The 135,263-nt window shown below is 39.3% G+C and overlaps 3 protein-coding genes across 3 annotated transcripts; 1 reads left to right on the top strand and 2 right to left on the bottom strand.

Annotated features, from left to right (window-relative positions):
- Nucleotides 1-25,606: 25,606 nt before the first annotated feature.
- MSH2 (mutS homolog 2) lies at nt 25,607-94,664 on the bottom strand. Its single transcript, XM_063077677.1, has 16 exons — nt 94,378-94,664; nt 86,790-86,944; nt 83,389-83,667; nt 82,230-82,376; nt 79,679-79,828; nt 79,042-79,175; nt 68,003-68,202; nt 56,699-56,808; nt 39,713-39,836; nt 37,450-37,600; nt 35,171-35,268; nt 32,793-33,038; nt 31,482-31,686; nt 29,866-30,113; nt 27,954-28,129; nt 25,607-26,058 (listed from the first exon to the last, which is right to left on the bottom strand). Exons 1-16 carry the CDS (start codon nt 94,586-94,588, stop codon nt 25,888-25,890), a joined length of 2,805 nt encoding a protein of 934 aa, XP_062933747.1. The 5' UTR covers nt 94,589-94,664; the 3' UTR covers nt 25,607-25,887.
- A 10,159-nt stretch (nt 94,665-104,823) lies between these two features.
- On the bottom strand, nt 104,824-116,508 carry EPCAM (epithelial cell adhesion molecule). Its single transcript, XM_063078714.1, has 9 exons — nt 116,101-116,508; nt 113,620-113,727; nt 113,102-113,342; nt 112,062-112,127; nt 110,794-110,857; nt 109,542-109,643; nt 108,613-108,816; nt 106,596-106,640; nt 104,824-105,234 (listed from the first exon to the last, which is right to left on the bottom strand). Exons 1-9 carry the CDS (start codon nt 116,174-116,176, stop codon nt 105,193-105,195), a joined length of 948 nt encoding a protein of 315 aa, XP_062934784.1. The 5' UTR covers nt 116,177-116,508; the 3' UTR covers nt 104,824-105,192.
- An 8,647-nt stretch (nt 116,509-125,155) lies between these two features.
- LOC134362418 (E3 ubiquitin-protein ligase RNF113A-like) lies at nt 125,156-126,184 on the top strand. The gene has a single exon (XM_063077654.1). It carries the CDS (start codon nt 125,156-125,158, stop codon nt 126,182-126,184), a length of 1,029 nt encoding a protein of 342 aa, XP_062933724.1.
- Nucleotides 126,185-135,263: the final 9,079 nt, after the last annotated feature.

Genomic DNA, 135,263 nt, shown 5'->3' with positions numbered 1-135,263 from the left:
TCAGAGCCCATAATGTGTTTGGGGTCAGGAATGACAGAATCCCATTCTAAATATTGTTTATCAAATGAGTCTGTTTTCTCCATGCATAGTATTGGAGGTAGAGGAAGGCAGGAGGGGGACAGACCAATGGATGGAAGTCATACTAGAATGAAATTTTTGCTCTGCTGTACTGGCCAGCCGAAAAAAAAAAAAAAAAAAAAAGGTTTTGTTCTGGATGATCCTCAAGCTGAGGTGAGGGACAGGTTCTCCCAGACACCCACTGCAGCATGGGAGTCCCTTACCTGGAGGAAGTCCAGATACTCAGTCTTCATTGAAAGAATGGGGTCTGGAGCAGTGAAGGAACATTCTTTCTGCCCATTTTTCTCATCTAAAGAGATGATGATTCCAAGGACAAGTGCCAGAGTTTATGCAGGCACGATGTGACCCACCAATACACACAGCTTCTGATAGGAAGTCTTAAAAAAGCACCACCTCACTGCCAGGCCCAGCGATGCTGTGAAATCTCCCTCCCTGGCAAATGGGCCTGGAACACACACACGCACACACGCACACACGCACACACGCACACACACACACACACAAACATGCAGACAGCACTGAGTCATACTTGAATGTCAAACTCCTCTTTCCCCTTCCAGTTCATGGCAGGAAGGAAAAAATTAGCTGGGATCTCTGTGACTCTCCAGCTACTTTTGGGTAATTTCTAATTTGGGTTGCGACTGATTTTTAAACACAAGCCTTAATCTGGGGTGAAGCCAGTGAGGTGGTTGGCCAGGAGGAAGGTCAATTTTGCTAAGCCCTGAAGGGTGAGCTGCTCAGAGAGCTGCAGTTCCAGGATTCACTGTGACTGTCAGTCAAGCCAGCCCCAGGAGCCTCCCATCTGAGCCATGGCTATGCTCACACTGAAGGGAATGCACATATTCTCTAGGGCAGGGCCTCTGATGGGACCTGGAAATAAAAGTGCCAGGTTTATCCCTTTAAAAGAAGGAACCATTAAAAGGCATCCAATTAGAGGTGTCACCTAGGCAACAGGAAGTAAGCTGGGGATCTGAGCCATTGGAGGGGGGAGTAGAGATCCCATGATAGAGGCATCGAGATGATGAGGACTCCATCTACAGGCAAAATAGCAGCCTACCCACAGGAAGTGAGCCCCAGGAATAGCACAGGAGGCCTAAGACCCAACCATCAAGACTCTGTGAGCTAGAGACAGGCCTAGGGAGGCATCTGGGCGATCCACCCAACCAGCACACAGGACTGCACAGAATCCCGTCTCCCTGGGAGGGATCAGGACCTGCCTCCAGAGAAGAAAGTCTCAAAACTCCTTGGCAGTTTTCTCTGTCAGCAGTGCTTTCTGGAGTCATCCTAAATTCTTATGCTGCAGCCGTAGCTGTTTTCACTTCTCTTCTATGCTTTGGCGTTGGAAGGAGGCAATTGGGGGTAGCTTGAGCAATCTCCTAAAGGAACCATAAGCATGCTTTCAGGGGGCAGGGAAGGGAGGCCCTTCTTCCCTCTCACCAACTTCCCAGAGGAATGCTAGTCCTCCAAGGTACAATGGTAGCTCAGGATCCAGCAGCACACATGTATTTTTGCCCATGTCTCCCTGGTCCCCAGCCTCCAGCCTCAATCTCAGCCCTTATATCATCGTCCCGCACCTCAGGCCCAACAGCTCAGTGCACAGATGCCAGGGGCTGCTTTCCTGAAAAGCTGGGGCCCCCAAGGTTAGGGGACTTAATGGAGTATTAGACTCATACCTAAAAGACATGCAGTTTGACGTCCTGCTTGAGGGCAAGCATTGAGAAGCAGGGATTGGGTCCTCTCTCTCTTTCATGCAGATTCTTCTGAACCTCAGACTAAGAAAGCACTCCATTCCCTCAGATGCCTCGTCCTCTCCCACCGTTGTCGTGGGGGTCTCTAATTTGACCCACAGCTGGTAGCTCTCTGCAGTCTACAACTCTCTCAGCTTCCAGGAGCAGCTTCCTAACCTCAGACCCACACTCACTCATCTCATGCTGGGTCTGCAGGGGTCCCATAATGGTGGCATGGGCTCTGAGAAGCCCTTGCCACCCAGCTGTGGCCACACAGACTCCAGGGCCTTGGCATGAAGCCAGACCTTCTGAGAGCTGAGCAGCCAGGTAAAGAAGCCACCTTGGTGTCCTTGCTTGCTAAGACCAGGTGGTCAGGCCCCTTTGTCCTCTGAATAAAGCCAGAGCCTCCAGGCCTGGTGAAGGAGTCAGAGGCTAGGCCAGGCCAGGCAGTCTCAGGCCCCCAGCTTATGGAAAATTCCAGACAGCCCTGGACATTTGCACACCTCATGCATACACACACACACATCTCAGTCTTACAAAGAGCTAGGAGCCCTTTTCCCCAAGGGAAAGTCCCAGTCTGGACCACTTTAAGAAGGCAGATTTCCCATTTTTTACTCCCTAGATATCTACTAGGGCCGGGAAAATTCCTCTCTGCCTTGGGCGAGTTTGATGTACAATTTACATGTATATGTGTTTTACACAGAAGCCAGCATCCAAACCCAAGTCAAACCCTGGAAAATAGCTGCTAAATTGACCAAGGATCCTCCACCCTCAGGCAGCCTTCCAGCAGACCTCTTCTTCCTGCAGGCTCTGGGGTAAGGGGTGGCTGAGCCCTCTTGGCCAAAGGAGAAGCTTCTGGGGAACTGAGGCAGACGGCAGCCCATGTAGGCAGAGACCACAGAAGCTTGGGACCATGTGGTTCTGTCTTACTGTAACTTTTTACATTCTTAAAAAACAAAAAGCACAATTCTACATGCATGCTGTCTGGAAAGCACATCCAGACAGACAGCTTAGGGCACTTCTGGTCCAGAAGAGTCTTTGTTTATTTGTTGCGGTGGTGGTTGTACAACTCGCGGGTGACTCTGAAGGCTGTGGGGTGGGAACGGGCAGAGAAAGGGCTCACTGAAGCCATTTCTGAACCCCAGGGCAGGCTCAGTAGCACAGACTTAGGGCCTGGACTCTTGGCCTTGCAGCCTCTCCCGCACGCCCAAATGCCACTTTGCCCAGGAGCCCAGCCAGTCTCATGCACTGAGGAGAAGCGATGAGATTTCTGCACTAATCTGGCCCAAGACCCTTTCCCCCTTTCTTCCAGCCTCTGCCCCCTCCCCCTGCTCCCTAAGGAAGCCCCGCCTTGCTTTTCAAATCTTATTCTATGCTACATGTCCCCTCAGGAGGCGGTTAGAGCATGCGGGGCAAGCCTGCGGGGCTTCTTAACCAGTACCTTTATTTTTCTGAGCAGCACTCCAGCAGAGGACTTGAAGGGGGTTAAATGAACGATGAATAAATGCAGCCTGCCACCCCTTTGCGCTGTTTGCTTTCTGTCTGTCAGAGCCGCCTGCCTCCCCGCCTTCCTGCTCACACCTCTTCTCAGGGGGGCCCTGGAGACCTCAGCTTCCAGGCTTGGGCTGGGTGGCCGCTCCACTTGGGATTACTCCACAAAACAACAGTGACATTCATCTGAGTCCAGGGCACCAGTGGATCTCGTGGGCAGACTGGGCCAAGGCTGGGGGAGTTGGGAGATGGATCCAATTTGGCTGTGCTCTAGACTCTCCAAAGGCAGTGTTAAAAGACATGATGCCCAGGCCCCACCCTGAAGACTCAGACGCCATTGGTCTGAACTCAGACAGGCACTAGAATTTTTTTGACATTGCTCTGGCGACTCCAGTGAGCAGCCAGGGTCTTGAGCCTACACTATAAACACAGAGCACCACACTACTGTGTTGTGGAAAGAGCGCCCATTTAGAAACTAGGAGGTCTGGATTTTAGTTCTGGATCTGGCCATCACTCAGCGCACACTGATCCTCAGTTTCCCCATCTCTAAAATGGGATAATGATACCATCCCTCCACCTCCCTGAAGTAAAGGAGAGGCTGGGAACTCTGAAAAGGATAAAGTACTCCACAAATGCAAGGTGTCACCATTATAAGAGGCATTTCGTGAGGGTGTGGGAAGCCCCCATCGCTTCAGGAGGAGCCCTTCCAGCAGAGTCAGCTGGGGAAGCTCCTCACAGGCAATTGCTTCTGCCCACAATGCCTTTGCAAGCCTCTCCTTTTCAGTAGCACCTTAGTAGCCATAATAATCATGCGAACCCCCCTGAGGCTTCCTCTGTCCTCCACGTCCCCCTCCCTGCATCATCCTTTTCCTTTGATTTGCCCTGGACTTGAGAAGTAACTGATGGGTCAACATATATACTGGGCCCCATTTACCTCAATCTACAAAATCACCCTCCAGCCCCCTGTGCTCCCCACAACCACTGAAATGCATGAGCCTCCCCACTCTTCTGTCTACAGCAGGGGTCTTCATGACATTACACGGTACAATGGAACGCGAAGTTTCTTACAACTGCACTGTACAGGTGGTGTACTATTTCCATTCTATTGTTTTTGTTTTGTTTTCTTTTAATGCTGGTCAAAGTTATTAAATTATTTTATGATCTGCCTATGAATCACACCAGCAGTCTGAAAAACACAGTTTCTGGAAAGAGGCCATCCTATTTTCCTGCTTCTAGCTAAGACCCATTACCTAGGCTGCATTGGTTGAGGGGCCTGGCTTTCTTCTAGGTTGGGGTCTCCATCTATGCCCCAGCTGTGCCCCAGCTGTGTGATGGGCATAGGTGGGCATTTTATCTTCATGGAGTTGTCCAGATGATCTTCACCTTCCTTTCAAGTTCTAAGGCCTATGATTACTATGACATTATAGACACCCAGCCGGCAATCACTGGATGGACTGCCAACCCTCTGCTTTCTATGGTCAGTTATCTCTCTATGATTATATGTATCTTCCTAAAAAGAAAAGAAATGAGAACTTACATTTACCAAGCCAGGGCCCTGAAAAAGACACTTGCATATTTATCTCATTTAATCTCCCCAGTGGGCTGGCTGGTTAGCTCACTTGGGAGAGTGTGGTGCTGGTAACACCAAGGGCAAGGGTTTGGATCCCCATACTTGCCAGATGCCAAAAACAAACAAAAAAAACCCTCCCCACCAACCCTGGGAATTTGGTATGTTTATCCTGGATGATAGAGGTGAGATGACTTGCCTAGTTTGGGGCCAGGACCTCCCTACCCCCATCGCCCATATTAGGGGCTGGAGAGAATGCTGGGGAGCCAGTAGAAGGGTTCTAAGGATGCTTGTGCTGCAGAAGATTGACTCAGGCTGCAGGACTGAAGGGTAAAGGGGGATGGCAGGGTGGGCTCAGGTGGTGATAGTGAGCATGGAGAGACATGGAGAGATTTGAGGGAAACCTGGGAGAGGAGGTCAACAGAATCCATGATTTGCCTGGATATGGGCAATAATACTGAGAGAGGAATTAGGAGGGACCCAGTTTCAGGCTGAGCAGCTGTATAGATAGTAGAGTCCCCACCAGCCTGGGAACCTGGGAGGTGGAGCAGGACTGAACTAGAGAGATGGTGAGCTCAGCGAGGAGAAGTTGGGGTAGAGGGGCTCATGAGATATCCTGGGGGTGGGGAGTTCCACTGAGCAATTGGCCTCATGTGTCTAGAACTCGGAACAGTGAGCTAGGCGGGACAAATATCTTGGAAGTTCTCAGCATCAAGAAGGTGAATAAAATCACTCAGGCTGAGTGTGTAGAATGAGAGAAAAACAGGCAGAAGAAGAAAAAGGCAAAATAGACTACAGGAGGGTCAGAGATGTAGGAGAAAACCAAGAGTGTAGATGCCACAGAGCTCATGGAAGGAAGGGGTTCAGGAAGGACTGAGTGCCGAGTGCCACTGAGGGGTTAAGGAAAAAGGCATCCGCTGAATCTAGTGGCAAGGAGGATGTCGGTGACCTTGGCAAGGGGAGCTTTGGGGAGGGTGAGCTCCTTTGGAGCTGGGGCTGCCATGTCTAGTTTTCATGGGTTGCATATTAGGAATACTAGGATACAAACTCAGTTGCTCTAACAGAGAGTCAAAGTAATGCTGGCCTCAGTGGGTAAAGTTCATGTCTCTCTCGAGAGGGCAGACATCATCTGTTCAGTGCGTGGGTTTCCTGACGTCGGGCACCAGCTGGTTCTACTTGCACACATCACTTTTGCTCCCTCGCCATTGGCCAGAACTTTGTCACATGGCCTAATATAGCTGCCAGGGAATGTAGATTTTTTTCAAGGTTAGTACTTCATGTGAGGTAAGTACTCCCAAGGAGGGTGTTCATCTCATGTTCCAGCTGCTGAGGGGACATTAGGCAGCTGCAGTGGTACCTCTGAGGAGCCACACTGGTGCCTGCTGCTGCTGGAGTGATTCAGACCCCACTGGAACAGAAAGTCTGTTCCCTTCCTCTCTCCTCCCTCTTCTCCCACTCCCATTGGCAAAGCTATTTGGAAGGAAGCCAGCGAGGAGTTCTGGGAAATGCAGTTTGCCGACACCTAGCCTTAGCAATGCAGAGCAGAGTTCAGAGGCAGTAGGTATATCATCCCACACCACCCATTAGGACACCTGAGTCTTTATGAAGACCTCAGGAGGGGCATTCTTGACTAAGAACTAGAGATTGGGCAAAGAAAATTACATTCCCTGCCCCTTCCTAGTCCATTTTTGAGGGCTTCCTACTCCAGTTTGAGGGAAATGTTCACAGAGGAATGTTTGCAGAATCACTAAAGAAAAGCTTAACCAGAAAGCTCACCTGTGCCCTGGTTCTGCCTCTCTGGCTGACTTCAGGCAGATCTCTTCCCCTCATGAAGATTCCTTTACCACGTCAGCAAAATGAGGGGCTGGCCTTTTGGCTCTGTCACTCTGAGGTTCTGAAGGGGAGGAGATGTCAGAGTTCCACGGGGATTCCCGTTAAGAACCATGCTCAGCAAATGCCTGCCCAGCGCCTGACCAGCTGGGACAGTTTGTTCCTGTTCTTTCTCCATGGACCGGGCGGAGTAGGACCAGCCATCTGGATGCAGGATGGAAGGAAATGTCCCCCGTGAGGACTGGTCAGCTTCCTGCTGAAGGTGCAGCTTCAACACATCTATTCTGCCCTGTGAGAACCTTTGTGAGCTCCAGGTTCTTGCTTTCATTTGTTTCTGCTCTCTAGAGGACAAGCAAAGAACTGCTCTCTAGAGACACACTAGCCACACACAGCTATTTAAATTTAAATGATTTAAATTAAAGCAAATTTAATTTTCAGGGGCTGCTGGTCGCTCAGTTAACTCAGTTAGAGCTCTGTGTTATAACATTAAGGTCGGGGGTTTGGATCTCCGTACTGAGCAGCTGCCAAAATAAATAAATAAATAAATTTTCAGCTCTTTAGTTACACTAACCACATTTCACAAGCTCAATAGCCACATATGGACAGCACAGATGCAAAACATTTCTGTCACTACAGAAAGGTCTATGATATAGGGCTGTTCTACAGAGAGCTCTGGGGTCAGAAAGCCTTAGCTCCAGTGCAGCCTTGGGGCTGGGGGTGGGGAGAGTTGAAGTTAAGGCCCTTCCCCAACCCTCATGCCCAGTGTGGTCTCCTTTACCTCCGAGTGGCCTCTTCTCCCTCACCTGCTATGGGAAGCTCCCCAGCTTCTGTCCCCCATGGAGTCCCCACCCCTCCCCCATCCCCAGGGCAAGAGCATTTGGTTACCCCATGGCTTTACACCAGTGTGGGTAACATACACGTTTTGTGGGCATCCCTCTTATAAAATGGGAGCCCCTTCACCATGGCCACCAAGATGTTGGGGTTAGGGATAGATTTATTTGAGATATACATATTTGCACACATAAGAGCACTGGTCTAAATACATACACACATGCACAAGCATGCAAACATTTACAGCAAAAGCCTACTTCCAAAAATTGCTGTAATTAAGACACCAAGTGAAACTTCATGCGGCTGCTCCCTTCAGCTTGGACAGTCACTGTGCAGTGTTCAGCAAGGAGAAGGTCAGACAGAAATTCCCTAGCCAACCCAAGCAGAAGCCAGACATCCTTCCTGCCAGCCCACAGCTCTGCCCAGTCCATTTGTTTGGTGTTGTGTTCATTCACTCAACAAATAAACATGAGCATCTACTGTGTGCCTGCTCTGTGCTAAGTAGGCCCTATGGAGGTTACACAGTTAATGAGACGTGAATCCAACCTCTACAGTCTAGGAGCGAGGACATGTCGGTAGGTGACCACTGAAGCAGGGAGTTCACAGCTGGGGTGCCAGGAACACCCAGGCCCAGAGAGGTCCTGGAGAGACTGCTTCTGATCTGAGCCTCATGCCAAGCACTGGGTGACTCTGTACTTCACCCCAGCCCTATCGTCTGAACCCTCATTCCTTTTCTGTCTTTAACCTGCCAAAGAATAAACTACATTCTTTGTTTATCAAAATCTCAGCAGCCAGTTAACACCACAGTTAATAGACCTCTTCCTTCTGCGTCCCATCCTCTCCGCTCCTCCACCTAAAATTGCCCTGAAGTAGGTTCTTAAAGTCCTTTTTGTCATACCCAGGTCACTGTGCTGCTGAGTTTCACTGAGCAGGAACAAACTACTAGAGTTGGTCATATTCACAGTTGGAGTCGTAGCTGCCTGCAGTGAGAGGTTAAGCGTGTTGAGACGGCCCCCAAAGTAGATCCCGGGGCCTTTGCATTTGTGCACCCAGGATGCTCTCCCGTCTCCTCCTTCTGGGAACACTATTGCTGTCCTTTTGGAAAACTCCATCCATCTCTGTATGGTCTAGTGGACCTGTCAATCACAGGTCCCTCCTGTATTAGTTAGGAAAGCATTTGCATTCAATTGCAATTAACAAAAAAACCAACTAAGGGTGGCTTAAAGAAAAGGAAATTGGGGTTTACTTGTTCACTGTAAGCAGAAGGCTGGAGCAGGTGGTCTGGGGCTGGTGTAGTGACTCGGGGATGCCATCAGTAAGGCTGGCCCCTCCTTCCCTCTGTGCCCTCCTTTGCACGTTGACTTGTCACTTGAAGTGGTAAGTGGCAGCAACACCTCCAAGGCTCATATCCATGTTGCCAGCAGGAAGAAGTAGGAAGAGAGAATGCCCAAAAATGTTCTCTCCTGACAAGCCTTTTCCTAGCCCTGCTGAGGACCTTCTTCTGGCGTCTCATTGATCAGAAAAGTGTCACATGGTCACCGCCACCTACAAGGGAGGCTGTGGGATGGAGCCTTTTGTTTTCAGACTCTCTATAAGAGGACCACAAGGCTGAGGGGATGGGTGTGTAGTGAGACCACCTACGGTACCTGCCACCTCTCTCCACCTAGGCTGGATCAATCATGGTTCCACATCCACAAAGACACAGTCACTGGTCTAAGGGAAGGCACATGCGTCAGGTCAGGGGAGCAGAGCCCTGGTTTTACATGGATCACAGGTGGTGGAGTAGCCCCTTCTTGTCTTGGATTATAAGTTAGGCCTGGGTGCATCAGTCAGGGTCAAGTTAATGTAATAGAATCCAGTCCAGCTGGTTTAAGCAGAAATAGATTTATCACTGGTGATACTCTGACCTGGCCACGTAGCCTGCTGACACTAATGACTGAGCTGAGTGACATAATCCCAACTGAGGCATGTCATAGTCCCCAAGCAGGGTCATAGGTGCTTAGGAAAGATACCTGGACACCATAATCCTGAGCTGGGCAGCACATGCACACAGCAGGCCACCTCTAGCCAGCCAAAGTTTACACAACCCACAAACCCAGGTGTCGGCAGTTCAGAGATTTGGCTTTACTGCATGGGACAGAGAGAGAATTTGAAGCCTTGGTTTTAAATGACCTACCTCATTTCTACCCACAAACCTCATCCTGAACAGGCTTCATAGACTCTGTCCTGGACAGGATTCCTGCTTGGCAATAAAACTTTTGAACTCAGTGCTCAATGTTTGGTTTCTAATGGGCTTTATTTTTTCTTTTACCTGGACCATCAAATGGCTTGCCCATCACTGGAAAGGCTGAAGAGGCTCTAGGTTGAGTTCTTGGGATTAATTCTCAGGAGAGACACACCCACAGAACCAGGTCACTAAGGGGGTTGCTAGCTCTCCTCTGATCAGGAAGCGGTCCTTTTCAGAAGGCTTCCACGAGAAAGGAGCCACTCCAGAAAAACCAGACACCCCCACTTGCCAGCAGAAAATAGCAGAAGCATGGGCTGCTTTTCCAATCTGCCTTCTAAATCTTACTCAGGTGCATCTAATGTGCAGAACCTAAATCTCATTCAGAATGGGAGCTGCAAAAGAGTCTGGGAAATGTAGTTGTCAGCCATCTAGTCTCTGCAGTACAGGCCATGTCTCTAGGAGGGTGGAAGAGACACTGAGTGCTTGTCTACCACATCCTCCCTGCTGAGGCTGTCAATCAGCACCGTTCCCTGCCACGCGGAGCATCTGTCTACATGAGGGCAGAAGGACACCACTGTGCAGAGGAAAGGGAAGCTTCTGCTCCTCCGAAGCCTGCTCGCTCAGGCAGCACCGACACTTAGCTCTTACACTCTGGAAAAAGCATTGAGGAGGGCGTAGTCTGCGGCCTGTGGGAGGGGCAAGGCTGGGGGACAGAGGTGAGAAAGGCTGTAACAGACAGGGCTGGCTGGCTTTGACCTGGGTCCCACCTGTCCCAGCATGCAGCTTTTTAGGACCGCTTTTCTGAGGGTTCAGCCACATTGTCCTTGTACTTCTGGGGCACAGGCTTCTGAGGTTGACACTTGAGTCACCCAAGCCTTGGGGAGGCCAGCTCTTCGCTTAGTCCCCACTGCAGATGCTCAGTCATAGCCGAGGTGGCCACTTGAATCCAGCATCCGCATGCGGAATCAGTGCTTCTGGTAAACACCACCATAATCATCAATACTTGGTGCTGGATTGACTTTTAGAGTGTGGTAAGTTTTTCCATTCAGACTGTCCTAGATGAGGGTCTCATTACGTCACTTTCTTAACCTCGCCGAGAATCAGTTTCAACATCTTGAAACGGGAAAACAAACCTCCCTATTGCATTGGTGTGAGGATAAATTGAAACAGTTTTAAAGTAGCAGACACAGTGTCTAGCATAGACATTCAGTGAATATCCATTCCCTTCTTTCCTCCCCTCATCAATCCCCAAGTTCAACTTTTCATGTGCCAATTTATCAGGGGCCATCCATGCACCCATCCACCCGTGTATTTATATTACATCATTTATTGAACACCTACTGTGCCCAAACTGCTGCAAGTTGTCCACAGAAGTAGATATGGGAACATACAATCTAGAAGCAAAAATTAAATATCAAGACCAGAAGATAAATAACTTGGCAGAAAGTGAAAAGTGTCATAAGAGAGGTACAGAGAAATTGTTGGGAGATTAAACACTCCCAGACCTCTCTTCAAGCTTCCATTGAAGGCAATTGCCAGGATTAAATTTTATTTGATAAAACACTTCTCTTTCCCTGATGAAAACTACCAGGACATTTTATTCCTTTTACACATGGAAGATGCCTCAAATTCTAATTATCCTAACTTGGGCAATGGCTTTGTCTCACCTTTCATTTTACTGTATTAAACTCTTAGCAGCTCCACGGAGGACAATCTACAGAGCTCGGATTTCTTCCAAGATTTTAATTGGACCCTCCATGAGGGATTTTGAAACCAACAAAATGAGCTAAATGAGGAGATGATGGATACATGAAAGACCACCTCCTTGGGCCAGACACTGCTACACAGCCACGTGCAGGCAAGACAGCAAGCTGAGGACTGTCAGTGCCAGTGGCCCGCCCCGACCCCTCAAAGCCTTCTCCTACCACCTGGGGGCTGCCCACATGCCAAGTCAACCCCAGGAAGAATTAGGATAAAAAGTATCTTCCAATGCAAGTGCCTGATAAACAGCATAGTTCACAGCAGATGAAAGAGAAAAATCTCACACATTTCGTTGCCACAGTGAGAAACAAGGACCCATCAATGTGCCAGATGAAACACTATGACCCTCTGCAGGCTGCCTCACCCCTGCAGGAGGAATTCCACTGCGAGATTCCCACAACGATGTTGTTGAGAAAATGCTGTCAGTTGAGTTGTTTGGTGTGGCGGATTTAGAGGCAGAAGACCGAGCTCTGCCGCTCACCCTCTGTGTGAGTTTGGGTGAGGCCCTTCAGCTCTCCGAATCTCCACTTCTTCGGCTATAAGTGGGGAAATCACCCACCTTGCCTGCACGATCACCGGCTCATTGAGTGCCAGAGCAATGATGATCCTGATGTGCTCTGTCTGTGAGCCATTCCCCCTTCCTTCCATCAGCTCAGTGATCTTGGGCAAATCATTTCCCTTTTCTGAGCCTCCATGTCCTTGTCTGTGAACACTGCAGACTGTGCAGATGAAATGAGATTATTATGCAGAGTGCATAGCACAAACTGAGTGCTCAGTAGATTTTAGTTTTCTTCCCATAGACATCTGCTGTGCACACTCAGCAGAGATCCCCTCGCTGAGGACAGGAGGCAGCAGGTCTGCCCGGACCCCAAGCTAAGGCCAGTAGAATACTGTTGGGTGCCCACGTCCTCTGACGCCTCGGGCTGATCCCCACTTAGAAACCAATCCAGGCTCAGCAGCTTCTGGCTCCTAGAAAATGAGTTTCCAAAACCACTCTGCATTTTGCTACAGCACCAGCCATGAATTCACGCTCCAATTCAGCATTCCGTTATGAGACTTGAAAATCATTTTCCCCACTCTGGCCTTTGGTGAGCTCAGGGGTTTTAGAGCTTTATGCCCAGCCCAAAGAGACCCTCTTCTTCCCAGGGCCACTGCTGGCTCCTACAGTGCCTTTGTGTGGAGTAAAATTAGATGTGCCCCTTGAGCAGACAGAGTCCCCACCAGGGCACACGGTGCAGTGATGGCTGCAACTCAGTCCCACACGGCCACCCCTCCCTGCCCCTTCCCTCCACTTGTCCCCCTCACCACCCTGACCCGCCTCCTCACAGTGGCAGCTGGTGCATACTGAGGTCTCACTGGGACCCGGTGCCACGCTGGGCTCTCTGCACGCCTTCTCCCCTGCTGTCCTCACACGTCTCCTAGAAGGAAGGGGTGGACGTGAGCTGTTTTCCTTCACTTTTTTGGATCGTGGTTCTGTTAAAGAAAAAATTATTCATGACACTTGTTAAAGATGGTAAGGCAGACTCTTCAACTGGGGCCATGATGGTAGGTATAGGGACCACTGCAGTGGGGTCAGCAGTGGGGGACAGATGAGCTCGACTCCAAATACAGCACGAGCCAGCGGGGATTTATAACCAAGGAACGGGGTGGGCCAGCAGACGGAAAATTACTGAAGGGAAACCTCAGGGGAAGGGGATTCCTGTTAGACCAGCTCAACAGAAATTTTGCTAAAAGCAGACCAGGGGGACAAGATGTCGAGGTGGTCAGATAACAAAGGTGGGGGATTTTCCTTAACCTGACTTAGCAGGATTCTGCTCAAACTGGATTCTACAAGGGCAGAGAGGGAAGCCCTAGGTCGGATGTGGTCGGAAAGGACTCAGAGGAGCCCGACTAAAGTTTGGGTCCAAAGAGAAAGTGTCTGTCAGTGCTCCCACTTCCTCTGGGGAACTCTCCTCTCCAGCCAGAAGGTTCTGACAGGGCTGCCTGGTAGCCTTTGCCTCAGGTCAAGGCGATTGGAATCTCTCCTGGGATTTTAGATGTGGACCCTATAGAGAGAGGCCTTCTTTCCCTCTGGGAAAATGCTGTAAGAATTTGATCCTGTTGCTGTCTGTCGGTGGCCATGTCCCCTGCCACATGAAGGAACCCAAGGCTGAAGGCAGCCCTCAAATGGGCCAGGATGAGAGAGGGGCAAGGGAAGACCAGGCCACATGGCCACTACTCCAGTTTCTGGACCCAGCTGAGCCTAAGGTCAGCACCCCCTGCCCCAGACTGTTCTTTTGGTATAAGTTAGTATGGGTTTACTAGTCACTTGAAAGCAAGAGTTCTGATTATTAGTAGATTGGAAAATTAGATAGATTCTATTGTTTTTCTCATTTTAAAAATACAGAAAATGAGGTTAAGTGTCCGAGGTCCAGAGGCAGGGTGGGCTGTGCGTGAACTGATCTGATTTGACTTGCACACCCAGAGTGGCCATATGCTGGGCAGTGGACAAACAGAACAGCAGGGAAGTGGTTATTCTTCTCTGAGACACAACAGTCTATGAAAGAGGTACAGTCACCTGTTTCTGATGTAAGCTCACTTTAATCAAACCCATGTATGCAAAGCTACCTTTATGATCTTCATCGTGGGCTACAAAACAACTCATGTTAGAGTTGCCTTAAATAATGGATATCTTTGATGCATTTGGAATCTGAGTAGTTCACAGAATGTGAATCTTTTGAGGCCCATAAGGAGATGGTTGTCATGGGTTTCATTCTGGCTCAATCAGTGCATGACTCACCCAGGGACCCTTTGCTCACTGGCAACAGACACTGCACTCAGAGTACTTCTGGTATAATATAAAATATATTTAGACTTCGTCTCTGGTTCCTGGCACAGAGCTCCCAAAATCCTTTCTTGAGCTCCATGAGTTGTTCTACCAAATTATCAAACTTGAGGAGGGCTCATGGGAATCCTCCAGTTTGTGGTCCGCTGAACAGAAATGCAGGTAGCCTGGGCACACCATTTGCAGCTGACATCTGAAGTGGGGGCAGTCTTGTGGGACTGAGCCCTTAAACTCTGGGGCCTGGACTAACTCCAGGTAGTGTCAGAATTGGATTGAATTGTTGGACACTCAGTTGGTGTTAGAGAATCAGAGATCAGCTTAAGCCGAAAGAGAATTGGTTGGCTTGGTGACTTAGAAGCCCAAAGGTGCAGCTGCCCTTAGAAACCCCAGGGATTTTAATAACTTGGTCAGCTCCCCCTGGCTGGACCTGACATCTTTCCCCCACCAACATCCAACAGCTCTCTCCTCTCCACATGTCAATCTAATTCTTTCCTGCTGCTGATGGTCTCCCTGGGATGGCTGGGTGGGTGCAGGAAGATGAAGGGAGGTGGGGGCTGCCCACAGAGGGTTCCAGCAACATCCAGGTTTAGCAGCAGTGGAGGAAGGTGAGCTTCTCCTTCCCAATATCTGCATATAAACTCTGATGGCACAGATCGAGTCACCGGCCACATCTGTGGCCAGGACAATGGTCTTGTAACTGGCAATACCTTCAGAACTGCAGGGAAGCTCCCTCAGGGAAGATGGCACCACCTCACTGTCAAAGTCTGTGGAAGGCTTGGCTGCGGTCATCCAGCCCAGCCTCACCCAGACGCCCAGGAATGGGGACACACAGGTGCTCACCACTTCCCTTCCTGGCAGTGCCACTTCATGCCACCTGTGTGGCCCTGGACCGTTGGTTCCCTCATATCTGCATGAAGTGCATGAACTTGATGGAGTTGTCTGAAGCCCCTCCCAGCTCTGGTCATCCAGGGACTGTCCCAGCTCCATGGAGTGAAGCCCTCTTAAGGAAGGGGCTGGAGCCACAGCTGGAGTCTCCACCTGTGCAGGAGCTGGAGTTAGGGGAGGTGACAGGGGCGGGGTGGGTGGCGCTGGCCAAAGGCAGGCAGAGGAAAGGCCAGGACAAGAGGAGCCCAGGCCAACAGAGCAGACGATTAGGAAGCAGCTGGGCAGGGGTGTACTTGGAAGGTCAAATTGCTCATGGATGAGTAGCCCAGGCCAGGAACAACTGATGTTGGAATATTCGAAGTGGTGGTGAAGGTGCTGTCAGTGAACTCAGCCTTCAGGATGCCTGGACCACTGGGGAGAACCTGGGGCCAGGGTGGCGGAGATCTGGAAGCTCCATGAGACGAACCAGAGAGAGTAAAACCACATGTGGAGTGGAAGCGACTCAGCTTCAGACTGAGGAAGTTGGGCCTTTCTTACTTTAGCTATCGGGCTTCCAAGGCCAAGGTGGGATGTACAAGAGAATGCCTTAAAGCCAGTGAGTGGCCAGGTCCCCAAGGCTCCCAGAGGATGGTGTCCTCTCTGAACTGTCACCTGGGACCTCTGGTGACCACAGAATCTGGGTAGGAGTCACCACGGGACTAGCTCCAGGGAGATTGGGATGCCACCGCAGGCTCACCAAGTGTCCCAACCCATGTAGATGGAATTGCTCACTGACCCCTGAGAGACTTGGAGGAAGGACTGCCTTTGAAACCCGTGTGAGGCCAGTTGAGGACAAATAGGGGTCTCCTTCACACAAGGAGGAACCAAGAGACAGATATTGATTGATTCCAAGTGGGTCTGAGACAATGTCATTAAGAAAGCCACCAATGTCTACTCAGAAAAGTCAGAAGAAAGCGGTAATGGCATCAAAAAGCCCCATGAGGTGACCCTGGGGCCTGCGTTGGCAGGATGCTGGGAAGGAAGGGGTTTGGCCAGTGACTCCATGGAGGGCCTGAACTGGCCCTACTTCCCTGAGTCGCTCTCAGAGAGGTGTCCCTGGATCACGATTTCTCCCCTGCAGGCAGTTACAGTGCTGACAGCGCTGCCCTTTAGGAATACAACACAACTCCTAGAAAAAAGGAACCGTTCTTTCTTCAACTCATTTATTTTCTGGCTTGTCGGTTCTCACACCAAGGGAAAAACTGGTGGGACAGTGTGGGAGAGAAAAGGATTCTCCCAGCAAGTGTTACGTCTTCTGAAAGTCTATACATGAAGTACAAGCTCAGTAATTACCGCGTAGATCTGGTGCTCAAAAATCAGTTCGGGTTCATTATTTCCAGCTAAGTTAATCAACCCCAAGAGGAGGGGAGGAAAGAAGCAATTTCTGAATACATAAAAATTTATTATCCATTTCTCTTTTACTTAATGACCCTGTGTGATGAGGCTCTGCCTGGAAATTGATGTTTGATTGAGAAGTTCTGTGGTAAGAGGAGGTGCCTGAGGCTCAGCTCCTGGCCAGCTCTGCCACCAACCAGCCATGTGACCACCCCTGCACCTGACTTGCCAGTCTGTTCTGTGGAGGGTTGTTTTGTTCCAATCATGCCAATGTTCGAGTGTTCTTCTACCCCTCATCACAGCCAGAGGGAAAAGGATACACATTCAGGCACATCAGAGTCCCCATTCAAGGGTGTCAATAAGCCACATGCCCCAAGGTGCTCACACTCTGAGCTTCCTGAGAGCTTTCTCCATGCCTAACACTGTGCTTAGAGCTGTGGACAGGACAGACAAGGATTCATTGGAAACTGTGATTACAGAATAGAGTCCAAAGAAGTTATTATGAGGGAAAGAGAAGGAAGACCAGAGGGCAAATGGTGCTTTGAGAGGAAATAAATATGAAAGACTAGGTGATGCTGTGGAGTTGGTGGGCAGAAGAGGAAACATCATCACCCCAGAGCATTTACTAAGCACCAAAGTTAAAAACCCTTGCCACTCACAAAATGCACTTTTCAAAATGAGTTTTGGAAGCTAAGATTCCATTTCCCAGGCTCCAACAGTGTAGACATGTGACTCAATTCTTCCAAGGAAGACGCAAGTGGAAGCACTGGGTACAACTTCCACATTTCTTCACAGGTGGGTTCAGCGTCCTTGCACTCTCCTCCGTCCTGCTGCCTAAAATGTGGATGCATCGTTTGGAGCTCAGCAGTGGTCCTGGGCTATGAGGTAACCTTGACAGGAGAAGCCGTGCACTGTGGAGAAACAAGCTCAAAGGACCCAGGGTCCCTGATGCTCGTGGAGCCACCCCAACAACCCTAGACTGCCTCCCTCCAGATTTCTTTTACATGGGAAAATAACCCAAAAAACTTCTCATCTGTTCACAGAGGATGATCTTAGGCAAGTCAGCTACTCCATGCCCCAGTTTCCTCATTTGTAAAATGGGATAATAATAGTATCTACCTTATAGAATGCTGAGAGTAAACTGAGTGCCAGACACATAATAGTTTGGCTATTATTACTTCTTATTTAAGCTACTATTTTCGTAACAGCTTTATTGAGCTATAATTTACATACCATATAGTTTGCCCATTAAAAGTGTACAATTCAGTGGTTTCTTGTATATTTACAGTCTTGCAATTATCATCATAATCTAATGTTAGAACATTTTTATCATCCTCCAAAGAAACTTTGTATCCATTAACAACCACTCCTTCCTCCTCCTTTCCCGACCCAGGTATGTTTTGTTTTGTTTTGTTTTTTGTAGTAAGTTCTTGGTAGGCTGGTTAGTTCACTTGGGGGAGTGTGACGCTGATGACACCAAGGTCAAGGGTTCAGATCCCAGTACAGGCCAGCTGCTCAAGGAAAAAAAATAGTAAATTCTCTTTAATCTCAATTTCAACGGTGCTTGAAGATGCCTTGTGATAATAAATACTCCTTGATTTAAGATGGACATATTTTTCCTGCCAGTTTAGAGTCTCCCCAAGAGAAGGACCTTACATTATAATGAAATTTATTTGGGGTGTTTGTTTGGATTTTCCCTAAGGTTTCAATTTGCAAAGTGAATAATATCACATTTAAATATATTTTAAGACAGTTTTCTTTTTCTATATTTATTTTCAATTTAATGTTGATTTTCATCAAAGCAATAAATAGCTTTAAAAAAAAAACAGTATTAACATAAGGCTTATAATGAAAAACGGCAGCCCCTTCGCAATGCTGCCCTGTTCTCTGTCCCAGAGGCAGCATTTCCAGCTCTCTTAGCAGAGTCCTCTAGCAAGTATCTCTGTATTTTTAAATAACATGCTTATACCACTATTTCTTTCTTTCCCGGTTTTAGACTTTTTCTTACAGAGAGTAGCACATTCACTCTTACATCCTTTCCCCATCCCAATATATAGTTGTTTTACTATTTTTCTTAAATCACATGTTGTTGTTTAAATTATTATGACTAAAGGAATAAAATTCACAGTAAAGGTGGCCAATATACTATCATGATATTTAATTTTTTAGAAAAATAAAGTTTGATATTCCTAGACCTAGTAATCCCCTCCTTTCTTCTCAATTGCTCTTTGTATTTGTGGTTGTGTTTTGTAGTTATTATTGATTCATCCCCAAACTCCTCTCAGTACACAACACGCAGGTCCATTCATTCCATTTTTTCCTTGCAAACCTCCCTCCTGGGGTCCCTGTCCTCCAGCCAGTTACTCTCTAGACTTGCTTCAAGTTACTATTATTCAATCTTGAAAGCTACTTGAGTCCTACCCAATTCTGAAGGATACAGCCCACTTTATCTCTTCACTAGCCCTAAGATGGACTCTCCCCCAAACCTAGAATTAAGCTCATTCAGCTGAAAAAGCCTTGCAAGTGTTGCTTTGATCTAACCACCTTTCTTTTTCTTTCTCTGGCAGTAACAGATTGGTTGATGGCTCCTCCCCGATTCTGTCTGCTTGGAATTCACTGAGTCTTTTTTTCTCCATGTCTGATTCTAGTGAAGTGGCCACTGAAAGGTCTTCAAGAGAAAGCATCATTGATGAATATTTCTAAGCCTCAACATACTTGGGCTGCTAAGATCACAGCTAATAATAAAAAATACAGCAGCAAAGTGCTCTATTGCTGACTAGATAATTAGGAGCTAGATTATTAACAAGGCACTTAAAGAGGGAGGGAAGCAGGTAGGGACCAACTCGGAGTAGCTATTTGGATGCTGACACAGACTAATTGCAACAGAGACCTGAGTTCCTTTTTAGTATACGAGTAATATAGAAAAATCATTTCACAGAATCATGAAATATCAAAGAGCACCCAGAGGGTACAAACTTGTAACTGTTGGCCAGATTCAGACCTGAAGACATGTTTGCTTGGCCAGCAGCGTCTTTTTAATTTTTGAATGGTTTTAGGTTGTGGCGTTCATCTTAACCCCACTATTCTCTGTATCCCATACGTGCCTGGCCCTGAAGTTATATCATCTGAAAATTCTAATAATCAACCCCCCTTAAATCATAGAAGGGGGGGGGAAACAAAGAGGGTTAGTGACCAGTCTAAAGACACACAACTAAGTGGCAAAGCAAGGACTGGAACCTAACTCAAAAAGTCTTCCAAATACATCACACTGACACTCAGTAATTCAACTGCATGTCCAGGCCTATGTGGCTTAGTCATCTGAAGCTTATTTGGTAAGCACATATTCAGAGCAGGGCTATTCGCTATAGGTTGGATAAAATATTTTTGGCTCATGACAGAACATACATATCCTCCAAGTGATCAAAAGATGAGGGCACCAGCTTCAGCGTCTGCCTCCAAACGCTGCTGACATTCTATTCTAATGCCCCATTTTCTGTTTCTGGCTGATCATCCCTCTTCTCACTTAAACATGATCATTTGCCCAAACAGGTGCAATGCAAGCACTTGGTCAGCTGTCAGCATTTGGTGACTGGGGAACCTCTGAAAGGGTGCAGCTGCCTTAGCTATTCACTTTACTTTGTGTGGGCAAGTCCCAGGAGAGCAGCCTTGCCCTAGCTGTGAACCAGGTGGGCAACAGGGGCCCAAGTGGATGCCTCTGGCTGTGTCTGTGGCAGCCAATAGAAAAGCCTTCACAAAAGTGCCGGTGCCACGACAGAGTTAAATACTTTATGTCTGTACCACACCTCTGTGCATTTTCCTTAACTCCTGTTGCACTGCCTACACTACTCGCTTGACAATAATATTTAGGAAAATTAAATTGATCACAGATGTGCATCTGATTCCTAACTATATTTTAAGCTTCTGAACCTAGGTTTTCTAGGTACTAAAAGTTTCTACCTTTCAGTATTGTTTATGAGGAGGAGCATTTTGAAGGGGCCAGCACAGTACTTCATACTGTTCAGATACTCACAAAGCATTAATGTTGCTAAATTGTTAATCCACATTGCAATATTAAGGATTCAATTTGGAAAGTCATTTTCATGATTGATTTGGCTGAGCCAGACAATGTTTAGCAATAAACCATCAGATTAGAATTGATAATAAACATTAAGTCCTAATCATTACGTGAATAAAGATTATAAAATACATCTTGCTGGACGGACAACGTATGTTAAAATTGCATGCTAGTGGCTGAACTGAAAATAGTTGAATCATCTTAATTAGATTTAATTTTACTTAATTTGGCTTTAAGGTATATTCATTCAAGATTATTCATAGAATTTATCTGACTGCTAATTGTATCTAAGTGTCAATAAAATTACAGGAAATAAGCACAATAGTGATAGTGTGATAATACAGGTTAATTGCTATGGTTGTGTTTATTGGTTAATCCTGAACACCAAGAGGTTCACTACCATAGTCCTTTTGTTAGAACTAGTTAAGACCAATGTCCTATATTAGGCCAAAAAAAAAAAAAAAGAAAAAGAAAAGAACTAGTAAGAAACTGTCGACTGACAGAGTTTTTTCTTCCTTCTAAATTTAACCACTTGAGAGAGTTCCTAATTTCTCTTTACCTCTTTGAGGTGAACCCAAGGCTGCAGCAGTGTGGTCTTCTATTCACCAAGTCTAGAAATAAGACCAGGACAGTCCAGTCAAGGCTACCCAACATCCCATCATCACCACATGGTTCACGCCACTGCCGAATCTCCCACATGGCTGGATGAGGCACTTTGATTTGGACCAACCACACACCAAAGCAAAAATATGTTGACATACATTGAATTTGACCGTATTCTGAATGTTGTCTGACACTGTGGAACGTTGTTCTTCCAGAGGTAGGAGAAATGCCACGGCAGATGCAAGGCAAGGGCTTAGCATCGCCCTCCTTAGAGAGAGCAGGAGGCGCTAATCGCTACCAGCAATGAGGCGTTGTCTACAAGGGATTCCTTCCTCTGCGACATCCTAGCCCTGCACCAGAATGTTGACACATAAAACCTGGCCATACAGATAAGCTCTGAAGCAGGACAATAAGAGAAAGCAGCAGCTTTATCAAAGAAGTGACTGGGTGTGGAGAGGGAACATCATCAGGCAGAAAACTATTACTTTAAGTTGGGCTGTGCTTCCACTTTTGTCCTAAAAATATGTGTATCATTCCGGGCATTTTCATCATCTTCCCCAGCCACACCTTGTCTCCTTAACCCAAACATACTGAGTCTGGGAAGAAAATAATACAGGTTTCCTTTGTATATGACAATCTTCTTTACCCATTTGCTCTTCCTCATAAGTTAATTAACATTGTTTAATTTATCTCAGACCAGGGACTTGTTTTTCCTGACTATTCTGCATACCATTTTAATCAACAGAATGTAACTAACAAGCTTAAAGAGCCACTCAGTACTGAATCAGCAGCTCGCACCATATGCTGCGGGTAAAAACATACTTCCCAAAAAAGCTAAATGCAGAAAGACCAAGGATAGAAGATGTATTTAATACTCAAGAAGTCTAACAGGATGTGCTTAGTACGTGGAACACTAAGATTTTTAGGGGGAAAAGTTGTTCTTTAAATATATCTACCCTAGTCGTCCTGCTAGCTCAGTTGGTAGAGTATGAGACTTAAATATAACTACCCTAAAACATCTTTCTTCTGCTTTGTTACTTTTAACACCAAAATAGTATTCTGAGGGGAAACAAAATTAATTACAAAAGCAATTACATCTTAGATTCTTAGTGCTTTTTTAAAATGCCAAAAATCATGTATTTTCTCAGAAACATGGTTATGTGGCCAACGGATTTCACGATAATAGTATGGCTGAGTTCTAAATCTTGGACAATATTTACATATTCAGCTTTATTCTGGTATTACCCATGTTCATGTTTGAGCGGGGAAGAAAAATCGAATCACATAACAATTTAAATGTTAAAATGTAACTGTTTTTGACAGGTCAGAAATTAGTTTATATTTTCCTTTACATCCACCATTCCAAAAGAAAGGAGACTCGAATTGAAGGCCTGGTTCTTTCATTACCATATTCATGTAATAAGCACAGCTTAAGTCTGAAACATCTTAAGCAGATCCGTTACACGTTTTTTTCATTTTCAAAAACATCTTAGAACTAAACAGAAAGTCTCTTTTAGAGAAATGAAAGCAGCCTGATTTATCAGAGTGAGGTTGATGCATGTTTCTTGGAATCAACACTGGCTCCCTGCATTTCTTGTAGACCTAACAACTAAAACCACAAACTGATTTCTATTTTAAACATGCTTTTGCGCAGCAATCCAAAAACGCTCTTTTTGCAGCTCAGGGATGAAATATCTCATTGGAATTTAAAAATTGCCTTTTGGATTATATAAAAAAGTCTTCCACTTATAAGTGATTAAGTGATTTTTGGAAACCAATAAACATTTTCACATTTTAAATCTTCCTCTAAGTTTGCCTTCTTCTCAAGCTTTTGGTATCCAGAAAAGAAAAAAATGATGTAACTCACTCTAAACTACCAATAATGAAGGGGGAAAAAAATGGTAGACTGAGTATTTAAAGGACTCATTGGTCTTAAATTACAATTTGTTCTCATACCAAACTTAACTGCATGAAACAAAATTGCATAGTTTTAAAAATAATTATAAAGCGAGCACCTACAAAACCACCACTCAGGTCAAAAAACAGAATGCTGTAGCCCTTCAGAAGCCCTAACTTGCCCCTCCGCATCAGCATCCCCCCCCCAAAGACAACCACTCCCCTGATTTACATAATCATTTTCTTGTTTTTCTTTATAGTTATTACCCCACATGAATGTACCCCTAAACAGTACCACCTATTCTTAAACTACATATGAATAATAAAAAACTGTATTCTTTGTTATTTTCACTGCTTAATGTTTTAAGATTCTATGTTATTCTGTGTAGCTGTAGTTCATTTTTATTGCTAGGTTCTTCCCAGTTTGGGGTATCATGAACATTCTAGTATATGTATTGCAACACAATGTGCACAAGCATCTCTAGAGTATGGACCTAAGAGTAGAATTGCTAGATCATATGTATATTTTCAACTTGACTACATCTTATACCCACAAGCAGTGTTTTTCCACACCAATAGTTGGCATTTCCACACTTGAAATGGCTGTCAGTCTGGTGGGGAGTAGGAGGTGGTTGGGGTATCCTGGCATGGTTTTCATTTTCACTTTTCTGACTGGTGACTGAAGACCTTTTCATGTTTACCGACCACTCAGATTTCCTCTTGGGTAAAATGTCTGAACTTTTTAAAAAAAACAGATGTACTGAGATTTAACACATACCATTATATTCATCCATTTAATGTATACAACTCAATGGTTTTTAGTATATTCACACATATGTGCATCCTTCACCAAATTTAGAACTTTCATCTCACAAATAAACCCCATACCATTTAGCTATCACTCTCCTAGCCCACTCCCTAGTCCCCAGCCTTAAACCACTGCTAATCTGAGGGCTGGCCAGATAGCTCAGTTGATTAGAGCAAGGTGTTGTAACGGTCAAGGGTTCAGATCCCCATACTGGTCAGCTGCAAAAATAAATAAATAAAACTAAAAATAAAAAAACCCTGCTAAGCTCTTTATAGGTTTTCCCTATTCTGGGCTTTCATATGAACAGAATCATAAAATGTGTAGACTCTTGTGACTGGCTTCTTTCACTTAGCACAATATTTTCAAAGTTCATTCAAGTTGTACCATGTATTAGTACTTCCTCCTTTTAATGTAATTTTACAGAATTCCTTTGTATGAATATACCACATTTTGTTTATACATTCACTCACTGATGGACATTTGGGTTGTTTCCACCTTTTGGCTATTATGAGTAATCCTGCTATAAACATTTGTGTACAAGTTTTTGGGTGGACTTATTTCTCTTGGATATACACCTACAAGTGGAATCACTAGGCCTTAACGGCAACTGTTTGAGGAAGTGCCAGATTGTTTTCCAAAGAGGCCGTACCATTTTACATTCCCACCAGCAGTGTATGAGAGTTCCAATTTCTCCCCATGCTTGCCAGTACTTATGTGACTTTTTGATTTTAGCCATCCTAATCAGTATAAAGTGGTAGTTCGCTGTGGTTTTGAATTACATTTCTCTGATCTACATTTTTTCATGTGCTTATTGGCCATTTGCATATCCTCCTTAGATAAAGATCTATTTAGCTCCTTTGCCCATTTTTAAATTGGGTTGTCTTTTTGTTATTGTATGAAAACTCTTGATTTATAGGGTTCTTTATGCTTTGATATTTCATGTGGTACCAATATGTTCTCCCAATATGGATTTTGTCTTTTCACTTTGTGGTTCACTTTAATAAGAAGTTCTTGATTTCAATATAGCTAAATGTGTCAAACTTTATGGAGGGTGTTTTTTGTGACTTTCTTTAGAACTACAAAAACTTAACACCAAAAGCTTGATAGTTTTGCCTTATACATTTAGGTCTAAAGTTCACTGGAGTTAGTTTTTGGGGTCCAATTTCATTTGCTTCTGCCTGGATGCTTCACCATCCCATTCCCATTTATTCAAGACTGTCCTTTTTTCCTCACATTCTGCAGGACCAGCCACAAACTCTTAACCCCCCAATCTCTTTCCTGTAAAATAAGAGAAGTACACTATATCAGAGTTCCCAATCTGAAATGTTTTGTTAAAATCCAGATTTCTAAATCTCACCAGACTTGGGGAGGGAGAACGGCATACGGGATGCAGGCTCACACTAGGACTCTGGATTTATAATAAGTTCCTTGTCTAATGCATATACAGCCACCCTGGCTTCTACCAACAGATGGGCACTTGTGGGAATCACTGGAAGTGATCTCCACGGTGCCCTCCAGCTTTGAGATCCTTTACTTTTACAAGGTCTCTGGGCTACTTGTTTCTTCCATACCATTCAGCAATAACTATGTACATAAGTCATACTGCAAAGAAATACAATGCACCTCAAATTCCACAAGAGACATGATTTTATTTATAAAATTCAGCATTATTACTTACTATTGCCCATGTCCATTTAAATAGTCCTCAGTTACAGCTCTCATTTTTCAAAATAAAGATTTTTGAAAATATACTCACACAGAGCAAAGTACTCCTAAATATTTTATTAAGCTGATAATTCATGGGCATCAACAGTCAACACTATGGAAAAAGAGTTAATATAAAACAGTACAAAAGTATTACAGACAATAATAGCTAATCAGTATCATCTTTATCCACTGGTGGAATTTTCTCATGTAGTAACCTTTATTCGTGAAATGATTTCATTCACAAAACTATTATTCTTGGCCATCACCTCAGCTTTCAGCTGTTTTAACTTTATTGTGATGCTTTCTTCCGACATTTCAGTAAAGGGCACTTGCTTCACCTTGGATAGAAACTCCTGAATAATTTTTTCACCTTGCTGAAAAACATGTGAATGTCCCATTAAGTCATTAAAATGTCTTTTCTAAAAATCACATTAGACAGCAATAATTGTCTCATTAAATTTTAATCTAAACACGCCACCCAGTATTTAAAGACCATTTTTATTACTATAAATATATACTGTCTAGAATACATAGCAAAGCCCTTTGTTGACCATATTTTTTCATAGCAAGTCAGTTAAGGAACATTTATAAGTTTTTTTCAGTTGCTAATGACAAAGAAATTGAAGTTTTAGTAGTTCCCAAAACCCTTAGTGTTTATAATTGATATACAAACTTAAACCTCCAAGAAAAAAGAACTCAAGGTTTACAAAGAATACTGTAAGCCACAAGCAGTAACTGAAAATCAAATACACACGCACATACACAGGATACTTCCTTTTTGTTTATTTTACTTCCCAGTTATTGCCATTCCAAAGAACATGGTTATTACTCGCTATGTGACCCTTGGGCAAATTCCTTAACTCACATTCCTCATCTATAAAATGGAGATAATATTATCAATCTCACACGGCTGTTATGAGAATTCAAGAGTTACTACGTATACATTGTTTAGAATAGTACACCTGGCAAAGACTAAGTACTATGTAAATATTTATTATTGACTATGAAGCAGAACTAAAAAGCCTGCTTTTCACTAATTGGTAATAGGTACCATAGTGGTGAATGAGAAAGATCCAATTGAAGTAATAAAGAAGAAATACTTCTTTATTAAAAAGCAAGTGCACTTTTTTCCCCCAAATAAAGATAAAATCTAGACTAATACCAATAGTTAATGTGTTTATCTCCCTCAGCTTTAAAACTTTTCAAAATACATTATAATTAATATTATCAAAAGTACAAGACTTCTGTTCTAATTGGAAACCAGGGATTACACAAAAGAGCCTGCCCAATCCCAGATCACTGAGAGCTATGATTTTGAAACATTAAAGTGCTAATACAAAGACCATTTCATATTCAGGACAGCAACTTTCCATACCTAAAATTATTAGCATGTTATGATATATTTCTCCTGCTTGTGTAGGTACAATAGATAAAATTATACCTTTTAAGCTCAAAACCCATACACATCATCTATTATTGTGGCAACCATCCATCCTTCAAGTAAGAACAACATCAAAAAATTTTCTAGGTAAAAGTAAAAAACATGACAAGTAAAAAGTTGTCAATTTCCCACAGTACATGTTGCCAGAACCAGGCAGTGAATTAAGATTCTTTCATTTTCATTATTAAAGAGAACTAGTAAGCCTTTAATTTTTTAAAAAACAAGTCAGGCATATTTTGTACCTTTCTGCATGAACATTCAAATTTGACCCATTACTCAGAGAAAGTCCAACATAAGATCTATTTCACCCATGAGAAGTGAATCATTCTGTCCGTGAATAGCTTTCTTGGATAAACATTTGTCATATATCACTTTATTCCCTATGACACACTCATTATTCTTATCTCCCCAACTACATTCTAAACAACTAAAGGGCAGGAATTGTGAGTTATGTTTTATTTATCATTATGTTACCTAAATAAAATGCAATTTAACTGGACTTGATCTATTCATTTATGAAGTAATCAAATATGTACTTGGATATCTACAGCTCCTTTGAATGACTAATTTTAAACCTAGATTAATATTCCTTCTCTCCTACTTTTTAAATCTGGTACCTGAAATGCTATCATTTGATTATGCAGAGGTGTGTAGTGCAGAAATCAAAATGACAGAGATGGATTATTTTCCACGCAAAGAAATATAAGTGAAAACCAATGAATGATCACAAAGCAAACACTAAATCATACAGAAAAAAATAACTCATTTTGGTGACCTGGTTTATGTAACAATACAGGGTTAAATAACTACAAAAACAAATTGACAAACCTCTCTTTCCAGATAGCACTTCTTTGCTGCTGGTTCCATTTCATCATACCCTTGTGATTCTCCAATATTCTGAAACTCCTCCAGTTCCAGGGCTTTTTGTTTAGCACACTCTATTACATGCCTAGGGAAATTAGCAAGCTCTGCAACGTGAATTCCAAAACTTTGATCACAGATACCTACAAGAAATTGAACAGGTGAGGAGAGGAGATAGGGTGGGACGAGACAGCAATTTATGTAAATGGAATTTATCCTTCTCACCTTGTCATTAGGAAACTTAATTTCAGATTATTTCAAATACATTAGCCAAATGTTTCAGAGTAACTTAGATAAAGGAATTTTAATTAAGCCTCTAATGAAAAGTGATACGACTTGGCACACAGTGCTATGTTTTACCCTTGACAAATGTAGTAGGAAAAATAAAAATAGCAGAGGAAAAGCTTGATAGACAATCCTCAAAGGCCTAGACAATATTTTATTCTGAAGAAAAATTAATCAATCCAATATCTCCCTGAGGTTTTTATCATTTCATGAGGGAGAAACCAAAGTACTAAGAAAAAAAGGATACATGTATATAAAAGTGTCACTAATTAGGAGTAACATTTAATTCAAAATATACTGCTTTATTACGAGTGAATGGTCTATCCTCTAGATCCACCTACATCATTTTCTAGAGATAGTGGCTCAGAAAAATGGGCTAGATATATATAAGAATTTACAATATTTTTCTTAGAAAAGTTACTAAACTACTGCAAACTAATGACAATGAAATTTCTAACCCAAATTACTAATAAATTTATAGAGCAGGTAAACTTATCTTCATCTCCATTTGCAGGAAGTAAACTGAGTCAAGACATTCTTCCCAAGCATTTAATACAAATGATGCTCCCAAAGTTATCACAGAGCTTCTGTTTTTGCCTCAATTATATAACAATTGTAAAAATTTGGGGGGCCTATTATATATCCCATACATTCTGGAGCTGCACACTTTGCACAACTAAGAGAAGCAAACAAAAATAAAGTAGAAGCAAATATTATATGCACATCCACAGTGAAGGATGAGCTTATTTCTATCTTCCCCATACTTCATCTAGCTTTTCAAAAATATTCTGAACTCGGGCCGAGCCCGTGGCGCACTTGAGAGAGTGCAGTGCTGGGAGCGCAGCGCTGCTCCCGCCGCAGGTTCGGATCCTATATAGGAATGGCCAGTGCGCTCACTGGCTGAGTGCCCGTCACGAAAAAGACAAAAAAAAAAAAAAAAAAAAAATTCTGAACTCATTTCTATAAGCACACAAAACACAAATGATTTAGAAGCAAGACCACAACTTCATGCTAAATGCGAGATCCACTAAAAGTACCTGTATTCTATAGCAATAATAATAATAATAATGCAAACAGAGTAACTCAAAAGGATTCCCACTGAAGTATAAGTAACAAGGGATAAAAGAACTAAGACTATCTCATCTATGTGCAACCGACTGATGCTGAAAAACATGTTCATGGGAAATCAGAAAGCCACCTGAAAAAGTTATTCTGATGACTGGTGAAATTAATCCTTTTATCTTATTAAAAAGTAACAGCTAGAGCCTTGGAACTTTTCAAAGTAGCTAATTCAACAAGAAAACACACTGCTATGGGAGATAGTAGAGATTCCCTCCTTGGTGATATTCAAGAGTATAGATTTTCCTTTCTGTGACTACTTTAGAATGAAGAGTCCTACTATAAGAAACAGAAATACAGATAATGGTCTATGTTCCTGCCCCCAGGCTGTGAATTAAAAGGTAAATGTGTTCTATAAAACATCCATTATTCATACTAACTTAGAGAAAATAAGGCAATTACTAATTATTTCAAGGGTAGTAAGTTTCCCACTGTCACAGTCTGAATTTACAGTACACCAATGGTATATACTCACCTTTCTTCACCTGATAAAGCATAGTTAAGGTGTCTTCAGTGGTTAGTGCTGTGACGTGTAGGTTATTAACAGTTGCTATCTGATTGGCCAAGGCGGTAAGTTCATGAAAATGAGTTGCAAACATGCAAAAAGCACCAATCTTTGTTGCAATGTAATCTGATATAGCCCATGCTAATCCAAATCCATCATAGGTAGAGGTCCCTCTTCCCAATTCATCTATGATTATTAAAGAATCTTTGGTTGCAGACCTGAAACACATAATTATATGAAAATTTTTCATGATATAAAATGTGGTGATGCAAAAAACAAAATTAAAACAATACACTGGGAAAGATATGCCATAAACGTAACAAATTAATTATCTTTATAAAAAATTCAAGATTCAATAAAAAGCACTAAAACTTCAATAGAAAATTGGCATGGACATGAACAAATGACTGATGGAAGGAGAAACAAATAGTGAATAAACATTTTTTAAGTTACCAATCACACTAGTAGGAATCAAAGAATTTTCAAATAAGGCAGTTATCCTTTATTGCATGCCAATCAAATTAGCCAAGATTTTTAAAAAACAAAAACCGAACAAAGATGGGATCTTGCATTCATTGCAGGTGGTCATGCAAATGTGTATGCCTGCCACAGCCCTACCTGTACCACATATTACCATTCTTTTCTATCTTTAACCAAATGTAAGGATGGGAAGCTTTTTTTAAATTAGCAAATTTGACGTCTTTCATGTGCTGATTAGTTATATATTTCATTTTCTGTGAAATGCCACCTGACATCTTTTGCTTATTTCTTTAACTTTTTTAGTTATGAATATTAATCTGTTGCCTAATCACTATACAGAATATTTGTATTGCTTTTATAATTCCTCACAAACAATAGAACCTCTCAGAAGTTTGATTTAAGTTGATTTACACATAATTTACTAAGGACCTACTACATGCAAAGTACTTTAGAAGATACCAAGAAAGAGAAGGCATAGTCCCTGCCTTCAAGGACACTTCTAAAAAAGTGTAATAAGACAAAAGATTTCAGTAACTTCTAAAATAATTTAATAAGTTATAGGCATATCAAAGAGTAGTTCAGAGAAGAAACACCCTCAACCTTAGGCTTATGTGACCAGAAAAATCATCAGAGAAGTAAAATTTACATCATTAGGGCCTTAAAGATTGCAAAGGACTTGGATAAAGCGCAAAAAGGACCATTCCAAGTAGCATGAACAGCACAAGCAAAAGTACGGTAGCGGGGAAGATTTATAAGACGACCTATTATCCGAAACCTTAAGTAGACAACTTTAAAAATCAAAGTGAGAGCTAACCGGTTAGCTCAGTTGGTTAGAGCACAGCCTGGTAACACCAAGGTCATGGGTTCGGATCCCCATACCGGCCAGCCACCAGAAAAAATAGAAATAAATAAAAATCAAAGTGGTTTTCCACAACTATCACTAATCACCCTTTTAAGATAATACAAAGTACATAAAGTTCACAGGAAAACAACTATTAAACTAAGATAAGTGTTCTCAGATGTTTTAAAGACAAATCAACAAATATTACTTCTCACAAGATAGGAACATTCATTTCCACTGTCAGGGGACTGGGACACGCACTTACCTGAGAATAGAAGCAGTTTCCAACATTTCAGCCATGAATGTGGAGACTCCTTTCAACTGACTGTCACCAGCCCCTACCCGAGCCAAGATACAGTCCACAATGGACACTTCTGCTGATTCACACGGCACAAAACACCCAATTTGGGCCATGAGTACTATCACCCCAGTTTGGCGAATATATGTAGATTTACCTCCCATATTGGGACCTATAAGACAAAATAAATCAAAAAGATTATAATTTCTTTCTGCTACTAATAAATGGATGGTTAATTCTAAACTGTACATTGATGTTTAATCACCTAGATCACACTAATATGGCACACTAGAGGCAGAACCCAAAGACATGGACAAACAAAATTACTGCCCATACTACCTCTAAAGTAATGCTATTATTTCTTCTGACAAACCTACACTGGGCTCTTTATCAAGAGAAGCCATGAAAAATATGCTTTACCTGTAACTTGACTATGGCCTAGAAAGACCATACATATATTCTCCCACAGCTCACAGAACTACAGGCAGGCTAATTTAATGACTTCCAGAAAAGTAGTACAGGCCTAATTGATTAATTAACTTAATACTGTTACTTACTAATAAATGGGGCTCCTGGTCAACAGATTAGTACGGTCAAATTTTTCAAATTATTTAAACTCTACACTAAAGCCAAAAGACATGACCCTTCTTTTGGAAAATGTGCAACTTATTTGTTGGGGTTATATTATATGAACAACTTGAAAACCCATTTGGGGAAACAGAATATAATCACTGAATGTTTCCCAAATATATTTGCCCAAAAACTACTATTTCCCTTTTTATTCTCTAGAACCTAGGTGTTAAGATCTCTCAAAACACCTCAGCTGAGACTTGCCATGTTAGTCTATATGCAAGGCTACTTTTTTTGAGTTTCATGTGAACATATGATGCCCTGTCTTAAAAGAATTGCTACTATAAGCTGAGGTTTTTCCAGCAGCCAAATTCTGCCTGACCTTCAATAACCTCACTATTGAAAGGACCAGCTCAAAGGTAAGCTTTGAAGATGAAGGGGTGTTAGTTTTTAAATGCTCTGAACCCCTGGAACAGAGGTTTCACATGAATACAATATTCTCACATAAGCTTTATCCCCCCTTCCAAATCTTCTCTCTAATACAAATGTGAATACATTACTAACTAGTATAAATATCATGTTCTTTTTCTAATGTCAGGGACTGGGATTTTCTTCGTCAATTTAAAATATATTTCTACTTCAACCTAAAAAAAGAGAAATGTTACCACCCCAAAAAGCTCACGAGCTAGGTGTTTTGTTTTGTTTTACCAGTAATAATGTGGAACATCTGTTTATCTTTTTCAAAGTATACATCATTAGGAATAAACGCAACTTCATCTTGAACTTCTACACAAGCGTGTCTGGATGCTTTCAATATAATTCTTCCTTTTCCTTTCTCCAAAATGACCGGTCGTACATATGGAACAGGTGCTCCATTTGACACATGAGCAAAGCTGACAACAGCATCTAGCTGAGCTAACACATCATTGAGTGTCTGCATTGGTTCTACATAGCCTGTATAAAAATAAAGACAGAAAATGTACATGGGAATATTGAATAATAAAAATAGATATGAACTATAAAAATAAGAATAAATTTAACTCCTTCATTTGTGAATTCAAAACCCATTTCCTAATTCATATACTTTACACACGGGCTGGTTAGCCCAGTGGGTTATAGCACAGACTTATAACATCAAGGTCACAGGTTTGGATCCCCATCATGGCCAGCTACCAAAAAAAAAAAAAGAATGATTAATTAATACACTTAAAAAAAATTAACAAAAGTTTGCTGTACGAAACATGAAAGAAACACCTAAAACTCAACACGTGGTTAAAATGTGTTCCTATATCCTTCCCTACTGTAAACTGATTTCAAAAATAGAGTGTGGTGCCCTCCCTTTCCAAAATCCAGTAAAATATAAAACTGCAGAGCTGTTTATAAAGAAATGAAGTAGAGTTTAAAAAGATACTATTAAGGAAAAGCTTTCATAATATATGAGTTAATAAGGTAAGAGAAACAGGTGAAAGTAATATCTGAGGCACACCCTCAATTTAAAGGCACACCTTTTCCTAAATTTTAAGAACTGAAACCAGGGTGGTGCCTCACAATTATCACAAGAAATGTGCAAGCACCAGGCAGCAAGTTGTTATGTGACTGTCAAGGCCTGTGCACATACAATCTGACTAAGACGTCAGTTGAGCTTTTTTTTTTTTTTTTTTTTTTTTAAAGATGACCGGTAAGGGTATCTTAACCCTTAGCTTGGTGTTGTTAGGCACCACACTCAGCCAGCGAGCTAACCGGCAATCCCTATACAGGATCTGAACCCATGGCCTTGGTGTTATCAGCACCGCACTCTCCCAAGTGAGCCACGGGCCGGCCCAGAGCTTTATCCTTTTTCAAAAGTACCACATGCAGAGAATGTCAGCATACATTTTGATCCCTAATTGCCACTTAAAACATTTTCAAAACTCTGCTAGAGCATTAAAACTAAAAGCTATTACGTACATTAAAAGTCCCTGAAACATGCTAACCAAAACATGTGGAGGCAGTAACAATGATCAAAAATTTCAGAAGAGTCTAAATGTTAACATGTCAGAGCGGTTGGTGTAATAGACCCACATCACATGTCAAAAGTTTCAATGGACATTCAAGAGAAGTGTTTAAGTATAGTAAAACACAAAATTATAAATTTAATCAAATGGCAGGAAATTTGACTCATTTGGATTCCCTATATGCTGCATTCCCTTAAGCCTCCTTTAAACTAGAACAGATAATGTTCACTCCTTTTCTGTTGCATGACATTTTTAAAGAGTTCCTGATTTTCTTCTTGTTTTGATCAGATTAAATATTTTTGCCAAGAATACTGCATAGGTGATATTGTGTCCTTCCCTCTGTATCATATCAAGAAGCACATTGTCATGTGTCCCATGATTGGTGATGCGAACTTTGATCAGTTGGTTAAGGTAGTTTTTTAGGATATTTTTGAAAGGCACAATAAAGGTTACAGTCAGTAGATACATGGTGGTAGGCAAAGCCTTCTAGCTTAACACATCACCATGTACCCTGTGCTAAACATACATTCATTCCAATCTAAGGGCAATACTATGGCAATGGTGCCATGTAGTGCTGTCCCTTTAATTACAAGATAATCACCTCAAATGGCGCCTCTGGAACGGATTCTGAAAATCTAAAAATGGCACATAGAACTCAAAAATTTATATTTTATATTTTAATTTATATTTTCTTTTTAGTGATATTTATATCCATAACCTAGAGCATAAGCCCATAGATGATCCAAGATATTACTGCCTTGTAGACCTTAATGTTTCCTTTCCTTGTTAAAACTATAGTAAGTTTTGTGCTCTTCTGCACATCTTTGTTTTTTAAGGTATTCCCATTCCTTAGCTTATTCCTACACGAGCATTATCTTTCTATGTACGAGAGTAATTTCCAGTTACAATTCCTACCATAATACAGTATATGTTGTTTTATAGGTACCCTAGCATATTAAATAGTCAGTGTGTAATGGCTTTTTAAAAAAAACACAGACCATAAAACAATATTCTTCAAACACCTAATGTTCTTCTATTACAAAAACCAGGTCATAGTCATAACATTTAATGTATTGGTTTTACTAAATTTACCTGAAGAAATATTGACAATTTCTTTAACAATGGCATCCTGAGCTTCCTCATACTCAGTTTTATTTTTGGTATATTCTTCATTGAAAGAAGTCAGTTTACTGCAAATCAAGATAGTGGTGTTATTAAAAATATCAAAACATCTACTAGAAGTAATGTGCACTACATAAACATCTCTAGAGTATCTATCCTATGAAGCATTAAAACTATGATAATTAAAATGGAAATACAAGTAGAAAATGGGCCACTCAGAGGCAGATGTGGCTAGAATTCAGTTTATTAATCTCCTTCTATGCTGTTTAGAACAGTGCACCAGCACAATTCCTGCTATACTATTTATTCCCTAGAGTTAAATTCTGATCTGGGACTTTGTATAAAATACTTAAATGAAATCCTTATTTAGGATGGAAGCCATCTCCCCTTTACACACACACGCACGCACACGCACGCGCGCACACACACACGACAGTATATCTCATTACTGTAGCACTACTATCATTTGATACTGAAAGTTTTCAAACTATGGAAAATGTTTTGAAAACTAAATCTTATTGGGTAATTTGAGGAGAAAATGAAAATTACAGTTTGAAATAAAAAATACTGAAGAAAGATGAGAATAAAATATTCACTGGTGTCAAAGAAGGGAATGAAGTTAAGAAGAACAAAAAGAGGAGATGCAGAAGAGAAGGAAAATGGGAAACTAATTAACTGAAGCAGAAGGGAAACAGTTCACCAAGACAATAACTGTGAACCTGATAAAATTAGTCAATGGCATAGCAGACATATAGCTCAAGAACAGCACTTGGGCAAGTAGTAGCACCAAAACATTATGTAACAGGTAACCAGAAAGAATTAAAGGAAGAAAAGCAAGAGGAAAAGACATTATAAAAGTGAGACTACTGTGTGAGGGGATGAGCTTCAAGATATAAAAGCAGAGGTGAGCAGGGACCAGATTATGCCGGTCATAATAAAGATTTTAGATTTTATTCTGGAAGACAGATAGGCATTGGAGGTCCTCAAGAAGGAAAATTATGTGATTACAGAGTTGGATACATAGCAAGCATTCAATTTGTTGCCAAAATCAATGAATAAAAGAATTTTTCATGACTTTTGGTACCATGTGACCATTTGGTCTAAATCTCTTTTATATATAACTAATCCATGGGTGATTTAAAGATGATTATGACACCCCAAAAGTTGTCTTATCTAAGCTAAAATATATACATTTCTTGATATAGTGTGCTGGAAAAAGAACACAACTAGATTTGGCAACAGAAGTCTAGGTATGATTATCTACTGATACCGTCTAACACTGGGAAATTAAGTCCCAGCTTCTTCATCTGTAAAATGAAAGAAATATACCTGTCCTGTTTACTTCAGAGAATTATTGTCAGGAAAACTAAACAGACTTTTAAGTACTAGAGTGTCTAAGCACCTGGAATAACATCTGCACATAATAGACACTCAAAATACTTGTTAAATAAATGGGTGAAAAGGGATCACCTATAAAAAAGGTACTTTGTAAAGTACTGGAAATATTCAGGAGGGGTCAAAGTAGGGCAGGCCAAAGGTTCTAGAAGAGTACAGAAGTAGAAAGAATAATGCCCTCACCCAATAAGCTGAAGAAGATTTTTAAAAATTAATTCTTTTTTTTTTTTTTTTTTTTTTACCTCTGAATAACTTGCCTTACGAACTTCCTGTGATCAGTGAGGGAAAAGACAGAAAACAACGATAGGATTTTTTTCAACATGAAACATGACAAAAAGCTGTAATTTAGTGAACAGCCTCATTAAGGTTGGTAGACATCTCCCTAAACTAATTTATACATTCAATTAAAATAACAGGAGGCTGGCTGGTTAGCTCAGTTGGTTAGAGCATGGTGTTAAAATACCAAGGTCAAGGAATCAGATCTCCTTACCAGCCAGCCGTCCCCAACCCCAAAGAAACACCAGAATTTTTTAACTTGATAAATGATAGCAGTTGTCTTAAAAAAAATTAATGTGAAAGAACAAAAGCAGAGTTACAAGGGGGAACTAGCTCTAGTAGATACATAAATACAATATAAAATAATACAACCTATTTTGTATTGACAAAAGAATGGTGTGACAAATAAGTGAAAGAATAGTCTTAAAATCGAACCAAAGTACCACTTCAGCCAATGAAGAAGAGGTGGATTATTTAACAAATGGTTTTAGGACACCTGACTAGCCACTTCGTTCACATTTCATCAGAGGATCTACGGAACTACTAAAGGCTTAAAAATATAATTGAGACTTGCAAACCTGTTGGTAAATTTAACACCATTCTTCTGGATATCCACTGTACTAAAGTTTTTATTGTTACGTAGGACTTTTTCTTCCTTACAGGTTACGCGAAAATAATATCCAAACTGAGCACTGGAATCCAGTTTAATCTGTTTGCCAGGGTCCAATCCTTCATGGTTAAGAAGAAAAGAAAAAGTTTGCCATAAATATCTACAGCTATTTTTCAATATAAATGTTTAAGAATGTTAAATCTAAATAGTGAAAAACACACTTTCATTATGTGACAGCATACTAGAAATTATTAATATTATCTAACTGGAAAAGATTCAAATCCTATTTCACTCAAAAACTACATGAATTAAGGATACCTATAAAATCCTTATCTCCCTTATGAATAGCTTCTGATATGGAAGCTGCTTTCTGTGTAGAGCACCAGCACTGGGCAGGACACTATCTTCCAGATGTTGTGGGCATATGAGGCTGATTATGCTATGGCCCCACCCTCAAGGAGTTATGCATGCAGTCTTTTCCTAAACAAAGCACTTCTTTGGAACTAATATGGAATATAAAGTGACCAAATACAATTTCCAAACAAAAACTTGAGAATTCGACAACGAAACTCTAGGAAAACTAGGATATATATGCATTTTCTGTTAAGTGTAGAAAAGTTCACAAAACAAACAGCTAGACTTTATGCACTTAAGATTGAGTTTTCATAAATATGTCCTCTCCTCAGAATTTCATTCATCAATGTGATCTTTAGACCACAAACTAGAAGAGCAAGATATTATCTACAAATTTATTTGCTGAAGCATGGCTGCCAAATGTTAGTAACAGCAAACAATTAAAGACAGAGCTCACTTACCAGGGAGGAAAGGGACAGTAGAGACCCTTGCAAAAATAAAATCAGACTGATTTGAATAAAGGAATCTCTGAAAACATTCAAAGGGAAAGAGCAGTTCCATAATGAAAGACTGCAATCAATCAGTGACCAAAGTCTCAAACCAAAGGTCTATTTTGATTATGTGATGTAGTTTGCTACTCACATATGCATTTCAATGTAGTGTTAACAACAGCGCCATCCCTAAACATGAAAGACAATGGGATTTACAGAATAAAAACTTTAACACTTGCATATTTAAGATATCATGAGGATCACAACTTTATTTTAAATGAGGCTCATGCCCCCGCTCAAAGTGTAGAGGTATTTCTGATGACATGTAGGTCCAAGGACTGAAACACTGAATCTAACCTGTTTTTAACAAAAGAATATGTTGAAGACAAGAGAAATAAAATAACTTGTGAAAGAAAAGCTTCACAAAGAAAAGTTTCCAAATCAAAACTAGAACTCATGTTTCCCAATTCCCAGCCCAATGCTTCTTATACTACACTTAGTGTTTCCTTTCTACATAATTTTTTTAATAAAACAAACTTATTTAATTTTCTCATTAGCACTCAATAAAATAGACCAAGAGTAGGCAATAATGAATGTGTACTATGATGTAGTCTTACTAGAATTTTTTTTCTTCATAATACAAATATCAACAGAAAAATTTCCAACCAACCAAATTAACATACTTTGAAATAAGGGAATATGTAGGTACTTTAACTGTCTATTAAGTCAAAAATCATTAAGAAAATACAACAATAATTTTAACTATGGATACTTAAATTCTCTGAGCCTCACTTTCCTTAGCCATGCTTCAATAGCTTTAAGGCAAAGGTCTTAATCTGGGATATAGTCAATATATGGACTCTCCATGGAAACGTCACAAAATTTTTTGTATGTGTAAGTTTGGCACATATTTCTGGGAAGAGGATCCACAACTTTCATCAGATTCTCCAAAAGTATTACTGCTCCAGGAAGTTTTCTAATTCTAACATTCTAGGATTCATTTATTCATTCAACAAATATGTGCAGGATGCTCAGCACAAAGAGGTTTAAAAATCCAGAACAAAACAGTGTGAACCCTTAGGGAATTAATAATCTAGTACAGAAGACAGACATTTAAAAAAAAAAAAAAAAAAAGCTGGTATTAATGCAGTGCTTGAAACCCCAAAGTCAAATCAATGAATTATTCCTACGAGAATCAGGCTTACCGTGTAGGTGACATTTAAAATAGGTCTTTTTAAAATGACATCATGCAAGGGCCTGTTGGGTGATTTCTGTTTGGAAAGAATGTGAAGTCACCCTGGAGATACTGAATTAGTAAAAATAATTCTGGCACCAATGTGGACATTGTGTAGACAATAATACAAACCTCCAATGACCTATTCTTACCAAGCTCTCTGGCTGCACTTATTAATGTTGACTGCATCTTCTTTTCTAAGTCATCCATTATTTCTCTTAATTCACTCAGATTAGGATCAAATGAAGGTTTTACAAGGAATTCATGATTTTCCACCTGTGAACAGAACAAAGAGCAGCTAAATTGTATAAACAATAGGTAAAGATGGAATCATGAAGCAAATATTTTCTACTTGTTTTGAGTTAAATGATTTGCTATCCATAAATTACTCAGTCATAACTACAGTCATGCGCTGCATAGCAATGTTTCAGTCAACAACAGACTGCATATACAATGGTGGTCCCCTAAGATTATAATAAATACACCATATGGCCTAGGTGTGTAGTAGGCTCCACCATGTGTAAGTACTCTTTATGATGTTCACACAATGACAAAATCACCTAACAACACAGTTCTCAGAATGTATCCCCTCATTAGGCAACACATTACTATATTAAGCAGTTCTTATTTATTAAGAGATGTAAAGTTCTGTTTATTAGGAGCTTAGAGCTCTAGATGCTATAAAATTATTCATATGAAATATACAGCACTAATGATGTATATGTCCCTAATAGTTTTATTTTTATTTATATTTTCCTAAACAATGTTTGAAACATTTTCCCCTAAATACTACTAAAGAATGCTCAAAGTTCAATGCTCAGTGTGGTTTTGCCCAAACCAAAAATCCATCTTAGGAACCTCAGAAAGTTAGCTCTAAAAAACAATAAAATTTTATTTCTTTGAACTGAAAGTTCACCAAAACTCATGATTTAAAAACATACTCTTAAGAACTCTGTTTCACTAAATTGTTACCAGTAATAAACAGCAAGAAAGCATAATGAAAAACACATCTCATTTATAACAGCAAAACCATACACAAAATATTTACTATATAGAACCTTCATAAAGATAACTGCTTGTTGGAAGATTTAAAAGAATTGATAATTGAAGAGGCAAACTATGAAAAGAGAAAGCTAAATTAAATATTAAGAGCTATTCATTCCTAGTGATTGTTTAACAGAAATCCTTTTTCAAAACAAAACGACTAAAATTTAAACAAAAACTGTATGAAAAAATATTTAAAAAAAAAAAAAGATGACCAGTAAGGTGATCTTAACCCTTTACTTGGTGTTGTCAGCCCCATACGCTCCCAAGTGAGCCACGGGCCGGCCCGAAAAAACATTTTTAAAAAGAATAAAATCTAGGGCCGGCCCGTGGTTCACTTGGGAGAGTGTGGTGCTGATAGCACCAAGGCCACGGTTTCGGATCCATATATAGGGATGGCATGTCAGCTCACTTGGGAGAGCGTGGTGCTGACAACACCAAATCAAGGGTTAAGATCCCCTTACCAGTCATCTTTTTTAAAAAAATAAAAAGAATAAAATCTATCCTTACAAGGCATTAAAAATTATTAGACAATTACAATTATGTATAAAAGTTTAACATAAGTGAGTCAGTTTTCTAAAACAAGATGATAAAAAAAATTCAATAAATAAGATTGAGATAAATTGCTCCCAATTACTATCTACTTAGAGCATACCTTCACACACCAAAAGTGAACTATGCAAGGAATAAGGAATTAAAATCAGATTACAGAAAGCTAGCCAAAAAAAGAGAATAAAATATTAATCAAATAATGTTTTCAATTTAAACCAACAAAATAAATAATAGATTCAATTATACAAAATATAAATTTTTGAATAAACCCAATTTTTTAAAAGATGATTTAAGTAACTTTGCAAAATGTAAAAATATACATGTTAATATTTTCTTTGTAAAGACACTTGTTTGCATTTATAAGGAAAACATCAAGGTCATAAAATGGGCCACCATAGGCACAACTCACAGATGAGAAAATAATTTGTAAACTAACCCATAAAAAAATGCTATAATAATAAAAGATATGAATATTTAAGTAACCTTGGCGATAATATTCTACAGCTTTTTCTTTTACAAAAAAGAAACCACCACCAAAATACTAGTGAGGCAACAGTGAAATTAGTATACTCATTCATTTCTGGTGAGAATCTAACTTGGTATAACCTTTGAAAACTGAAAAAAAAGCAATATGCAATGAGACTCGGAGATATCTGTTATACTCTTTGACGTAGCAATTCTACTCCCAGGAATTCAATCTAAGAAAATGCAACAAAAGTGATGGAGTTTGGATGTGCTGTGCCCTCCAAAACTCATGTGGAAATTTGATCTCCAATGTGGCAGTGTTGGAAGCTGATTGAGTCATGGGGGTGGATCCCTCATGAATGGATTGATGCTCTCTCTGGGGGAGGAGGGGTAAGGACTGAGTTCTCGCTCTATTAGTTCCTGCGAGAGCTGATTGTTTAAAGGACCTTGGCATCTCCTCTCTCTCTTGCTTTCTCTTGCCATGTGATCTGCTTGTACCCGCCAGCTGCCTGCCACTTTTCTGCCACGAATAGAAGCAGCCTGAGGCCCATGCCAGATGCAGCTGTCCCAGAATCGTAAGCCACATAAACCTCTCTTCTTTATAAATTACCCAGTTTCAGGTATTGTTACAGCAACACAAAACGGACTAAAACAAGAAGCAAAACAACACAGGGCTAAATTAAATCTCTGCAGATTTATCTGTTACAGGAAAACTTAAAAATAATAAAACATCACAATAGTTGCACAATGCTATGCCAATAGAGTAGAATGCTATGTGGTTATTTAAACAGATAATGAAGATTATCTAGAAATAAGGACCAAGACTTATCATAATTACAGGGGAAAAAATAATGCTACAATGGCAGATTGAAATTGAGCTACAGAACTTGTCTCTTCCAATGAACGAACGTAAGAGATGGTGAGGCAAAGCCAGGCCAAGCGTCTATCCTCACATCCACCTTCCAGAAACCTATTGGTGAGTCAACAAAACCCTGAGAATTCTCACTAATAATCCTAAATCTGGAGAGAAGAAAATTGAGTGGGTATCCTTACATTTTCCTTCCTCAGGAGAGTACTGTTTCAGAAAGACCGTGGGGGAGACCAAGTAAAACAAGGGTAGGGTGAACTAGGCTCTAACTTACTAAAATACTCTTAAGGGCCACACACTATTTGGGGCATCCTTCAGCAATACGTCACCCCACTTCCCAAAACAATCTGAGATAATAAAATATACCACCCAACTAGGTGTTCTAAACTAGAACTGAGGTATTACAACAAACATGACATCTGATCTCTACTACCTACTGGTTGTCTTTCCAACAGTGTCACCTATCTAGGCACGAGAAACACACACAGTCATTGCATCAGGCTACACAAAAGGAGACAGAAAAAAGAAACTCAGGATTGGAACTCAAAACTAGGATGATGAAACCAAAAGCAAGACGAAAAGAAAGAAAAGTTAGGTCTCAAATAGTATCAGTAAAGAACTAATAAATACAACATAGCAAAAAAGAGAAGATATTGTTGAATCAAACTACATGTACTGACATAGTAGAAAGACATGATATAATCATAGACAATGTACATAAAAGCTATAGGGCTTAAAGTAATTAGTTAGACAGAAGAAAATAAATATGCGAGATACTAGATACCTTTAAATAATAATTTTTAAAAAGCTCCACTACCCTAGAAATACTAGATAAATATCATAAGCATTTTTCCAAATAAATATATAGCTAAGTTGGGGAAAACTAGAGCAATGAGCCCCAGCAAAGTAGAGTACCCAGCCTAAAGCCAGGAGGACTGTGTAAAAATCCACCTCATGAGCAATGGCATCAATAAGAAAACCTACCTCTATGAGCCTGGGGAAGAAAGTAAGGTGGGGGCAGAGTCTCCTCCCTGACAATGTGTGACTAAGAGCCTGTGTTTACAGGGGTTTGGGTTTCAAATATCTACTAAGTGTGCTGGCAAAGAACCAAAGAGGTTGTTGGCTGTTTCTATTATCCTCTCCTTTTACAGTGGTAGAACTGACCATTTTTAGCAGGGCACATAACTACTTAGAACAAAAAACAAATTTCCCAGCTTCTCATGCAGCTAGGTATGGGCATATAAATAGATTCTGGCCAACAGAATGTGAGCAGAAACGATGGGTACCATTTCCAGAATGTGTTCTCTTCTTCCCCTTTTGTCCTCTCTATTGGCTGGAATGAAGACGAGGTAGTAAGCCATCCTGAACTTTGAAGATAAAGGCAACACCCCAGGAGTGGTGGAGCAACAAGGGAGGAGTCAGGTCCCAGAGACAGGGGAGCTGCCTTTCAACCCCAGGCTGCTATGATGAGACTGATGAAAATTAAACCTCGACTCTTGTTTAAGCCTCTGTTATTTACTCAGCACTTCTTTTTCAGCAGCTAAATCTTCACCCTAATAAATCTGGAAAGCTTCAAGACTGAGAAATAAACTTAAACATACTCCTGGGCTAATTACATTGTGGGGTGTCTGACAAAGGCAACTTTTATCTAGGGAGATGTATGATTTATTTGCCTGTATAATTTACACAGAACCTAGCTAAACAAGATTTCATAGAGAAGGAAACAAGCCACCTAGAGTAAGAGTTTTAAAAAATTAATAAAGTAGGACTTGACAGAAATAAGGAGATTAAAAGCCAGGAAATTTCAGATTTGGAATATTAAATAAGTACATTTAAAACATTTAAAGAAACGCAAAAGCAAATGGAACACATGAGCAGAAAACAAGATACTACTTTAAGAAAAGGACTAACTAAGCAGAGTTAAAACACAAGCCAAATAACTTTTATAAATAAGAAATATAACTGGGCGGGAGAACCCAATGGACTGGTTAAACAACATATTAGAGGTGAAAAGATACCTAGTGAATTAGAGTATCTGAAAGAATCACAAAGAGAGCAGCACAGAGACACATGGCAGAAAAAGTCTAACATATGACCAATCATAGTTTTAGTAAAAGAGAAAGGAACACAATATTCAAAGAGATAATAATTGGTAATTTTCCAGAATTGATCAAGGGCATGAATTCTCTGATGGAGAAAACACAAAAAATCTAAATATGAAAAATAAAAAGAAATCCATTTTGGACACAGATGTAAAAAAGAAAGAATAATGCAAGCCAGAGGACAGCACAATACAATTTTATAGGTACTAAGGAAAAATAACTGGCAACTGAATTGTACACGCAGATAAAGTACCTTCAATAACATGGGTGAAATACAAACGTTTTCAGACAAATAAAACCTGACTAACAGACTTCCAATAAAGAAACCAAAAAAATATCCAGGAAGGGGGCTGGCTGGTTAGCTCAGTTAGTTAGAGTATGGTGCTGACAACACCAAGGGCCAGAGTTTGATTCCTGTGCTGGAGGAAGGAAGGGAGGAAGAGAGGCAGGGAGGGAGGCAGGAGGGAGGGAAGGAGAGAGTGAGGAAGGAAGAAAGAAAGGAAATCCAAGAAGAAGGAACAAATAGCAAAGAACTTGGTAAACATATAGACAAACCTAAACTTAACACTGAATTATAGAATAGAAATCTGAGAGGTAAAAAAGATAAAACTAAAATACTAGCCAATAATGAAGAAATGTAATCTGATCTTAGGTGTCCTGAGGTCCTAGCATTTTTTAGGATACGTGGGAAGATACTAATAAGATTTTGACTTTGATGAATTAAGTATACACATTAAAAAAACGTGAATAACTAACTTCCAAACCAGGAAGATAAGATGGGGGAGGGGCATAAGACAAAATGATATTTTAAAAACACAATCAATTAAAAGTAAGTAAGATAGAAAGAGCAAGGGGAACCAGGAAGAGGAGGAATCATGAAATAATTTGGTAAAAATAAATCCAAAGATACTAGTAATCACAATAAACATAATGGACTAAAATACTGTTACTTAAAAAAAAAGATCAAATTAAATTTAAAAATAAATAAATCCAGCTATAAGTGTTCTTACCTAAACCATAAAGACTCACAAAGGATGGAAAAATTATATATATACCACGTATAAAAAACTTAAAAAAGAAAAGAGGAGGACTATGGCATAGCTCTCTTATAATGAGACAAAATCTAAGGTGAAAAGCATTACCAAGGATAGAGTCCCTAAAGAATGATGAAAGTTCAATTCACCACAAAGAAACAACAGCTCTGTGCCTAACATATGAACCAAAAATGAACAGAACTATATGGAGAAATCCACATTTCTCTCAGCAACTCAGCAGATCAAAACTTAACAAGTATATAGGACTATGTGAATAAAACAACTGAAGCTTTATCTAATGAACATACATAACTGCAACCAAAATTCAGGAACACAGATGATCCTCAAGTACATGGAGAAATTTTATAAAACACTGATATATACCAAGCTTAGAAATTTAAAAACATACTTCTAAAATAAATGGTAAAACAAAGAAACAACGATAATTGTAATAAAATACTTAGTAAGAAAAACGTATCTCTAAATTTGTGGGATGCATTCACAGTTAAAGCAATACATTCAAAAAAAAGAGTAATCTCAAATGCTTCCTTAAAAAAGGAAAGGCTGTAAAAACAATAAACCCTCAATAAAGAGGTTGAAAAAAACTGAAAAGTAGATGGAAAAAGGTAAGAGTTGAAATTAATGAAACAGAAAGCAAAGATACCAAAAAGAAAATTTAATTCTTTAAAAATGGACAAACTCTGAGATGGGAGAAGTATCAGGGAAGGCACAAACAAATTATGTTACACATAAATGGAGAACATACCTGCAAAATACAGAAGTGCTTTTAAAAATAATAAAAAATCATTATGAACAACTTTCAGCAATTGGAAAACTCAACAAGAAATATTTCCTTATATAAAATAAGGCTCTAGAGTCTAAAATATATAGAGAACTCTTACAACTCGACAACAAAAACAGATAACTCAATTTAAAAATGAGCAAAGGATCTGATAGACATTTCACCAAAGAAGATATACAAACAGTCAACAAGCTCATACAAAGATGTCCAACATTAGCTATCACGGAAATGCAAATCAAAACAATGAAATACTGCTTAACATCTACTAGAATGACTATTTAAAATAAAAAGCAAAACAAAAGAAAAATAAGTATTGGCAAAAATGTGGAGAAATCGGAACCCTCATATATTGCTGGTGGGAATGTTAAATGGCCCAGCAACTTTAGAAAATAGTTTAGTGATTCCTCAAAAAGTTAAAAATGGGCCATCCCCGTGGCTCACTTGGGAGAGTGCAGCACTGGTGGCGCCGAGGCCGTGGGTTCGGATCCTATACAGGGGTGGCCAGTGTGTTCATTGGCTGAGCATGGTGTAGACAACACCGTGCCGAGGGTAGCGATCCCCTTATAGGACAAAAAAAAAAAAAAAAAAAAAAAAAGTTAAAAATGAAACTATCATGACTCAGCAATTCCACTCCCAGGGTATATATAAAAGAATTGAAAACTGGTACTCAAACATAACACTTGTACACAACTGTTCATAGGGGCACTAGTCACAAGAGCCAAAAAGTAGAAACAACCCAATGTCCATCAGCAAGTGAATAAATTAACAAAATGTGGCCTATACATACAATGATTATTTAGCCTTGAAAAAGAATGAAATTCTGAAATATGCTATAATGTGCATGAACCTCTAAAACATTATGCTAAATGAAAGAAGTCAGTCATAAAAGATCACATGATATGATTCCACTTATATGAAATGTCCAGTATTAGCAAATCCATAGAGACAAACACTAGAATAGTGGTTACCAATGTCTGGGGAAATAGGGGAATGGGAAGTGACTGCTAATGGATATGGGGTTTTCTTTTGGTGGCAATGAAAATGTTTTAGAACTAGGTAGTGGTGGTGGTTTCACAACATTGTGAATATACTAAATGACAGTGAATGGTACACTCTAAAGCTGCTAAATTTATGTTATGTAAATTTCACTTCAATAAAAAAATGGTCATCACCAGGAAAAAAAAAAGGTAATAATGCTCACAGACAGACTCAATATTATAATGATGTCAATTCTCCCATAAATTAATCCTTAAATTAACTGCAATTCCAATCAAAATATTGACAAGATTATATTATTTATAAAGTTTAGGAGCCAATAGCTCACATTACAGTAATGAAATACATAAAAATTATAATAAACACCAATTACTGGATACCATGTATTTCTGTGGGGAGATGTATACAAACAGGACTTTGTAATGAGTACAAAAATGTTGATTATGTTATATTCATTGTACAATAAGTATTTTATAATTAAGTTTTTTAAAACTTAAGATATCCTCAATAAAGAGGAATGAAGATGGAGAAGTTAGTGGGAGAAAGATGTAGACAGGGAGAAAGAAGCCCAAGTGGGAAGGAAGCGGGCAGGCAGTGAAAGCAGGCAAAGATAAAACGGGGAAAGAACAAAGGAGTGAAGAAGAGAGAAGAAAAAAATGAATTCTTTCGGCATCCAGACAGAAAAAGAAAATCACGGGGCGGGGGGAGGAGGAGAGAAAGAGGAATAAATTAAAGTGGTAAAAGACATTTCATCATTGTCTAATGTCAAAAGATAATGCATCACCCACCAAGTTTAGGAAAGCTGTAACTATAATACAGAATCAAGATTTGCTCGAGAATAAGGCTAAAGGAGAGATACTCTTATCAAGCATGAGATAATTCAAAGACTACAAATACTGAAAGGGGATCAGAATGTAATATCCCCAAACACGCTGCTTCAGCATAAGGATTATTTTGAGATGAAGGCAATTGAAAAACAGCAGACATGGAAAAAGCTCTCTGCCCCCCGTCCCATTCTGTTTAAAAGCAGGGCATAAATTTCCCTTTGTAAAGGTAACATAAATTTCCATTTGTAAAAGCATTCCCTCTATCAGGAAGAGTGTAAGAGGAAGACTAGAGTCTTCATAACAAGCCTTACTAAACAACCATACATTTCTATCTACCATACATTTCTTAGTCACCTTCCCACAATTTATTACCCCAGGAGCCCAAATCCTCTTTCCTTTGTCTAGTTACTGCTCCGCAATTTACTGCCCTTTTTAAAAATGGTACATAAGCCCCCGAATCTAACCATTTTTCCTTTTTTTCCTGTGAGCCCCCATGTGTAAAATATTTAAATTTGTATGGCTTTTCTCCTGTTAATCTGCTTTTGTCAGTTTAATTATCAGGCCCCAGCCATACAACCTAACAGGGTAGAGAAAAAGTTTTTCCTCCCCAACAATATTCTGTCAACTTTTATTAAAAAAAAAAAAAAAAAAAAAAAACTGAAAAACAAATCCAAGCAAATAAAAATTGAATCAAAATTTTAAAAAACAGCTGATCTGATGGTAGTGGGTTATCAGAACTTATTAACATTAGTTTCAATGAAGTTGGTATACAACCCCCCCACTGCTAAATTAGACTGGCTTTATTAAAAAAAAAAAAAAAAAAAAAAAACCAGGAATGGAGAAGTGATGATAAAAGGACTGATGATGAGCAATGAATCTATTTACATGTAAAAATGAGCATTAAACAAGATTGGAAATTGGAATTAAGTAACCATTACATCTAAACAGACATATTAGGCATATTTTAAACCTGGATAATATAAAAATAATATAATCATTAAAACCATGAGTCAACTTTCATAGTAGGGAATACTGTCTAAAATTAAAACATATCACTCAGGGCCGAGCCCGTGGCGCACTCGGTAGAGTGCGGCGCTGGGAGCGCGGCGACGCTCCCGCCGCGGGTTCGGATCCTATATAGGAATGACCGGTGCACTCACTGGCTGAGTGCCGGTCACGAAAAAGACAATAAATAAATAAATAAATAAGAGTGCAGTTTAAGGAAAAAAAAAAAAAAAAAAAACATATCATTCAAAGAACTATACAATCTCTTCATATTTTTTTTAAAATTTAGTTTCTTCAACCTATATTTTAGATTATTTCCCCCCCCATAGTGAAAAATCATTCACTTGAAGTTCAATGATTCCTTCAGTAATTTTTTTCCATTATACTAAAGCAACATTAAATTGAATCCTTTAAAATTAGAAATAACATCTATACTGCGAGCTCCTTTCTCTGTCTATCCACCTGTCTGTAAGTAACTATGAAAGCTATCAGAATCAAAATGGAATCAATTGTGTCAAACCCTGCCAAAATGGAGCCAGGGAAGGCCATAAAGGGAGGGTTGTCACGCATATACACCTGATAACAAGAATTATCACAAAAGACTGCAAAACCCACAAACCTGCACAAAGGCCACCACAGCCTTGTACAAAAATACTTCTGAAAGGACGTCTGCCCAGTAAATGCCTGTCCAAACTTGTAGACTGACACCACCCTTGTTACTGATCCTTGCTGCCAAGGGTACTTGTTTCAAAACAACTTACATAATCCTCCACATTTTTCCTTTAAAAACCCTTGTCTTCCTTTGTGTCTCTGAATATGTCCATAATTTACTATGACATACTATTCCGTACTGCAATGCCCACTCCCAAATAAACTTATTATCTTTGGAGAATCTCTTTCTGTTGTTGAGGTTAACATAACCATAAAAAGTTCATAGGCTGTTTCTCAACAGGGCACTACTGGCATTTTGAGTGGAACAATACTTTGTTATAAGGGACTAACCCATGCATTCAACCACATAGTTGGTCTCCACCCAGTAAAAAGGCAGACACAGCCACACAATTTTCCAAGACCCATTTTTCCCCAAAAACCTTGACCCATTTCAAGACAATTTTTCCTCAAAAACCTCAATACTGCTCATAGATGAGAACAGACATAATGTTAACAGAGATTATTTCCGGTGGCAGATGTGGGGGATATTTTTAACTTTCCTTTACCTTTCTGCATTGCTTGAACATTTCATATATATGTATCTGTTTTAAAAAAGAATGACTATAAGCAAAAATGTCAACATGTTGAAAGGGTTAATTCTAGGTAGGGAGAATATACATACTCCCCCTTTTTTATATTTCTTTTTCATTTCTAAGAACAAAATAGTAAAGTATTTGTATATGCTATCTTTATAACTTATGTATACTCATACAATAATGATATAGTTGTATCAGGATCATGCAATTGTGGCTTTTTAAAAATTATTTCATTTTTTTCTGTGCCACTATTTTCCATAAGTATTTAAAGTTCTTACTTTTCCAATAATAAATGAAATAAAAATAAATATATGTGAAAACTAGTATTCAGAGATAAGATGGACCAAATGCAGAATAAAAAGGTTTAAGTTTAATACATCTCACTTAATCACACTATCTAAATAAAATTGGGTTTTTGTGTGTGAGAAATTATTCTTTTTTGAACCTTGCCTTGGGGTGGTTTTGATCTACATTTACTTCAGAAACAGAAAATCTTTCTATAAGATTTATGGAAAGCAGAAAGCAGCCACAAAAAAAAAACATAGAGCTAAGCCCAAGGGGAAAAAAACAACTAACCAAACCACTCACATAAATGACTGCTCCCTTCATTACACAAACTCCTAATAGCACAGCTGGAAAACAGTTGGTGAAGCTTTCAGAAATTATACATGAAACAGTTGATAACCCCTGGAGAGTTCCTCAAAGTGGTTCTGAATCATGTAATTTAAATGCCTAAATTCATTATGATGACAGTAAAGGGCTGAATTCACCTTATAACCTGAGACAAGTTTAAAGGTTTTAACTGAGAATAAAGAAGATACTATACTAGGTCAAATCCCTAGAGAATCTACAATAGGTTTTAAAACAGAAATCTGATTCATTTAAAAGACAGTATCATACTATAAAACACGAAAGCCTACAGTTACAGGATGGTATGCTAATAGACACTGATGGTGATCTACACAAGGGCTATTCCCTTCCTTCCCCCTTCCCTGTAGTGCTCATACTTTGTGTATCTCCTCCTGGAGGGAAGCTGACTCCATACCCAATCCTCGTTAACTTGGGCCTAATCATCCCATTTTATTTCCCTGGCCACAATCACTGTTTAAGTGGTCTCATCATGGCAAACTGCAGGACTCTTGCTTGGAGTGTTGTCCCAACTGCTACTAGTAGCCATCTTAGGGCCAAAAGGGGAGCCAGCCTTGGTTAAAACTAAAATCACAAAAGGTAGAAGAGATCAAGAAACTAGGTCCTCTGGATGGCATCACTGAGCTGCTAGATCAAGCAATAAAGTCTAACCTATCTCTAGACTTTTAATTACAAACTCAAGTATACTGAGTTTTGGGTTACCTGCAAAATAAAGAGCCCTGACTGACATACATTTAACCTCAAATAGTGTAAAAAAAAAAAAAAAAAGCCACAACTTACATCTTACTAGCAAAGTACTTAACCGTGATATAAAAATTATTTTGAGCTGAGGGCATATGAGAGTAGGCTTTTTTCTGAACCCCCTATCTGCCTAAAAGAAGAGCCTCTCAAAAGAACTCAATTGTCATAAATCCCCTGCCGGGAGTTTCTAGCAACCAGACAAGATTGACTCTTAACACCAGGAAAGAAATAACCAACATACCTAAACAGATGTTGTCAGGAAACTATCATATCTCTCATCTATGCTCTTAAGGGCCCATTTACCTTTCCTAAAAGTCATCTGTTTTTCTATAAGCTTCCTTCCTCGTCTTCCACTTCCCCTACTAAAATGGCACATAAGTCCCAAATTCTAACAGCCTTTTTGCTTGCTAATCTGTCTTTTGTCAATTTAATGTGGCCCCAACTATTCACCCTAGCGGTTAGAGGAAAAGTCTTTCCTCCCTGACACCATTAACTACTAAATGTTCTACATTCAGATTAAGAAATTGGGGTTTGTCACATCTAAAGTGGCAGCAATGAAATTAGGACAAATGACCTCATTCTTCTCAGACACTAACAGCACTCTAAGCTCATAACAGCACTCTAATCATCATTAAAGAATTAACACTGACAACCACTGGTTTACAATCAGGGTAAATTCTAGCTTAACAGATACATTTCAAGTATTTCAGACCAAAGTAAAAACCCTTAAACCACAATAGGTAAAGCGAGTATAATGGAGTTGGAGTAAGCACACCAGGTTGTTAACACTGTTTACCTGGAGAAAGGGAAGGAAAAATATCAAGGATGATCACTGAAGGGTATCAATATGCCACTCCAAAACATGTCACTTTGGCATACGGGATTATTTTGAGATGAAGGCAATTAAAAACAGCAGATGCAGGAGGAACTCTCTGCCCTCCCTGTTTCCACCTAAGAGCAGGGCATAGATTTCCCTTTGTGAAGGTGTCCCTCCACCCCTCTCTCTTACCAAGAAGAGAACTCTTAATCACTGGAGATGGCACTCCAGTGATTAAGCCTGCATAAACAAACCTTACTAAAATAACCTTTTTGTTCCATTAGTTTCCCCCATACATTCACCTTCCCACAATTTACCACCTCTAGAAGCCCCAAACCTCTTTTTCCTTTGTCACGTCACATCTCCACAATTTATCATTCTTTATTAAAATGGTATATGAGTTCTTAAGCCTAACTGCTTCTTAAGGTTTTCACTTCTTTTCTGTGAAGCTCTTGTGTTAGTGTGAAATAAACCTTTCTACTATTAATCTTTTTTTGGTCAGTTTAATTCACAGGCCTCAGCCTAAGAGGGTAGCGGGAAAAAATTCCCCCATCCCTACCTCTTTGCCTCTATACTTCTCAGTATCATTTCGTTTCACTTTCTCTAATACTGTGTTACATCTGAAAGTAGAAAAACCTCAAAGAAAAACATTATTTAAATTATTTATATCCTGCTATTTTAAAGATCTTTTTTTTAAATTTTGAAATAAGCCTTTCTATATCTTGAACTTTTGCTGAGACTGCTGAAGAATGATAACCCTTAAGGTTCCTAGAAGCCCTATTGTTTCAGAAGATCTACAAAACATGCCTTTAAGATCCTGAGAAAGTTTAAAGATCATTTTGAAAAACTACCCACAAGCACTTTACATAAAAGCTACAAACAGGAAGTCATTAAATCACTACTAGTTCATCATTTGTGAGGAAATGTTTTGGTTTATTTGTGGTGAAGCAGATATATATATCCCAGAGTTGTTTTTTTTTTTTTTTTAAATAAAAACATGACTGGTAAGGGGATCCTAACCCTTGACTTGGTGTTGTCAGCCCCACGCTCTCCCAAGTGAGCCAACCAGCCATCCCTATATAGGGATCCAAACCCATGGCCTTGGTGTTATCAGCACCACACTCTCTCAAGTGAGCCATGGGCCGGCCCTGAGAGTTGGTTTTATACAGTCAAAATACTGTACGACTTCTAAAAAAGGAAAATAAAAAGGCATAATGTAAATTAAAAGTGTCCATGATTTGATCATCCTGCTGCCCTTTGTAATTATTGCAGTAATGGGTAATATACCTGTGTGTAGATCTGCACATAAAACAGCTTTTATAGTCCCAGAAGTAGCAGAGGTAACGGGGCTTGGAAGCAGGGGTGGGGCAGGACCTATACACCTATTACACAGGAATGTGATAGCCCAGATAAAAAGACAGCTGCAGGGTATCTTTTTTTTTTTCTTTCCTTTTTTTGTGACCGGTAAGGGGATTGCAACCCTTGGCTTTGTGTCGCTCGCAACGCGCTCAGCCAGTGAGCGCACTGGCCATCCCTACATAGGATCCAAACCCGTTGCGCTTCCAGGGCCGCACTCTCCTGAGTGAGCCATGGGGTCGGCCCTGCAGGGTATCTTTAATAGAAGATCTGCATATAGATCTTAGAAGGGCTACAAATTTTAACAACCTCTTAAACATTCTCATTATACAAACAAATTTTGGGCAGATATTACCCAGGGATTGCCTAAGTGTATATCATTGCAGGAAAGCTACAAATTGGTGGGAAGAAATCACATACTCTTTCTCACTTTGAGGTCAATTACATTCCTGATTAAACAAGTAGTTCTCAAAGTGCAGTCCCCAGACAAGCAGCCTCAACAAACTAGGATATGTGTTAGGAATGCAAATTCTCCAGCCAGACCTAAAGAATCTGATTCTGGGATTGGGACCCAGCAATTTGTTTTAACAAGCCCTCTAGGAGATTCTGATACCTGCTTAAATTTGAGATCCATAATATTAAGGCAAGATTATAGCAATTTAGAAGAAGTATGGCCACAAATGGCAAAATCAATTGTAGCACTTCAGCAGAGCTTTGACTGGGCTCTGGGTCACATCAAAGGTATACAGCTGCAGTGACAACTTAAAGCTCAATACTTGCTATCCACCTCCTATTATAGTTTTTGTTAACCATCAGAAACACTTTTACATGCTTCCACTTAAAGGAAAGTTTACAAATAGCCAGCTCTGCCCAATCACAGGAAAGGCCACATCCTCAGCAAGGCAAGTGTAAAACACATTCAGTGTCCAGCTTTCCCAGAACAGTATTTCTGCCTCCCATTGATCTAAAAGTTGAGAACCTAAAATCATTCCACTAACAGCAACACTACAGAGGAAACAACAGCCAAAATCAAGTTTTCCCATATAAGGGGTGAATGATGCTCAGTTTTTTGGTTGCTTAATCTGGGAGAAAATGGAAGACTGCCCTATCACTGACATAAAATACACTAAAAAAGTGAAGCACAAACCCACAGGTATTAAGAATGCAAAGAATATAATAATTAGCAAACCAAACTGTTACCTTAATAAGAATAATGCAAGCACATATTCCTTGCACGATCATTTTAACAGGAAATTTAGTTCAGAAAAATTGCAAAATATTATTTTTAAAAAGTCAAGCAGCTTAAAAACACTACATTCAATAGCCCCATCATATTAAACTTGTTCATATAAACAAATTTGTAACAGATACAAAATGCAACTTTACCATTTCATAAATTTTGCTTTCAAATTCATTTTCATATAAGGCTATTTGCAACTATTTCAGAAACTATTCCCACTCTATATTTATATACAAATTACTGATCAAAATTGTTAAAGATTTCAGTTAAATTCAAATCTAAATGCTCTCAATTAACAACAACAAAAAAAAATGCAATTAAACAGTATTTAGAGTCATGGTTAACTTTTTAGTTATATTCAGCAACTACTTAGGAGATATACACATACAAGGGTACTTCAAAAAGTTCATGGAAAACAGGATTCTAAAATAATACAATAATCTATCAACAAATTGATTAAAAAAAAAAAGATATAGTCAGGCACAGAAAGAGAAATACCACATGTTCTCACTTATTGGTGGGAGCTAAAAATTAATATATAAATTCACACACACACACACACACACACACACACACACACACACACACACACACACACACACACACACACACACACACACACACACACACACACACACACACACACACACACACACACACACACACACACACACACACACACACACACAAAAAAAAAAAAAAAAACCGGGGGGCGGGGGGCGGAGAGAAGATATAACAACCACAATTACTTGAAGTTGATACAACAAGCAAACAGAAAGGACATTGTTGGGGGGGAGGGAGGAGGGAGGGAGGTTTTGGTAAAGGGCAACAATAATCAACCACAATGTATATCGACAAAATAAAAGTTAAAAAAAATAAATAATAATAATAATAAACAAATAAATTAAAAAAAAAAAAAAAGATAATACAAATATTTCCATGAACTTTTTGAAGAGCCCTTGTACACATAACCTTCTTGCCCAAAGAACTTCTCTACATGGAAAATAAACAAAAGAGAAGTTTTCCCTGTGCCCTACAATTATCTCCTCCCTCCCCTCCCTTTTCTAGTGACTACAATTTTCCATTTCTCTTGGAATTGAATAAAACAAAATTCAGTTGCATATGTGAAACCATTTACTTATGAGCTTTTCTTTAATCAGGCCAGTTATGTCCAGTATTCATTTCCTGTTAATCTTTCTTTATTTTCATCCACTGAGACAATTGTTATTTAAAAAATCCTTTTCCCATGTCACTTAACCTTACATCTACTGTCTCCAAAACTGCCACATAACAGTGCCAAAACTAGATACTAAAGAGAAATCTGAAGACTTTTCTAATGTGCTTTTGCTTTTCAAAAATATTCTGCTGTTTCAGTTAAAAAGTATATTACATACCTGATCCATATCTAAAGTGGTTTCTATCATTTCCTGAAACTTGGAGAAATCAGAACGAAGATCAATAAGAGGAGTCACAAAAACTGCCAACAATAATGACTGGTGTTTTCCTAAAAGAAAGCAAAAAGAAAAATAAATAAAAAGGTCTCATTTTAAAAAATACAAGACTATAGATCATATAAATTTGACTAAGGTAACAATCATCATTTGATCCAAAATGCACAAATAGTGCAGCAGGTCTCCAAAGTTACTATTTACTCAGGTGTTTTAACTCAGATGTATTTAGTACCCAATTTATTTTATAGATAGGGAGGTGGTCCAACACTCAAAGCTTCCCACTAATAAAACACTGCTTCCCTTGCTTGTCTGTACTCTCCTTCAAATGAGTACCAGAGATGCAGAAATGTGACATTAATTTCAAAGAAATGAATTTAATTTCTCGTAGATTCAATAAGCCAAAGTCAAAGCCATTAAAATAAGACCTCTAATTTATATTCCTAATTTCCATTAATAACATAATGTTCCAATTAGAAGAGGTTAAATCAAGCCAAGTATGTACACACTGGAACTTTGCTTAATGCTGTTTAAGAGGTACATGCTGGGGAATTATGTGAGGAGGAAGTGAAGCAACAGAATACATAGTGTGAAAAACAAGAGTAGAAACCAGGATGCCAATCCCAGCTCTGCTACCTACAGGTTTTGTCATCTGGAGCATGTTACTCAGCCTTCCTTGTCTGTAGAATGGAATAAGAACAATAGCTACCCAGAAGATGAATAAATGAGATAATTATATACAACACTTAGTACAGTGCTTGACACTTAATGGAAGCTCAACAATAGTTACTATGTATTACTACTGGCACATCATAGGATTTATTTTCTGATCTCCAATAAATTCCCTTAGCAGAATTCTACAAGTGATCTCTATCTAGCACACTGCATTTTGCTCCAAAGCAATAGTTCCTAAACTTTTCCAGAAATTAGCTCTTGATCGAGAAAATGATAAAAAGCTACTATGAAGTCAGCAAAATTGTTTTAAGAAGTCACGTTTAATTATTAATCACAAGAGCATCTACTCACTTAGAAAACAGTACACATGTGTGGAACATTATTTAGACAGACTATAAACAACACTTTGCCCACATAATGTCTGTTGTGCTACAATGCCTGGTTCTTTATTCCAAATTAGCTCACATGCTATTGGTAAACAGGGAGCCAAACTCAGAGGTGATGTTAGCTCATGAATAATTTTTTTCCCCAGGCCTCTAATGTTCTGAAGTGATCAAGGACAAGCTCTCATACTATTAAAGAGTAAGCCTTCACAATGAAGACCTCAAGAGTAATTGGCTTAATGGCCACTGTACTTTCTACTACCTTAAGACATGTGGGAAAGCTGAGTATAGATGAAGGGTGCAAAAACATTTGCCAGTGTTAAGAAAAACTGACTGAATTCTATACCCTTATTCAGATTTTCAATTTTGATGAAACTGACCTTTACTTAGAAGCAAATGCCCTCGGGACTTACATCTCAAAGGAGGAGACAAGGGTCCCAGACCCTAAGGCTGCAGAGTTGCCTGATGCTAGTGCTGGGTACAAATGCAATGGGGGCCACTGTTTTTATTAAGTTTGTTAATGCTTTTGTCGGTAATGGCTTAAAAATTTTCATATATTTTGAGGTCTGCCTCAATCCTTTTGTTTTCCATAAGCTGTTATTTTCTAGCACATGACTTTGAAAACAGAAATACCTGTACAAACTTCAGAACCTGTCACTCTCAACATGTCCTCTTGCCCCTCAAATACATTGGCCCATTTTGCCATAGCTTTTCTGAGACTATAAATCCCCTTCCAAGTTCACCTGCTCCCTATCCTGCAATCTTTCACCAGCATCTTGAATTCTTTCCCTTACTCGTAACTGGTACTGAACCCCATTTGCCAATTTCCAACTGGATTTTCAAAAACTACATTCTCCACTAGTTACCACAGCCTAGAAAGCCCTATACAAACTATCCTGGGATCTTAAACCAAGGACCACAGACCACATCAATCAGCGTAGTGCATAAACAGAGAAGTAAATTTCATCTTTATTTCCTCTAACCTCTAACCAAAATTTAGCATTTCCGGACATTATTAATGTAGGCAATAAACCCAAGAAGTACCTGTGTCTTTGTGTTCTTTTTGGCAGCTGGCCAGTATGGGGATCCGAATCCTGGACATCAGTGTTACGACACAGCACTGTAACCAACTGAGCTAATTGGCCAGCCCCCTGTGTCTTTGTTACCAATCAAAATACCATCTATATTTTCATGTCATTTATAGTTTTTAGAGATATCTTGAAGTACTGTTTAAACTCATTATTACTTCAAAATTAAAGGAATTAGCAGAACTTATTTTTTTTAATGCATCAATAAAAAAGGACATTATTTCTATATCAGGAATTTGTTTCATATTTTGATAAGAGTATTTCAATAAAATTAGTTTCCTTTGTAACTCTATATGTTAACACTATTCTGAGAAGGAGTTTATAGGCTTCATTAGAATCCAAAGGGTACAGAGAGCAAAAAAGGTTAAAAATCTGATAGGTCTCCCCTCTCTGGCCTCAACTCCTACCAATCTGACCCTAATTCTCTACCTCTATGCTTTGCCACTCTAGTTTTCCTTCACTCCTTCACCAAGTTAAGCCCATGCCAGCCTCATGTACTAGCACTGGCTAAACCCACTAGGCACCTTCCATCCCCCAACTTAACAACTGGCTCCTTCTCACTGTTCAAATCTCACCTTAGACAGCTATTCCTTAGAGGCCTTCCTCAGCCACCAGATCTAGTATCTCCCTGTGCCCCTGCCAAGTCACTCTATCACACCAATGCATTGTTTTCTTTATTGTACTTATTACTATTTAAAATTCTTGCTCATTTATTTCCTTATTGTCTGTCTCCCTCTATCCTTCCACTACTACAGAACTTCCACAGGATAGGAACCTTATCTGTCATATCTACCATTTATCTTCTAGAACAATGTTTGGCACAAAGCAGGCAATCAATAACTTTGTTGAGGAATGACTTTATGAAGGAAGGGAGCAAGGGACTAATGAAACAATCAATCACTAGTTATTAGCTTTGATACATTCAACACTTATCTAGTAAAGATTTCAAAGATGATGCAGGGAAATAACTTACTTTCTTAAACACTGCAAAATGTGAAATGTCCAAGTAATCAAGTCAATAAATAATTTTCGTTAAGAACTCCAGACTCATTGTCAGCAAGATTCATTTACAACTCCTTGAAGATTTCATTTTCAAGAATGCAGCTGTGTGCCTCATAAACAGCTACAATGTTTACATCAATAAGCATAAGTATTAACATTTCTATTAACAACCGAAAGCATAATTTAATCATTATTAAAAGTTTCATCATCTCTTACTGTGATAAAAACTATAACAAATTCAGGATAAATTGAAAGCCCATAAGCCTAACAAAAGTAAGTAGTTCACTAAGACATACTACTGGAACACTGCCCAGGCCAGCTTCTAAATCTAAACTGCTGTATCAACTATAATGGTGGGACAAGCTAATGTAATGACACATTTATATTTATGTTTGAGAAAGACAGTTGGCTAGAGCAAAGAGAATGGATTGAAGGGAGCCAAGACAAGGAGAAGCAAGAGCATTAAAAAGCTGACAGCTTTAATGAGAAATGATTCTAGCCTACACCAGGGTGCTTGCAGTGGGGAAGGTTTCAGAGGTGAAGAATATCATATTCATGACGTGTGATCAACAGGACTTGGTGACTGAGTGAATGCAACAGGGGGAAGGAAAGGAGTCAAGGCTGATGTCTGAGGCTTAGGCAACTAGGTAGATGATGGGCCCATTTACTAAGATATAGAACAGTAAAAGAATTTAAAGAGATGAATTCACAATGGACATTAAAACAGAATCACATGGGAAATACTTGGCCAGAATTCCCATACAGTGATAATCAGATGGACTAACTAGCAGCAGTCCACTTTAGTCAGACCATGAGTTCTCCAGCTCATCAGAGTATTAACCCACCATCTTGCTTCATTTATCTGTAATCTGCTAGCCCATTTATGTATCTGTGCATGCAGTCCCTGCTATCCACTGGCAGTCACCAACTATGCCAGGGGCCCAGACTTCCCATCTCAGAGAAGTCTTTCCTAGACCTGTAATCTGACAAAGTTGAAGTTGCTAGGTAAACTGGCTATATCTGCACTTTAATTATTGGTAAACATTTTCTCTCTCAAATCATTTAAAACATTTTATTTAAAGTAACTAAAAAGTAATTGAAAATGGTTGGCAACTAAGACTTTCTAATCAAATTAAATGAACAAGTAACACTAGAATCAAAATTAACTACAGAAAGGTTCTGGATAGCCAACAAGAGGCATCTCCATACACATGCCCTTCCGACACTAACCTCAGCTCCAAAGCCCAATACTAGTCATAAGCTGAATCACCAGATTTTCAAATGGTCTACACGGACTGGGAAAATAAACCTTAAGTCTTAATTAATTATAAAGCTAGTATTAACATTTCTACACTATTAAAAATTTTGGTAAACAGTAGTAAAAGAACATGAGTTTCAATTAACAAAGATTTAAACAATGTATTTTATCCCCACATTCCCTTGACTAATTTTACATAAATTCTTTGTATCACTAACTCCAATCTAGAAGTTTTAAGTATAATTAAACTTTATCTGGTCCTTTTAATATACTTATGAAATGAATTTTAAAACACAGGTAAGATACCACGAATGGAAGTTTACAGTATTTACACCAATATGGGGCTGGATCGTACAAATTACCAAATTAGTGAAGAAGACAACAATCAAGGTGTAGGTTAATCATGGTAAAACACCAAAATAATTCAATCACTATGAATAATGACCTTCACCACAAGGCTGTCTGTCCCTTTGCTGTCAGCCATTCAGTAGTACTGGTCTCTTTATCCTTTCTCATTTCCCTTGCCCTCTTCCTTTACTTATCTTCTCTTTTCGGATCCTCTGCTGATGCCATCCCTTTTATTAAGCAGCGGCACTTGTCACAGTTCCCCCATTTGCAAGTAATGCTTTCTCTGACATCACCCCTTGTTTTTGTTTAGTGCTACTGTCATTCTAACAAAACAGCATTTTTCTTTCCTACCCTTTTTCTTCTGAGTTACTGAATATTTGAGTATCTTTTTTCAGTCACTGTTAGTCCCAAATTCATAAGATTGTTTTTCCTTCCTTTCTCACACGTCACATCCTGGAGCAATTTTTTCATTTTATCTTTTGATGAGCATAATTTAAGTACCTTCTTTCCTCTCCTCCCATTACTACTTATATCATCACCTTCACTATCTTCAATCTTCACCTTCAATGATAAAAGCTTTCATGTTCCAATTATATTCTCGGGCCAATAGTCATAGCTATCCCTGTATCCCCATCCCTCCAATCAAGTAACCCTACACCCAGATCCCACCCAGATCCCACTCAGCATTTCCAAAAAAGTGTACTAACCACCATAAAAAAAGCAAACAATGTTAATGAGGATGCAGAGAAATTTTCTTGTAAACCTTGTAACTTGGAACTCTTAATTAGTACAACTTTCCTGGAAAAGTAATTTGTCAATATATATTTGCCTTTAAAATGCAGCCCATAGAAGGTGAGAGTCTAGAAGGATTAAAAAAAATTAACACTGGTTATTCTTCTAGAGTTAAACTGGGAGTTGACATTTTTACATTATTTTTCTAATTAAAAGAGAAAATGAATAGCCGGGCCTAGAAATTCTAGTTTTAGTAATTTACTAACAACAACAACAAAAATTCCAAACACCAGAGAGGTAGACACACCTTTAAATTTTCTGCATAATAATTTCCTAGAATGCCAAAATAGCAATAAATGTTAGTAAAATATAAATTAAAATAAATAATTTTTAATATTTAAAATAATGTCAAATGATAGAGGCTAAATTATGGCAACTGGTGATTAGTACTACACACATTTTTATCCTACCAATATATACTATTAGACTTTAACATACAGCCAGTTCTACTACAATGCAATATATATATTCCTAAAATATCACAGCACTAAGTAAAATTGTGCAACAAAAAATCACAGGGATTTTGGGAAAAATGGGGTTAAGGCACAACACTCAGAAACTTCATCAGTGGGCCAGTCCATGGCTCACTCGGAGAGTGTGGTGCTGATAACACCAAGGCCACGGGTTCAGATCCCACATAGGGATGGCTGGTTAGCTCACTGGTGAGTGTGGTGCTGACAACACCAAGTCAAGGGTTAAGATCCCCTTACCGGTCATCTTAAAAAAAAAAAAAGAAACTTCATCAGTGATACATTTTTTAAAAAATAGATAGAAACCTAATAAGAGCAGCAGCACAGTTTTACACGTTAAGAGGTTAAGAAATATATAACTACTACAATAAATAATGCACCTTGCAAGAGAACTGAGGTTTCCTTGTGGCAGTGGACTTCTGAAGGGCTACAACTTATGCATGGTGAAATGGTGAAAGGAGGGTTTTCTGAAATGTGTGGCAAAGTTGTAACACCAGATGTGAATGGGTGTAGTTCAAAACACACAGTTAGTAGATATTTGCGGTGTGTGTGTATGTGCCTATGTGGTTTTGTACATTCCTATACTGTTCAGTTCAGCTTGATGTAATTTTCTGCATTCACCTAACATTTCCTAAGACAAGATTGTGCATAAGCAAACCCAAAATTCACATTATGCCCAAATTATTCCCAAATGTTATCAACCACACTGGAACAAATCAAAGTTTCCAAAATAAGTGCTATAGCAGAATTGTCTGTATATAACTTTGTTTAAAGACTGAAACAACATATATTGAAACATTGAAAATGACTTCCTCTGGATAGTATAATTATCTACAGAGAATTTATGTTGCTTTCATAACCTGATAAAGATAAAATTTAAAGAAAATATTTCTTTCTTTTTCTTACTTTTTTTTTTTTTTTTTTTTTGCAGCTGGCCATTATAGGATCAAAACCTGGACCTTGGTGTCATCAGCAACATGCTCTAAGCAACTGAGCTAACCAACCAGCCCTTCTTTTTTGTGTGTGTGTGTGGCTGGTTGGTACAGGTGAAAAAATATTTCCAAAACACAAAATCCAACCAATTCTTAATACGTAGCCTTCATAGGCCAAAGTTTAAAAAGTGCTAAATAAGTAAAAAAGTTTTCTTTTATTGCCTATCTTTCCAAAATGCCAATTAAATTACTTGTGTGTTCTTATCTTCCATTTAGAAGGAAACCCAGTAACCAAGTAAAAAATGTGATTTTTATTTAATATACTAACTATGTTATTTAGGGTTAAAAAGCAATGAAGATTAAGCGCAAGACGCTTGGAAACTAGAGAAAGAAATCTCTTAACTCTGTGTGAGAAGAACGGAGAAGGCATGATAGGAAAACATGCACAAAAGCATAAAAGGACATGACATGTCTGGAGACTGGTAGCACTGTACTGAGGCAGTGGGTGCAGGTGAGGGAATACACGGTTGGCTGAATAGGAAAGCAGTGGCCAGGCCACGTGAAGAAATGGGGCTTCTTCCTGTAGACATGGGAGGCCCTTAACGTGCTCTGAACTGAAGGGGAAGAAACAACATGATCAGATGTGCTAACAAAGACTGCTATGTGAGGGATACATAGACCAGTGGAGGGAAAATAGCAAATGTGAGTTAATTAAGGAGTATATTAAACAGAAACATATGATTAATTAGAAATGAGGAGAAGGAAGGGTTACATGCCTCAGTATGATAGCTGTTACAATAAAACTCATCAATAAAATAATTTGGAAACCTAGCGGAGGTGTTTTAAGCACTATCAGAAATCTGCCCTACATATAGAATATTATTTTAGGTTTTGCCTCAGCTTTTTAAATTTTAAGAGATATGACAGAGGTCTGGCCAGTTAGCTCAGTTGGTTATAGCACAGCCCTGTAACACCAAGGTCATAGGTTCGGATCCCCACACCGGCCAGCCACCCAAAAAAAAGAAAATAAATATGAGAAATATGGGAGGCCACGTGTATCTTTTCAAATAGCTATTTCTTACAGAAGGAAAGAAGATTTAAAAGGAGAGCTTTTATTGCTCGATGTAAATCTACTTTCTACACTGTTGCTGCCCCCTAGTGTATCTGTGTCACTTTTTTCAGGGATAACATCAAGCCCTAGAGTTAATCAAAAACCAAAAACATGACAAGATGGCACGAAAACATGCTCAATTTCTAACATAGTAATATATTGAAAAAACTTTTAAGGGCCCGCCTGAGGCTCACTTGGGAGTGTGGTTCTGATAACACCAAAGCCACGGGTTCGGATCCCTGTATAGGGATGGCCAGTTAGCTCACTTGGGAGAGCATGGTGCTGACAACACCAAATCACGGGTTAAGATCCCCTTACCAGTCCCCTTACCTTTTAAAACAAACAAACAAACAAAACAAACAACAACAAAAAAACTTTTAAATCACGGGTTTGCTTTTAAAGACAGTGAATTTGGATTATTTTCTTCATAAATTAGTCCTATATTTGGTTTTCCCAGTGAAATCAATTTGCTAAAGAGCTGTGCTAAGATCTGCAAAACCCCATTCTGTTGTTTATTTAAGAAACTCCCACAGGTCAGTTAGATTCCCAATGACCTAAGTATACCCAGAGCCTCAAACGTTCTGTGTAACAGACAGAAAAGAACAAAGCTCTTAGTGCCACAATATCTAAACAGTCTCCCCTCTGTGTGGGGGATCTGATAGGGTAGGGTGGGAGGCTGTTCAAGATCTAAGTGAGGAACAGCCAGAGTTTGGATGCAAGGTGAGGCCCAGGTACCCCACATTCCGTGTAGGGCAGGTCGGGAATCTGACCTTCAGCAGGACAGTGGCCTTGGTGCCCCATCCCTGCGCTGCACAACATCTATTGCTAAATTATTGCCCAGGAGGGACAGGACTGGGACTGGCTTCCCAGATATTTATTGCTGTACACAGTATATGTTTGTGACATGTAAGGTTTTATTTTGTATATGATCAATAAATACCTTTAAACTAAAAATGAAATAAAATACTTGGTGGTAAAGAACCAATAGAGCGATTAAAGGGAAGTAGGAGTTAAGGAGTAAAGGGGTAGGGGTGGGGACAGGAAATTAAGGGATTTCCTAATTCAAAGCCAGTACTTTCTCAGGAAAATAAAAGCACATTTATTCACTATGTGAGGGAAGAGATAAATGAGGAAAGAAAATGATCAAAATAGGTGATGTAAGTGATGAGACTGAATTGTTTAGAGAGCCTATCTCCATAATTATACCCTGATTCTATCCTTAGTACTGGTCAATACCTTGTGTTTACAGTTGGTCTTGCTGGAAACAGAAAAGCATAGCAGTGGAAGATATTTATTTATAGGATGGGGAAATTGAGGCACAAGGAAGGTAAATGGCTGCTTAAGCCACACTTAAGAAGTGTGGAAACAGGTAAGTTTAAAGACACATTTTCTAATTCTGCTTTGGCAGAACTAAATGCAAAAGCTCTAAGTCTTACCAGTCTTTTTTTTTTTTTTTTTTTTTTTTAAAAAGATGACCGGTAAGGGGATCTTAACCCTTGACTTGGTGTTGTCAGCACCATGCTCACTCAGTGAGCTAACTGGCCATCCCTATATGGGATCCGAACCCGGGGCCTTGGTGTTATCAGCACCGCACTCTCCCGAGTGAGCCACGGACCGGCCCAGTCTTACCAGTCTAGTGAAGAACTTGACTAGAATATTTTTTATAAACAGGTACTTTGAAAAGATAAGCACTTAGCTACCTTTTACGCTAGATAAATAAGGAAAAAGGTTACCATAAAATTTAAATTAAATCTAATACTTATTTTATATCCTATCATCATAAAGTTGAGTTTCTTTAAGTCTGTCTGCAAGAAAACAAAGCTTTCCCATAATATTGAAAGGTATACTTTAATAGTTTTGAGAAATATTTTTAAGTAAAACTTAAAATGATTTATGTATTAGATATAACACTGTAATTACTAAAAGTTTTGTAGAAACTTACGTTCACTTAAAAACTATGCTTGTCAGAGCAAGTTGATTTTATTCACCAATACTGTATTAATCAACTACATGTGACTTTGTTCTCTATTCTGGTAACTTCACTTTGACTTCAACTGTTAGAGAGCACCAAGACCCTCTGTCTTAACTTTCTCTCACAGGTGTACTGTGAGGGGTAATTCCAGCAGGTCTAATCTAAGCCTGTGCTTTTTTGTTATAGCCCCTGCATGGTAGTGAACCCTGTTCAAGGCATGAGACATACTGATTTAATAGTGCTGTTTTGTAATCATGAGTCTGAGGACAGTCAGAGTGGCTTGTCGACACTGTTTCTTGTGAATGATGATTTGCACCTGGTCTCAGTGAGGCCCTCCTCAGAGGGCCCCGCTGTAGAGGCCAGTTACTGAATAGGAATATGCCCATTTGACCAGGAAAATACTGAAAAACCTAGCCAAGACTCCATCTTGGGCTCTCTGGAGAGAGAAAGAACGTGTTCTGTGCACACATCTTGATCTGAGAAAGAAAGTGCAGCCCGCCACGAACTTTACAAAAGCAAGGACAACTGAAACCTGCACATAGACAACTTGCTATGCCTTGCCTTCGGCTGTGATGCATATTCTTACTTTAATGCTGCTGCTGAATTGCATTCTTTTCCTGTAATAAACTGTAGATAAGTAAACATTGTTATTCTGGGTCCTATAAGTATTCTTTAGAAGCAAACTGGGGCCAACCCCGTGGCGCACGTGGGAGAGTGCGGCGCTGGGAGCGCAGCGACGCTCCCGCCGCGGGTTCGGATCCTATATAGGAATGGCCGGTGCGCTCACTGGCTGAGTACCGGTCACAGAAAAGACAAAAAAAAAAAAAAAAAGAAGCAAACTGTTTACCACTGTTAGTGCCATAGGCCTTAATAATAAACCCAGTAACTCTAACATTCATTTCTAACAAGCAAAACTTCTAAGTTGTCTCATGACTTCTGGCTTCTGACATGAAGCTATAGGTTAACACAATCCTGTTATTAGAAGGGCTGGCAGTTAGCTCAGCTGGTTAGAATGCAGCCTTATAACACCAAGGTTACTGGTTCAGATCCTGGTATTGGGCAGCCACAAAAAAAAAAAAAAAAAAAAAAAAAAAATCTGTTATTGGAAAAACTGAATGTGCCATAAGAGTGCATCACTGCACTAACTTTTTAAGGACAGCATATTTGCCTAGTATATTTCAAGAGTGAAAGAAAACAAAAAGCAAAATCATTTTGTTACCTTCATATTTTTCCAGAGCCTGTATAACATTAGGGAGTTGATTTATACCCTGATAGAGTTTGTAACAATCTTGTAAGTTTGCTGCTTGTCTTTGAAATTTCTTCGCAAGTCGGTTAAGATCTGGGAATCGACGAAGTAAATCTTCCTGTAAATTCTGCCTCAATTCTGCATCTTCTACAAAAGCTTCCACTAAATTTAATCTGAAATAAATTACACTACAATTAATCTTAAATATTTTAGTATAAAATTAAAATTTGTCCACTAAGCACATAAGTCTCAACTAAATGAGCTCAAAATTCCGTGTAAGAAACTTGAATCTATTCTAAAATCTTACCTTTTTTAAAGGATAGGGAGCTCCATAAGATTGTGAGGCAAGCATTTCCTGATTAGCTAACAGTCAAATTAATGTTTAGTTAAGTAGTGTCATAAGATACTGAAGTATACCCAATTTTGTTTGATTTTCATCAAATTGGCATTTCTTAAATAGAAGAAAGAATTTCATTACTGGGACATTGTTGTTACTGACACACTATTGCACATGTAAATAGTGATGTTTAATGAAACAGAATTATAGTTCAAGAATGTTGCCAAACCCAATACTTATTCTATCAGAGTCTTATAAATTTTCAGAATGCTTTCTAAAATTACCTCTTGACAACACAAAGCCAAAATTTTTTTAGTTAAAAAACTGAAATAATTTTATTGCTTCCCAAACTCAATAAATAAATCTCAGCTTGTTTCAAGAACTATAGAACATGTAGCCCATATTCTTTTGCAATTTATTGGAAATCAGACTTTCTATTTTTTCCACTGTAACCCACAGCAAGAAATGTTTTCACAACATGACCCAGCAGATGCATGCAAAGGTTTTTTGCTTTCACAAAACAATATCTTAGTATATGTCATGTACTCTGTTATTTTCTATTGCATTTAACTTTTCAAAAATGTTATTTATCACCTACTGCACTAATTTCACAACCCACTACTGGGTCACAACTTGCAGTCTGAAAAACATTACTGTAGATGTTACTGAAGTAAGAGCTGAAAGGTAAACTGTAACAACTAAAGGTAGGGAAAATGTTCCTACACATTATCTCTAGCTATGGCTTAAGAGACGCTTATAAGCAACATCTTCTTTTGCTTCAAAATGAGAAGTCTCAACGGTAGAACCCCCTACCACAAACCTAGAATGACAGCACAGCTGCCCTCCTGCCTACCACATGTTTGAAGAACTTGTATACGTAAAAGCCTAACAAGAAAGGAAGGAATCGAACCCTCCAAGGATGGTTTCAAGCCAACCCTATAGCCTCTATAACTTTCTCAACAAGCAAGATATTAGTAAAAATATTACATAACTTTGTCAAAGTTAATTTATAGGTTCAAACCCTTTATATCTTTATGGCATACCCACTGCAGCTAGGCCTTCAAGATGCCACCTCCCCTATCACAGAAGAACTGCTACACTTCCACAACCACACCCTAATAATCGTATTCCTAATCAGCTCCTTAGTCCTCTACATCATCTCCTTAATATTAACTACAAAACTCATTCACACAAACACCATATATGCTCAAGAAGGAGAAACCGTATGAACAATCCTACCCGCTATTATCCTAATTTTAATTGCCCTCTCATCATTATGAATCCTACATATAACAGATGAAATTAACAACCCCCTCCTAACAGTCAAAGCCATGGGCCACCAATGACACTGAAGCTACAAGTACACAGACTACGAAGACCTAAACTTCAACTCATATATGGCTCCCACCCCTGACCGAAAACCAGGGGAACTCTGGCTCCTAGAAGTCGACAACCGAGTGGTACTCCCAATAGAAATCTCAATCCGCATGCTAATCTCATCTGAAGATGTACTACACTCATGAGCCGTACCCTCACTGGGCCTAAAAACAGACGCAATCCCAGGGCGCCTAAATCAAGCAACCCTAACAACCACATGACCAGGCCTATACTACGGACAGTGCTCAGAAAGCTGTGGCTCAAACCACAGCTTCATGCCTATCATACTTGAACTAGTTCCACTCAAACACTTCAAGGACTGATCATCCTCAATGCTATAACCACATTGTAAAGCTAAACAGCACTGACCTTTTAAGTTAAAGAATGGAAACATCGGCCTTCCCACAATGAAATGCCACAACTAGAGACTTCAACATGACTCACTACTATTACCTCCATAACCCTAACACTCTTCGTTGTACTTCAACTAAAATTCTCAAAATTTACCTACCCCTCCTACCCTGCAGAAAAAACCATTAAAACATTAAACCACATAAACCCCTGAGGAAAAAAATGAACAAAAATCTATTTGCCTTTCATTACCCCTACACTAATAGGAATGCCCATCGTAATCCTCATTATCCTGCCACCCAACATAATTTATTCCTCCCCCTCCCGCCTCATCAACAACTGCTTAACCTCCCTGCAAAAATGATTGATCCAACTCATCCTAAAACAACTAATAACAATCTATAACACCAAAGGACGAATATGACCTCTAATACTAATTTCACTAACGCTATTTATTGGCTCAACAAATCTACTAGGTCTACTACCCCACCCATTTACACCAACTACCCAACTATCCCTAAACCTAGGCATGGCAATCCCCTTATAAGCCAGAACGGTAATTACAGGTCTTCGCCACAAAACGAAAGCATCCCTAGCCCACTTCCTACCGCAAGGGACACCCACCCCTCTCATCTCGATACTCATAAGCATCGAGACCATTAGCCTTTTCATCCAACCTGCAGCCCTAGCCATACGATGAACAGCCAATATCACAGCCGGCCACATGCTCATGTACCTTTTTGGAAGTGCCACGCTAGCAATAACAACCTTAAGCCCCCTGGCAACCTCAGCCATCTTCATCATCCTCATTCTACTCACTGCCCTTGAACTTACCGTAGCCCTAATTCAAGCCTATGTATTCACCCTCCTAGTGAGCCTCTACCTACATGACAATACCTAATGACTCACCAGACTCACGCTTACCGCACAGTAAACCCTAGTCCCTGACCACTTATAGGAGCCCAATCCGCCCTTACTTATAACATCTGACCTGGCAATATGATTCCACTTTAACTCTAACACTGTACTAATCCTAGGCCTACTAACCAACCTATTAACCACGTATCAATGATGACAAGATGCAGTGCGAGAAGGCACCTTTCAAGGCCACCATACAGCCATTGTTCAAACGGGCCTGTGATACGGAATAGTCCTATTTATTGTATCCGAGATCTTCTTCACTGGATTCTTCTGAGCCTTTTACCACTCAAGCCTAGCCCCAACTCCCGAACTAGGAAGCTGCGGACCAACAACGGGCATTAACGCCCTCAACCCTATGGAAGTCCCACTACTCAACACATCAGTCCTATTAGCCTCCGGGGTATCCACTACCTGAGCTCACCACAGCCTCATAGAAGTAAACCATAAACATATATTCCAAGCCCTCTTCATTACAATCTCCCTAGGCATTTACTTTACACTCCTCCAGGCCTCGGAATACTTCGAAACATCCTTCACTATTTCCGACAGCATATACGGATCAACATTCTTTATAGCAACAGGCTTCCATGGCCTGCATGTAATTACTGGCTCCACCTTTCTTTCTCTGCTTTTTACGCCAACTAAAGTTTCACTTTACATCCAACCACCACGTTGGCTTTGAAGCCGCAGCCTGATACTGACACTATGTAGATATAGTCTGACTATTCCTATACACCTCTACTTATTGATGAGGATCCTATTCGTTCAGTATCAGCTAGTACAATTGACTTCCAAGAATAATTAAACTAATACTAACTCTCTCAACCAACATAGCACTAGCACTCCTGCTCGTTACCATCGCCTTTTGACTCCAACAACTAAACATCTATGCGGAAAATTGAGCCCATATAAATGTGGGTTTGACCCAGTGGGATCTGCTCACCTACCGTTCTCCATAAAATTTTTGCTGGTAGCCATCACATTCCTATTATTCGACCTAGAAATTGCCCTCCTACTACCTCTCCCATGAGCCACTCAAACAGCCTCAAATACTTATTATAACACTTATCCTAATCCTCATCCTAGCACTAGGTCTAGCCTACGAATGAGCTCAAAAAGGCCTAGAATGAGCTGAATATAGTAGTTTAATCAAAACAACTGGTTTCAACCCATTAAATTACAACATTTCGTAACTACTAAAATACCTTCAGTCTACATCAACATTATTCTAGCATATACCATATCCTTCGTAGGACTGCTAATGTATCCATCCCACCTCATATCCTCTCTCCTATGCCTAGAAGGCATGATACTATCCCTATTCATCCTAAGCACTCTCCTATCCCTAAATTTACACTTCACCCTGTCCTACACCCTCCCCATTATCCTTCTAGTCTTCGCAGCCTGCGAATCCGTAGGTTTAGCACTTCTAATAATAGTCTCTAACACCTACGGCCTAGGCTACGTACAAAACCTCAACCTTCTACAATGCTAAATCTCATTATTCCCACAATTATACTTACTGGTGACTATAATGAGTCATGCAATAAAACACTTAGATAGCATGAAAATATAATGGGTCCAATCAGCATCGTATGACCTTCTCCAGCAGCTTTTAATTGAGGGAGAAAGCTAAGGTGAGAAAGGCCAATATGACATAAGACCAATACGGTAAGAAATTCCATAGTCTCCAAGAAAGAACTGGAAAAACAGTTGCCTTTGTGATGCAGGCTGGCTAGGAAGGCCAATGAAACCCAGAAGAGCTAAAAGATCAGTCCCAAGACCAGAATAAAGCGGTCCTCACTAAATTTAATTCAGAACAGGAGAAACCAGCAGAGGGAAAGCAGTAGAGTAGAAGCCCCCTATCTCCCTCAGAAGCTAAAGCAATGCTTCACTGTTGTAAAGAAACCACACTCACTGCATGACCCCCAGACAGCTGTTTTCACAAAACATGGACCCACTAGAGATAGCCTTGCACAAACATTCTCAGGCCAAAATGAAAATACAACCTGGAAAGAAGTCTAGAGACCCTGGGAGTATATTGCCCCAAGAAGCATTGATACACCATCACACAAGCACCACCACCATCTCTAAATTTACAGGAGCCATACTTTTATTTGGAGACATGTTTCTAATTAAGACTGCTACATTAATCTTATTAAATTTTATGTAAAAAGAAATATTCAGCTTCTGGTCAAGATGACAGAATAGATGGTCCCCAGCGTCACTCTCTCCCACAAATCAACCAATTTACAACTATTAAAAAGCAATGACAAGGGCCGGCCCATGGCTCACTTGGGAGAGTGTGGTGCTGATAACACCAACGCCATAGGTTCAGATCCCTATATAGGGATGTCCAGTTAGCTCACTTTGGAGAGCATGGTGCTGACAACACCAAGTCAAGGGTTAAGATCCCCTTACCGGTCATCTTTTAAAAAAATAAAAATAAGGCAAAGACAGCCAAGCTGGGCCTGCTAGAGCTCAGGGGAAGAGAAGAAGAGCCCTACGGAATGCATGAAGGCAGGAGAAGCCACAATGAGAGGAAAAAAGGATTGCTCCCATCATTTCAAGCCCCAGCCACTTCAAGGCTGGCCCTGGTGAGCACACAGAGCAGGAGCTGGCAAAAGCTGCAGGTGTGCCATTTGTATGAAGTTGCTTGGAGGCGGCAGGGGAGAAGAGGGCCTTGGTGGCCCCCAGGCCAGCAAGACCACTAACAGGGCTCCCGCAGACCCACATAGGAGTGAGGAACCACAGACAACACAAAAAAGGAGCCATTTGGAGGCCAAAGAGTCAAAGCAAGGGACCAGTGCACAGCCCTTCCCACCAGAAGTGTTTGGAGTGTGCGGGGGATGGGGGAGATGGGCCACTGGGGAAACATTGGGGCTTGGCATGGACAGCTGATCTGCCCTCCAATCAGTGCTGGACCACTCAGTGGAGACTAGTCAGGAATACAGAACTGCAGAGGTGCAGTTTGATGAAAAAACTCAGGCACAGACCAGAGTTTCCACACAACCCAGGTGTACCGGACCTCACAAGACCTGGAAGTACATACAAAGTCAACAATTAAAACCTGATCTGCACAAAAAGCCTTCCCCAGGGAATCAGCAGCAAAGCAGTAATTTAACTCAACTACAGGGCTCAAGTGCTGGTCCCCACAAGAAGCTCCCCCATTTTAGAAGTAAGAAAAGGACAACAAATTAGTTCTGGTGCAGTTTAAGTGGTGGCAACAGCCAATAAACCAACACAACTGAAAGAAAAACCAAGTACTCATAGATCAGAGACAAAGTTTGACATTAACTAGTAAAGGTCTCACACTACCAAAGAACACCTATAAAAACTAGAAGGACGGGTGGAAGCCCACTGGACTCCCAAGCCAGGGAGCGGGGAGGGCTGAGGACCTCAGCCATGCCCCCAACATCTGCAAACAGCCCAGCAATGACAAAGCCACAGCTGTAAGCGCCCTGGTCTCCCCTTCTCGAATGAGGGGGGTGCCACAAGCCTCAATCACGGCCCCCCTCTTTCCTCTTCCTCCCATCCTATTTCCCTCCCCCTTCCCTTCTCCTATCCTCGCCAACTGCTCCCAACATCATCTTAGAATGAAGCATGGAACCAGGCTGAACCCAGCTGCAACCAGGTAAAGAGCACACCAAAAACACCACTTCCATGTGGGTAGCCCAACATAGCCACCGCAATTGCCATGGCTGCTGCAAAAGCAGCTGGTGTCTAAAGCAATAGCCACAGCCACCATGCAGATGGCACGTCAGACTCTGAACTAACTGCACTGACACAAGGAGAGGCACCAGTAGAAGCCAAAAAAAAAAAAAGAGGTCTTCTCTTTCCACAAAGCACACTCCAGAGTAATAGAAGCAGCATCTGATTTATGATAATAAGGGAGGACTTGATCACACCACTTGTCTCAGTACTGGACAGATAATCTAGGCAACAATCAACAGAAGAACAGTTAATCTATCAGATGGTGAGAACAAATCTATGGTTATTAGAGAAGGGAGAGAGAGGGGGAGGGATTGGATAAGGGGATAAAGAATAAGTATGATTTGTAACAATGAATATGCTAATAAAAAATAAAAACAACTCAATTTAAAACCAGAAGGCAATTAGAACACCAAATTCAACATACACAAATTATCTCATCAGCAATTTCACAAGATGAACTATTTCATATACTAACATATATTCAGTACTCCTTATAGAATTCTAACTTTAGAAAAAATGTAGAAAAATTACCAAAGCTTCAGATGAATCTATGGAAAGAGAGAAAAACTTAAAAGATAAAAAGCAACAGTCTGAGTGTATGTTCAAACACGGGGACTCATGTGACTTACCAAAAAACAAGTGAAAAAACAGTAATATAGACAGGGTTCTTATTATAAATAATTTCTAATTTGGTTGTTAAAGTACAAAAAGGAAGAAATCCCTAACATATTGCTATCATTGGAGATAAAACTATTCAAGCCATTAGCTAAAAAGTATTCCTAATCTTAATGCAAGTAGGTTTTAGTTAATGGAAAGATGAACAATACAACAGATAAAGTGCTTCATGAACATAACTTAAATAAAAGCCAATTTTTATTTCTTTCTTTTTTTTTTTCCATCGCGGCGCGGAACGCGCGACCCACACGCGCGACGGCCCGGACGGCCGCCGGGCACCCAATTTTTATTTCTGATGATAAAATCCAATTGAGATCAAATTAAATACAATTGATAGAAGTAAAAGAGTACAGTAATTAAGGGAATGGGCTCTAGAGTCAGTTGGCCATGGCTTTAAATCCAGTCTCTACCACATTATAGCTGAAGAATGTAAGGCGCTTAACAAAGTGTCAGACACACACAACACAAGAAACAGTAGAGGCCAGTCTTATCGCCCTCCTCCTCCTAATCTTTTTACAACAACTTAAAAGTAATTTCATTTTCATCATTATTCCTCAACTCTATTACTGGCTAGTCCTTTATAAGATGCATGCACAATTCAGAAGATCTAGCCAAACTTATCTCTATGACTGCTCTAGTAAAAATAGAAAAGAAATCTTTGCTTTAATGGAATTCACCACACAGCCACATCAAAATTAACTCCTCACTTATGGTATAATAGGGTGTAATGAAGAGATTTCCAGCACTTTCTCATCTGAAAAATTACCCAAAAACAATGATGACAGTAAGAAACAGAAAAACTTGATTTTCATTTGTAACCCTGAAGGAAGATCAATTCTAAACACTTAGTGAGGGTGATAAAAGATTTGCGCTGAGGGCCAAGCCCATGGCGCACTTGGTAGAGTGCTGCGCTGGGAGCGCAGCAACGCTCCCACCGCGGGTTCGGATCCTATATAAGAATGACTGGTGCACTCACTGGCTGAGTGCCGGTCACGAAAAAAAGACAAAAAAAAAAAAAAAAAAGATTTGCGCTGAGAACCCCCAGGAAGACTTAAACTAGAAAGCATGACGTACCACAGCAGGCAGAGTTGAGAAACAGTGATAAAAACAAGGAGACTATTCGAAAGCCTTTATAAGGAGAATAAGTTTTTCTTCCTACGCCAAGGAATTTCAATACTTGATCTTGAAAACCACAGGCTTTCCTACTTCCTGGTTAAAAAAAAAAATTCTCATCAAGATCAAAAGATTAAAATATATCCTCTTACCCTACAAGTGGGTGACAAGCAGATAATATTCTGACTCATAAAGCCATCATCACAAATGTTATCTCTAGTAAATAAGTCTTTTAAGACCATCAGATTTTGGGAATTATTGCTATGTCCTGTGAAAGTAACCTTTCCTTACCCTCTTAAAAAAATTTAATTTTGAGGGCTGGCCTGTGGCTCACTTGGGAGAGTGTGGTGCTGATAACACCAAGGCCAAGGGTTTGGATCCCTCTATAGGGATGGCCGGTTAGCTCACTTGGGAGAGCGTGGTGCTGACAACACCAAGTCAAGGGTTAAGATCCCCTTATCGGTCATCTTTTAAAAAAAAAAAAAAAGAAAAAAAATTTAATTTTGATAGCTTGCCTTCTAAATAATTAGTTGCTCTGGTAATAATACATAATTGACATCTCAGTTTTCTGAAGGGCCTAAATACATGCATGCTGTGGTTGTTAAGCCAGAAGGGAACCATTGACGCTTCCTCTTTTCCCAAAACCCTAAAGTTAAAAATATAATCAATGACCTATAGCTTGAGAGTTGTTTAAATTACATATCATTTCATTAAAATAAATTAAAAGAGGAGAGAGAGCAGACATACATTTTTGCTTCTTTAGACACAGACTTTCCTTGGCAGGAAACTCAGGAAACTGATAAGACTTGCTCCCAGGGCAGGTAGTGGCAATTCACACAGATCACAAAAAGAAATGAGCCCCTGGAGCTATACAACACAGAGGCCCTGAGGAAGGGGTCCATGGGGGCTGAGGGACAAGGAGGGTAGGACACTTGTCACTGTACACGCACCTGTTCTTTTTGAATTTTGATGCACATAAATGTAATTATTTATTTATAAATAGTTAAAATTATAAATTGCTTTAATTACTCTCAAATTATCCAATCCTTCCAATTCCTTATTCTGAATCACTAAATCCCATTTTTCTTCCCCAACAAACCTGGCTTCAGAAAGTAACCTTAAGCATTACAATTTCTCCATTTTCAGTAAAATAACAGCATACACACAATTCACTAACCTCATGAGTTATTTTTACTGGAAGGATCTTGAAGAGCCACAGGACCAACACTTAGCTTGGCAATCATTTGTATAGTGTTTTTACAATACTGATCAACTTTTCTATATTTGCCTGACATCTTCCCAATTAGTCATGAGATCATTATGCTTTTGTATACCATCAGTATTCATTATTCAGCAAATTATTCTTGAATGATTTGACAATATCAAAGTCATAAGAATGTTCAATCTCTTTTACCCATTCTGGCAATGTATACTAATTTACCAAATGGAAAACACTAGGTGCACAATAAGGTCATTAGAATAACCTAAATATTGTGAAAGGTAAGAGAAATTAAAGTACATCCAATCAATGAACTATTACATACTTATTTAAAAGGCTGGATATAAAGATAAAACAGCAACACCAAAAAATGCTTATGATAATGTAAGCATAAGTGGGAAAAACAGGGCACAAAACTGTATTAGGATTACAAACGTTTAAGGAAAAAAAGGTTTTCTAACACAAGTGCACTACATAAAATGATTCCATTTATAAAAGGTCAAAACCAGGCAAAACCAATCTCTGATGTCAGAAGTCAGAATAGTGGTTACTCTTAAAGTAAGGAGGGGTAGTAACTAGCAGGAGAATCAAGGGATGTTGCTTCTTAACTTGTGTTATTACACAGATGAGTTCATTTTGAAAACATCAAGCTGTACACTTGGGATTTGTGCTCTAAAATATATTATACCTCACTTAAAAGTTTTAAAATTTGTATCTAAAATACAAGACTAAAAAAATATATATCCAAATGTTAGTGATTTCAAGGTAGCAAAATAGTTAACTTTTTTTTTTCCCCCTCAATTTTAAAGATTTTCTGAAATATATGTTTAGGTCACCTTAAATCCTTTCTAGAATAATGAAGAGTAAGTGCTTCCTATATACCAGATCCTGTTCAAAGTATTTTATACTTATTAAATCACTTAATACTCATAACAATCCTATGACGTAGATGTATTATTAACATCATTTTAAAAGTGAAGAAACGATGACACAGAGGTTGAGTAACTTGTCCAAGATGGCACATAACTTGAACTCTGGTACTCTGGCCCCCAAGTTCATGCTCTGAAACACTATACCATACCACCTCTCTGATAAAATTTTACTGTTTTATAGCAAAAAAAACTTACTTAAGAGAATAAGTTTTTTAATCAATCTAAATCATTACTACTGTTTGACTTATGTAGCTTCCTGTGCAGTTAAATGCTAAAATATAGGTGCAAAATTGCATATCAGAATAAGGGATTTAATCATATGGAGTAACTACAAATTACTTAAAGCTGACAAAAGTATACACTAAAAATATACCTCTCTTCTATTCTGTTCTTATCCATGAGGGGCTGCTTAATCCACTGGTTAACTAGTCTTTGTCCTTGAGGGGTTTTGCATTTATTCAGCAAAGCAGCCAGAGACTGAGAGCCAGTTGTATCTTCAACAGAACCCTAGAAAACAAAAAATAAAACAGAAAGAATGGTACACTCATTAGTGAAAACCTTACTATGCCATGAAAAATAATTAAATAATTTTGGGAACAAGAATACATAATACTCTCTAAATATTAAATGAGAAATTTCCACCAAAGTTCCCCTTCACAAGATCAACTTTCCAAACCTGTTAATCTGTATTTTCAGCTGTACAAAATGTTCCCCCAAGCCAAAACGACTTTATAATAACTTCAGTTTTAAACATAAAATTTCTTAGAATGTGATTTTAAAGAATCCGTGTTAATATACAAAATATTATTCATATAGCCAGGACAAATACTACGCATATAGCTCAGACTTAGAAAAACAAAACATAGCAATTCAAAACTACTTATCTACTCTAAGTAAAATAATATTCAAAATATTTAAGTTCCTTAATAAGATTCTTCAGTATACATCAAAGGAAACATTTTTAACCGTTCAATATTTTTAACTGATATATCTTTCTTTTTTTTTTTTACCTGGAAAAGGTTAAGGGCTCTCACTGCTGCAATATCTAATTTCATGTACTGGCTGAAGTCAAAAGTCGTCAGTTCAAACTGTCCAAAATTCGAATCATCTGATAAGAGTTCTAAAAACTTGATTACTGCAGACAATGATGAGACTGCAACCTAAAATTAAGAATTTAAAAGAACCCTCCTCATTAGTATGGTGGTGAGAAAATAAATAAATAAAATAGAAAATCCCTACTAGGACTAATTCTAGAGATTTTCAAAAAACAAATGCAAGTAAAAAAAAATTCCATCATTTTCCTTGATGTTTCTTCCCAATTCAAACCAAATAAATCAAAGTTTAAATAAATCTCTTAAGATTAGAAAACAGTTTTCAGAAAGTGAAAATTAACTATATCAGTTGGTTACAGTGCGGTGTTACAAAACCAAGGTCTAGGGTTCAGGTCTCCATATTGGTTAGCCACTAAAGGGGGAAGAAAAGAAAGAAAGAAAATTAACTGTAATAATAGCATCATTTATAATAGCCCAAAATGTAAATTACTCAAATGCCCATGAATAATAAAATGGGTAAATTCTGGCATGTTCACACTATGGAATACTACACAACAATAAATATGAGCACAAACAATCCACAACTACATTCAACAATATGGATAAATCTTAAAAACATAATATTGAATGAAAAAAACTATATACACGAGTATATACAAGAGTACTTCAAAAAGTTCATGGAAAAATAGGATTAAAAAATAATATGAATTTTTCCATGAACTTTTTGACGTAATCTCGAACTGTAGAATTCCATTTACATAAACTACAAAAATAGGCAAAACTAATCTACATTGTCAGAGGTCAGAAGCAGGGTTACCCCTAGTGGGGGTAATGACTATAAGAAAGCATGAGAGGGACTTCTAGGGTCCTAGTAATATTCTGTTTCATGGATGCTGGTTACGTGGGTATGTTCAGTTTATAAAATTCAGTTATATACTTATGGTATATGTACTTTCCCATATGTATATTTAAACAAAATTAAATTATTTATCCATATTCTTACTGCCTATGTTACTGCTGTAACATAAAATTGAGAGTTCAAGACATTAAACTGAGAGCCCAATGACAAGTTCTACTTATTAAAATATACTTGATACTAGATTCATTGTGAATACACCTATTTTTCCTATTTAATAACAGTAATCTATCTGCCCTTGCCAAACTCTAACAAATGTTTAAGGCTGTCACAAGAATCTCCTTCTATGTCACCAGGAGGCAGAGATAAAAACCTTTTAGTAATCCTAAAAGCTTCTTCATAGTTTCAACAACAGAGTGATAAATTTCTCTAATACTGGGATTATCGCTCATCTATATTGTTTTTTTTGTTTTGTTTTTGTGGCTGGCCAGTATGGGGATCTGAACCCTTGGCCTTGGTATTATAACAACACATATTGGTTTTTTTATTATCTCACAAAAACAAATTAAAATATAAACAGATAAACTCGCTTATAAGAATGAAACTATTACTTGGTAATCACTTCAAAACCATGATACTCATAATAGTCTCAGTTATTCTAGTTTGAAATCTACTTTGAAAACTAAAAGCAGTTATAAAGTCTGTTCTATCTTGTTTAAATAAACAATAGAATTTTTCCTTTTACTTATCAGTGATCCACAAATCTCTGGTCAAGAGTTTCCAATATTTTAGCATAAAAAAACATCTCTCAAGTTATACACACACCTCTAAGATTTGACCAGCAAGAAACTTCAACCACTGAAAATCCCGTAAAAGTTACACTGTGTGCATATTCATTTCTACCACTAAACATACATAACCTCTGCCAATTTAGGAGCCAAATTGTTGAGATATAACATTAATTACATAATTACTATGTGCTGTACGTACTTTCACCCTTAATACCTTCTAATCTCCATTAGGCATGTATCGTTAGCCTTATTTAACATAATGAAACTGCCTGTCAGGAAGATGAAGTAATTTATTAAAGACCCGACGCTGTTATAGCTAGAAAACAGGTCTTTTTTCCCTCTCCAGTCACTATCCCATCATGCCTACTTAAGTGACAATAATCAGGTGTTCTCATGTGAAACTATTAAAACCCTTCCATACTCCAGGGATATGTGTAGTGTGAATATAATTAAAATATGTAGAGGACCGGCCCATAGCTCACTTGGAAGAGTGTGGTGCTGATAACACCAAGGCCACAGGTTCGGATCCCTATTTAGGGATGGCTGGTTAGCTCACTTGGGAGAACATGGTGCTGACAACACCAAGTCATGGGTTAAGATCCCCTTACCGGTCATCTTTAAAAAAAAAAAAAAAAAAAGTGCAGTCAAGGTAAATTAAAAGAAAAAAATGGAAATTATGTTTAAGGTTACATTTAAACAATTCTAGTCATTTCCTTAAGTTTTTCACAAGTTTTGTCACTGATAAAATAAGCTTCATATCACTAATCCACAGTTTAGGTTTTGAGATAAATGTGAAGAAGTAGCCTTCTAAAAAGTCACTATCATAATTTAACAGTAAACTAATATTTGTGAGTTTACATACCTGATTCTCCATTTCTGGCAAGACAGCACTATTCATCTGTTCTCCCTTTTTGCCTTTCAACAACCGGTTGAGGTCCTGATAAATGTCTTTTGTGGAAAAGTCAGCTCTTTTTCTTTCTGTGATCAGAATTCCTCCTCTCTGAATAACCTATTTTGCAAGAAATATTTAAAATTACTATGAGAAAAGTAAAATTATAATACTAACAAATAGAAAGTGACAACAGTTTGATTATTAACCCACATTAAATTTTTATACAACGTGCAAGACACTGGTAACATATATGTATTAACACAATTTTTAAATCTATAAACTAAATTTTTATCAAAATTTATGTTCACATAAAGCTTCCAAAAAGTAGTCCCAATAGTAAAAACTCTTAACAGATTATTACTTGAGGAAAGTTGCTTAGATACTATCTATGCTAAAAATGCACATCATAGATTTGCTATCTCCCAGCAGTTAAGATATTTGAGGCCAACAAAAAGAAAACCCTTGTGGGATAAAACATTTCTATAAAACATCTAAATAAAAAAACCATATACCTATACAAATGGCACAATCAGAATGTGATTAAAAGTATCAATAAAATAAGAAGCTGAACTTCCACTGAAACTATCCAAAAATAATCCTAAAGAACTGCATTTTATTTATTGGATAAATCCATACAAAATACAGTAATATTTACTGTAATAATTACTCTCCTGGAATGAAAGAAGACAAAAAAAAGGGAGGGAGGGAAGAGAAAAGATCTGAGGTAGAACAGATCTTATGTAAGAAATAGCTTGTTCTAGGGCCAGCCCATGGCTCACTTGGGAGAGTGTGGTGCTGATAACACCAAGGCTATGGGTTCGGATCCCTGTATAGAGATGGCCAGTTAGCTCACTTGGGAGAGCGTGGTGCTGACACCACCAAGTCAAGGGTTAAGATCCCCTTACCGGTCATCTTTAAAAAAAAAAGAAAGAAATAGCTTGTTCTGACATCTTATTTAAGACAGTTTCTGTCAAAGAAAAACATTAAGACATTCCTCAAAATAAAACATTATTTTGGAGACCGACGATTTTGACTTTTTAATTATTTTTTTCCTTAAATAAAACAGTACCGTGTTAAAGAGACTTTCCTAGGCTTGGATTCTCCTCCATACTAGACTCAATTCCCTTACCTGCCTCAGTTTCCCCATGTCTCCAGCAGTCTCGCCTCCTGGTAAAACACATTCCTTTGGTCCAATCTGAATCAGGAGAGCCTCCAGATTGGAGAACTGATCATTATCAGGAAACTCACACAATCCTAGCTTCCTCTGTATGGAGTCAACATACCCAACTCCAACCTGTCTTTGGCCATCAACTGCGGACATTTTAATACCCACAACACCAATGGAAGCTGACATATCATTGTTACCAAAGAGAATGTCTTCAAACTGAGAAAGATTGCCAGGAGAAGCCTAAAGAAAAATAAAGAAAAATTTTAAGAAACTGTTGAGCTTACTTTAAAATTTTACTAGCAAACAAGAATTACCAAACCTTCATGAATTTTTATTTTGGTGGCTGGCCAGTACAGGGATCTAAACCCTTGACCTTAGCGTTACCACACCACACTCTAACCAAGTAATCTGGCCAGCCCTTAATGAATTTTATTTATAAAATGTTTTCTTATAAAAAATAATTGCCTGTAGTCATATATCCTAGTTATTATTACATTTTCTATAAAGTATCCTCTCTTCTTTTCCAATTATTATAATATTACATAATATTATAATGTACATACAGTTGACCCTTGAACAGCATGGGTTTGAAACGTACAGGTCCACTTATATGAAAACATTTTTTAATAAATACAGAGACAGTAATAGAAATGTATTTTCTCTTCCTTATGATTTTATTAATAACATTTTTTTCTCTCTTTATTGTAAGAATACAGTATAGGAGTGGTCTTCAAAAAGTTTATGGAAAGATTCCTATTACCCTTTTTTTTTTGGTAGCCAGCAGATACAGGGATCCAAACCCTTGACCTTGCTGTTAATTTTGCACTCTACCAACTAAACTAACTACCAGCAGAGATTATTTTTATCTTTTAATTCCATTTCCCACAAACTTTTGAGGCATCCTCATATAATAGCTACAAAATACAAAATATGTGTTAATCATCTATTTATGTCATTGGTAAGGCTTCTAGTCAGCCACAGACTATTAAGTTTTGGGGAAGCCAAAAGTTATATGCAATTTTCAAATGCATGGCAGGTCCCCTAGCCCCTGTGTTGTTCAAGGGTCAACTATATTATAATATTATATTATATCAGCATTATATTATTATTATATTTCCAGTATTAGATGTGCCCAATTCAGAATGCTTGGGCACATCTAAAAATAATTGTAATAAAAGTGATTTTCATACCAAGCTCAAGGGTTCATTCCCCATACCAGCCAGCTGCCCCCCAAAAAGTGATTTTCATTTTGAAATTTTGCAGCTGGGTTTATACACACACAATCATTAAGGTACCCAAACTGGTAATCTTTTTAATACTATTCTTAAATTTCTACATTCTGCCAAACTACTATTGGTTGCAGATTTCCTATTTTCACCTAGTAGTTATATAACATAGAACAGCAGTATTATTAGCTTAAATATTGACCCTGGGAAGTCACCTCTCTAAATCAATATACTTCTCTATAAAATGCAGAGATTGTTCTAGATCAATGATTTCCAAATAAAGAGTCCTTGACCTATTTTCAGTATTTCAAAAAGCTTAGAAATCTCTCTCTAAGACTATACAAGCTAACTAAAGGGTCAAGTTTCTTTGCTTTTGACTGGACTTATATCAAGTCACTGGGTGACACTACATACTTCAACCCAATCAGAAGCTAATAGGTTACTGTTAACATCAGGAATTTCTGGGGTAACTGACAGACCATGGTATTACGCATGAAATAATTACAGGACACGAACCGCTCTCCAAATGAGTACAGTAACAGCCATAATGGCCAAATCGAAGCAATCGACATCCATTAATAGTCTTTAAATGTCTTTAGCAACATAAGCACGATAATCACTTATCTTTTCATGATTCTGAATCCCTATAAGGAGTTATAACTATGGATTGTTGATTAAAACCTGGATCAAAACTGAAACGGAGCAATAGTGATATCTGGTTTGTGATCCCTATACTGGCCAGCCACCCAAAAAAAAAAAAAAAAAACCTAACAACAAAAAATAGTGATATTTCATATTCAAATGAAAAGAGCACTGATTCAATTGCAAACATAAATATTATACTTTCCCATATATTCTTTGGATTTACATGAAGAGGTTAAGCCCACCTTAAAAAAAAAAAGCTCAGAAGTAAACCAGTAACTAATAAAACTAGGCTCTTGGCAGGTCCTTGAAAATGATAAGGCTGGTAATCTAAGTAGATGCTTACTGACCAGCCACCAAAAAAAAAAAAAGAAGATGCTATCTAAGGTCCTTTCCTGCTCTGAATATACTATTAAGAACATGAAAATGAAATCACAGAGACCAACTGCTCCAAATATCACTAATATTTTGCAATGGAATCAGCAAGCTAGTAAAATAAAGACAAATCAGTTTTAGACCTGAACTTCCTTAAGATTTTTCCCCTGACCTAAAAGGCGGTAGTTAATAAAATAATCTACAGTTAATGTCCATATTTACAAGGGGGGTAGTAGGTGAGGGAATATGGAATAGTATATTTGAAGCAGATCCAACATCAAATGCTTAAATGTTATACTAATCCTCACAATAAAAAAATTCAAAGGATTTTAAAACCTTCTAATTTTACTGCTTATGAGAAACAGATACAGGAGAATTTACCAAGGTTACCCATTATGGACAGAGAAGAAGAGAAATGAAATCTGCTAACTGCAATCCCAGAGTACTTTCCCCCTTACCACACATTTATTCCCCTTCAAGAATAAACCTTCCCAACATTTTAACCATTAATTTTTCCAGTATTTATTGAGAACTTACTCTGTACAGGTATTGTGGGTGTGAAAAAACAAAACCAACTTCATCGACTAATAAAAAAGACAGCCATTAAATAAATAAAACTAAAATCAATAGCACTATAAGCACACATATCAGTGTGCCTTCCCAGGCAAACCAAGGAATATGATCACCATTAACAATGTCCCAGGCTTAAATAAATTTACAATCTAATGGAAGAGAAAGGTATATACAAAGATAAAACATATGACAAATGTGCATAAATGAGATATTTGGGATAATGCAAATTTGTTTAATATGCTTCAAAAACAGTAAAATCAAATCCTCATTTAATACTGGTATTCAACTTTGTGTCCAGTTTATTATCTACAGTTATGTTTTAGGAACAGTAACAAAGCTCAGAGTATTCAAATTCATCTTATAATGAGGATCTACTGAATTTCTAAATTGCTATTAAACTAATTTTTAAAAACCACAAACTAAATTAAAGTTTCTCAAAGTATTTTACTATCAAAACCTGTTTAAAATATTAAAACACAGTTGAATTCTTCATATTTTTGGTTTTTTCTACTCAGCAAAATAAGGGAAATAAAAAAAGATAATTACCTTAAATGCCAAATACCAATCATTCTCCTTGGATGCCTTATTTCCAGCTCTGTTCTTATAAACTTCAACTCTGTATTGACGAACCAGAAGAAGATCTTTTACAAAAGACTCAAAATTCATTTTACTAAGCACCACGCTCTGTAGATTCTTTGCTCCTAAAAAAAAAAAAAAAATTAAAACTACATGTTACAGATGAAATGGTATTCAACACTTAACGCAGTGTTTCCTCAAGTCTACAGTGTTCTCAGTAATTCATTCATTCAATGGATTGCTGTTTCTTTAGATTGCATTTAGAAAGCAAGTTGCATGAAAATTATAAATGTTTACTTTGGAATCCCATTCAACAAGGCCTGTACTCACATTTTCAGAGGCAGACACAGGAACTAAGGCCTATCTCAGATGCAGCAGACTTTCATCTACCAACTAGCACTCACTTGGGATCAGAACCTCAGAGTAGAATGGCAGACTCCATTTAAATTATGTCCCACTTCTGCATTAACACATAAGGTGACCAACTCATCCTGGTTTGCCCAAGACTATCCCAGTTTTACTACTGAAAGTTCCATGTCTGAGGAACACTCCCCCTCTCCAGGCCCAGGCAAACCAAAATGACTGGTTACTGTATCAGAATATCTAGTTGAATTCCACATTTTATATTCTGCACATGATGAAACATCATCCAAAAAAAAAAAAAACTTCCTCAAGGAAAGCAATGAACTAAAGTCAATACAAAACCAAAGGGGAGGGCCAACCCCGTGGCGCACTCGGGAGAGTGCCGCACTGGGAGCGCAGCAACGCTCCTGCCGCGGGTTCGGATCCTATATAGGAATGGCCAGTGCACTCCCTGGCTGAGTGCCAGTCACGAAAAAGACTAAAAAAAAAAAAAAAAAACCAAAGGGGAATTTGTCCCAGAGACATTCATAAATGCCATTATGAATATCATTAGCAACTTTCAGTACATACAGAAATAAGTCTCAAAAAACACTGTTTTTCATATTATCCCTCAATTTAGAAAGCATAATGTAAAGTCCAACTCAGCAAAAACAATTCTGGAGAGAGGACAAAAAATGCTGGACTGACATAATTCTGGGACAGCTCTTAAATAATCAGTCTAGTAGGATGTGCCAGCAGAATTGTTTGGCTGGTACAGGGGTTTTAAAGCATTTGACATTTGATTTTGAACACTTATAACTAGGTGAATAAGCATTCTCAGATCCACTTTTACACCTGACTACTTTGCACATCAATATTATCTGCCTGTTACTGGGTAGAAGGACCCAGAGCAATGATTCTGTCCTTTCACTGACACATTCAACAGGAATGCTAATTCACAACCACAGTGATTTGTAAGTGTGTGGGTGAAAAGATAAATGAGGCAATTCTCCTCGACCACTCCCCCAAGGCCTCCCCCACTCCCATTACGAATCAAAAGATACTATTTCTCTCAAAGAAATTTTTGGTGAGGCATTGGGTGGCAGTGCATTTTAAGTCACACTTACTGACAAGCATCTGAAGTGTAGCTATTTTATGTTCCTATTGAAGAGCTAGGCCAAATGCTTTAAGTCAGACTAGCTAGGAAGGAGGATTGACCTCCTGCTGTGAAATGAGAACCAGAAGAGAGTGCTACCCAGCCTCCTCCACCTGGGGCATAGCAGAAGGAATACCCTCAGGTTGGTACAAGATTCTTCTCTGCAAGAATAATTTAAGAATCCCCACCTTCATACAACTGTGCCAGATGCTGGGGTTTAGAGGAAAAGATGGGTTAAGACACATTTCCTGCCTTCCAGGAGCTTTCCATCCATTGAGAGGCAGGCAAGAGTATAGCAAATGCTATCTCTAGGGTAGTGAGAAGGTCCTAGGGCAGAAAACCTAAGAGTGGCAGCTATTTGGGCAAACTTAACATGGGAGTTAAGTAAGAAAGGCTTCCAAGAAGAGATGCTTTCTAAGCCAAATTCTGACACAAAAAGAGGCAAAAGCTAAGTAACTTTCTTTTTCAGTAACTCAGATTCCTTCTCTATAATTTGGAGTTAGGTACTAACCCAACTCGCAGGGCTTTATTATAGTAACATATCACTAGGTGTTGAAGATTAAGAGAAAAGTAGCTAAAAGGATGTGAATAAATCTAAAAGCCAAAAGAATGAATCAGACAGAGATGAACCAGATAGAGAGGAAGGGTGTTAAGAGTGAACAAGACTGAAACACCCTCCCAAGGTTGAGGAAGGAACATAAGAAGGGGGGAACTGCAACAAGAGGACCCCCCATATTTGATCATATTTGACCCTTTCACCTAGGGCTGGAGCAGGCCTCAGCCTCAGAGGAAGTTTACAAGGCAAACTTGCTGGCTGAATCCCAGAAACAGGAATACGCTTGTCTAGAAGAATATAACATAAGCATAAAGTCTAGCTTAGCAGGCATTTCTCCTAGAGCCCTCTTTTCCCATGGTTATTTGGTATTTTGAACCTTAGTTATGGAGTATGATGACATTATTTACATAAATGTAAAGATGTTTTCCCATCTGCCTGGGGCTGCAGACTTGGGTACCATCCAGACCCTGAGCAATCAAGGAAGACATCAATCAATAAATCTATGCTGATTTCACCCTGAAGCAAATCAAAATCCTGCAGGACCCAAAGATAATGTCAAGGATGAGAACAAAAACCAGACAGGGACTTGGCAAGATTTTGCACCTGGCCCCTTACATGGAGCCCCTACAGCTCACATCCCCCTCTCTCCTGCTTTTCACTTCCTGCTCCTTACCCCATAAAAACCCTCAGCTTGAAAATATGAGATGGTTTAGTCTGCCATCTCCTTCAGGTTGCCAGCATTCCTGAATAAAGCTGCCTTCTCTTTTCACCAACACTTGACTTTCGAGTTGTTTGTTTCTGTTTGACAGCTGGCAGCCAGACTTCGGTTCAATAACAAGAGGAAAAACAAAAAAGCCATCTCTGAGAAGAGGGAACAGGCTCCAGAATACAGCAAAAGACACATCTCTCCACTGGCACAGTAAGCAAGAAAAATAGGTACAGATGAAATTAAAAGTATAGATTCAAGAAATACCCCAAGGGGGGGGGAGAAATACCCCAAATGTTCATCAACTGACAAATGGATAAACAAAATTGGGATAGCCATACAATGGAATATCATTTGGCAATAAAAAGGAATGAAGTACTCATAACATGAATGAACCTTGAAAGCACTAAGTAAAAGAAGCCAGTCACAAAAGACCACATAGTGATGATTCTATCTACATGACACGTCCAATGTAAGCAAAGCTAAAGACAGAAAGTAGATGAGTGGCTGCCTAGGACAAGGGAGATTGTGCGGGATGATACAGGTTGTTTCCATATCTTGGCTATTCTGAATACTGCTGCAATGAACACAGGAGCACAGATATCTCTACATCCCTCTGTTTGTTTAGACTGTAAGTAATTCTATTACAAATAATGACATGACAAGCATTCCTAAGCATGGATTATTTCCTTAAGACAAATTCCTAGATGTGGAACTCTTGATAAAAGGTTATGAGCTTTGTTCATAACTTTTTATTGAGGCATAATATACAAACAGCAAAGTGCACATACCATAAAAGTACAGCCCAAAGAATTTTGAGACTGAACACACTCTTGAAAGCAGCACCCACTACCCATCCAGAAAGACACCCTCTCTTCCTGTGCCCCTTCCCAGTCATTTACCCCTTTCCCAACAGTGGCAGCCACTACACTGACTTCTAACAGCATATATACAAATTACTTTTGCTATTTTTATATTCATATAAATAACATCAAATTGTAAGTTCTCTTTTATACTTGGCTTCTTTTTCACTCAACATTTTTGTGAGATTCATCCACATTTTTGCATGCAGCATTGTTCATTCTTATTGCTATAGTGTATTCTACTGTATGAACAAACCACAACTTATTGATCCATTCTACTGTTGATTGGCATTTGGGCAGCTTCCAGTCTAGGGCTATGAACATTCTTTTACATGTCTTCTGGTGAACACATATGTATGCATTCTGACTATTCCATTACTAAGTAGAACTGCTGGGTCATGGGATATGTGTATGTTCAGCTTTAGAAGATACTGCCAAACAGTTTGCCAAGGTGGCTATACCAATTTATACTCCGACCAGCTGTGTATGGGTATTCCAGGTGCTGCACATCCTTGCCAACCTTTGCTATTTTCCATCATTCTTGCATTTCAGTTATTGTGATGTAAAGAAGTAATATCATACTGTAGTTTTAATTCATATTTCCCTGATAACTAACCAAGTTGAGGACCTTTTCACACATTTATCATTTATCTATCTATCTGTCTGTCTATCTATCTATCTATCTATCTATCTATCTATCTATCTATCTATCTATCTATCTATCTATCTATCTATCTATCTATCTATCTATCTATTAAAAGAAGACTGGTAAAGGAATCTTAACCCTTGACTTGGTGTTGTCAGCACCACACTCTCCCAAGTGAGCCACAGGCCGGCCCTCTTTTATCAAATATTTAAATATTCGATATTTTGCTGGTAAAAAAAAGACTAAATATTTTTTTAAAATACCTTTTCTTTATACTGAATTGTAGGAATTCTTTATATATCTACAAAGATTTTTAAGGATTATACTACCAAGTTGTTTCCAGAGAATCAGTACCTCTTCCAGTAATATATAAGAATATTATCTCACCATACTCTTGCCAGCACTGTAATTTATAATCTTTGCCTGTTTTAAACTCAAATCCAGAATAACAATAGTTCTCACGTATTTGGATTTCACAGACCAGCAATATTTCAAAAACAAAAAGTTGGATATAAATCAGGGTTACCAACATTTTAATTTGCCAGGTAAGGGAATTTTTAAAAAACATTTGACAAAATGATTATTCTAATGCCAAAAAAACCTAGTACATGCAACACCTACCAGTTTCAACCAAGCATTTGGACTCAGAAGATCATCATATACATGACATCAATCTATTTAGAGAAATCACTTGCCAGCTGGGCAGCATCACGCATTCCCCTCAGCACAGATAAGCAACAGTCTGCACAGCAGTCCACACAGCCCTTCTCCCAGGACAGTTTAGATCAAAGGAGAATTCACATTGGTAGTGCAACTGTCCACTTTGGTTTGGAAGCCTCATACACCCAGGAGCCAGTATCTCCTGTACCACTCCCTAAGCACAGCTTCCAGGGGCCCCACAAGAGACATGCCGGTTATTGGAGACATCACATTCAGAGAGCCCAAAGTATGGGATCCTTTATAGGGTAGTGATAGTTCCTGGAGTCCAGATGTAATTGACCAACCTGGGGTCATTTTTGCAATAAGCACTGCTGCCTAGAAACATAGCTAATATTCTTAACCTTCAGGTTTCCAGGGGAACAGGGCAGAAAAGGTAAAGGTTTTGGTAACCCTTTATCCACATGGCATAACATTAAAATGAAAAATTCCTCCCAAGAAAGAAATATTGGAAACCTTACATCAACAAGCATTATAAAAAATCCTTAGTTACATTTCACCTTGGACAGTTCACCAGCTTTTGGGAACCATGGTATCATTTTTTGTTTTTGAGTCCCTCTCTTTTTCAGTTATTTCAATTTTAATAACAAATTACCCATCTTTTTCAAACTCTTAATACCCAAATAAATATATTAAGAGAATCCTTTACTTAAAATGTGCCTTTGGCATAAGTCTCTAATGTAAGGAATCGATCCTTGGGAGCAACTCACATTTCCTTGCTAACTTCTTTGAAAAGTTAAATTCAACTTTAATCACCTTTAATGATTTAAATAAGGTGACTGTTCAGGTTATTCTTAGAAATGCCCCTGGTAAACACCCATATTTTAATCTTCAAGGGCAACAAAAGGACCATTATGTTTTTTAAAAATCTATGCTCCAATGAGTCCTAAATGTTCATACTGAATTTTGTTCCCAATAAAACAGATGTAATACTTTCATAATCTAAGATAGAAAAATAAAAGTATTAGATTAATAGATGCTTTGAAAAACCAGTAACCCAAATTATACAAATGTAAACAAGTATGTTTAGAACTTTTTACATCACTTTAAATGCTAAAACTATTCTAAACTGTATACAAAGATAAAGAGAGTTATGTCCCTTTAATATAATCACTTTAAAATTGGAAAGCACCTTAGACCACCATTAACTATGAAGCCACCGGTAACTATCTCTGGCTGGTCTCATACCTCTACTATTCCCCCCAACCCCAACAGCAGAGCCTCCAGACTATAGCCAAAATGACACCACTCGACGTTTACTTAATAGTCCTCGGACTTCTCATTCCTCAGCACAACAGAAAAAGCCTTCTGTCCCCTGTACCAGCCAGCCGTCAAAAAAAAAAAAAAAAAAAAAAAGCCTTTCATCATCTGACCCCACCTACCTGAGCCAACCTCCTCATCTATCATTTTCAATACCAAGCTACCTCGTTTCAGGCCCTCTCCTCCAGCAAGCTTCTAGTCCTCCAAGATTCAAGTGGAATTTAGGATCTCATGTAATTCCTCTTCTGACGTCTCCAGTCTTTGACGTTCCTGCCTCTATGCCTCTTGACCAACTTGTTATGGACCTCACCTCCAAGGATCTTCACCTTAAATTCTAATTAGTTCTGCCTTGCTTTTCCACTACAATGAGCTCCATGAAGACGGAGGCACTGCTTTTTCATCTAGTGTTCATAACCCTGCCTGACAGGAAACTTCTATCTAATGAACGAAAAACATTTTTTGTCAGTAACATCCCATTTGCACGTGGCAGCGTCAGCCAACTCTTTACTCCCCTATAATGCTCTTTCCATTATCATAACTGAAAAAGCAACAGAGCTAGGGAAGAAAGAGATCAACATGAATTATCTAGCCCACACGGGCTGAGAAGTTTGCAGCTTTGCAGAGAGAGATGACGCTGGATAGACGGACCCGGGTGACAGAGGACACTGAATGCTGGGCTGAAGCAAACAGCTTCCATGACTAGCACAAGGTCACAAGGCTAGTGAGTGGAGGAGCTGCGACTTGAATCCAAGCAGCCCGGCTCCAGAGTGCGTGGTCCTGACCTCTCGTCCATACTGCCCCCTCGATAGTATGGGAACCCTGGACTGGACCGGCGGTATAAACGGAGGGTCGTGTGGACAAAATTACGTGGGCAATACAGGAGTCTCCCACACCCTATCTATTCTAAATTTCACTCCTGGGCTGCCGTTTCTAATACAAGAGATTCAGCGGCGTCTGTAATGAGGGATAGACATCTACAGGGCCAAGGCGAGACCTCCGCGACTGAGAAATGAAAACAGAACAATGCATTAATGCGGCAGGCACGACGCGCACACTCCACGAGTGCCAGTTACGAGTTGAGACCCGGGGCAAGGCAGCCGGAGAGGCACGGATTTCAGGGCTGAGGGGCCGTCCCTTCAGGGCGCAGCGGGGGCTGGTGGAAGCAGAATTCCCAAGAGGTACCGACGTCCCCGCCCCCGGGCTCCGCGCTGGGAGAGCTGCCCGCCGCCCACTTCCTGAGGAGGGACCGGAGCCGCGCTGCAGACCCTCGGGACTCCCGGGGCCCCCGAGCCCGCGCCGTGCCCGCCCTCACCTGCCGGCCCCATGTACTTGACCACCCCCTGGGTCTTGAACACCTCCCGGGCGGCCAGCAGCGCGTCCTCGCCGTGCGCCGTGTAGAAGTCGCCCCGGTCGAAGAGGCGCACCGTGGTGGTCGGCTTCTCCGGCATGCCCTGGAAGAAGCGCACAAAGCCGGCTTCGGCCGCGCCCTCCAGCTGCAGCGTTTCCTTCGGCTGCACCGCCATTTCGAAACCTCTCTACCGCCTAGCTGAGAGAATCGCGCGACCAAGCGCCCGCTACGCTGTTTCCCGCCTCCCCTCCCTTGCCCCCGGGCGGTGTCGGCCTCTGCGGACACACCCAATCAGCGTCCAGCGTTGCCTTCCAGTGGGTAGGAGTCCGCCAGGGCAGCCAATCATAAACGGACGCGGCCCAGCTTCCCGCGCATGCTTGGGACTCTGCCTACTGCGCATGTTAGGTCGCGGGCCGACCCGCAGACAGACATCCTGGAAAGGGACTAGTTGTGCGGGCTTTCTCGGCTGCACGGCTTGGAGCCCAGGTGGGTGGGTGACCTGGTTGACCGTGTGGGAGATTCCCGGCAGGTATTGAGCTTATTAGGTGCCCGGAAGCATGGGAGTGGAGTCAGAAGAACTTGAAAACAAAGAATTAGCCTTCCTCCTCATTCCATTTTTTATTTTTTATTTTATTTATTTATTATTTTTTTATTTTTATTTTTTTATTTTTTATGTTTTATTCTCATTCCATTTTTTAAAAAGTCTTGTGTCCCCTCTCCAACTACCTCTTTTTTTTCCTTTTTAAGCAAACTGCCAACATCAGGATTATAGGTTTATTCTTCACAGCCTCCTTACTACTCCCTACTAGCCAAATTATCGTTTTGTCCACTCGTTCGTTCGTTCATTCATTCGTTCATTCATTCATTCAAGAACGTTTATATGGCCTGCTATGTGTCAGACTCTGTTCTTGGCTCCGAGAATCACCAGTAAAGAGAAAAATCATTGTCTTTGTTCTACTTACATTCTAATGAATGGGTTCCAATAAGGAATACAGTAAGTGAAATGGTGCTTTAGGAGATGTGTGGTTAAAAAAAAAAATGTAGATGAGTGTTGAAATTTGTTTAAATGTTGAACAAAGACCTGAAGGTCAGGATCCATCCTGCAAAATTAACTCCCGCAGAAAAGGTATTACACTGTCCTGTTTGGCTTTCCCTTCCCCCACAGAAGTGGCCCCAGAAGCTAATTCAGCAGAATTACCCTGGGGGCTTTTCAAACCCATTCCTGGGCCCCACCCATATATAATGGGTTGTAACTTCTGCAAGAGCGGCCTTCAAATCTTTTTTTTTTTTTTCCGTGACCAGCACTCAGCCAGTGAGTGCACCAGTCATTCCTATATAGGATCCGAACCTGCGGCGGGAAGCGTCGCTGCGCTCCCAGCGCAGCACGCTACCGAGTGCGCCACGGGCTTGGCCCCTTCAAATCTTTTTTTAAAAGCTCCTTGAGAGGGCGGCCCGTGGCTCACTCGGGAGAGTGCGGTTCTGATAACACCAAGGCCATGGGTTCGGATCCTATATAGGTATGGCCGGTTGGTTCAATGGTTTAGTGTGGTGCTGACAACACCAAGCCAAGGGTTAAGATCCCCTTACTGGTCATCTTTTAAAAAAAAAATAAAATAAAAGCTCCTTGAATATTCCTAACAATTAGCTAAATTTAGAAATAACAGGTTAAAATTCTAATGCCTTTTAGAAGCTGACAAAGTTTGGATCATCTGACTTCAGACTACCTTCCCAGCAACATCTGCAGTTTGGCAGCACTCCCTCCTCTCTCCCCAATCTACGGTCTAAGGCAATGAGCTTCCCTTCCCTTTCAACTTAATGGCTTCAACACCGACGGCCCTCTGCTCTGGAATGGCCCTTCCCTGCCCTTTTCAAACTTCTGGTCGTCCTTCAGTCCTGAGTTCAAATGTCTCCCAATGAAAGTCTGCCCAGTCTCCCCAGGTGTAATTAGTTGCATTGTCTTCTGAGGTCCCATCTTACTCATATCTCTGTTTCAATACTTGCTACATTGTTTTAGGAATATGTCTGTTCACCTGTCTCTCTTACTAAATACCTAGAAAGGACAGGGATGGGAATTTATATGTTTATAATTATAAATATTGGCTTACACATCAGCATTTATTGATTGTCAGGTATTTTTTTTAATTTTTCCTTGCGTTTAGTATTTTTCTTTTTTATATTATGACAGAAATCTGGATGTGTATACTGTTTTAATCCTCACAATTCTGGGTGTTAGGAACTATTATTATTCTTATCTTACAATGATAAAACTGATATTTGAAGATGTGAAGTAACTTGCCCAGGATTACAGAGCTAGTTAGTGATTGTGGCGCTACTTTTACTTGCCCGTAATCGCCAATTGTTGAGCTAGGGCTGGGTCTAAGCTCAACAGACCCCTCAAACCCATTCCTGACTGGGTCACAAACCCTTCACACTCCAGGCTGGGTCATCAGGCCCGTCACAGGCAGGTCTGTGAGCTAGGTAACTGGCAAACAGGTCCTTGGAAGACATAAGTTCAAGAGCATAGCTGCGTGGAGCAGCGCCGGCCCAAAGCAGATGCCAGCCAAACCGTGGCACCACGCATGCGCACCAACTCCACCCCACCCTCCACCCCCACACACCATTTGTTTACTGAACCACCTCCAACCAGCCCTGAGGAGAGGGGAGCCTGATTAAATTATTCTATTTTCCCAACAGTGATAGAGCTGGAGTTCAGCCTTTCTCCAGATTCTGTACACTTAACTTATCTGTGTGCATACAGAATCTGGAGCAAGAGTGTATACTGAGAAAGAAAATGTGTTTCGAACCTGAGTTTTGTAGTCTCATGCCATTTCCTGCTCCTTTTAGGAAGTTAACATTTCTGATAGACTTTAATGAGTGGAAAGTCTAGAAAATTCATCTAGCTGACTGTCAGCCTTGGCAGAAGACAGTGACTTTTAACCAGACTTAGAAGGTAGCAAATGATTCCAGATATTCTTCACTTTGTGCATACCAATATCAACGATCCTAATGTGCTTTTTTCCTACAAAATGTCTTTAGGAAGAAGAATCTTTAGGCTGCTTGGAGACAAATTTGAAATTAAAATTTGATATGTGCTTGTAATCATCAATTTGTCTAAGACGTTGTTTTAACAGTATCTTTTTTCCCTAACCATATGCATGTATTAACTGTTCATGATAAATTCCTGTTTAAAGTTATGTCAAATAGTTGTGTCTCATAGAAATGTCATATATTTTCCAGTCCCACATGGGAAACTGTTAATTTCTAAAAATAACTGGCAAGAAGAATTTTACAAAATTATAACTGGAAGACATGGCATGATTGATAGGTGCAATAAAATCATTATCCCAACATGGTTGTTTTCCGTTGTTTTTTAAAATCATTTTTATTTATATTTATTTTTGTGGGGTACAGTGTGTTGTTTCAATACATGCATGTAGTGCACAATGATTCAATTAGGGTAGATAGCATAGTTTTCTACACAGTAGCCAACACCTTCTTCTCCCCCACCATGGTTGTTTTTAATTTTCTCATATATTTTTCATATTCACTATAATGACTGTTAATTTTTTTTAATCAGAATAAGTATTAGGCAAAAAAACAAATGTACCTAACAAAGAAACTCTTAAAAGAAATAAAAATTAAGATTTTAAGCCATGCAAGTATAGAAAAGCGTTCAGTAAACTTTACAGTGCTTTAACTTAATCTTAAAAGTATTATTAATTCAATTTTCTATGACAGTATATCCATGAGGAATTCATATTCAGCATATGAATTCAAAAATAATTTTGCCACCACTCTACTTTGCAAATTTTTTTGGTTGTGTTATTTCTATTATTAAAAAGTAGAAATAAAGTGCTGTCAACTATGTCAGAATCTGTAGCTTCAGAGAGAAGACTAAGAAGGGTCCTTGGAGTGGAATATTAAAAATCTTTCTTTGAGTTTTTTTAAAAATTGATCAAATTTGGTCCGGCCCGTACCTCACTTGGGAGAGTGTGGTGGTGATAACACCAAGGCCACGGATTTGGATCCCTATGTAGGGATGGCCAGTTAGCTCACTTGGGAGAGTGTGGTGCTAACAACACCAAGTCAAGGGTTAAGGTCACCTTACTCGTCATCTTTTAAAAAATAATAATAATAAAAATAAAAAATAAATAAAAATTGATAAAATGTGTATATATTTAGGGTGTACAACATGATGTTTTAAAATGTATACATTAGGGAAAAAATAATTCTTTAAAAAGACAGCATTACAGAGATATAGTTCACATACCATACAATTCACCCACTTAAAGTGTATATAGTTCAGTGGTTTTTAGTATATTAACAGGGTTGTGTCACCACCACCACTACGCTCTAATTTTAGAACATTGTGTCACTCCAAAAAGAAATCCTATGCTCATTGGCAGTCACTGCCCTTTCTCTCCTTCCCCCAGCCACTGGCAACCACTGATCTACTTTCTCTCTCTATAGATTTGCCTCTTCTGGACATTTCATATAAATTAAATTACACAGTATAGAGTCTTTAGTGACTGGCTTCTTTCATTTAGCATAATATTTTAAAAGTTCATCCATGTGTTCTGATAGCATGTATCAGTACTTCACTCCTTTTTGTTATGAAATAGTATTTCATTGTGTGGCTAAACCACATTTTACTCATATTTATCTATTCATGAGTTGGTGGACATTTAGGTTGTTTCCATTTTTTGGCCATCAATAATGCTGCTATGAACATTCATGTACAAGTTTTTAAGTGGACGTACATTTTTATTGCTCTTGGATATATACCTAGAAGTGGAATTGCTGGGTTATGGAAGAAAGTTCATGGAAAGATTCATATTATCTTTTAATCCCATTTTTCCAGGAAAGTTTTAAAGTATACTGGTATATGTTCAACTATAATCCTTATGTTAAACTATAACCCATATGATTAACATGCTATATTTAGCATTTTGAGTAACTGCCAAACTATTTTCCAAAAAGAGTGCAACAGTTTACTCCTACCACCAATGTATGAGAGTTCCAATATGTCCACAGTCTCACCAAAATTTGTTACTGTCTTTTTGATCTTTTTTTTTTTTTTTTTTTTTTTTTGTCTGCTGGCCAGTAAAGGGATCCAAACCCTTGACCTTGGTATTACTAGCACCGTGCTCTCCCAAGTGAGCCAACTGGCCAGCCCTCTGTCTTTTTTATTACTGCTTTCCTAATGGATGTGAAGTGGTAACTTAAATTGTTTTGATTTGCATTTACCTAATGTCTAATAATGATGAGCACTTTCTTTTTTTTTTTTTTTTTTTTTTTTTGTCGTTTTTTCGTGACCAGCACTCAGCCAGTGAGTGCACCGGTCAGTCCTATATAGGATCCGAACCCGCGGCGGGAGCGTCGCCGCGCTGCCAGCGCAGCACTCTACCAAGTGCGCCACGGGCTCGGCCCACGATGAGCACTTTCCATGTGCTCTGTATCTTCTTCAGTTAAAATATTTGCAAATCATATATCTGATAAGGGACTTGTATCCAGAATCTTTCATCTCAATAATAAGAGAAATAACCCAATTTATTTATTCATTTATTTTTGGTGGCTGGCCAGTACGGGGATCAGAACCCTCAACCTTGGTGTTATAACACCACACTCTAACCAACTGAGCTAACCAGCCAGCCTTTTCTTTTAACGGTTTTTTTTTTTAAGTCACTGATTTTTTTTTTTTTTTTCTTTAAAAGGTGACTGGTAAGGGGATCTTAACCCTTGACTTGGTGTTGTCAGCACCACGCTCACCCAGTGAGCAACTGGCCACCCCTATATGGGATGCAAACCCGTGGCCTTGGTGTTATCAGCAACACACTCTGCTGAATGAGCCACAGGCCGGCCCCTAAGTTACTGATTTTTGAGAAAGTTCTTTGGTTGGTTGATGTGGGGAATAGCTCGATGGGAGGAAGAGTTCATTCTGAAACCAGAATGTGCTACTTCTCTTCTAAAAGTTTGATAAGAAAAGAAAAGAGAGATGGGAGTGGAAGCTTGTTAGGGGAACAAGGTCAGTGGAAATTTTGGGAGAGGGGAGGAAACATATTTGGGATGACAGGAAAGAATTATGAAATTTTGTTGTATCTACCAGAAGTGCTGTGAGTGTTGGGAGAAGTAGAGAGCTGAGGCTAACGTGTTAGTAGAAGCTTCGTGAAAGAGGTGGATCTTCAGCTGAGGCTTCACTAAATGGAAGGTTTTGTAAGCATACAAAAGAACATAAGCAGAGACATGATAGAACCCAAGCAAAGGTAGGACAGGACAGAGGAACAGGAGCATTTGAGGAGTGGGAAGGAAAATCCTAATTGCAATAAAATTTTATGTATTGGGGTATAGTGGAAAATAAAGTAGATTGTGACTAGATCTTGGTTGTTCTGGGAATGATGTACAGAAAGGATTGAAAGTGGGGAGAGTTTAGTATTAGGGAAGTCAGAAACTACATTAATCCAGGCATGTGACAAAGCTGTGGAGCAGGGTATTGGCAAAGGGAGTGGACAGGAAGGAGAAGCCAGGGCCAAGCAGAACAACTAGAGCCAGCTGACACCACAGGAGCACAGGGGCTGGGATGCCACCCTACCACACTTCTATGACTGGCACTGGTCCCATGACACCACTGCCCACAAGTGCTTTGTCAACTGTTCTTCCTTCTTTTCAGCACAAGATTCCCAGTCGTAAGTTGTGGTGCATGTGCCGTGGATGCTCAGGGCAAAGGGAGGATCTCCGCCCTTATACTTCCAAAGAGGGGGATAGAGAGCTGTCTCTCACCAACGTCACACACAGGAAAATGCCCCTCAAATTGAAGAGGGGATGGGATGCTGGACAGCCAAAAGGAGAAAAAGTGCTGCACAGAGCCAGCCTGTGAAAAGCCTTGTGTATGGTCTTCTGACCAGGGGGAAGGGGTAGATATTATGTTGTATAAAAGTAGATGATCAACTTTAGGCAAATAATTCTGGGAGCAACGTGGGGTTTGGATGTTCCCCTCACCCCAAGCACAGGGAGAGTCTTTCCCTGTAATTTCTGGAGAGGGAACAGGTTGGTGGCAAAAAGACCAGTGAAAATGTGTAAGATAAGGCAGATTAGAGGGGCATTTATTTCTGAGGGAGAATCACAGGGACTGGTGACTAAAAGAATGGAGGAGGTAAGAGAGAGAAAGGAATTTGGGGCTTGAACATGGTGATGCCATTAACTGATTCTCAGCATACAAGAGATGAAATAGGTTTGTGGAAGATAATGAGATCATTGAAGTCCAGTTACATGAAACAGACATTTTAGTATAGAACTCAGGACAAAGGACAAAAATGGAGATGGTGCTTCTGTTACCTTCCAGGCTCAGATGGTAACTAAGGCAAGGGAATGGATGACAAATCCTAGGAATATCAATATTTCAGAGTCAGTAGAAGAAGAAAATAATCAGGAAAGACTAATACCAGTGAAGCCAAAGAAGAAAATTTGTATTTGTTTTTGGGGGGAGGTTTTTGAGCAGCTGGCCGGTACAGGGATCCGAACCCTTAGACCATGGTGTTCTGACACTGTGCTCTAACCAACTGAACTAACCAGCCAACCCCCAAAGAAGAAAATTTATAGATAACATACTGGGGTAGGGGACGGGGCAGTCATCATGGTGATAGGCTATAGGGACATCAAATGATTCAACATTGGGGGAAAAGGGTCATTGGCAACTAGTAAGTCAGTGTGGACCTTAGCAAGAGTAGCTTCAGAAGAGATAGGACAGAGAGTTGAAGAAAATGAATGGGTTGAAGAATGTGCCAGCTGTTGAACGGACTCAGGATTCCAAAGTCTCCTTCAAACTAGAGGATTCCACAGAGATGACCCCAGGATTGAGCTTCTTCAGCCCTGTCTGTGCCACTCCCAACAGCCAGATCCTGAAAGAGACATGTGATGTGGAGCAGGTGCTGTTAAAGACCGCTGCAGCTCCCACCTCCTTTAACCTCCCCAAATAGAAACATGTAGGAACAGAATCCCAAGAACATAAGGCTCTAGGGAGGAAAAAGAAACAGCTCTGGCCGGCAATACCAGCATCTTCACTGGCTGCATCCCTACTGAAGAAGAGGCCCGCTGAAGTTGGAGTCATCATCTCTACCCCCCAGTCTGGCTTCAGAGATGCTTTGACGTTGCAGCCAGAAGTGTTCTTTAATGATTTCTCTGGATTTCAAGTTTCTTGCTGTTGGAAAAAGGGACAAAGTGTTGGTGAATGGAAGAGAACCTTTGTTGGATATTGGCCCTCAGTCTCCAGCCCGAGTCTACTACTCCCTCTTTTCCAGAAGGTGCTAAGCCCCTTACTGAAGAGAGAACCAACTGATCTTCCTAATGACTCACCAGCCCCCAGTACCATCTAGCCCTTTCTTATTTTTAGCAGTTAGGGCTGTCTCCTAATGGGGATGAGGCTGAGGCTTTTTGTCTCAGCTTAATGGAGGAGCCTGGCCCAGCATAGAGGCCTGGCTCAGATCCTTCACCCCTCATCAGGAATGGCGTTGGGATCTGCGCTGTCCTTACCCTCTCTAGATTTTAAGTCTTTTAATAGTACCGTCAATTGTCTTCCATGTTGCTGGAGTAAATGAATTATTTTTAAGTGTTAAGTAAATAAACAAACCTTAGCCCATCTAAAAAAAAAGAGGGAAGGAGCGTGTCAGTTACTGATTTATTCACCCTTTTCCTTTCTCCGTGAAAATGATCTGAAGCTTTGTCAGCAGAGGGCGCTGGAGAGGCACTGCAAGAGGAGGGTTTGTTTCCTAGCTCTGGTGAGCTGGCTTGGCAGGCTCCTGCAGCACCCAAGGGCTGCTCGTCATCCAGCTATTGCAGGATGGTGCTTCTCCAGGACACTGCTGCTCCTGAGTGGATAGTATCCAGCAGCTTCCCTGAGCGCCTGCCTCCCATCCCACCTGCTGGAGCAGTTACAGAGTGCCTTTGGTGTCTGCTGAGACACCTCCCTGTGAATAGCTTTCCCCCAGCACCCTAGAGCCAGGGTCAGCAAATTTTCCTGTAAAAAGGCCAGAGAGTAAATATCTTGGGCTTTGAGTCATTGGGTCCATACAGCTACTCAGCTCTGCCATTGAAGTGCGAAACAGCCACACACAATATGTAAATGAATGAATATACCTGTGCTCCAATAAAACTTTAATTATGGACAAATGAAATAATCTTTTGATTTTCTTTCAACCATTTAAAAATGTAAAAACCATCCTTGACTCCTGGGCTATATAAACACAGGGGACACGGCCAGTCTGAAGTCTGTAGTTTGATGACTCCTGCCCTAGATTTCCAGAAAGATGCACAATGCTGATTTTCAAAAAGCTCTGCCACTGTGGCCCCACAGCAACATCTCTGCTATTGAGAGTACCCTCTCTCACAAGGTCCAGATCTCAGCCCACCACTGAGGGGCTGAGAGGAATGGAGAGGGTCTCTTCCTTTGGTGCTGTCTCAGCTGTAGCAGTGGCTGCTCCTTGTCTTTAAAGTTCTCATTGTATTTTACTAACTGTATTGATTTCTGCTGTTGTGTGACAAACTACCAGAAATTTAACATCTTAATATAATAAACATTTATTATCTCAGTTTCCATGAGTCAGGAGCTAGGCATAGGTCAACTGGGTCATTTATTCAGGGTCTCAAGACTGCAGTGAAGGGGTTGGCCAGAGCTGCCATCATCAGGGCCTCCGAGTCCTCTTCCACACTCCCTGGTTGCTGGCAATTCAGCTCCTGTGGTTGTGGAAATGAGGCCCTCAGCTCCTAGGGTCCACCTGCTGTTCCCTGTCACATGACCCTCTCCACAACAGGGCAGTTTGCTCCAAGACTAACAGAAGAGCTACCTCTATTTCTGCTGCTTCTCTTGCTTTTGGACACTTCAAAAAGGCTCAGCTGGTTAGGTCAGGCTCACCCAGAGTAATATCCCTTTTAATTCAAAACCAACTGATTAGGGATCTTAATTACATCTGCAAAATCCCTTCACCTTTGCCATATAATGTTAACAATCTTGGGAGTTACAGCCCATTGTGTTCACAAGTCCTGCCACACTCAATAGGAGGGGATTATACTGGGCATGTACATCAGGGGTAGAAAATCTTTGGGGGACATCACAGAATTCTGCCTACCACATAAGGGATAAAAATCATAGGTAATTGTTTAAATCCAGTTTTCATAATTTCTTTAATGTGGTTCTTAGTGCTTTTAAAAATTCTTAATTATAAAAAGCAAAATATTTCAGGATACTTTAACTTCATAGTAACTCTTCCAGGTAACTGAAAGTAAAATGCATTTGTACCATAATTGTTCATTATGTAAGACATTGGGAAAGTGGCATATTAAAGACACTATGAAATTTGATTCGATATGATTCAAACAAATTTAGGAAGTAGTTTTAAAATGTTTTATTTTATAGTTCATAAAAAAGTTTATATGTACAAGACTCAAAGTAAACAGAAAGGCAGCTTTCAATCACAAATGAATGAGAGTAGTCATTTAATCTCTACTGTGAAAGCACATTTAATGCACACTCTTCAATGCTATGCATAAATAATTTTAACTATGCAGTCCAAGTTCTTGGTTTTATACTAGATCTGCACATATAAGACACTTGTGGTAAAATTTTAAGATTGGTAAAGCCAATTTCAAGCAGTTTGTATTTTGGTACAGTTCACTATTACAAATATATGATGTTAACTAACGAAGATCTTCTTTCTCCCATGCTCATACATTTGTAATGAGTCCATTTGCTAATTTCCCTTCTTGCAGTGAATCTTCAAATTACAGCAGTTATGCATTGAGTTCCCTACGCATCTCACCCATCTCCTTTATCTGAAACAGATAGAAAAAGTACAGAAAATTGAAAATCATTTTCCAATCTTTTGTTTATTCTGAAAATAGTTTAAAAAAATTAGAGAGGAAAGCAAGATGATTTCCTTATACACTTATAAGACTTATATAAATAAAAAAAGAGAAAGCTCTACTACAAGGAAACACATATTGAGTGCAGGAGCCAAGCTACTATTTAGAGACAAGATGGCCAAAGAGAGTGGGGAAAGCAGCAGATAAGCTAGATCTTTAAGAATAGATAAGATTTTTACTAAATGTATAATATTTTTACAGCTAGGAAGAATCAATTTATTTTCTATTATCCATCTTTCATTTTATAGGTGGGGAAACTGAAGTTCAGAATTAAGTGACTTGTCCCAGATCATACAATAAGTTACAGGCAGAACTGAGACAACGATGACACTACTACTACTGTTGGCAAACATTTTGCTATGTGGCAAGCATGGGACCAATACTTTACAGATTACCTTTAATCCTTAAAATAGGTCAGTACTATTATCCCCATTTTACAGATGAGAAAACATGCAGGCTTAAAGAAGTTATGTAATAAGTGGTCAAACCCAGGTGTGTGTTGCTCTTAACTACAACACTACATCATCAGTCTGCCTGTCTGTTAAAATTCAGTTCAGGGATAGTTCTCTAGACCTGTGGTCACCAATCCAGATAAGCCAGGTGATCTACTATGGAATGGAAAGAAAATGCTAGAACTTTCCAGTTCTATTAGATTTTTTCAATATTTTTTTACACTTCTAATTAATATTTGCTAAAATATTAGCAAGTGGCACATATTAGATTACAAGTAAGTACATAGGTATACAAAAATTGGTTAGTATACAGAAAATATTATTGATAGGATTCAAAGACAAGTGTGTTCATATCCAATTCCAAATGACTGGAACAGGCTAACAATCTGAAAATTTCACACTGGTATAGGTAACCAGATAGTATGCAACAGATTTACTATGACAAATTAAGTTCATTTTAAATGATTATTATTCCACTGGCATGCAGACAGTAAATCAGGTTATCAGTAACATTTTCTCTAATGTGAATCCACTAGAGTATGCCTCTAAAAGTTTCCTCTAAACGCTGACACTTTATAAAATAAGGCTTCCCATTCCACTCTTCTATGGAGCAGAATTCAATATAAGGTGGTCTGCCATGGAACTCATGCAAGAATATTTAGGTGAGAGTGCATTCTAATACTGTCTCTAAGACCCCAAGCACTATACTGCAATAGGACTCCGGGGCAATGGAAATCTGTCAATGTCTAGGAAGGTACAATGATTACTAGCAGTAAGAGATGAAACGGGGCCTTTTTATTAGGTAAGTAATCCATTTACCTCAGCTTTCTCATACTTTGCCATTCTCTTTTTTCTGGAAATGACCTGAATGGATGAAAAAAAATTATTATTTCAGGACTGCTCCTCAAACAAAAAGTTGGTCTACATTGACATATATGTTTTTAATGGACATAATTCCGATCGGAACAAATATAATTTTAAACTCTATCCATAAACATTGTTTCTTAAATTAAAATTTCATTACTAAACTAAAAAAAGTCTAGCATAGCACTGAAACAAAAAAAAAAAAACACTAAGAAAACAAATAATCTTTAATGAAATTTAACAGTTTGGCGTGCATTCTTCAACATCTTTTTCCATATATATGCATACAAGTTTGGGGGTCTAAAAATAAAATGTGATTTTAAAAAAAGATCAAAAACAAAATAAAACAAATAGTAAAAATCCCCCTATCAGTCAGCCATCAGAGAAAATGAATAAAAAATAAAAATGGGATCATACAATATCATTTCTATTTTTGCACAGCCTGTGTCACCACCATAAGAACTCTTCCAGATCAAAAGATATAGATTGAACTCATTCACATTATTCCATAGCATGGATATACCACAATTTACTCATCCACTCTCCTACTAATTTAACTCAGATTCTTTTCCAGATTCACCCTTACAAGTGACATTGCTACACTTAACAATGAATGTGCTTTCTTTTTTACATGATTATATTTCTATGATTAATCTTTCATGTGTTTATTTGCCATCTGAAATTCTTCTTCTACAAACTGTCTATCCATACCTGTTGGCATTCTTTATTTTTTTTTGGCAGCTGGCTGGTTGCCATTCTTTCTTTAGGTTTCCTCATCAATTTGTAAGAATTCTGTTTATTGTGCATAATATCCATTTGTTTTATGCATCATGAATATTCTTTCCCAGCCTATCATTGATATTTTTTACTGTACAGTATCTTTGGCATACAAATATTTAATTTTAGGGCCGACCCCACGGCTCACTCGGGAGAGTGTGGCGCTGGGAGCGCAGCGGCTCTCCCGCCGCGGGTTCGGATCCTATATAGGGATGGCTGGTGCACTCACTGGTTGAGCGCGGTGTGGCTGACACCAAGCCAATGGTTGTGATCCCCTTACCGGTCACACACACACACACAAAAAAAAATTTAATTTTAATGAACTCATATATGCATAAATCTTTTCCTTCATGGATTCTAGATTTCTTACACAAGGTCAACATTTCCTAAATTAATTTTCTTGAGACTTGTTTTATTTCTTTGTATTTTAAACTATAATCCATCTGGAATTTGTGTTTGAACATAGGTGCACTGCCCAACTCCTTCACATTGCTGTGCTCTGGACATGCCATTCACACAGTCGGGCAATACGGCCAGCCCTCGTGGGGTGAAATAAGAATTCAACTTTTGTTTTCTCCCAAATGGATACCAAGCATCGTAATTCCATTGAACTGAAAATGTAAGTTCCCAAATACTCTCAAATCTATTTCTGAATTCTGTTGTGGTGATTAGATTTCCTGAAGCATCCTCACATTCCTAGAATAAACCCCCCACTTCTAGGTGATATTCTTCTTCTGAAGCACTGCTAAACTCAGTGTGCTAATCTTTATTTAGAATTTGCTTCACATTTAACATTAACTCTTTCCTATGCTATTTTAAATCCTGTGTTCTGTTGTTCCAGCTCACTGAATGGTTTTGGAGGTTCGGGTATTTTTGTACTAAGCCTGGCAATGGTGTTAAATTATACGCAGTGAGAAGAACCAAAAGACATTTGCTGCTGGATGGCAATGTAACTGGACTCTGAGGTGTTCGGCTGCAAGCTGTTTTAGATTAGTATCTCTTCTTGCTTCATAAAGTGACTGTTTTGTAAAAAGGAACCAGAAATGCAATAAATGTGTTCACTAGAGTGAATTACAAAAAATAGAGATTTTTGTTTCATTAATATGTTTTGGAACATGGATGCAGCTTTTTCGTATTACTGTCTTTTCTTGAAAGAATATACCCTTAAATGATATTTTACTTGTTCTGTACTTACCAACACAATAATTCCAGCAATAATTGCTATTGTCACAACCACAATAATAGCAATAACACCAGCTTTTAGACCCTGCATTGAAAATTCAGGTGCTTTTTCATCAACATAGTAAATTAAAGTTTGGCCAGGATCCAGATCCAGTTGTTCCCCATTTACTCTCAAGTCCATTCTTTTAGAAGAATGGAACAAGGATTCACCTTTAACCTATATTGAAAAGGAGAAAAGCAATTAAAATTATTTAAGAAAACCAACCATGGCCACATAATAATTACACATTGATCATATGCCAAAAGAAATGCCACCAAGAATCTTTATAGTTTCAGTGATAACAATCCGATCCATTGAACCCTTTTAAAAACTATTACAGGAAATTTTCATGCACAAAAGTAGAAAGAGCAGTATAAGGAAGCCCATGTACTTATCACTCAGATTCAACAATACCAACACATGCCCATTCTTATTTCATCTACTCTTCCTTCCCACCCCAATCCAGATTATTCTGAAGCAAATCTTAGACTTCATCAGAAAATAATATATCATCACTATATTATATTCATCACTATCATATATTAAAGTTAAAATAAAATAATCACATCAGTTTTACAGCATTTTTAAAATATAAATTCTTGTTCATGTAAATTATAAATATAATAGGGAGAGAATATACACACTAAGTTAGGGAGATAATAAATGAGAATTATAAGACAGAAGACATTCTAAGCAGAACAATTTGATAAAGGCACAAACATACAAGCAAGTCAGAAAGTTATATGAGTGGCAGGGAGGACAAAATTGCAGAAGACCCACTTGGAGATAAGGCTCATCTGTAAGTGAAGAAAAAGGTGGTGAAAGATCTTGAATCCTTTGAGGAATGACAGACAACATTACATTTCTGAACACAGGAATAAAATAAGAAAGATTAAACTCACATCTTTTTCAAAATAATAAGCCACATCAGCTATGTCCACATCATTCTGAGTTTTCTGAGAAGAATTTTGCACCAGCTCAATAGTGATAACATTATCCTCATACTGGGGGGAAAATTAAAAAATACGAATATTAATATAATGAAAATATCATTGTTCAATAATCAGAATATTCAGTGTTTGATTTTCTGTAATCTACATGCATCACTATCCCTTTCCATTAGTGGATAATTAACTTTCTCACTAATATTGAAAAATCTTTGGGGGAGCCTTTAAATCTATTCAAGGGAAATAAGACAACCAAACATAATTACAATGCATATTTTTTTTTTTTTTTTTTTTTTTTTGTCGTTTTTTTTCGTGACCGGCACTCAGCCAGTGAGCGCACTGGTCATTTCTATATAGGATCCGAACCCGCGGCGGGAGCATCGCCACGCTCCCAGCGCAGCACTCTACCGAGTGCGCCACGGGCTCGGCCCAATGCATATATTTTTAATCCAAGAGAATTTCCTTGTCTTGAAAAAAATTTTAAAACAAGGTATCACAGTACCTTATTTGGATCAGAACTACTTGAAAACCAAAATACTAAAGAAATGCAATCCAAAATGTGGTATGCATCACATATCCCACACAGGTACTGATATTTAACTCTGTACTCCACAGATACATACGATCAACTATGTTACCATAAAAAATAACCAATTAATTAAAAATAAATTTTAAAAAAATGTAGTATGCATTAACCATGTTCAGTTTTTAGAGAGCAAAACAGTATATTCCTTCAAAAGAGTCTTTTTAAAAATGACATCAATTTTAATCAAGAAGAACAAGAATAAATTTATATTGCCTTTAAAGAGTTCCATCACAGTATTCAAGCTATGTGTTTTTTAAAACCAGAGCTGAAAGAATTAAGGAAGGGCTTTACTGGGTAAAGACTAGTTCCTTAAACCTGAGAAGATGGGAGGTAGAGTAGCATGCTAAAGTAAGACACGCTAAAAGCAATTACAGAGAGTTCTCCAGGGTAAGAAAGACATGTTTTACGGATACTAACAGATACTGTTTCCTTTAAGGGTAATACTGGGGTTTTCAAAGGCTTTATGGGAGAAAAACAACAACAGGGAATTTGCATTAAGTGCCAGGCCTTAAACTGTTATTCAAAAGCATTTAACCACTACTAAAATCACTGGATGTCCTTTACACCCAAACCATACGGTCCCCAACTTTCTGCTTAATCTCATTTACTAAAAAATCATACCGTAATACGTGTGATAAATTTTGGATCCAGTTGATAACGAGTTGTGATCGCCTTCTGAAGAGCACTGTGAATAATTAAAAATCTGTGTTCAAAAAAAAAGTTTGTACCATATAACTTTTAAAGCTAAGAAGCTTTTAAAGGTAAGAAGCACTACCTTTTTTCTCTATTTTTTGTGGCTGGCCAGTATGGGGATCCGAACCCTTGATCTTGGTGTTATCAACACCATGCTCTAAACAACTGAGTTAACTGGCCAACCCAGAAGCACTACTTTAAAACCAAGCAGATAGTTCAAGGTCTAGGATTGTCATTACCTAAAGTTGTTAAAAAAAATAATTGATTCAGGTTAGAATCATCCACTGATGCTAAAACTGTAGAATGCCATTTTGATTAGAAACAGAACACTTACATAGTATCCAAGTATACACCCACAGATTATTTATTAAAAGGGGAAAATGGTAACTTTACAGTTGAGAAACCTGACGGACACCACTTTAACCAAAGTTAATATTACTAGTAAAGGGACAAGCTCACTATCATGAGCCTTCTGATGTAAAGTACTACAAAAGATGCAAGACTAGTTTTCCTGTTAAAAACGCATAACCTATTTTTAGAAAAGAGGAAAAGCCAGACAAATCCAAATTTGAAGTAGGACAAATCCAAATCTGAAGGACATGATATAAAATAATTTGCTCATGCTCTTCAAAAATATCAGTGTCATGAAAGATAAAGAAAGACCAAGAAACTGCTCCATATTAAAAGAGACTAAAGAGTCATGACAACTAAATGTGGTACACAATCTCGGATTGGGTCCTAGAACAGTGGGCAAAAATTGCTACAAGGGACAATAATGGGAAAACTGGCAGCATGTTAAATTTCCTGAATTTGATCATTATACAGTTGTTACATAAGAGAATGCCTTTTGTTCTTAAGAAAAGATACACTAAAGTTTTTAAGGGTAAAGGGACATGACGTCCATAACTTCTTTTTAAGTGGTTCTGGGAAAAATATTTATACATATACGGATATATAGATATAAAGTACACACACATAAACATACACACACATAAAAAGAAAATGTGTCAGTATGTTAATTGGTGAATCTGAGGGAAGGGTACTACAAGAATCTTTGTACTATTCTTGCAACTCTATTTCAAATAACTTCACTTTTCAGAATATGAAAAAGCACTTAAGACTTGGTGTTTCTCATGGGATACAAGATTTGAGTACCAATTGTGCACAGATAATACGATGTAGTTAATTGCACTTACGTCTGCAAACTTTGAGAATCATAAGGTGTTTCTCTTGCTTTGTGTTTTAGTTCAATGATGATCCAGCTGTAAGGTAAAAAGACAATGTCAATTGACTATAACAACTCTACTATAAACTATACTGTTTTCCTAATGAGCTAACACTAAAATTCCCTACTGGAATCGCAGTAGAGCTATCAGAAAAAGAATTTATGCAGTAGAGGGCTGGCCGGTTAGCTCAGTTGGTTACAATGCAGTGTTACATTTTTTTGGTAGGCTGCCAAAAAAAAAAAAATTTATACAGTAGAAATGCCCATAATTTCTTCCCTGGCCATCACACATCCTTCATAAAGAACCTGCCCAGGAGTAAACATTTCTAATATTGACCTTCTGTCCTCCAGCCACAATACATAAGGTCACGTAAAGTCAAGGCTGAGCTGGCTATATTGGGCCCTGTTCAAGTAAAAAGACAAAAAGGCACTAAGAGAAATAGAAAATTGATGATGAGGCTCCAGGCTCCAAAAGCCACAACAGTAGGGAGTGCTGGCTTTGGTCCTGATACCCTTCTAGTTTGTAGTCATCCCTTTCAGTAAAGTCTTTTTTGCTTAAGCTAGCGTTGAGTGTGTTTCTGTTCCTTTTTATTAAATAATCCCTAAGACAACCATATCTTACTTTTTAAACACAATAAATGAGCAAATATATAAATATAATTCGTATACATTTAACACTAATCCAACTTTAAAATGCTGACCAGTGTTAAGTATAAACATAAAAGGAAAATTACACCTAGTATGCTACCATCGTGCAAAAAAAAAAAGAATACATATATGTCATAAATTCATAGACTATCTCTTGAAGATTATGGAATAAACTGATGACATCAGCTCTGTGGAGGTACACTGGGTAGCTGGGGGAGTGGGATGGAATGGAGACTTTTTGCTGTACACACTTTCCTACTTTTTGAGTTCTAAACCATGAAATCATATTACCTATTCAAAAGTAAGTTTAATCAAGCGAATCCAAAAAGCCTGAAAACAAGTAATATAGGAAGCCCCACTCACTAGGTCCTCACTCGTTCGGAGCAGGTTATTTCACTGTCCTTGTCAGTTCTTCTGACCCCAGCAGTGTTCACACACCAGCAAGTGGAGGTGCCATTGCACTGCTTGGCTTTAAAGAGCCCCTTCTCATCGCAGTCAGGGTCATAAAGCCCGTCATTGTTCTGGATTGCCCCTTCAGGTTTCATTCCTCTAACAGACTTGGAGCCAGTCATTTCTGCCTTCATCACCAAACATTTGCTGGCCACTGAAAAGAAAGCACTGAAAAATAACTGCAGTTTCATGCTTACAGGGGAAAAAAATGTTTAATTTAACTCCAAACTTCCAGGGCCAAAGATGATTTTAAATTTACATGTTCCCACACTTATTTTCTGAAGAGAAGCTTCAGATGGATATAATATCAAATTTCAACAAAGCAACATGACGCAGATTTAAGCTGATAAAACTTCCCAACTCAAGACACATCAATTAAAATAGTATTAAGTCAAAGTAAAGTTTAAAGGAAATAAGGATATTTCACTCACGTTTTGAGCAAATGATGGTATTTTGTGTACCAATTGAAGTACACTGGCATTGACCATTTTCATTGTAAGAGCAGTCTGTAGTCAGCTGGTAGTTTTCACAGAGACATTCTAGAAAATTTTTTAAAAATCCATTTTAAAATGCGGATCCAACTATCAACTCTGATGTCTCAGCTAAATTATGTTCTGACAATAATGCCTAAGTTACAGAGACACAAAGCCTTAAAAAGCGGTTCTGGATGTTTCGTTTTTCAGCTATAATTTGAGTTGCTTCTGAAGTGCTTGACACTTGCTAAATAGTTTGTATACATTATACAGACACATCATCTAATCCACTTGCATTATCCTGTTTCAATTTTTTTAAAAAATAAGAATACAGGCTTCTAAAGGCTTTGTCTTTGTGCTATCTCCCAGTCTCAGCTCTTTCCAGCTTTGTCTTTGTGATACTCCCTGTCTCAGCTCTTTCCCTCCTCTTGTCCTGCTAGATACGCCCCTGCCTGACAGTCGCTGTTTTCCAAAAAAAAAAACAAAATCAACAATTCCAATTCCAGGATCCATGAATCTTCACATTCCCTTCCTCTCTCTCTCTTAAATAAATAAGAAACTTCTGTGGCTTAAGAGGAACATATTCAACCTTTATATCATTTTACGTCTTGGAAAAATTATACTTCCAATTTGGAGGAATTCTTGTATATGGGTCTCCTAATTAAATCAAATCCATGTACCTGATTTTGAAAGTGATACTAAGCAGCCCATCCTGGGTATCGATGTTAGTTTAATCATTATATATCCATGACTACCTCAAAAGTTCATTTTAACTTCAAATTGGCAAGCCCATCTGATTCCTTTTATTTATTTTTAGTCTAGTTGAGTGCAGTCATTAAAAACAAAAATTAGCATGACGAACCAAAGAATTTTTATATTGCTCTCTCATCTCCCAAGTATGACTTTAATTTCTCTCCGTTTTACAACCGATATGAACTACCTATAATCTGTCTAGCACTAAACTCAATATTGGGGTCACAAAGGGAGAAAGCACAGTGGCTGTCCTCAAGGAGTTAAAATCTTTTGTGGCACTATATTGTACTTGTATTTTTCATTACCAAGTAATGTGAAAATTAAAACAGACCAGGGTCCGGCGAGTTAGCTCAACTGGTTAGACGCTGTGTTACAACACCAACGTCAAGGGTTCGGATCCCCCTACCGGCCAACAGTCAAAACATAAAAATAAAATGGACCAGTCAGGTACGGGACTTTCTGAACATATACCTATAGCATCTATCACCATTTTAAAGCAATTCCAAGATTAAGTATTTAGTCCCAGATTGAAACTAGAAAAAACACGAGTTGATTAAACTGCATTTTTTGAAAGTTTAAGTATTTAATTTAGGCCACCTTGTTGGTGGGAGTATAAACAGCCTCTCCAGAGAGCTTTAGCCAGTTGTCACTCCACTTCCAGGCACCATCTTACAAATAAATCAAGAGCCGGCAGGCAAGCTGTTAATTTCAGAATAAGAAAAACCAATCAAACTGCATGTCCAACATTTGAATAATGGTGCGATCTTCCACACTATAGATTTTTCAGTCACCATTTAAATCGTGTTTTTAAAGATCAAAAGAAATGTACAGCTCTGGATGTGGAAAAATAATCAAGATAAAACTACATATTTAGGTTTAGGGCAGTGTTTAAAGAAATGTCTAAAAGAAAAATATACCCAATTGTTAATTAAGGGATTCTCAAAGTGGTGGGATTAAGTTTTTTTTTTTTTTTTGTTTTTTTTTTTTTACTCTTTAGGGTTATCTTTATTTCCGAGTTCCGTACAATAAACTTGGCACTACTCACATGATCCTTAGAAAAGGGAAAACAACACCGGCTAGCCACCAGACACAAAAAAAAAAAAAAAGAAAGAAAGAAAAGAAAAGGGAAAACACCCACAGCCCCCGTGGTCGAGGTCCAGGAGGCCCGTCTCCCGCGCGCAGGTGCGTAGCGGACCTGGCCGCCCTCAGCCACCTGTCCCCGCCCAAGGCTCACATCCGGGAGTCGCCGCAGGTGCCCCGGCAAGCCGCAGTCACCTTGACTCCGCTACCGGCCCGGGCTTGGTTAGGGGCACACCGGAACCCCAAGTCCACCCGGGCCAGAGGAGGTGGGCGCGCCCCGGCGCGAAGCGCTGGTTCTGTGGTCGCAGGATCCCCGGACGTGGCCACTCCGTTCCCCGCCTGACCCTCCGCCCCGGGCCATTTCCCTAGAGAGGAGTTCAAAGCTGCAGAGTAAGGCTGCTCCCTCCGGCCAGCTCGAGCCGACGCCTTCCCGCTGCCTCCTTCGCGCCGAGGGCCTGGGCCGCGGCACCGCCTGCGCCTTGCGGTCTCGGGGCGGGAAAGCGCGGCCTCTCGATCCCCTCCCCATGGTCCCCATCTCAAGCGCCGGAGGCCGCCACTCCCCGGCCTGGCCCGACTCCACAACTCCTCTCCAAGTTTGTTCCTCACCCTTCTGAGCCAAGGCTACTGCCGCCGTCGCCGCCGCGAGCAGGAGCACGAACGCGAGGACCTGGGGGGGCGCCATGCTGAGCGCGCCGAGAGGAGGGGAGCAGGGCGGGCCGGGGACTCGCGGAAGGCGCGCGGGGAGCCCCCTGGCCGGCCGGGCGGCGCGAGGCCTCGGGCGAGCAGGTCCGCGTCGGGAGGACGGCGGCGAAGGGTTCCCGGACAGGGAATAAGGTGCGAGCTCGTCGAGGGACTGCGCGCTCTACACGCGCGGAGGGTGGAGCGCAGACCTGCGCAACCTGGCTGCCCCGCCTCTCGGCCCTCATCCCCCGGCGGCTCACCTCTGTCGCCGGGGCTCGGGGATGAGTCACCGCCTGGGGGCGGGGCAGGGAGCAGGCGCCCCTCCTCCCCGGCCCCTCCTCAGGTGTGCGCCCGCGCCCGCCCCGCCGCCCGGTGCTTCGTCTTTGTACCGCAGGCGGGCACTCTGGGGGGTGGCAGAGGAGGTTCGAGAACACTGAGGCTTCCTCTTCGCACGGAGGAGAGCTCCCCTGAAGCCTTGAAGAACGGGGCCTGGGGGAAAGGGTGTGGGGACTGCAAGAGGGACGTGGAAGCGGAAATGGGTTACAAACAAGCGGAGAAGCGGCCGAAGTACAATAAAAAAGACGACCTTTGAGCATTACCTGGGCAGTTTAACTGTACTCCTTTGAAACTAGAAAAAAAGAACGAAAGAAATCTCCCTGGCTTTCCAGGATGATAAATTCATATTTTCTTTATAATTACTCTCAAAAATTCTTTCCCCTTTTTTGTAAGCATTTTTAGCAGTTGAAGATGTAATAAAAGGTGTTCCCATAGAGCCAAATGCTGGGAACCGAAATTATTTAGGTTTTGATTAATATTGGAGAACAATGTTGGGTGAGTCAACATTTTCTAAGAAAATATAGGGAAGTAGAAACAAAAGACAATTTATTTTAGTGCAAATGAATTTAAATCACAACAAACTGTTATTGCCATCTCAAAATAACTGTAATGACTTGAAACTTTTAATAACTATTAAAGTATTGTTTTAAATGTTAACGTTAGCTGTAATAACATTATAACCCGTTTAAAAGAGGCCTTTTGTCTTGCTTAAGAAATCAGTGGGAGTAAGAGTTCAAAAAAGGAAAGGCGAAAAAGCAATGTAAGATTCAGCTAAATTTGATTATTTTTTACAAGTATACGTCAGATCAAAGATTATGCTTTTATTGAACAATATTTTAAGTGTGTTGTACTCTCCTGTTGAAGTGTAGGCAAGTTGCTTAATGTAAATAGTCACATTGTTATAAATGCTTCTATATTTTAAATTTTACTTGGTACATTAAATAAGCTATTTTTATTAGATTATTGATCTTGTAAGGAAATCATCAGTGTTTTAAATCTAAATCTGAGTTGCTAGACCTAGTTTTGGAACTTTGTGATCTGTTGAGCAATTTAAGTGAAAAGAATAGCGCTAACGAATTGGGAACAAGTTATCAACCAGATTTTTGTTGTCTGCTGCATTGTGGATGTATTCCGGAAGTTGAACACTGCGAGCCCCCAAGCTACACATACTTTTCCCAAGAATAATCTAACTGGTTATTGTGGCTTTGTTTGCAAAATGTTCCATTGCCAGGTCTAAATCTGTTACCTAATCAAAGAGAGCCTCATCTTATAGCTTGACAGTTGTTTATTAAATTGTTCATTGCAATAAGTGAATTGAGTAAACATAATTATTAAATAAATGACAAAACACTACACTCATCTCTTACTCATAGTATCTGAGTATGCATCTGAGGTATTTATTTTTATAGCTCTTTAACACCTTCTCAATTTGTCATTCACTGCTCAACATCACTCTCATTTTATGCTTTGATTGTGAATCTTCAAAGTTCCAGCACTACATTTAACAACATTTATTAATATTTTTGTCAAGTTTCATACCCAAGTATATTCCTAAATTTATTCTTACATTTGACAGTTTCTTTTTAATTTTGATAGTAGTCGGTTTGATATATAATATTTGACTAAAGGCTGGCCGGTTAGCTCTGTTGGTTAGAGCGCAGTTTTATAACACCAGGGTCAAGGAATCAGATCCCTGAGCTGGCCAGCTGCCAAAAAAAAAAAAAAGAGAGAGAGAGAGAATATTTGACTAAGAAAGGAACATGACAAGATTAAAAACCATAACTAAACTTTTCTAGCCAAACTCCTGCAGGCCATCAACTAAGAACCCAGTTGAAAAGCCAACACCAAAGCCAAAGTGTGGTTGGAAAAGGAAGCTAGTTAAGAAAAGATCTAGTGGTTAGTGCAAAGTATTAACTGGTAGCATAGGGATATTGGGTATGACCTTCTGTCTCTTCAGTGTTGAAGAATACCTCTAAATCAAAAGATAACGTATTTAATATAAATAGTATTGGAAAAAAGTTAGTATAATGTTCCTTGAAAAGAAAAATTAGGGGTGCTATTTAAGAAAATTACTTAGTTAATATCCTACAGTATAGTTTTTTACATAGGTTTTAGAATGTATGTGTAGTGCGTGTGTGTGTGTGTGTGTGTGTGGTATGTAGAATTTATTGAAATATTAAATGGTATGAATTTTATTTTTGCAGATGGTTAAAAGAGTATGTAATGTGTAAACATTTGTTATAATTAGGCTTAAAATTACTAGTTCTTAACATTTTTATTCCATGAGTAACATGAATTCAAAATAAAAGTACTGTATATAGAATGAAAAGTAAAAGTTCTTCTTGACGACTACCCAGAAAATCCCTCATCTTTGTTAATAGGTTGGTATTTATGCCACTCATTCATTAATTCTTCTCATGTATCCCAAAGAACCTGGTTTCACAGAATGTACTCTCTGCAGAGTAGTTGATAATGTTTAGTTTGCTTTAGGTTTATAACAATAGTTTGCATTTGTATATTGAGAGTCCACCTTAATATATAATGTATGTATGTGTATATATGTATATAATTTTTATCGTGTCATATCTGTAATTAAAAATTAACTTTGTCTCCAAAAGCAAAACTTCTAACTCTTTACTATGAGAAAATCTTTTTTCCTATCTTTTTTCACTTTGAAGTTTTTTGTACAATATGAAGCACTACATGATAAGCACTTAAGCAGCAGTGTTTAATACATTAATATATATGCTAATTAAGTGATCTGTATTATAATTTAAAATAACACAGCAAATTTTTACTTTTATCAAAAAAGTGTGTGTACATAGTATAAAAGTCAAATAGTACTGCAAGGTTTAAAATAAGGAACAGGAGCTCCCTTCCTCATCCTGATTCCTGTTCCCCCAGAGGCAACCACTTTCTTCTGCTTTTTACCCCCTCCAATTTCATATAGTAACTATTCATTTCCTCCAGTAGAAGGCAATTGTTCCTCACTTAGAATGGCCCCTTGGCTCCACATCTCCTTCATTGCTCATGTGAAAATCATCCTGGTTCTTGCTGGCTTTTCTGCCACTGTTTTCTTCTAGGACTTTTATAGATTTAGCTTTTAAGTTTAGGTCTATGATCCATCTCAAGTTAATTTTTTGTGTATGCTCTTAAATGAGTCAAAATTTTTTGGGGGGGGGTCCTGACATATGACTGGCTAGTTGCTCCAGTGCCATTTGGAGAGAACTCTACTCCTTCCCCACTGAATTACCTTGCCACCTATCAAAAACAAGTTAACCATATGGATGTGGGGTCTATTTCTAAACTCTCCTATTTCATTGTTCTATATGTCTATCCTTGCTCCAGTACTACATTGTCTTGACTACCATAGTATTGAAATCAAATAGTAGAAGTCTTTTAACTTCGTGATTCTTTTTCATAGTTGTTTCAGCTATTCTTGGTCCTTTGTATTTCTATATAAATTTTAGAATCACCTTATCAATTTTTACAAAAAAGCCTTCTTGAATTTTGATTGTGATCACATTGAAGCTCAGAATCAGTTTAGAAAGAATTGACATCTTAACAATTTAAATCCTCCAGTCCATGGTCATGGTCTCTCTCCATTTATTTATTTAGATCTCTTTTTAATTTCTCTCGAAAATGTTTTATAGCTTTCAGTGTAAAGGTCTTACACATATTTTGTTAAGTTTAACCATAAGCATATTATATCTTTGATCTTATTGTAAATTCATTTTCCAATTGTTCATTGCTGATATATACAAATACAATTTATTTTTGTTTACAGACATATCCTTCAACCTTGGTAAATTTATTATTAGTTCTAGTAGCTTTTCCTTCCTTCCTTTTTTTTTTTTTTTATTTTTGGATTTCTTAGGATATATATGTACACAGTCATGTCATCCTGAAGCAGTTTTACTTCTTTCTTTTAAATCTTATTGCATTGTCTAGGATCTCCAGTATAATATTAAAGAGAAGTATGAAAGTGGACATCTTTGCCTTATTCCTGATCTTAGGGAGAGAGCATTCTATTGTTTACTAGTATTGCATTAGCTGGGGATTTGATTGTGAATGACCTATATCAGATTGCAATTTTTTTCCTATACCTAGTATGCCGAGAGTTTATATCACAAGTAGGCATTAAATTTTGCCAAATGTTTTTTTCTACCACTGTTGAGAGAATCATGTGGTTTTTCTTCTTTAGTCTATTTATATAGTAAATTACCCTGTTTTTTTTTTTTAAGTCTAGTCAAGTGCAGTAGAAGGGGAGAAAAAGTATACATTGATTTTTGAATGTTAAACTAACCTGACATTCCTTCGATAAGCCTCACTTGGTCATAAAGTACTACTTTTATTGTAAGTTGGGATTCTATTCGCTAGTGTTTTATTAAAGAATTTCACAAGTATGTCCGTGAGGGATATTGATCTACAGTTTTCTTTAATGCAGCACTTTGTCTGGGTAATCCTGGCGTCTTAAAATTAGTTTGGAAGTATTCTGTTCTCTAATTCCTGAAAGAGTTTTTGTAGATTTGGTATTGTTTCTCTCTTGAATGTTAGAATTCATCAGTGAAACCATGTAGGTTTCTTTGTATGAAGATTTTTAATTACAAATTCAGTGTTTTAATAGGTGGAAGGCAATTCGGATTTTCCATTTCTTTTTACCATTTTACCTTTTCACCATTTTACCTTTTTTTTTTTTAATTTTATTTTTTTTGGCAGCTGGCCAGTATAGGGATCTGAACCCTTGACCTTATACCCCCATGCTCTTACCAACCGAGCTAACAGGCCAGCCCTCTGTTTATTTTAATATTTGTATTTTTAAAGGAATTTTTTCATTTAATCTAAATTGTCCAAATTATTGGCATAAATTTGTTCATAATATTCTCATATCTTTTGAATAGCTGTAGAATATGCAAAAATGCCTTCTTTTACCCCTGTTGTGGGTAATTTGCATCTTCTCTCCTTTATTTTTAGCATAGCTATAGATTTATGAATTTTATTGCTTTTTTTATAGAACCAATTTTTGTTTTTGTTGATTTTTCTTCAGTGTTTGTCTGTTTTCTATTTCACTGATTTTTACTCATAATTTTTTTACTTTGGATTTAATTTGCTCTCCTTTTTCTGATTTCCTAAGGCAAAAGCTTAGATTAATGTCTTAGAGCTTTCTTCTCCTGTAGAATGTTATAGGATTTAAACCCATAATATTCCCTCAGATTTATAATTTATACTATTCCCACAGATTTAGCTGCAATCCCACAAATTTCGATATTTGTGTTGCAATTATCGTTCTTATCAAAATATTTTCTAGTTTCCCTTATGATTTTTTATTGACCCATAGGTTATTTAGTAGTGTGTTATTTAATTTCCAAGTATTTAGGGATTTTCCAGTTATCTTTTTGCTACTGATTTTTAATTCAATTTCAAGTGGGGCCAGAGAAAAACTCTGGGTGATTTCAGTTCTTGTAAATTTATCAAAACTTTCTTTATAATCCAGCCTATGGTCCATCTTGGTGAATGTTTCATGTTCACTTGAAAAGAATAAGTATTTTTTAGTATTCTATTATTAGGTGTATACACGTTTTCAACATTTTATTATGAAAATGTTCAAACATAGCGAAAAGTAAAAATAATTTTATAGTGAAAACTGTGTGCCCACCCCTTGATTATACCATTAATGTTGTACTATATGAGGGGTCTTCAAAAAGTTCATGAAAAATGCATATGAAAAAATTATGTCTGGATTGCAATTTTTTTTTGCACCAATATAAACTTAAACTAACTTGTTGTAATAGGAGTTAAATTGAGGCACTAAGAAGGATAAGATATCAGTTTGAAATGAGCCCCTATCAGAGCAACAGGAATTCTGCTAAAATTGAAGCAAGAACCAACATCAAATTTACGGTGAAGCTTGAGTGGAATAATGTTGAAAACATTGATGCTTTACAAGAAGTTTATGGGGACAATGCCCCAAAGAAATCAGCAGTTTACAAATGGGTAACTCCTTTTAAGAAGGGATGAGACAACATTGAATATGAAGCCCATAGTGGCAGACCATCCAAATCAGTTTGCAAGGAAAAAATTAATCTTGTTTATGCCGTAATTGAAGAGGCCAATGATCAACAGCAGAAACAATAGCCAACAACATAGAAATCTCAACTGGTTCAGCTCACACAATTCTGACTGAAAAAATTACAGCTGAGCAAACTTTCTGCTATATGAGTGCTGAAACTGTTGTGCCCAGATCAGCTGCAGACAGGAGTGGAGAGTTCAATGGAAATTTTAAACAAATGGGATCAAGATCCTGAAGCATTTTTTTGAAGAATAGCAACAGGAGATGAACATGGTTTTATCGGTACAGTCCTGAAAATAACACACGATCAAAGCCATGGCTACCAAGAGGTGGAAGTGGTCCAGTCAAAGCAAGAGGGGACCAGTCAAGAGAAAAGGTCATGGCAACAGTTCTTTGGGATGCTCAAGGTATTTTGCTTGCTGACTTTCTGGAGGCCCAAAGAACAACAACATCTGCTTATTATGAGAGTGTTTGGAGAAAGTTAACCAAAGCTTTAGTAGAAAAATACCCAGAAAACCTTTAACCAAAGAGTCCTCCACCAAGACAATGCTCCTGCTCATTCCTCCCATCAAATGGGGACAATTTTGTGAAAGTTTCAATGGGAAATCATTAGGCATCCACCTTACAGTCTTGATTTGGCTTATTCTGACATCTTTTTGTTTACTAATCTTTAAAAATCTTTAAAGAGCACCCATTTTTCTTCAGTTAATATTGTAAAAATGACTGCATTGACATGGTTAAATTCCTAGGACTCTCAGTTCTGTAGGGATGGACTAAATGGCTGGTATCTTTGCTTACAAAAGTGTCTTGAACTTGATGGAGCTTATGTTGAGAAATAAAGTTTATATTTTTTATTTTTATCTTTTAATTCCACTTTTCCACAAAACTTTTGAAAGCCCCTTGTATGTGTGTTATCAGATACCTGTGTTATTATTCTGATGCATTCAAATGTGAATTGCAGACTTCAGTACACTTCTCCCCTAAATACTTCAGCATGCTTGTTATTAACTACAGATCAATGTTTATTTAGAGTGTTAAGAAGTCAAGTAAGATGACATGGAACAGTCCATAGAATGTGGTAATTTCAGTGGAATGCTGGCCAGCATGGAGAGAAATGGAGAAGAAATGGCAATCAAGAACATGAGCTGGGTGGTTAGCTCACTTGGGAGAGTATGGTGCTGATAAGACCAAGGCCTAGGGTTCAGATGCCTGTACAGGCCAGCCACCAAAAAAAAAAAAAAGAGAGAGAAAGAAAGAAAGAAAGAAAAAGAAGTAGAGAGAATAAGTGGAGGTAACTTTTGCCTCCTGCAAAATGTTTAACAAGAGGTGGGGAGAAATGAGGAAGTAAAGTGAAAGACATGAGGGATGACAGGTGAGGCTTGTTAATGTGAGAGACAATACAGCATATTTATATGACGATGAAAATGATCCAGGAGAGAGGGAGAGATTGACAAAGTGGGAAGAAGAGAAATAACTGGAGGAGGGACATCCTCCAGTTATTTGAGAAAGGGAGAGTGGAGAGAGGATGGGACCCAGAGCACTAGTGGAGGAACTTGAGAACAGGGACAATCTCCTATTGTAAGAGCAGGTTGGAGGCAAAGTGGAGGCGGAAGAATGAAAGAGTTCTGCTCTGACACTTATTCTATCAACAGTATACGAAGTCAGGTCACCAACTGAGTGAAGGGTATCGGGATGAAAAGATATAGGAGTTCTTATTTTTAATTTTTTTTTTTTTTTTGGCAACTGGCATGCGGATCTGAACCCTTAACCAACACCACGCTCTAACCAAGTGAGGTAACCAACCAGTCCATATTTCTTATTTTTATTTTGAAATAATTTTATATTTATAGAAGAGTTGCAAATACAGTACAGAAAGTTTCCCTATGTCCTTCACCCAATTACTCCTAATGTTAACATCTTACATAACTATGGTAACTTTACCAAGACTAAGAAATTAACACTGGTGCAACATTACTAACTAAGCTACAGGCTTAATTTGCAGTTTTCCAGTTTTTCCCACTATTGTCCTTTTACTGTTCCCGGCTCCAGTCTAGGATTCTGCATGCATTTAGTCATTATATTTCCTTAGTCTCCTCTAATCTATGAGAGCTTCTGAGCCTTTTTCTTTTCTTTTATGACCTACACACTTTTGAAGAGTATTGGCCAGGTGTTTCCTAGAACGTCCCTCCTCTAGGGTTTGTCTCATGTTTTCTCATGAGCAATCGAGGTTATGGGTTTGGGGGAAGAACGCCACAGAGGCAGGCGTTAAGCCCTGTCTAATCATGTCGGCAGGTTCGTGATAGCAACATGGTTTCTTACTAGTGACGTTAACCTCCGTCACTTGGATAAAGTGGAGTCTGCCAGATCTTTCCACTGTTGGCTGTTTTTCCTATTTCACGCTCTATGCGTTGGAAGTGTGTCACCGTATCTCGCCCGAGAGGAAAGACATCAAGCGCCACCTCCGGAAGGGAGGGATATTGAAGAACTTGTGGGCGCACGTTCAAACGCTCAGAACGTGAGGAGGCCCCGCGAGATCCGGGACGCCGCCGCCATTTCTGAGCTCGCGACTCTAAAATGGCAGAGCGGCTTTCCCCGGGAGGGACTGCGGACAGGGCCTGCGGCTTCTTCTTCAGAAAGCCGGGGCGGAAAGGGGTTGCGGGCCTCAGAAAGCGGTCGGCCTGCGACCCGGAGCCCGGAGAAAGCAGCAGCGGTAGTGACGAGGGCAGCTCTGTGGTTCGACCGGAGAGGAGGCGGGCGGCCCACAGCCCGGCGACCCGGGAGACCCGCGGCAGAGGTAACCAGAAGGCGGCGAAGGGCGACCCGAGGAGCGAGGACGAGGAGCGTGAGCTCGAGAGCCTCGGCCTGGCCTACAAGTCCACCCGCTCGGCAAAACCCGCGGGGCCGGAGGACATGGGGGCCACAGCTGTCTGCCAGCTAGACACGGACAAGGAGCGGGACGCACAGGCCATCTTCGAGCGCAGCCAGAAGATCCAGGAGGAGCTGCGGGGCAAGGAGGATGACAAGATCTATCGGGGAATCAATAATTATAAGAAATATGTGAAGCCCCAGGGTGCGTCTGTGGGCAACGCCTCCTCCGGGATGAGGAGGAAGGGCCCCATCCGAGCGCCCGAGCATCTCCGTGCCACCGTGCGCTGGGATTACCAGCCCGACACCTGTAAGGACTACAAGGAGACTGGCTCCTGTGGCTTCGGAGACAGCTGCAAATTCCTCCATGACCGTTCAGACTATAAACCTGGGTGGCAGATCGAACGTGAGCTTGAGGAGGGTCGCTATGGTGTCTGCAAGGACGAAAACTATGAAGTGGGCAGCCAGGACGAGGAAATACCATTCAAGTGTTTCATCTGTCACCAGGCCTTCCAAAACCCAGTTGTCACCAAGTGCAGGCATTATTTCTGCAAAAACTGTGCACTGCAGCATTTCCGCACCACCCCACGCTGCTATATCTGTGACCAGCAGACCAGTGGTATCTTCAATCCAGCTAAAGAATTGGTTGCTAAACTGAAGAAGCATCGAGCTGCAGCAGAGGGTGGTGTTTCCGATTCCTCGGAAGACCTCGATGAGGGTCCGATTCCCATTACTTAGGTTTCCCATAATTCTCAAATCTCGAAATATTTTGTTGTTCTTTTGGGGGGGGGGAATCAGTTATAATAAATATTTGGAGAGAGGTAATTTAAGGCTGTATAGACATTCTGTTTCTTCTTAAAACTTTGTGGTATGAGGGTTTTTGTTTGTTTGTTTGTTTGTTTTAGGAAAAAAAAAAAGGGAAAAGTGAGAAATAGTCACTTTAGAGTAGGATAGTGAACTTACCTGGGAAACTTGATAGTATTGCCAGGCAGTGTGGAGTGCCTATTTGAGGTTTGAGGTCACCAATTCAAAGTGAAATCAGCTATATTGTGTGGCTTTCCCCAGGAGTGATCAGCTGCTTGCGTGGAGGCTCTGAAAGGATTGGTAGTTGGGTTCAACCAAATTGGGATATTCCAGCTCAATATGATAGAAGAGAGAAAGAAGGTTGTTGGAGAAGGTGTTTGCAAAACTGAGATGAAAATGCTGGGCTGTAGAACCTAAGCTTCACTTCCAAACAGCAAAGTGAAGACAACAGACAAGAAAGAAATGGTTGTCAGACAAGGTTGAAGGACTGTAACAATGGGGCTCTTGAGTAAGTGAGCTGGAAGGATAAGAGAGATAGCAGGCTTCAAAGGAGCTGGGTGTTTGAAGGAGGAAAGCAAAGAATTGGCTTAGAAATGGTGAGCAGAGGGCCGGCCCCGTGACGCACTAGGGAGATCCTATATAGGGATGGCCGGTGTGCTCACTGGCTGAGCGCGGTGCGGACGACACCAAGCCAAGGGTTGCCATCCCCTTACCGGTCACAAAAAGGACAAAAAAAAAAAAAAGAAATGGCGAGCAGAAAACCTACTACACCTCCTGGCTCTGAGGTGCCTGGGATATCAGGGGAAATGTAAAAACAGCTTCTAACCAAGAGGGCTGCTCAGGAGATGGGGTCCTTTACCGCCAGGAGGTGGAGGGAGCGTTCGAAGAAGAGGGAGGTGGAGGGAACATTTGAAGAAGAGGATGAGGCTACCAGGACATTTGATGATGACACATCTGGAGTTGCAAAGAACACAGTGGAATAGTTTGGGAAGGGAAGGAAGATGGATTCAATCAGATTCAGAGATGGACTCAGAGGTACTAGGATGATTATCCCATGTTGATGTTAGATGACCTAGAAGTTTTGTTCTTCTAGCAGTGACTGAGGCAAATGGGAATATAAGGCAGGATGGGATTAGCCTGAGAGGCTCTTGGAGGGAGATGGGAAATGAGCCAAAACTGTGTGAATTTTGAATAGTTAGTACAAAGGTTAGGGGGCTTCAGGATGACTGTTGTCCCCTGCAGAGTGTAGTGATGGTGGCAGCCTTTGTAGGGAGGACAGAAGTGCTTTCTCTGGGAGCATATAATAGGGGATATGGGGTAATTGGTCTTAACTTAATAACTACCTGAATGGTTGAGTCATTATCATTAATATGTATTTATTAGGCATCTAGTTTGTGTATGACTTAGACATTCAACACAGTAGAAAGAATACAGTGTTCTCAGAGCCAGTTGAGAGAGGAAACAGTTGGTTCTAGAGGTGGTGTTCTGGCCTAGATAGAAGGAAATAGAGTATGGCAGAGATGGACCTTAACCTTTGCCTTATCAGGATCAGAGGGGTGTGGTCTTTATGACAGGTCATTTACAACGTGTGCAACGGTCCTGATGAAACCTGAGAGTTTTTTTAGACATGGTGGTGTGAGAGTTCTTTTAGATATGGCGGTGTTCATGTTTAATGACACCTCTGTAGCAACAAACAGCCAAGTGTCTATATATGATATGAGGACATTCCCTCTCCTGGTAACTGAACAGGGTCAAACAAGGCTGTCTCCAGTGGTTCTCATGGAGCTGGTTGGGAACTAATGCATTGGCTGTTTGCAAGGCATAATAAAGAAAGGAAGGAAAAATACACACTTAGATTACTTTTCTTTCTAGAATGATCTGTATGTCCCAACTCCTGAGATGTCCCTAGAAAATCAGGGTGTGTGATAAGAATGAACTAAATATCACAAAGTTAATTTCATTTGTACTTTTACTCAGGATGAGTGAATGGTCAAGTTCATAGTTTGACTGAGCTGTACATAACTCACATCATTACTGTATACAAAACTGACTCAGAATATACACAGCTTGATAATGTTCCTGGAAGTCCTGGCTGTCCCTATCCTATAGTACTAAGGATCAGCAGTCATTGAGGACCGAGTGAGTAAGAGGCAGAATGACTGTAGTGAATTAGAAGGAAGTGAAAGAAGGAAATCAAGAATGTGGATAGAAGAGTGGGGAGGGGAGCTATGTCATATATTTGTTAGTTCCCTGTTTGCAAAAAAGAAGGGGAACTTCCAGCAGTCAGTAGGAAAGTCTTGTGAACAGGTAAATGAATGACCACATTTCCATTTCCAAGCAGGATTTATTAGGTGAACTAGCAGCTGGTTAAAATAGTGGTGATGATCGTGATGATGATGACCATATAAAGACTTATAGAAAGCAAATCTACAGTTGCCATAACACCTGTCCCCCACCCCCCATTCCCCATGGTCAGCAACCCACAGAACTTGCTGGAATACAGCTAGCAGCTAATGGGTGCTAAGCTGAGTCACTTAACAAAGTTGGAGCACTGTTAAGAACCTAGTTTCCATCTCCTCTTTTGTCAAAAAGACAGCCCAGGAAAATTAGCATGTGGGTCTAAATGCTACAGATAGCTCAAAAAATATCTCAGAGCTTGGTAGGGTTAGTGAGCTATCCTGATGTGGAGGACAGGCATTTTGCTTCTTTCCTTAGACACAAAAGGCTTTGCAGGAGCAAGGAGTGGAGCCCATTGAATGGAGATCACTAACCAGTGGAATTATGCAAGTGTAGATGAGGACACATGCATAGCTGGGCTTGTACGTCACCCAACCTGGCTTACTCTAGTAGGAATATTCTGTCCCAAAGCACAGGGAACCATTTGATGCATGTTGTTAAGCACAAGATGGGGGCAAAAATGTGAGAGTTGGCCTATGAGTGAACTGTAAGGGGATCCAACATTACCAATGGAGAATTATATTTCAGAACCAATTGGTGGGGAAGGGAGATAATATGATTCCGTTTTAGTGAACAGTCAAATTGTATGAGGCTTCATACCAGTTCTGTGGAGATTCAGGTTCAGCAGCAGACAGGGCTCTTGGTCCTTATACATTCCCTCAAGGAGTTTCTAGCTTCAGTGGCAAAACAGATATCCCTACACATAACTCCTGTGTATAGAATCAATAGAATCAGCATTGGTTTGGCATTGTCCAGTTGTAGATAATTACAAATCTTAATGAAACACACTGCTTTCTTTTTTCAAGCTTGTTTTTAGATTCTTCTTACCCTTGAAGGTTTTCGGAGTCTTATTTGGCTACTGGTGAGAAATCTTCCTTAGTAGTTAGTGAAGTCCACTGACCATTTATAAAAGAAGAGAAGGGAACATGAAACATTTGGTAAGCACTCACAATGTGTGTTCTATCATGTTATCTTGTTTCATCTTTACAGAAACTGTAAACTAGGTATCACTTATTTACATTTTACAAATGAAAAGCTGGTTATTCAAAGTTCAGTAACACCCAAGATCCACTGTTGACGAATGATGGCCAGAGACTTGATGCTAGGTCTGTGGGATTCTAAAACCTATACTCTTTCACCACACCACATGGCCTTGGTGCTGTCAACCCTAAAGAGTATGTCTCAGTAGACAAAACTTGGAGAAATGTTTGTGTGTCAGATAAGCTCTGGCACTTAATAACTTCCAATTGGTTCCAAAAGGAGTTTGTAGTTAGGTGCTCATATTTACAGAGGGTCTTTATTCTTTGAAATGGGGTGTCAGACTTTCTTTCTTGATGGCCATAAAATATTTCATACTTTGCATATATCTTGTAGAAACGCCCATCAGAATGAAAGTAATAACCAGCCAAGCCCTTATAACCATAGAAACCTTTTGTGTCTGCTTCCTGCTGGGGGTTATGGAGGACAGAGGATCCCGCCTGGTGGCTGTGACCTCCCCACTCACTGTGGGATCCTGCTGACTTCTGAACCCCACCCATCACCCCACAAAGCAGTTTATAGAAAAACATTGAGTTTATGTACACGGATGCCCTTCCCAGGTAACATAGGCAAGGTGTGTCTGTGTACACAGGATCACTCAGAATTCAGTAGCTCTATTGGTGGTGGATCAAAGGCCACACCACTTCAACCTGTTCTCCCATGATTCTTGAGGACAATTCCAGGTGAGAACTTGAATTAATAAAGCCCTCTGGTTACTCCAGAAACAATTTCTCTCTGCTCCCCTGCTTTGGTTCTCATTGCAATTGCAATGAAATAAATTGAGATCAGCAGGTGTTTCTATAAGTGGAACAGCTGGCAGAGAGCACTGGCCTAGCACTTAGTTGCCTCTCAGACAAGGCTGAGTGTAACCTTGGATCAGTCTTTTGTCTGCCAAAGTCAGATGGGAATTCACTCTAATACTAGGTTCATACCAACAAGCCCTGGGTTGGTTTGGGAAGGTTCTACGCTACAGATAAATTCAGGTTGTGTCGATATTCCCTCTCCCCAGTTAAGTGTTCCCCTGCCCCACCCCACAAGTGCCCAGCTCAGTGGGCTCATCTGTTCACAGCCCTCATTGGGGGCTCCCCAAAGTGGGACCTCAGGTTCTCCAGTTCTTTCTCTGAACACAACCCTAGGCCCAAGCTCTCTGCTAGGAAACTGTTAGACAATGTGCTAGTGAGGTATACCTCCTAGATTAGATATTTACATTTTAATACAGGCCTTCTGGAGAAAATGGTTTATCCAAAAGAAGCAAGTGATGGTGAGGATCTAAGTCACAGAATCATGTCTTTGAGGGACATGTTTGAGGCAGCTGGGCCTTTTAGGACCTTTGTAATCACTCCACTGAAGCACAAGGCTGGCATGGATTAATTTGTAACTTATTTACTACACCTAATTTACTTAATTTATGTGCACAAGTCTGTACTAAGTGCAAATGGTGTCCAAGAAGTAAAAGAGTCAGGCCCTGTTCTTGAGAAACCTCCAGCACAGTTGGGAGAGATCAGACACACTTCTGAAGTTAAGCAAGAAATAGCTACATATTAATTCCAGGCAAAAATACCAGGGTACAACAGTGAGCTTTTCAGAAGAAAGACATCATGGTTCCCAAACCTATCATGAGGGCACCATGGGGACCCGTGGGGGCTGGGGGAGTCTATAAACTAATCTCTATAAGTGTCTTTCAGGAAAAGTTAATCACTTTTCCTTCAGAGCTCCAAAGTTCAGTCTGGATGGTGATTTTTTCCTGTACACCAACAAGAATGATTATTATTTGAAAGCATTCATGGCAGTCCACTGAGTAAACATTTTAGCTGAGACAGCACTTTGGCTAATAATTAAACATCATTATTACTATATTCTAATTTCCCATGCAAGTCCATTCTTAGCAATTTGTAATAATTTGAACATTAAACTACAATATTTCAATAATGAATGAAATAATAGCTGATATATATGCATTAACTCATTCAATGCTCTTGTCAACCCTAAAGTTTATGTCTCAGTAGTCAGAACTTTGAGAAAGGTGTATTTGTGTGTCAGATAAACTCTGGCACTGAATAACTTCCAATTGATTTCAAAAGGAGCTTATAATTGGGTGCTCATTTTTATAGGGAACCTATTGGAAAAGAGATGGATAATTCATTCAATGGTATTGAAAAATTTGGTTATTTTTTAAATGCATTAATTTAAAGTCCTGATCTCATGCTATGCCCTGAGAATAAGTACATATGAATTAAAGAATTATGCAAATAATCAAAATCATTTAAAAATCTAGAAGAAATATTCAGTAAATAGTTATTTGCTTTCTGGATGGGAAATCTCTTTCTAAGCATAAAAGTAATGAAAGAAAAATAACTTATGAAAAAGGCTGAAAGGTATGACTATATGAAAATGTAAATATTTTGTAAATCAAAAATAACAAAATTACAAGACAAACAACAAATTCGGAAAAATACTTCTCTACGAATATGACAAAGAGTTTTCATGTAAGAGCTTATAAAAATTGATTTTAAAAATCACTAAGATTTCAGTTGAAAGTCTTGTCTTAATCAGTGAGTTCTGGTCTTAGCCTAATGGCATTTTATTAATTTGCATTTATACACAGCTCTACATTCCTTTTTTTTCATTTATATATTAACTTTATTTATCCAATAGCAAATTTCTTGACTAAAGAGGCTTTCTTTTTAGTAAATCATCTGTCTTTTCAATCAATGTTTATTGGATTAGCCTCAGTGCTGGGCACTGGGCATCTTAAGGTGGATAAGATAGGCTACTCTGCTCAAGGAATTCACAGTCCAGGACTCAGGCAGATAGAGACAACTACAGTAGAAGACAAGTGATATGATATAGAAATGTCAAGGTGCTTTGAGAGCACAGAGAAGGCAAGAGAAGGCTGGACAGAGGAGGCATGCTTAAATTGTCCTGTAGGTGAACAGGGATTTGTCAGGCCGACAAGTGGGGAAAGAGTATTTGGACAAAAGGAACGGCTTATATAAAGGTTTAAAGATGAGTAAACTGTGTGATGACGTTTGGAAGATAAAAGTAGTTGAATATAGCTAGATTACAGGGTACCTCCAGGGAAATAATGGAAAATAAAGCTGAAGGTAAAGTCCAGATGATAAAGAAGTTTGGATATTATGAAAGTGATGACTAATCCAGGGAGTGATGTGATAAGATGTGTGGAAAAATTCCTTTGGTGGTTATATAGAGGATCGTTTGGAGGGGGCAGAGGACTGAAGCCGGGAGACTATAAAAGGAGGTAGCAAAGAAGTGCCTGAGCTAAGACACTGCTGGAGATGAAGATCATGGAGAAGAGGGCACAGGCCCGAGAGGTGTTTGGGAGGTAGAGTCAGCTGGATGTAGGAAACTAGAAGAAGAGAGCAATTTAGGTTGACTCCAGATTTCTAGATTTGGTGATGGGGTAAATTGTTGAACCGTTTACAGAGACAGGGATCAGAGGGGAGGGAGCGGGTTTGGCAGTGGATTCGAAGGGGAGAGTGAGTTCATATTTGAGTCTGAGATGTGTTAAAGAAAAAGTTTAGAAAAATTAGATCTAACAGTGTCATTGTGCAAAGAATCATTTGCGAATCAGGCAGCCCTCAGAACCAGAATAGGTTGCAGAGTGACTCCAGAGCTGCCACAGGGCAGGAATAGAAGCAGGTAGGAGCCCAAGGCAAAACTACAAATAAAAAGAAAAGGCAGGTAATGTTGAACTGTAAAATTGGAATTTTTTTTTGGTGGCTGGAGGGTACAGGGATCCAAACCCTTGACCTTGGTGTTGTCAGCACCACACTCTCTCACAAGTCAGCTTACCAGCCAGCCCCAAACTGGAATTTTTATTCCTTTTCTCCAAAATTTAAATTCACAATCTGTTCAACAGAGATTTGATTTCTAAATTGCATCTAGCTCTCAGTGTGTGTATGTGCGTGTGACAGGGAGAGAGAGAAAGAGAGACTCACAAACATTCCAAATAACAAAAATCATCATAAATGTGAAGCTGGAGGAAATAGTTTCACTGTACCCAGAGGAAATGGGTTCCATAGCCATGCAGGGGCCTGAATCTCCCTCCTGCTTTCACTAAACTGGCCTCATTATCATGACATTTGCATTTTCCTAAACAATATCAAATAATAAAAGAGATCTCCTTTTCCACCATTTGGTTGTTTGGGGACACCTATTTGTCAAGAAGCACAGTTTTCTCTTCTATAATACACTTATCCCAGCATAGGGACATCAACTTAAGGCACATCAATGCTAAGATGGAGGCAGAGAGAGGAGGATCTGAGGGGGAGGTGGGAGAGGAGACCTGAAAGGAAGAAAAGAGACCAGAAAGGAGGGGCAGGGGGCTCAAGCTTGTAATGAAATCTTTTCCTCTCTACTCTATGCTCTCAGCATGGCAAACAGACTGGATGAGCAGGAACACTGGGGGACCTCACTGGTGTCTTTGCTTAGTCCTTTTACAGCTCGGGTTAATTTTTAACTTCCTTTGGGAGAGATAAAAAACAAATACAGAAACTCAGACTAGGTGACAGAGGCATCCTCACCCCAGGGCTAGTTTCTACAGCTCTTGTTCTTTGTCCCCACGTCTCCTCCCCTCTCCTTTGTCTCCTGGTTCCAGGGAAGGCCTAGAGAATGATCACGTGGCTCAAATGGGGCTGTGTTCCTGCCAGTCTCCTGGGCTCCCTGCAGGGACCAGGATTCCTAGTATTTCATGCTGCGGCCCCATTTTTTTTCATTTCCTTTTTGCTTTTGCTGTTGATCTGGCTGTATGTCCGCAAGACTGAGATTCTCTCACTCTCAAACTCGAGTCCAATGTCTTAGATTTCAGTGTTTTTAAGATCGGTGGAAACTTTTTTAAAAAAGCAACATTAAGCTAATATATTCTTATGCAGAAAGGAAGCTTTGTTCTATTCCTCTCTAAAACTGATGCTTCCTAGTAGTTCTCAGATGTTGCAGATATGTGTACTACTTATTTGTAGAATATGCACCAGATGGAGGTTCTTATTAAAACAACTAGTCACTAAGAATCCTTCCCTTCCCTTTCTCCATTGATACCACCTTCTTAAAGACCCCCTCACATACCACCCCAAGTAACTGAAGTGTAAAGAATTATTTCCCACGACATTGTTTTTACTCTGATGAAAGTGCATGGCAAATATTTTCATTAACACTCCTCTCCCTTTTCTGACTGAGATGTTAAATCTTGGAGTCAGCCTGGGTAATATTACACAGGAAAATGGCTCTCCACCCCCATACACCTGTGCTTAGTACAGTGCCTGGTATCTAGTAGATAAATACCAGATAAATATTTGCTGAAAGAATGAATGAAGAAGAGTCTGGGAAAAAAGAAGCTGAAGATTTCTAAAATGGGAGAATTACACCCAGCATTATCAAGAATTGGCTGTGTAATAAAAGTGCACCTTTTCCTCTTTGCTTAGCTAATTATTGGAGAAAAATTTCAGAGAATAATATTATTGGAAATAGAAGAGACTTCAGGAACCTTTAAAGCCTTCAGACT

Source organism: Cynocephalus volans, chromosome 14 (assembly GCF_027409185.1).
Source record: "Cynocephalus volans isolate mCynVol1 chromosome 14, mCynVol1.pri, whole genome shotgun sequence".
Classification (NCBI taxonomy): Eukaryota; Metazoa; Chordata; class Mammalia; order Dermoptera; family Cynocephalidae; genus Cynocephalus; species Cynocephalus volans.
This window is presented reverse-complemented; position numbering and strand designations above follow the sequence as displayed.

Excerpts from the sequence above, each read along its gene's own strand:
- MSH2 (XM_063077677.1), bottom strand. The coding sequence starts at position 94,588 with ATGGCGGTGCAGCCGAAGGAAACGCTGCAGCTGGAGGGCGCGGCCGAA. Across the intron at positions 35,269-37,449 it reads GGTGTTAAATTTACCAACAG|TAAACTGACTTCTTTCAATG; the intron begins GTTTGCAAGTCT and ends CTTGATTTGCAG. Across the intron at positions 30,114-31,481 it reads GAAACTGCTTCTATTCTCAG|GTCTGCAACCAAAGATTCTT; the intron begins GTAAGTGCGTGT and ends TATGTGTTTCAG.
- EPCAM (XM_063078714.1), bottom strand. The coding sequence starts at position 116,176 with ATGGCGCCCCCCCAGGTCCTCGCGTTCGTGCTCCTGCTCGCGGCGGCG. Across the intron at positions 113,728-116,100 it reads AGTAGCCTTGGCTCAGAAGG|AATGTCTCTGTGAAAACTAC; the intron begins GTGAGGAACAAA and ends AAAATTTTCTAG. Across the intron at positions 108,817-109,541 it reads CTTATTATTTTGAAAAAGAT|GTTAAAGGTGAATCCTTGTT; the intron begins GTGAGTTTAATC and ends TTTTCAATATAG.
- LOC134362418 (XM_063077654.1), top strand. The coding sequence starts at position 125,156 with ATGGCAGAGCGGCTTTCCCCGGGAGGGACTGCGGACAGGGCCTGCGGC.